We start from the raw sequence: 144179 nt of genomic DNA on the forward strand, positions 1-144179 counted from the left end.
TAATTACATCTGATGATAACATTCGTAGAAACGTTAAGTTCAAAAATTAACATTAATTAATATCCAGGGGAGTATATAAAGCCTGTTCTTCCTGTTATTAAGAGCATGATAATAACATAGTAGAAAGTAAGTGGTACTTGCAACAAATGTTTTAATGGAAATACTTCAATAGAATATTCCCTTTTGGGCAGCCAACCTATCCAGCTCTTTTTCAGAAGATGATTTTTCCCCTCTCCTGGTTTTCTGTTTTTTCACCTTTGAACAAAGTGATTATTCTGTCTACTGGATGTGTGCTGTCCTTTCCCTAAAATGTTTTAGTCTTCTGAAAACCTCGAGCTTCCCCTGCTGATATCTACTAGTTTAGATGAATCGACAATCTATGTAGAGAACATAGGTTTGCTATTGACATATGATATCCTTTAAATGAGAGCCAGTTTGGTGTAGTAGTTAAGGCACCAGGCTAGAAACCAGGAGACCATGAGTTCTAGTCCTGCCTTAGGCACAAAGCCAGCTGGGTGACCTTGAGCCAATCACTTTCTCTTAGCCCTAGGAAGCAGGCAGTGGCAAACCACTTCTGAAAATCTTTGCAAGAAAACTGTAGGGGCTTGTCTAGGCAGTCACCAGGAGTCAAGGCTGACTCAAAGGCACACAAACAATCCTATTCATTATTCATAGAATATAATTATTGTATAAGTAGAAGATTTATTGAGATACTCTATTAACAGTAATATTGTTTCCTTCACTGTGACTCAGGAAAATTTATTAATGGCAACAGAAAAATCTGGTAGATGGGGGGAGATTTTACTTAAATATAAATAAAAGTTTCACTTTACCATAGCAACCAGCATATGCAAGTAATGCTTAACTCAGTTGACCAGGCTGTTTCTTTGAAAATCTAATGCTATCAAAATTTTCTGAAGCTCTTTAGCAAAAAAATTTCAAAGCGGTCAATCTCAAGAGCCTGTTCTACTCCATAAAGCTATGATTTATGAACAACTTTTTAGAAGTTTATTATATTCCTGTTTTCTAATCAAATTCTGTAAACTCATTTAGCACCTTCAGACATATTTCTCAAAGTTTTAATAACAAAACAGAATGACTAGTGCTCAATGAAATCTCAGAAGCAAAAGGTTAAGCTGAATTTTCAGTGACGACAGATAACTTTTCTCTACCCTACACAGCTTCCATACCAATTAGAGAAGACTAAGAAATATTACACGAAATCTCTAGTGATATACTTAATTGGAACAGGGAAGATATAATAGAGGTTGCAGAACCTGTTTTTTTTTTCAACAAGAGAGCTAAATTACTTTGGTGCAGCATTATTATTTTAGGATGGGCAGGCACTGATGCTTTTGCATTAGTAAAGCAATGAAATTCAGATATGGTTTTGGTTGAGTACCACTGGAAGTGATGATTTCAGGATCTGAGGGACATTATAGCTTTAGTAAGATCCTTGATTCAAGACATGCTTACCCAGAATATACTACTTGAAAGAAAGATGAAAATTAAAATGCCAGTATTGAACTGTAGGCTCTTTTGGTCCAGATGGTCAAGAATATTCCACTGGAGCTGTTCAAGAGATTAGCAAGTAAATATAAAATTAATTCCTCCTAGATTTAGAAGTATAGCTGTTTTCAGTATTATGAAAAAATAGATTTATGACAAAATCTTGGAAGGAAAGGAAAGTTGAGGTAATGGCAGAATGTAACTAGATTTAGGGCACTGCTCCACATGGAGTTTATTTTGCCATTTCACCCCTAAACAATCAGACAGTTTGAAGTTGACCTATGATTATTGTCACTTCTTCCTAACCCAACACGTTAAAAACATCATGATTTAATCAGTGGTCCCTCCAACAGACTATTAGGAGACCCCAAACAACATCTTTCAATCAGTGGCCTACCTCAAGCCATCTCTGGACCCAAAGCACCAAAAATCCCCTCACCCTCTCTTCCACAAAAAAGGGAAATAAAATAACATGCTGGACTTCCCCAATTCCACATTTTATATACATTTATTTGGTTGTTTATCACCACCCCAAAAATAATTTTAAGGGGAAGCTTCCTGATTGCCAAATTACCTCTGCCAAAAAGCATATTGACACTTTTGCTAACAGTTGCTTTCTCCAAAGGCTATAACCATGGTTAGTTATTGCAGCGGTTACTAGAATGGAGGGTGGGGGGAGAGAAAGATTCTAAACAACACCTGTGAATAATCATTCTGAAGCTTTCTGGGGATGGGGAAGAGAATAATGATTATCTTGAATCCAAAAGCAGAGTGAAGCAAGAGTTCCTGCCAGAGGGAAAACATGGAAAGTTCTGCAGAGGCACAACATTGCAAGGAGAAAAGCCAGCTTTGTTCATGTTTCAAATAAACTAGTATAGAGCTGGAAATAAATTGATCCTGCTCTAATGTCATGAGATTGGACAAGTCTGGAGCTTCTTCTGAACTACTGCAAAGACTTTGTGTAGATATGCTAGATCACTGCAGGAAAAAGAAGAAAAGAGCTGAACTGAAGAAGCCACCAGCTGGGAAAGGGCTGTGGTGGACTCGGATTTTAGAAATGGATCTGCGTTGCACTTTCTCATCTAATTTCTGAAGTTAAAGCAAAAATAAAGCCAGATAGGGTAGGGAGCCTGGTGAATGCCAAAGGAATACCTTGTTTCTCATCTCTCCCTTACAATATGATTTCAGTGTCCCAGATGTATCAAATTAGCGAAAAGAGGCATTTCACTCGTGGCATTATACTTCCAACTCATTTATAGATCACTTGAGGAATACTTCTTAAAAAAAAATATCAAAAGAAAATACATGTCCTTTCATAGAATTGTTATTGAAGCTACCTGCAGAATATATCCAGACCAAATTAGAGGTGTTTATTCATTTGATAGTTCCTGAGTCATCACAAAATACGCAAGAACACCACAACCCCTTTGCTAGTCAGTCTTTCAATAGCTAGGTGACCTTTTAATTAGAACTTCACACATGCCCTTTTTCATTCATTCTGTGAATCCACATGAGGAAATAAACTAGAAATAGCTCTGCGTGAGCAAAACACCTATAAAAGGAGAGGGGAAGTTGGAAAAATTCAAGGACAATACTGCTGTTTCATTGTAATAACATGAATATATTTCTTGCCTGGGATGAATAACTTAAAAAAAACCCTGTGGTGTTGGCATCACAGACTTAAAACTAAAAAAGTTCATGAAGCCATATTGTACACATAGAGGAAGAGTACTCAAGCTAATTTTTAATACCTCCAGTCTTTAAGGAAGTGTAAGTTGTCACATTAAAACATGGTATTTTAAAAGCCCTGCAAATATATTTGTCTTTAATGACAAGCAGTGCAGCCGAGGTTCCTTTAAATCATTACAAGTGAAACGCTTCTTAGCTTTGAGTGGGCTAGCCTGAAAAAGTTTAGAAAACCTCCCACCGTCCTTGAGCATTTACTCCTATGGTCTGGGTTCCTTTCACTTGGTGACTGCTGGTAGTTGCTAACTTTCCAGGTCTCCCCTGTTGGAAGTTCTGGCAAATCCAGCATGCCTCATTTGCATGTGAATTAACATGTAAATTGAGTTGTCCCACAATGCAACTCTGAGGAAGCTGTTTGTTGCCACTCCCACTTCCTTTCCCTCTCTTCCTTCTTCTCCACCAGAAGCAAGCACACGGATGTGTGCTGCTCTCCTCCATTCTGGGCACCATGAGGTGGGCCTGGAATTCCCCTTTCTTCCATGCAGCTCTTGGAAGCTGTAGGGCTGAGAGTTTAGGGCAAACATGTATTTAGAAAGAAAAGAAGAACAAAGTAACTTCATCTTTTCCACCAAGATGGATGTAGCAGAAGCAACAATAAAGTCAGTGAGAAATTATTTTACTTATCTTAACCTAATCTGTCTAAGCATGTGATTCTTTATGCTTGGGAGGGCTGAGTGTGTAAAATTAATAACCTGTGTTTCCCTGACATGCTCATTGAAGCTACTTTAAAGACAATCTTTTCCTGTGCCAGCTCCTCAGCTGTGTTATAAGCTCTGCTCCATTTCAGTGGTTCTAGCAGGCCACTAAATTGGCTTCATCCCCAAGGCTTTTTGGAAAACTGGCATAAGAACACAGAGAAGGGGAAAAAAGGACCCAGTTTCTATATTTGACATTTCTTCAACCCATTTAATTTGTGTCTTATGGGAACAATGCATGACAAAGTAATTTAAGAATCAATTTAGCACACAAATCACATTTTGACCTTGCGTGCTATTTTTAATCCAATTAGCATTTGAACTTTCAAAACAACAGTCATCTTTCTACTGAATAAGGGGTGGGGAGCGAACAGATTTGCTTTAAATCACATATAGGAAAGAAGTTGGCTTCCTAATCAGTGACCCGTTTTTTTATTGCATAGTAAAGTCTATAAAACTGAGAGCCAGTTTGGTGCACTGGTTAAGGCACTGGGCTAGAAACTATGTACTGTAGGTTTGTAAAGAGTGCATTATTTGTCCTGTGCTTCAAATGAATGCTGAGGACTGCTATATCATATATGGTCTAACTATGCCTTGTTTACGTGGACAAACCTTATTCCTTGGTAATTGTCAGTGGCAAATCATTCACTGTAATTTGCATTTTGAGATAATTTGCGGAGATGCCTACTGGAACTTTATTAGTGTGCACATGTACCATTTCTGAGATTTTGGGCCTTGCCTCTAGGCCTATAGAAATGAAGGGCATTTCTACACTTACCTTCTGCACCATGAGAGCTTTGCCACCCAAACAGACAACAGCAATCTTGTGCTACCATCCAAAGGTCCATAAACACTGCTACCGTGAACCAGCCATGTTGTCTCCAGCCAACCAGTAGGAGTGTACCAAAAATAAGAAACATACTGCTTCCTGTCCATCATCATCTATTTACAATCTACTCCAATATTATGATCTTCTGATAACAAGGGGGGAAAAGAGTGTAGTGTGTGTGCTTCTACTTACTATCTAGTCTGAAGATATGTACACTTTTTAAACTCTTATTTTTGCAACTATATTGCAACTTAGGTCTTTAAAGAGTTGTAGTTTATTTATTTATTTATTTATTAATCAAATTTATCACCACCCATCTCCCAAAAGGGACTCTGGGAGGTTTACAATAAAAGACTTTCGCTCGTGGCATTATACTTTGGAGTTGCATTGAAATCTCTTGTTAACCAATTAACAAAAAATATAAAACATTTTCCAAGCCAGTACACTTGAGTAAACAGCTCTATTTTCCAGGAAGTGTGATTAGATGGTTCTCATGTTAACAGAATTGTCATCAGGAACTAAGCTCACATAAAATAGATTTCAAACAGTTACTCACCATCAGTTGAACACTTGAAACTGCATTCAATGGTGATTGTAAAGAATAAGTTATAGACAGTTTACAAAGTGAGAGGCACTTTGGATAATTGGCGTCTTAAACTGCCATTGTAACACAAATCTTCTGAACTTTCATGCTGCAAAAGTAAGAACAAGTTCAATCATTTTTAATGTTCTAGTAATCTTTGTATTTACTGTATCTTAGACAAAGAATAAGGTCAGCTTAATATTGATGGAGCATTGACAATCTCTGAGGATGGGAAAACTGATTTTATATGAGAAAAACAACAACATTGAACTGTTGCAGTTCTATTCAGAATTGTTGATTCAACATCAACTAAAATATTAATCTCAAGGAATGTTGATCTATATTTTGTGAAGTCATTTGAAAACTGCATCAATTATGGTCTGTCATTAATAAAAGATTGAGCCAATTAATATTCTACACTTAGATTATCTTTTTTTTTTCAGTTGTCAGGAGCAACTGGATGGATTGGGTGACACACATAGCGAACAAAAACAAACCATTACATATGTACATACATAATCTTTAATACGGTCCAAGACCAGAAAATAAATAAAAGCAACCCTATATAATCCAAAAATATAATAGCATTACAGCAATTTAATACATGGTATGTTTCAATTGACAAATCTGGATTTGACATTGCCTTGTGGCTAAGACACAAAACTTGCAAATTAAAAAGTGGTTTCAGGACATTTGTCATTTAAGAAAATATTTAAGTAACATTGATCAGGATGACCAGGCAGATTTTCCATTAGGAGATGAATGAATTGAGAACACAATTCTGCATAGACTTTATACCTCAAACAAACACGTTCTAGCATTTCAGATTCACCATAGCATTGCCTAAGTGCTATGGGGATTCCATTATATCTGCTATCCATAACTGCAGAGGGGTTGGTATTGAAATGTGCTTGGACAAAGCCCTTAATTCACTAAGGAGACAATATAACCTAGGGTTTGCTGCTAAGTTATGCTTCTAATCTTTGTTTAGCAAGCTCCATGACTCATATTTAGGACGAAACCAGAGGACCTTCTAAGGTGAAACCATTTGTTAGTTATTATTTTATGCTATCTAAATGTAAAGTTATCACATACTGCAAGAGGCAAAAGCCTCTTGGGAGATAAATAGATTCTAAGCTAATAAGATATAATTAGTGGCCAAGATCTTGTTTTTATACTAGTCAGTCTGGCCTCTAGTCTAAGTACCCTCTGGAAACACTTCTAGGTGTAGAGAATATGGCTTCCCAAAAATAGTGGAACCGTATTACTCTCTGTTGGCTTCCAGGTTCTTCTTCCCTCTCAATCCCCAATATTAAATCAAACCTACCTCTTTGCCACAAAAGAAGCCATGTCTTTTAAAAGTCACTACTCCATGAATTAAACTCCAAGTCCCAGGAAAGCTTATTGCAGCAATGTGAGGCAAGGTCCTACTTCAAGTATGAGTTTAGCCACAAACAGGAAGAGATACGGAACTGGAGTCACTGGACAACAACTACCAATCACATAGAAGAGCAAGCTCTGGGCAGTTTCTTGTCTGATTCAACCTGGGCCTTACCATTTACTCAGAAAAAAATAGGGGAAGGGGCTGCTCCCCCAGCTGCAGTTGGGGAGAAGCTACCTCAAAAAGGTTTTGTGTAAGAAGTTAGCAGACGGACTGGGGGTTCTGACAACTTCATCAATAGCCTCACCTTTGTTTTAGCTGCAAAGTCAAAGATATTGGTCCTGCCTTCACCTTCTGCATAGTACAGATGGAAGAGAGGTTTGGATTCTAACTGAAGCCTGAATTGGTGTAGCTGAGCTTCAGTTTGGGGCCATCAGCAATACCACTCTAATGTCCTAAGGTTGATGGGGTGGGAGATCAAAAGGAGTACTGTAGACTCCAGGATTGGAGATACCTTAGCTGACTGATTCAAAACCTAGATATACAGTCTATCCTCTGGCTATTAACTGCATCTAATCGGGGTATGTGTCATGCGCTGCCTGCCTCTGAATAATACTCAGACACTGGTTCGTGGATCAGGCTCTGATTTATTCACAGCGCAGTTACAGCGTTGGAAGAAAAAAAGCTGAGAGTGACAGGAGCGCGCCGGTGCGGGGTTTAAATACCCCGCGCCGGTCAGCGCCCCCTCACTCGCGGTCACGTCACCCCCCTTTGTCCAATACGTTGCCCTGCCGGTGGGTGAGGGGTTCCGGGATCGCCCATCATCAGGTTTTCTATTCCTCTGCTGATTGCTGTCAGCTGGGCGATCTCCGTTGTATTGGCGCTGATGGCTTGGGTGTGCTCCGTGATCCGTTTAGTTATTGTTTGTTGGCCGTTAGTCGTTGTGGGTTGATGGCTACTTATCTTGCACCCCTTCACCTATTTCCTTGCTATTGTCATGTGTGCCATTGCGCTGATGACTTCAGCTCAACGGCACTCATGACATACTGCCCCCTTTCCGAATAGTGTTCCCCCCCGGTTTTCTGGGTGAGCTGTCAAAACGGCACTTTTTTTTTTTTTTTTTTTTCAAAATTCCCGCCGGAGTAGTTGTCGCCCCTCCCTTTGCTCCTCCCTCTACCACGTGCCTTCCCAGGGTGTGTCCATGGTGCGCATGCTCGGGTCCTGTCCTGGCGTACGCATGCTCCAGCCACACCCTGTTTGTTTGGCTCAGTTCGGCGAGGAGAGAGGCGTGGCTGGTCGGGTGCTTATCAGCTCCAGGTAGGGCCCTTCTGTTTTCTCATTTAAAGTGCGTCGCCTTTGTTGTATCTCCTGGGCGTTGCCCCCAGGTTGTCCTGTTGACTTGCTTGCCACTCCCCCGCGGCCGGGGGGGCGGGGGGAGGGTGCTGGCGAACGCTTGTCACCACCCCGTGGGCCCGGGGCGGGGGGAGTGAGTCCCGGGGGGGGGAGGTCCACCCAAGTCGCGGGCTTGGGGGGGCCCTTTCCCTTGGGGCACGGGAGGCGGGGGGGGCCTGCGGGGGGGGGGTTTGGCTTGCTGACCTTGGTTGTGGTTTGTCGGGGTATGCCCAGTGAAATGCTCTGGTCAGGTCAGGCGCGTTAACGTTGTGCGCCGCCACCCATTCCGGGTGGGGGAAGTGTTTCCACCTGACCAGATAGTGTAGAGTTCCTCGTTGCTTGCGGGAGTCGAGAATGTCCCTTATCTCGAAGTGGTGTTGCCCGTCGATCATCACCGGTGCGGGCTGTGGCGTGCTTGGGTGCCATCGGGAGGTGGTTGCCGGTTTCAGGAGGCTGGTGTGGAACACCGGGTGGAGTCTCCGTAGGTTGTGTGGCAGGTCCAAGCGTATTGCTACCGGGTTCACTATTTGCGTGACTCGGAACGGCCCGATGTACTTAGGCCCCAGTTTTTTCGAGGGTTGGGTTGACTTTAGGAACTTGGTGGATAGGTAGGCCATATCCCCCGCTTGGAACGTCGGTTGTTGGCGCCGGTGCTTGTCGGCCTGCTCTTTGTAGGCTGCCTGTGCATCCTTCAGCGCCGCCGTGATTACTGGCCATGCTTCTGCGATCTTCCGTCCCCAGTCGCTAGCGTCCACCTGGGGTTCCGGGGGTTGAGGTAGCTCCGGTATGGGGACGAAGTTGCGCCCCGAGACTACTTCAAACGGAGTTTTCCCCGTGCTCGTGTGGACGGCGTTGTTGTATGCGACTTCGGCGAACGGGAGCAGTTCAGCCCAGTCGTCTTGGTGGTAGTTAGTATATGATCGTATGAATTGCTCTAAGGTGGCATTAAGAACCTCTGTGGCTCCGTCCGTCTGGGGGTGCCAAGCCGTAGATAGGGCCTGTTGGGTCCCCGTCAGCTTTAGGAAGGCCCGCCAGAATTTGGAGGTGAACTGTGTGCCCCTCTCAGTCACCACACGTGCGGGACATCCGTGTAGCCTGTACACGTGGATGAGGAAGAGTTTGGCTAGCTGTTGTGAGGATGGGACCGACGTGCAGGGGATGAAGTGGGCCTGCTTTGAGAAGTAGTCCTTCACCACCCAAATGGCCGTTTTCTTCTGGCTGGGTGGGAGGTCCACTATAAAATCCATAGAGATTTCCTCCCATGGGCGGGAGGGTTCTGCCACCCGTTGTAATAGCCCCGCGGGTTTGCCTGGTACCCGTTTGGCCCTAGCGCACATTGGGCAGGACGCTACGTAGGTTTTTACGTCTCGCCTGAGCGCGGGCCACCAGAATTGACGCCGTGTTAGGTGTAGGGTCTTGAGGAACCCAAAGTGTCCCGCTTGTTTGGCGTCGTGTGACCTATGCAAGATCGCCTGGCGTTGCGAGTCCGGGACGTAGATTCTGCCTTCCCCCCATGCCAGGTCCTGTGCCATCGTTACCTTGTCGGGGTTTGCCAGGAACCAGGGGTCGGTTTTGAGGGCGGCGGCGAGGTCCGTGCGCATTCCCCCTGGTAGTTGCGGTTGGCTTCTTCCGGTCGCCGGTTGTCCCGCCGTCGGCTGCGCCGTAGAGTCGAGCTGCCTCCGCGCGCCGCTTCGGGTGGTCACGGCCATCCCCAGTTGTGAGGCGGATAGGACCGTCCCAATGGTGTCTGGGGCGGGCTCTTCGTCTTGGGGCAGTCGGGAGAGGGCGTCGGCCAGGAAGTTCTTTTTGCCCGGCATGAACTTCAGCTGGAAATTAAAGCGGCTGAAGAATTGGGCCCATCGGACCTGTTTTGGGCTAAGGCGTCTAGGCGTTCGTAGGGCCTCGAGGTTCCGGTGGTCAGTCCAGACCTCGAATGGTTGGGTGGCTCCCTCGAGTAGGTGTCGCCATGTCTCTAGCGCTGATTTCACCGCGAAGGCTTCTTTCTCCCAGACGTGCCATCGCCTTTCTGTCTCGGAGAACTTCCTTGACAGGTAGGCGCATGGTTTCAGGAGTCCCGTGGGGTCTTTCTGTAGCAGGATGGCTCCCAGGGAGAAGTCTGAGGCGTCGGCTTGGACCACGAACGGCCGTTCTGGGTCCGGGTGCGCGAGGATTGGCTCCGTAGTGAACAGCGCTTTCAGCTTGTTGAATGCGGTCTGGCACGCGGGAGTCCAATTCAGCACTGTGCCTGGGTTCTTGGCGCGTCGGGTGTCCCCCACCCCTTTGGTTTTGAGGAGGTCCGTTAGGGGGAGGGCTATCTCTGCGAACCCCCGGGCGAATGACCTGTAAAAATTCGCGAATCCGAGGAAGCTCTGTAGTTGGCGTCTGTTGCGGGGGCGCTCCCAGTTTAGCACCGCTTCGACTTTTGCGGGGTCCATTTCGATGCCGTCCCCGGAGATTCGGTACCCCAGATAGTCTAGGCGCTCTTTGTGAAACTCGCACTTTGTAGGCTTGGCATAGAGCTGCGCCCTTCTGAGCTTGTCGAGGACTTGCCTGACTAGGGTCACATGTTCCTCGTGCGTTTTTGTGTAAATAAGGACGTCGTCGATGTAGACCAGGACCCCTTTGAACAGATGTTCATGCAGTACCTCATTGATGAGCTGCATGAACACCCCAGGGCCCCCCGCGAGTCCGAAGGGCAGTACTTTGTACTGGAAGGCGCCTAGGGGGCAGTTGAACGCCGTCTTCCATTCGTCCCCCTCCCTGATTCGGATGCGATAGTACGCCTCGCGAAGGTCCAGTTTGGAAAAGACTTTGCCCGTGGACAGGTGGGCGAGCATGTCCTTCACCAGGGGTAAGGGGTATTTGTTGGACAGGGAAGCCGCGTTTAGGCCCCGGTAGTCGGTGCAGAGCCGTAGGGTCCCGTCTTTCTTCTCCCGGAATAAGACGGGGGCTCCGACCGGTGAGCATGCTGGCTCTATGAATCCCCTGTCTAGGTAAGGGGACGTCAGGCAGTAGGTCGATCCGGCAATCCGTCTTGCGGTGGGGGGGTAGTTGGTCAGCTTCTGCCTCTCCGAAGACCTCGGAGAAGTCGGCGTATTGTTCTGGTAAGTCTGCTGTGGTAGCGGCGTTGTCTTGTGTGGTCGCCTCCGCTCGTCCTACCGTGGGGTTGGTTCTGCCCGCTGGAACTGGTGCTCGATACTCGCCGTCGCCGAATGTGAAGGTGCGGGTCTCCCAGTTGATCCGCGGGTTGTTTGTCGCGAGCCATGGCATCCCCAGGACTGCAATGGGCCGTCCGATGTGCGTGACGACGAACGATGTGCGCTCGGTGTGAGTGCCCATTTGCAGGGTGACCGGCTCGGTTTGTAGCGTGGCTGGTTTCCCTCCCGCTGTGGAGCCGTCCAGCTGGTGGAATGCCAGCGGCGTGGGGAGGGGGAAGCAGCGGAGGTCGAGTTTGGCGACTAGGTCAGGGTGGATGAGGTTTTTTGAGCACCCCGAGTCCACTAGTGCCGCGGCCGTGGTGGCTCCGTTGCCGGCAGAGAGTTTGATTGCTGCCATTATTACGGGGCTTTCGTCATTCCGTCGAGGTGGTCCGCGCTGCTGTCCCACCGCCTGCCTCGCCACGCGTTTCAGGGCAGGCGGAGAGCTTTTCCCGCCGGCTGGTCGGGGTCTGCGTTATCCTCTTCCCCCCAGTAAGCGTCCCAGCCTTCCTCTGGTGTCGCTGTGGCCACGGTCATTCGGCTTGGTTGGGTGGTTTGGGGCTAATTTTCGGGGTGGGTTTGGGCGCACTGGTCGGCGGTCGGTTGGCGAAGCAATCCACCGTCTTGTGCCCTAATTTGCTACACCTCCCGCAGGGCTCCCGGTTGAATTTCTTTTTTGGGTATATGGGGCCGGCCATCCCCACGTGTGGTGCGGGTACATTTTTCCGGCATAGTTTGTGTCTTCCGTGGTTGTCATGAGGAAGGTGCGGTGCGCGTGTTCGGCTTTCCCCGCGAGGTGGATCCACCCGTGTAGCGTTTCTGGGTCGTCGCGGTAGAGGGCCCATTGGAGAACGTCGCGGTTGAGCCCCCTTTTGAACATTTCCAGCAGGGTGGTCTCGGACCAGTCGCTGACCTTCCCCGCGAGGGCTTTGAACTCCAGGGCGTAGTCAGGGACCGTGCGTGTGCCCTGTTTAAGTCTTTGGAGTGCGCTTTTCGCCCTTACTTTGGCTAGGGGGTCTTCGAAGTAGTTTTTCATCTCATTGATGAAAGCAGGGAAGGTGGCGAGGGCGGGGGAGCTGGACTCGTACAGTTGGACGTACCAGTCCGCCGCCCTGTCTTGGAGTTTGATCGCCACGGCGGCGATCTTGTCGGCCTCGGAGTCGTAGGAGTGTCCGTGCCTCCCCATGAACTCCCTAGCGTTCGTGACGAAAAACGAGAGTTTCGTGGGGGTCCCATCGAAGAAGATGGGGAAGTCCTTTGGGGCCCGGGCGTTTTGCGCGGCCCCGCCTCTCGCTTCCCGGTGTGTGGTGTCGTCCGCCTGTGCCGTCTGCTGACCCTCCGCTGGCCCGTGGGGGTTCGGTGCTTTGCTCGGGGTGTGGGCCTGTGCGGGGACGTCGTTGGGTGGCGCGGGGGGCATAAGCGACTGGAGCATGGTCCGGAGTTCCGTCAGTTGAGCCCGCATGGCCGCGAGTTCAGCTCGTGCCTCCTCGTCCACAGCCCGCGCCGCCGCTGGGGCCGGTTCCGTTGGCGCGTCCTCGGGGGTGGGTTGCCGGCGGGGTTCATCGTCCCTCTGCCGCGGGTCCGCTTCCTCCGCCGTCTGCTGGGTGTCTCCGTCGTCCTCCTCCGTGTTGACCGCCGTTGGGCTGTCGCTCCACGCCCGTTGCTGGGGTGCGATGTGGGGCGCGGGGTCCTCCGCTGGTTTCGGAAGTCGTGCTGCTCCCTCCCGCGGTCGGGTTGCCTCCGTCGCCATCTCCCCTTGGGGTTGGAGCTGAGGCTCGGGTCGGGTGGGGTGGGCGTCCATGGCTCCGGGAGTCCGCGGTGCCTCTGGCCTTGGTCGGTCCTCCTCTGTCTCTTGCCGCGCGGCTCGCCCTCCTTGCCCGCGCCGCTCCGGCCTCATCTTGCTGGTCTTCTCGCCGTCTACTCCTCCCGCGGCTCGTTGTCGTCCGGTGGGGCTCGGCGAGGCTGAGTTTATGACTCTCAGCTTTATGTCATGCGCTGCCTGCCTCTGAATAATACTCAGACACTGGTTCGTGGATCAGGCTCTGATTTATTCACAGCGCAGTTACAGCGTTGGAAGAAAAAAAGCTGAGAGTGACAGGAGCGCGCCGGTGCGGGGTTTAAATACCCCGCGCCAGTCAGCGCCCCCTCACTCGCGGTCACATCACCCCCCTTTGTCCAATACGTTGCCCTGCCGGTGGGTGAGGGGTTCCGGGATCGCCCATCATCAGGTTTTCTATTCCTCTGCTGATTGCTGTCAGCTGGGCGATCTCCGTTGTATTGGCGCTGATGGCTTGGGTGTGCTCCGTGATCCGTTTAGTTATTGTTTGTTGGCCGTTAGTCGTTGTGGGTTGATGGCTACTTATCTTGCACCCCTTCACCTATTTCCTTGCTATTGTCATGTGTGCCATTGCGCTGATGACTTCAGCTCAACGGCACTCATGACAGTATGTATCTAATTTGGCCATAAAAAATACAGAACCCAAAACTAAAGATAGATTAATAATCTATATTGATGGGATTTATATGCACTAGAGAAAAAACTGTAAAAGTCCTTCCACTCTGTATAAAGGATAGTTGTGGCTCTGCACTTAAGTTACCCCCAAATTTATCTTTACCTTGCCACTACAAGCTTATACCATGTGCATCATCTCCTCCTTCCAGCCATCTTTGCTGAGTACATTTCCCTCCATTCCTTTCCCACATTTCAAACTCATTGCTTCACCAATCATTCAACATCTCTCCCCAGCACCTTTCTTTCTACTACTCTGCAGTTATTGAATATTATATCCACCATGGGAAGAATAAAAATCGATATTGCTTTGTTCTACTTTCTCAAATCCAGTTGATTGGTTTTGCATTGCTCAGAACTAAACCCCATTATGATTAGTAAGTCAGCATGCACCAAGCTTCAACCAAAGAAACATCAGGCAGGGTTTTAAAATAATCCACTGGCTCTACTGACACCAAAGCCAAGATTTGTATGATATAATGAAGCTAGATATGCAAATATGAATCTCTTCTTAACTTAAAAAGCTACTTAATCCCTCCCCACAAAATGCAATGTTTTATGGTTTGGTACTTTTCTATTTCAGGGAAGTTTTCAGAGCTTCTGGTGTCCAAGCAGAGTTGCTATGGAAACATCACTTAAGACTTGCATCACTAAATATTACATTATGGTCCAATAGCTGTATTTCCTTTATTCTACTGCATTTTATAAAACTGTTGGAAGTAAATGGTAATGAGATCCAAAGGTATTTACTATCATCCAAAAATATTTATTGTGGAAAAAAATGTGTGATAAAATATGAGTGAGTATATGTATTATAAAAACGAGTGTCATTATTGTTATTAATTTATGATTATTCCTGAAACGGAGCAGCTTACTGTACCATAATAACTGTTTATATAAGTTATAGAGCATGTATGAAGTTTTCAATAAAATCATGGTTTAAAAACAAACTGTAAAATTACACAGATGAACAGTTCACAATAAACAGGCAAATTTCTTTCATCAGTTTTGCAAGCAGTTATCTCTTTCTGTGAAACATCCACTCAAGCATTTATTGTGGAACAGATACAGTCATCTTTGGCTTTAACAACGTTTCTCCCATGGGATAATTTTTCATCACTTAAGATATCAGGATCTTCTGGAATTCATGAAGTGCCAGGAGTAACACTTAACAATGTAAACTAGGAAAGTTCCTGAGGAAGTAGACAGAGCCCTTCAGGAGATTCTGCCATTTGTACGCTTGATTCCTGTCCCACCTGGCTCATACATTCTGTCCAAAATAGGACTGTACTAGTCCAAGTAGAAGTCCTTGAAGACCACCCAGAAACTGCAACTAATGCAAACTGCAATGGCCTATGTATTAACCAGGTCAAGCTGGTATTGTCACACAGGTGGTCCTCAGTTAATGATTACTCATTCAGCAACTGTTCAAACTTACCATGGTGCTGAACAAGTGGTACTTATGACTGGTCCTCAAAATTCTGACCATTGCAGCATCCTGTGGTCACATGATCACAATCTGTGACCTTCCCTGCCAGCTACCCTCAAGCAAAATCAATGGGAAAGTCAGCAGGAAGTCAGAAGTTGCAGTCATGTGATGTCCTCGCTTAACAACCTGAAGTGATTTGCTTAACAACAGTAACCAGGGGTTGCCAGAAGTCCACACATCTTAAAGTTGCCAAGTTTGAAAAATACTGGTCTAGATTTTGGGAGCACAGAAATGGTAGCCTTAATCTGAGCATGTTTCTTTCCACAGGAAATATACTCTCTATTCCCACACTTCAAAATAAAGTAGTGGCATTCTTCACTACTCCTTTCTGTTTCTGAACATCTCTTTACAAGAGTTGAAACAGCAAGGGAAAGTGGTATGGGAGTATTAAAGGAAAATTGGTACCACCACCACCACCACCACCACATCACTTGCAGTAGCTTCTGAACGGAAGCTTTAGTCCTTTAGTTCTTCCCTGAATGAATGGATGTTGCTTTGTATCCAACCAACTATTAAGGACATTTTAAGTTTAATCAAATTGTAACTGAATCCTTGCCTAAGTGAAAGACTTAAGTGGCTATCATCAAAGCTATATTTCTCTGCATTGACAAACACCAGTCAGAAGCAAGTTGCACACTTTGCCATATTTTACGATGTTTGTGACAATTACCCAAAACATAGTTTGTATCTAAATTCCATGTTTGTTGCAGTGAAGTATTACTGAAAGCACTTAATCTAGAAAGCCGCTAAAATGCAAACATTAATTTTTAAGAAATGACATTGGCCACTCTAAGAGTTAAAGAAATAATTTCTTAATTGTTGAAGTTTTACTCAGAGTCTTTGCTTGGCAGTTGCTAAGAGGTTCATAAAGTATGGTAAGTTCAGCTTACAGAATCACCTAATCAGAAAATAATTTTGTAGGGTTGGGGCCAAAGGCCCATCTGGTTGGGCAGCGTATGTGATGGGGTCTTTCCCAACTTGCACCTAACCATGGCAAAAACATGGCCTTTTTTTTTCCATCTTCCAGCCTTCATCTCATCCCCAGTCATGAATGGAGATAGGCTTCAGTGGTCTTTAGCTGCATTGGTATTAAATCATTTATTATTCCAGCACTGTCCAAGGGCAGCCTCTAGGCATATAGAATGTATTGCACTGTATCATCCATTACTTTGGAGGGCAGTTCGATGGCTGCAGTGACTTGAAACAGAGGCAATAACCGAGCATAGGGGTCAGCCATGGGGACAACCAATTTCATGCCGGTATAGTTTTCTGCTGAGTTTAGGATGGATGGAGAGCACTTCAACTCAGCAATGGGGAAAGACCCATACGAAGGGCAACAAGATGCACACAGGAAGCTCCCAAGTGGAACATGAATGATGGCTTTGCTCCCCTGAAACAGCAAAATTTAAGATATGCGTGTGGCCATCATGGCTAGTAACAACTGATAGCTCTGTCATCATGAATTTGTCTAGTCTTCTTTTAAAACCATCTAAATTGGTGGTCACTGCCACATTCAGGGTCAGCAAATACAATGTGCTATGCAAAGAATTACTTGCTTTTATTGGTTGTAAATCTCATCATATGTTGTTTCAAGAGCTCTGCAGTCCAAATATAACAAGGAGTTTTGGTATGAAGCCAGAATCTTTGTATTAATCATTATACCACCTGAAGGAACAAGAGCTAAGCATTTAACCCAGGTGCTTGTCTATTGCTATCTGGACAATGTCACTTCTCCAATGCAGTTTCTAGAATTATGCCTATTTTCTACTTTATCACTTAAAATATTAGAGGGGGAGAAATGATGATAAAGTAATTTCTATGAGTCTCTTTTCAGCCAAACAAACATTTAGATGTGAAATAACAAAGCTTTAGGTTTCAAAGCAATAGTAACCAAGTAGCCCAGCAGCCCAGCCAATGTTATAAAACCTTCACAGCTGTGAAAACTACCATATCTAAGTATTGCATTGGTAAAGACATTTAGGCAATTATTTTGTGTTAAACTCAGAGTAAGCATACAGGATAGTGGTTATTTTGGTTGCATAACTAGAGGTAATCTTAAATTTTGAGCAGTAGAATTCTAAAAGGAACATTTTCTTAACTGAAGCAGATAAATCTTGCATTATGTTATTCAACTGAAGTACATGTGTTTTAGATATGTTAGCTAGTAAATAGTAGAAGCAATGGGGAGATCAATTTCAGTTTTTTCTAATAAATCTGCAATTTGAATAATCAAGTGTGATATTCCAGCTTCTCGTCACTACTGCCGTAATTGTCCTACGCATTTAAAAGGATCAATAGTGCATCGCTGTTTCAATCTGACAAACTTCCAAGTAAACAGACTGTAACCTGAGACAAGGAGATCTAAATTTTAAAAATCTATTTGAGAAGAAAAATGGACAAAAGATACTTTTTCTAAGCCCTAAACATAAGTGTTTACAACAGATTTACAAATGAACAAAATCAAGGCTGCATTTTTGAAAATACAAATTCAGCTGCTTTAATCCTACTTTTAAATCACCGTTTAAGATCCAATGATATTAGTATTCCCCAAACAATACTAAAAAGCAAATATAATACTAGAACAATTAAGCACTGTGCTATTAAGAGTATGTATAAAACTGTTTTAAACAAAACTTTAAAATTTGAGATTTCCTATTACTGTAACAGTGATATAAACAAGCCTATTCTGGCCTGATTCTGCACCGGTGAGTTCAATGGAAATTGCTTCCCTAAGTTAATGAATAAGTAAGTAGAAGCTTTGAAGTTCAACTAACTCAGCTGCCATAGCAGCCTCTAGTGGGAAATGCCTCCAAGTTAGTTCTTGAAAGAATTAAACAGTAATAGGTACTTTAAATTCATAAAAAAACCTGTTCCACAGAGATTGGAATATTAATATCTAACCACCTTGTTCCCCTGCTAAAAAAGTCTGCAGAGGACATCAGCATCTGATCAGCACCAGCGCTGATTTTTATGATGATGAGCAAGCATACACAAGCAAGGGGGCTTCAAAATTTGGTTCAAATACATATTAAGCAAAAACGATACTTAATCTAAAATATTAAGAAAGCGCAGTAGAAATCAAGCAGGGGGGCTGGTTTATATTGGGAGTATAAGTCAAGATGCAAGTACAATAAAGAAAGAAAACAGATCGTGTCCATGAAAGGTGGAAACAGTGGGATAGATAAATTCTCTAGTAGCTCATAGCAGCATACACAGTGCTTCTTCCTCCCACAGTGGTGCTCCTGTGGGGTAGGTTGGGCTGAGAGAGGGTGACTGGCCCAAATCGTCTAGTGAATTTCCATTGATAAGGGTGGATTGAGTGGAACCTTCTGATACTCGACAACTAAAGAAAGCTATCCAGGCTGCCTAGTTCAGAGGAGATCACTTTCTATATCCCAAACCAGACAATATTTTAAAAAAGTTATTAGGGGTGGGTGGGTGGGTGGATGGGTGGGTGAACAATGGAGCTGATGTAGAGCCAACAGCAGACATAAATCCTTCTGGTTTTGTTTCCATGCATTTGTTTTGCTCAAATAAACGCATGGTGGCCTAATCCAGACAAACACTTATATACAGGGCAGGAAAAAAAAAAATCACTCAGGAATATATATGCATTTCTTTCTTTTTAAATGCATGCATGCAAATGGATTAAAAAAAACGGCTGCACATGTGATTGGTGTGAATTTTCCTAAAAGCCATGTAACATGGCCAGTGCAATATATTTTCTTTCTTGGACCTTTTGCCAATGTCCACACACTTGATATTGGAATCTTCGAATGTCTCTCCTTCAGAGGTTGATATTTTCATACATAGAGCAGGAGGCACCACATCACCAGTTTCATCCTTACTGGGAATCTTCAGATGTTATTTGATGGGGTTCAAACTCTCTACCAGGGGTTGAACTCATGGATCGTTGTACTTTAGATAACCATACTATATACAGTACATTAGCTTTAGCAGCTATCCAGGAGTTCCAGAGCTCAGCATCCAGGAAGGGATATCTTAGAAGCACCATCAGAATGGTATATACAGTCCACCTTCCTTTAAGCTGTCAGAGCAGAGAGATGCAAATGTTATGTCATACCCTCATGTATGGGGTTTGGTATGACTTCCACCCCTCCACTTCTTGGAGGGGGAGAATTTTTCTATTTCTTTACAATGTATATTCCATGTAGTGTTTTCAGTTTCAGTGACCACCAGGAGGCATGGTGTTGCTGGGATCTGAACTCATGGATCACTGCATTTTAGATAACTATTCAGTGCATTAGCTGTAGGAGCTGTCTAGGTCCTGGTGCTTGGCAGTTGCAGGAAGGCCCGCCCAAATCTTAAGATTTCCAATTAAGTTGCATCTTTCACACATCTTCTCATTATCTACATTTCTCACAAGCTGTCTTACAAGCAGTCAAGAAGAATGCTCCAGCTCTACAATTATTAATTAGCTCTATGAGTCTTTCTCCTGTGCTATTTGTTAAAATCAATTCAGTGTATTTCTGATTCCCTCCCATTGGTGTCATTGTAGTTTTCTGTGGATGCCACTGGCCAGAGTTTTATTCATCTTATTGGGCATCTCTCTCAGGAGGAGTGTATCTATTGTCAGCAAAGCAGCATGAATGGTGAACCACAAGAAAGAATAGCTTTCAGTAAAGCATCTGAAGCAATCAATGCTCATATTAGATATTTATAGTAAAACTTGAACATGATTCAGCCACAACCAAGATTCATGTTTAAATGGCACGAAGACTGGAGTCAGAATAAAAAACACATTTTCCAGTACCTATTAGATATGAGGATTGTCTTGTATTTAAGAAAAGACAAGACTGCAACTAGAGTAAGGTTACCATATGCCTGGGTTTTCTCAGATATATCTCACTTTTCAGGTGTTAAATCTCCATCCAGTGGGGAGTTTTTAAAAAAAATCTAAACATTTCAGAGACACCCTGGTAAAATCTTGAGTGTTGATGCCTCACTGGCTGCAGTAGTGATAGGACAATGGGAGAATGAGGGGACAGCCCTTTTATGAGTATATCAAACTGTTTTATGTTTTAAAACCATTCCTGCTTTCTTTTTCTGTGAAGCACTGCTGATTAAGTCAAGGATCCTCTGACACAGAAGAGAGTTTTTCCTCACAATATCTTACTCTTGCACTATCGCTAAACAGAAATCCCAGCAAAAACATGAAGTAACATTCAGTTCCTCATATCTGGCACAGAGCAGGGGTTTGTAAAGCTTTCCTGAAAAAGACGAAAAATGGCTTTTGTGAAATATGTGCCTCTGTTTCTCATAACCCCATGGTGGGATTCATTATGTAAAAAGTGACACAGACACCACCAAGCATAGGAAAATAGGTTTCTTTCTTTTCATTTTTACTGCAGCTTCATTTGTAGTATGTAGTTATTGTATATTTGTATTGTGTAGTAAACTGGTAGTCATTAGCTGGCATTATGCAGAAGTATATTTTGGTTTAGGAACAGGAGCCCAGTGGCAAAAGTGCTTTAGCTGAGTTATTAATATCTTGTTTTATTGGGTCTGTCCCTTTAGGACTGGACAGACATAACGCATGCTGTGGGAAGGGTGGGGGAAGAGCAAGACGAACCACACTGGGGGGGGGAACCCTCTTCAGAGATCAAGATGATAACTCTAACTAGACAGCGTAAATTGTATCAGGCAACAGAATAAACAGATGTCACATCTGCAAATTAAGCTCCTGTCTCATTCTGTTAAGCAGAAAACCAGCAAGTAAAGAATTCACATTTATAAAAGCAAATCAAATTCACACAGGTTCTTCTAGAAAAAGTGACAATGCAGAGGTAAGAAATAATTTCGCATCCTCAAAAACACTTGTAGAAAAAGGTTGATTTCTTCAGCTTTTCTGTATGTTCACATGCAAGGCTATACTTATACCAGATCACAAATACTCTTTGTAACTATGTAAGAGAGAAAACCGAGAGGATATATTTCTTGTGCAAATACATATTCTACCAAATATACGCTTTATATTAATATTAAAAGTAATTTTACTGCTGTTCTAGGGATCCTAATTTTGGGGAAACCCATACAAATAGAAGGAGGCATCCTTCTGCAGATGTCTGCAGTGGTGCTGGTGGAGAGAAGTTGGCACTTCCCATTGGACCTCTTCTGCTTCTGCCCAGTGGATTAAGTGGTGAACTTATGGTGCTCCAGGAATTGTAGAATTACAGTTCCCAGCACTCCTCTCCAGTGGCCATGACCATGCCGGCTGGAATTATACTTCACTGATATCTGGAGGCCACAGACTTCCCCTTTCTAACTTAGTGAAACTGTTATAAAATTCCAGAACACGCTGAAAGAGAAATATATTATGAGGCTTATGCTGTAAATATCTTCTACAGTGATTAGCAGAAATACACACACACAGCGAGTCTCACACAGAGTCTCTCTCACACACATATATACACACACATATACTGTACATACAGTACATACACACTTAGTGCCCTTCAGCTGTATTCCAAATGTTCCATGTTAATACAGAAGAGGTTCTACTCTAAATAGCTGAAGTTTAAAACTCTTTAAAATATGAAATTCAGGTCTAATCTAAAGATTTTAATGGATTAGGGAAAAGTTCATGTGGCAGAAAACACATTAGTCTTGACTCCTGGTGACTGCCTGGACTAATCCCTTCAGTTTTCTTGGCAAGGTTTTTCAGAAGTGTTTTGCCCTTGCCTCCTTCCTAGGACTGAGAGTGAGTGATTGGTCCAAGGTCATCCAGCTGGCTTCATGCCTAAAGTGGGACTACAACTCACATTCTCCCAGTTTCTAGACTGGTGCCTTTACCACTACACCAAACTGGCGCGCGCTCTCTCTCTCCCTAAGATGAATATTAAGCAAGTAATTTGTGTTTTTTTTTCCCCTCATGAGATGAATCATTTGGTAGCAAGATCTTTAGGGAAAGAACTGCCTCTATATCCAGCAGTGTAAATTAACATCTGAAACTGAATTTGTTCTATAGATTTTGTGAAAATCCAGTATTGTTTTATATCAAAGATCAGAACATTATATCTGCTATCAAGATTACAAACTTCAGGAAAACATGTGTGCATGATCAAAAGTTCATAAACCGAAGTCTTTTGCTAGTATTAATCTTACGTTATAAATCACTTCCATAACTTTATGGCTTTTCTACTTATGCATTAATAGTGTTTTTATAGTTCGAAGACTAATATAATTCTATTAAACTCCTTTACCATGTGTATTTCAAAAGCAATTGAAAAAGCATTTGTCAGAAGCGTTGACTCATACACTCAAAATAGCTCTGAGTAGGACGATTCAGCACCTACACCACTTTAGCATACTTTGATCCATTACTACTTGTTCTTTGAAACCATCAGCATAATGGAGGAATAATCTTCCATATGCAAAGACTCAAGTATTTTTTGTTTCATTCTAATTCACAGCATCTTAAAAGGCTATGGATTTGAATATATAGTATGATGTATTCTTGAACTTCAGTGAAAGAATGTTTCAGTTATCCCTGCTTGGTTTTTCTTGACAGGAGTGCTTACACAAACTGAAGTTTTTTCCATGATTTACCATGATGTTCAAACTGAGACGTCAGTTCTTCCAACAAACCAGAAATGTTAACAGAAAAACAAAGCATAACTTCTAGCTGTGTTCTTAAGAGTAGAACAAGCTGGAATTGCCATGGTTTGAGTGTTCCTGCTGGCAGGTGACATCAAAGAGGAAATCATGTGATGTACACCAGCTTGCTGCTTATTAATAATAAATCAGAATTCTGAAAATGCTTTTGTTTTAATTGTGTGTGTGCTTTGCCATATTTATTATATATACTACTGTAATATTGGAATATATTTGCATGAAATATTTTATAGAAATAACAGAAATGAAGTAAAGTCAACTGCAATAATCCTCCAGTCGACACTTATCCACACTAAATTCTCAATTACGTGAGGAAGATTATTGAAGAAAATTCAGGATCATCCAACACTTAACTTGGAAGGAAGGAAGGAAGGAAAACAAACTATGATGAACTCAGTTTTCTATTGTCAGATGCTATTGTTCCCATTCTGAAAGAGAGGCTTATCGAAGCTAAAATTTTCTTCTCAAAGCATCTGCCCCCACAAGTTCTTAACGAGCACATTAAGTCTGCCTGGTTAAAAAAAGTTATTGGCACTCCAAAGGATTCTTGTCATAGAGTCTTTGCCCAATAGGCTTTGAGAACACCACTTAAACGGCATAAGTACCTGCTAGCCTCATAACTTATACCTCACAGTTCTGAAATTCTACCAGGCTTTCACTTTGCCCAGGCAGGATTGCCTTCCACTCTCTTGTTGGGGTGCTCCAATAATATTTCCCTGTATCAGTGTATATGTCCTTGTGGAGACCACTCAGTAGAAACCTGGGGCAACATGCTCTTTCACTGCTCTCTCTACAGGTAATTTCAGATGACTTTTATTTATCCTATCCTGAAGAAATTCCCTGGCAGAGAGTGTGACTTCTCCTGATTAACTATTGTTCTGAGAGATCTTTCTGGCTTGCCCAGTTCTGCATCACTATATGGACTATCTACTTCTCTTCGATCTGAAAATGTGTATTATTTTTTTGTCTTTTTAGCCTTCTATTATTTTTATTTTAATCTGTTTTACTTTGGTGGCCTGATGGTCATAATAAAGGCTTGTTGACTGATGGACTGATTGCAATGTCCATTGAGGAGGCAGGTATTAGAAAATCTTAATGACACAAAAGATGGCAAAGATTAAAATGGAATGTTACATAAATGAACAAATCCTTTTTATTTGGAATTCTACCATCTCCTGATTTTGATCCATTACTAGCTCTCGGCATGGTCTTTTAAAAATAGGACTACCGTTGTGAGGATAAACAAGACCATGAAGGGCGTTAACACATATGAATTGCTTTATATATGCAATTTAACAGCAGCAATGCAGTCACCACCAAACTTATATAGTGGTTAATTAAAACCTTCAGAGATCATTGTAGTTTAAAGAAAAAAGTAAGACTAAAAAACTACCCCTGTAAAGAAGTGAATTTATATTGAACACGTTTTTGTTGGTGTACAGGAGTCCTGGTGTTGCGTAGGAGTTTCTACTTGTTATTGCTGAGCCAATTATTAAAAAGAAAAGAAAGAAGCATTCTTGAGAGAGAAAGTTTTGAATATTTTCTGTGCATTAAGTCACTCTACTCTCTAGCTGTTACTGGCTCTGAACAGAACTGCAGACACTGCCTTAGATTCCCACTGGGCTTAAGGACATGGTTTGATGCTCAAATATGGCTAGAAGATGTTGGGACTGAGTTAATTTCTTGAGACTTCAAGTGTTAGGCCAGAAGTTGAGATATATCCCTCTGTACTGATCCCAGGTTTATTTAGCATATCTCAACATGGACAAGAGAGAAAGCATTTTCTTAACATACTATATAATAACCATTGCTTGCTTTGTTTTGAAAGATACACCTGCTCAGTTACTTTCTGAGCAACTGTTATAACTGAATCCTCATTTAAAATGAAGCAAAGGTATGATGTTAGCAGGGGTTGCCAAAATAGAAAGAGTAAATGTTTACTATCTAACCCCTATAGCAGCCTTCCCCAACATGGAATGGAAAAAGCAATCTCCATTATTAGAGAGTATTTTAATGCAACATTTTGTTTCTAAAAACAGCTAACACTGTACTGACAAAGGATAGAAGTGATATTTTACTCAAGATGGAAACAAGCTTCACTTTCTGGGCTTTGTGTCCCAGCAGGGTTACATAAACATCTGAGAGCAGCAGATGATGGGGTAGCGTTAAATAAGGGTGGCTTCAACACTTTGGGCTGGTGCAGGCATGCCAGATCAGGAAGAGTTCTGTTTGCCCAGAACACCTTCACACACACACACAGACACACACGTGCGCTTGGACATCCAGCGAAGAATACAAATGGTCATCAATATTGTTATTTTAAAAACATATTCTCCTGTACTGCTAAATGATCCTTATTCCCAGTTAAATATTCTGTGTTCCCAGGACAGCAGAAGCAAATTCTGTTTTATTCTGTAGTCATAAGGGAGTTATGATTTGAGTTTAAAATAAGAAACTGTGCTTTAGTCAGCTATCTTTTTTTTTTTAAATCAGGATTGGCAAATTAGCTTTTTTCTGTGTATTTGGTCTAATACATCATTGTAGAAACAGTTTAAAACAAGCAATGGCAGGGTAGGGAAAACAGGACTGACGAACAGAACTGAATAACAGCATCAATACTGTAAGGGTATAGTGACTCTAATGAATAGCCAGCAGCTATAAACACATTTGAGATGATTCACTTGCTTTCTTACATAGTCTTAATCTTTGTGAAGAAGTTACTTTCAATAATCAACAACAGAGATGTAAAACAGCCTTTTGTGTACTGAGTTTAAACTGAAGGCAGATGATGATGATGAGGAGGAGGATTTTATTTACCACCAGCTTTCTACTTAGTCAAGTACTTACAGTAGCAAATATGAAAACTATATAAAATAAGAACATAAATCAAATGGAAGCATTACATTTAAAAACTGCCAAAAGCAGTGCATCTTGGCTGCTATTCTAAATGCAGAGAAAGTGGGGTTTAAACACAACACCCAAGGGGACAACAGAGTACAAGGCTTTTTCCAACTGCTGTATAAATGGGCCTCAGAGACCCATTTCTTTTTCTTAAAGACCTTAATGGTCAGACAGGTGTGTTCTAATAGGAGAAACAGTTCCTCAGACAGAGCCTAGGCTGCTCAGAGCATTAAAGGTTAACATTAATGTTTTAAACTGTGTTCAGAAAGCAACTGGCAACCATTGAATATAACAGCATCATAGGATCTCTGTATCTTGCACTGGTTAGTAAGCTCATTGCAATATTTTGCATAAATGCAACTTCTGGACACTTTTTAAAGATAGGTCCATATAGACAAAGCTGCACTGGTTCCTGATCATTCATTTTGACTAACAGCTGGCAGTACCAGTGTTATCAGGCATGTGAAATCAATATACTTGTCATTCTCAGAAATGCTACTGTGATACATTATTGCTACTTGGAAATTCCTTATTTAGGTTGAGAGTAACATTTAATTTGTAAACTCTGTTTCCAAGTGCAACAAGGAAGATTAAATCACTGCACCTCAACTCACCAAAAAGTTGCAAAACTTTTTTTAATACATTCCAGTGAAATGTTCAAGATCACAGCATTAAAAAAAGACCACCGAGGTCAACATGCTTGGGAGTATAATGAAGAACAAAGGTAACTGCTAAGGAAAGAATATAGGAAGTACCCTGCAGTTAGTTTATTTACTTTGTTAGATTTATCTCACCTTTCCTCCAGGAGCTAAAAGTGGTGTACATAAAACCCCATCTTCCTGTTTTTCCCTCCTCCTATCAAGCCTGTGGGGTAGGCTAGGCTGAGAGAGAGAAACTGCCCCAAAATCACCTGGTTATTGTCAGCAAAAATCCTTGGCAATAAAGACAACAGCACTAACTATTCCATTAAAAACAATGATTTACATAGGGTGGGCCTTTAAGACAAAATTCAGTTCTCTGAACCCTCAGAAGTGAAATGGGCTGTTTTCTGAATCAGAAAACTTGAATTAAATTTAATCATATGGTCTATGTGCAAAATGGGCAAACTGCTGTATATCTCAGCTGCAAATTGTGCTGTTTATGGAAACAGATAATGTTGATCCTGATCCTTGGTACTAAGCCAAGAAAAACTATGTAAGGTTAAAAAAATTCAAGATTTACTTTTATTTTCAGTCATGACCAGTGATCAGCAAGTTAAAACATTAAGGTACAAACAGAGAGAAGATAAAAAAATAGCACTACTTCAGAAAAACATATTAAACAGCCATTCTTTTTAAATAACTTGGCCACATACCAAAAATGACCCTTTGCCTTGAATCAGAGGTATGCATTTTTTCTGGATTTCTCCATATAGGGAATGATGGATGAGGACAGAATCATCTGTCCCAATTGCTTCAGATACACAGGAACAACATTTCTAGAATTAGTCCACATAAACATGTGATATGAGACAGGATAAAAGAGGGCCATGATCAACTCCGCTGAGAAAACAGCTTCATCAGACTTTGATCTGCATTTTATACTTGACCCATTGCCAGTACAGGCTACTCATTGCTTCCTGAGTTTAGGACAGGGCAATGTCCCCTTCCCCCTCCCAACCCATTGGAAATGCATGCTACTCCCGCATTTTCCAGCTTTGATTCAAAACTGTTTTCCAACTTGAGCTACCTTTAGAGCAGAGGGTTCCAAAGTTTCTCAGTTCATGGTGCCCCTAGTGGTTCCCAAACTGTGTGCTGCAGCAAACTAAGAGTTCTGTTCATTAAGTAGTAAAAATATTGGTGAGTTCACTGAGACGCCCCAGAGTGATAAGCTCTGCTCAGCACAGGGCTGCCTTCATAGACTCAGTAGAGACTGACCAGATAAAATTATGCATCATATAACTTTAGCATCATATCAACTTTTATGAATTTTAATTTCTGGAATGAGTTTTAAGTGTTGGCCTGGAGCAGAATATATTATGCAACCATTTTTGCCCCCTTTTCCCCTCAAGTCTTCTGTCAATGTCATGTTTTTATTATTATTACAGTGATAACAGGCCTTTTTACTGAACAGGAAATGTCAAGATAGCTAATGACAACTAAAATACAATATTATCTATCAACTACCATAAAAATGTTTCACATCCACTGGAGGTGAACAGTGAGAAAGAGATGATAACTGAGAGACACTTGACAACATATGGCAAAATACTTTACGGTCTATTGAGAAACAACAAAGTAACAACCCAACCTCTCACAATAGGAGCTGTGTAAGAACATTATTCAGATGAGCACAAATGCATTGCAGCAACTCTGAACACCAGAAAAAGGAAACGGACTGCCTATATAACATCTAACATACTGTTACAACCACACGGCACCACTGTAGCACACAAACTAATTAAAGTCCTCCAAAACATCTTAAGTAAACCAAAAGGCCCAGTAGCCCAAGAAAAGAAAAAAAGGAGTCATCTACAACATACAGGGTAAGGACTGCAACAGCCACTATGTACGACAGACAGAAGACTAGCAGAGCACATCCATGAACACCAACTAGCAGTCAGAAGACATTATGAAAACTCCTTAATCTCACAACACCTGGACAGACTCAACCACAGTTTTAACTGAGAAACAGTGAGCATCCTAGACCAAGCCAAATCCAAAAACGTTAGGGAATTCCTGGAAGCTTGGCATTCAGACAAATCAGCCATCAATAGACACATAAAGATAAACCATACTGACACACCATTCAAAAAAGACAATAAAAAAAGCTAAGAAGGAAACAAAAAGACCAGAACACATCCCCTCCAGCAGCCAACACCCAGATAAACAGGGATTAACACCCAACAAACAATCAAGCAGAAAACAATACCTTAATCAAGGAATTACCAAGGAGAAAACCAACCCCCCACCAAAACTGGAATACAAGCTACTGTATATAAATAGGGAGCAAACCCCACACTTACTTACACTGATAATATTGCCTACCTGGGTAATGAGATGTCAGCAAGCAAACAACCAAGCTAAGAGAGCACCAAGGACTCCACAGATACATATTTCCTTGATTTGGAATCTCAGGTCAGTAATTCAACAAAAGTATCAGAATCCCAACATTGCCTTGCTATTTAGGATTTCTAAGTCCCCAGCTCAAAATTAGCATTAATTCATCACAAATTGACCACCAATAATTCCATTTGTCATTTTGCTCTTTTATAATATTCGAGAAAGAAAACACACACACACACACAATATCCACACAGAGTTTTTGTGCCTAAATCAGATGATGGCATTCCTTTTCTTTAAAAGAATGATCTAAGTGGAATTTTATTCTTTTGCTGATAAAGAACTAGTCCTGGATTACCACAAAATTCTTCAAAAACTTAGATCCCTTTATATTTTCAGGAATCTTTATTACTTTTCAGCATCCTTTACACAAGCTGAGTGAACTGAACTGGAACATGCAATATCTTAAAGATTTTTTAAAAAAAGTTATTTTAGTGTTAATAACATACTAAATCTTGTAAATATGTACATGCAGTTACATTATTTTTCTTTCTAAGTATTAATTTATTTTGGAACCTATGAAACAACAGTACACCTCTACACAAAGTGTTCTGTATTGGTATTCTGTGTGAATGTGTTTAAATTTAAATATGCAGAAAAAAGCAAGTGAATGCAGTTTTGATAGTGAGCACAGTCCATATAGAAACATAGCTACCTATCTTGTCCCCAGGGCTGCATGTTCATATAACTGTAGTAAATGATCCTTTCCCCACTCCCCAAAACCCCATGATTTTGTTACTGAATAATTCTGCTCAATTCAGAAACTGTTTATAATACTTAAGACTCTGCGTGGATGTTCTTTTATTTTGGGCATAAGCAATGTTGTTGTTGTTGTTGTTGTTAGTTGCCGTCGAGTCGTTTACAACTCACAGCGAACCTATGTATAACAGAACAAAATGCTGTTCGGTCTTGTGCCATATGCCTGACTGTTCCAATGTTTGCATCCATTGTTGTGGTAACTGTATCAATCCATCGCACTGAAGGTCTTCCTCACCTTGAAATCTGCCCAAGGCTACAGAAGGGTAGTTTTCATGTTGTAACTAGAATTGCCCAAAGTTAAACTGAGAGCTACTCTGAAAGTCCAATACTGTGGTTGTTTAATTTTCAACAAAAACTTCAGCAGGATGACAGTAGTATTTCTCTGTAGTATGATCCATCACATATTTTAATGTTAATATTAGATTTTACTACATTACCAATTACTTCAACGATTGTAGAATCGTGCTTGATTGCATGATTTTGTTAGCCTTATATGAAAGATGTTTCTAGTGATAGCTGCTTCGATATTTAATGGGCATTAATTTAGAAGCATAAATAAACCTTTTCTAAACCAGACCCCTACTTCGTTATGGCTACCAGAAAAGTCCCCGCACAGGTTGGGTGTTATGGGAAGTCATGCCAGAAACTGGAAAAACAGACACATCCTATTCTAAAAGAAAACTTCAGCAAAGAATTCTCAGCTATGTATGCAAGTGAGAATAAAATAATTTCCCAGAGTTCTATAAATTGAAAAGCTTTGGGGGGGAAAGCAATTTATTGCATTGGCCCTTGATCCCAAGGAAACATATTTCTGTATTATAGACTTAGAAAGAAAATAAACCATAAAAACAAATGACACTCCATTATTTCTCATTCAAGGGGAAAGCTTGACTGATTTTGATTGGCATCATTCATTGAATACATTATTTCCATTCAAGAGTTGATGGAAACCAATAATTCCTTTTGAATTACTGCTTTTAAAAGGATATATCTCTGCATTCAGAAACTGCACAAGAAGATTCACTTGGTTAAGAAATTAAAAATAAATGTTTTAATACTAAGGTTAATAATTACTATAGCATATCATGTCCTCTGCTAAAAACAAATTTTAATTCTAATAACACTGGCAGGACAAGCTACTATATATAAACAAGAGTTACCTAGTTGGGTAATGAAACGTCTGCAAGCAAACAACCAAGCTAAGAGAGCACCAAGGACTCCACAGATATTTGGAAATAAGGCCTACTGAGCTCAATGGAATTTGTTTCTAAATATGCATGTACAGTATACATTGCTGATATCGAGAAAAGAGCATGCATCCGTTCCTGCCTGCATTCCACCCTTTCCACATAAATGATGTATTTTGGATTATATACTCTATTTCCAAGTTAGTGTGCTAAAATACGGAAAGCCCTTTTTTTAGTATTTACTGAATATTGCTGATCAAGAAAAAAGGATTCTTCAGTTACCAGTGTTTAGAATGTGAACAATTTCAGCCAAGATCCCCAATGTAACACTTGCAGGAATCAACACACCCACAGATCTCCCTCTTAACATTCTGTTTTATCTCTCTCTTTTGTTTTGTGACTGCAACCTGCCTCCCCATGGCAGCCAAAGCATTCACAATTTGTTCTCAAAATTCAACATGTGTCTACTAGCCAAACTACTGGGGGATCTGACGAATTCCTACTTTGGGTATGCCACCAAGATGCCCCCTGAAGCAATAGCCAAATTTATGTCAGGCACACATTTACTGTTTTGGATGACTTTGTAAAGGAGGCTTTGTGCTCTGTAGAAGGAGGAACTGAGTCTAGTTTCCCAGTGTTGCATTCAGATTTCTGTTAAACCAACATGGAGTATGGCATGGCTACTAATACGAATTTCTTCAGTGGCAAACTGCTTCAGCCCCTTACTAATGCCTTTTTTGTTCTAATGAGCTTTTCAGCTTGAGACAGATTGTATTCGTACACGCCTTGCTTACTGAATGAATCCCTTTTTTCCATTCGCACAGTAAACTATACAATAACGGGCCACTTTCACTTAATATGGTACACCTCAAACTCCCATCCCCGCAAGGTTAAAACCAAGCAAACCTAGCATGCTGTGCAAATGCATCTGGGAGTGAAGGTGGTGCCAGGATACTGCCAGAATGCGGGTGTGTATTGGACGGGGGCTTGCGTGGAACAAAATCATTTTTCCACTGCGTCTTGAAACACACGGATTTTATTTCTATGTCAGCCAGGCTAGGAAGACCTATTACCTGTGCTTCTGAAATGCAACTGAAGTAAATTGACGGTGGGCTGATTTTGTGCGTAATTCTGCGGCGACAGACGCTTTCTTGCACTGAACCATTTCTCCCCACTCAAATAGACCACTAAGCCCTGGACTTGGGAAGAGAGAGATGAGAACTAACAAATCCGAGCTGCAAAAATCCGGACAAGCACTGAATAGCGGCAAAACGGACCCCGCTACCTTCCCTAGTCCGGATTTTTGCAGCCCAGATCGGGCACTCGCCCACCTCTGAACAGCAGAGAACTCGGTCACAGCCGCGCTCGAACATCCCCCACTCCTGCTCCGCCCATCGCGAATGATCGCGAGAAAGGCCGATAACATCCGGCCACCATAGACTCGCCCGAAGGCCAATCCTCTCTCTATAAGTCTCTGCTTTGACCTTTAATTCTGTAGGAATGCTGCTTCCGGGTATCCTCAAAGTCATTTTTAAATGAACTCCGTATTTAATGAACCTTCTGAGGCTTTCTTTTCAGTTTGTAGAGAGGTGTGTCAAAATATAGGTCAGCTAATCATAACCATTCTTTTGTATGGGGAACTGTAATTTTCCTTAAGAATATGGAACCTAAGAGACCTTTCTCAGCGAAGAGACGGCTATTCTACATCTATTCTACATCTTGGGAACAGGTCCGACGCATGCTCCGCGAAACTGTAACGTCGCGCGCGCGCACTGATCAAAGCTCATGCCCGGATGCCACGTGACAGGACTTAGTTTCTCGCTTGAGATCGGGAGATCTCGCGATAGCTTATCTTGGGCTACAGACCGTAGGATTACAACAGGAACCGTCGCTATGACCTCCGCGCTGGAAAACTACATCAACCGTATCCTTCCGTTGCTAGGTTTGCGGCGAAACTACGCGAGTGGTGAAATGGCGAAGCAGGAATGGGATGTGAAATTAAGGCTTTCAGGGGCTCCGGCCTAATTTCGTATTTCGTCAGTCTTCGCCCTCGCGCCGCGCGCGCGAGGGGACGTTCGGCGGGTTGCGATTGGCTGCAAGCTCTGCCATTCTCTTTTTTTCAAAATCGGCTCCGCTTGGATGATTCGATTTCTCGCGGGAAGGGGCGGGCTTTTCCTGTGGGATGAAAGCGACGCCCTGGGCGGTGCATCTCACCTGCGGGGAGGGGGGCTTTCTTGAAAAAGGTATTGCGTTGCTCATCTGCAATGGGGGTGGGGCTACAGTCCTATCATCCCCAGCCAGCTGGCAACCACTGGCCGAAAGGGATGAGGTAGGGAAGAAAGGAGTTCCCTGCAATCTTCTCAAGTGGTGGTTTCCTATTACGAGCGAGGTTTGCTGGATCAGCAAATTTGGGTTGTATGGGGAATTGCGAAGTACATGTGTAAGGTTAAGTCAAGCTTGCCCAAATGCGAGTTACATGAATTAAGATTAGCTCCTTACATATTGTTAGGGAAGGTTTATCCAACCCTTTTTTTTTTAATTCAGCAACGTACAGAAACATGCACTCAGATGGAGCTCAATCTCTGGTGGTTGCATTGTTGCAGTTTTTGAGGTGTTTCCTGTTGCTGCCTTCTAGGATTTTTTAAAACTACATAATCTTGTTTATCACCTTGGAATGCCTAAATCGTCTGTCCAAGTGCTCACTAGAGCTGATTTTACTAAGTTCTGAAATCAGACTAGATATTGCTACTTTGAAGCAGCAGGTATAATCTGATATAGACAGATACAGAAACACACACACTACATGCATGCATGCATGCACAAACATCAATTTTTTGTACAAGGAAAAGGTGGCATTAAAATTGCCAGAGTATTGGTTTTGAATGGGGGAGATCTAGTTTCTTAAAGTGCTCTACCACATTAGCAAGAGTAAGCTTATCCTTATTGGCTGTGTGTATATGTGTGCGCGCACACAGCCTACTTTAAGATTATTCCTTGACATGAGTTTCAGGTACTGTTGCTGTGATTACTTCAGATGGTCGAATGATTGTGGTAAGATTTCCTCTTAAACTCTTGTTCTTTTCTAAAATGTTTGACTTAGATCAGAAGTGGGCTCTTGTGCCTTTTTTGCCTGCCATTAGTGTTAAAATCTCTTGTTCAGGAACTTTTTGCCCATTGTGGAGATAATCGATTGGTGTGATGTCCTTATTGTGATTACAGCATGGGCATCTAAATTTGCAGTTAGCTGTCAGCCATCAATCGAAAACCTTAACTCATTTGGTGGGAGAAAAAGTGTGAGCTGAAATAAGTGGATGTAATTGATTGGTGCACAAAACTTGCTGGTGGGCAAAACAAAAAAAACAAGAGCCCAGACCTGGGTATAATTATTCAAACCTCATGCTTTAGTGTTGATATATAATTTATTCTAATCCATCTAAATATGGGTTGTGGGGAGATTTTTTTAAGGCTGAGAAACAAGTATTGTGACAAATTTGTTTTAAGAATGAAGATTTGAGAATTTGGTACATTGCATTAATTTATGTATCTATTTTTAGGGAACTCTCAAGGGCTTTGATCAGACAATCAACTTGATTTTGGATGAGAGCCATGAAAGAGTATTCAGTTCTTCACAAGGAGTGGAACAAGTAGTATTAGGGTTATACATTGTAAGAGGAGATAATGTGTAAGTTTTTTTGATTTTGAAGATAATGTTATCCCAGCTGCAGTTAAGGTATGAGACCACCCATCATTTGAGCACCTATCTGGAAACAGGGTTATTGGTATCCTTCTAAGGCAGGAGTTCCTAAACTTTCTGCCATCACACCTCCCTTTAGTGTAATTTTAATGTACACACCTCCCCTAAAAATCCAAACACCATAATGAACACAAATTGTAACTATGTAACTAAAATGTTCTTCGGACCTCCCATGGACTGTCTATACTTCCCCAAGGGAGGTACACCTCACAATTTGGGAAATTCTGCTCTAAAGCTTTTCATGTACTCATTGATGAAAATTCACTTTCCTTTGCCCCTTCCAGCTTACACACTAATATTTGCATAGAATTCCTTTTATAATCCCACCAGTGTTTTTTCTCTAGTCCTCTGTTTGTTAAGACCACCTCTTCTCTAATGTTCACAATCGGGCTTTGTCTCTTATGTACCCAGGTCATGTCAGAGTTCGATACTCCCTCTTCATCTTTTGTATGTCTCCTTCAACTTACTTTTGTGTATATGTATATGACTGCAATCTAAAGGAGAAAAACAATTGCCCAGTTTGCTTAGTTTTTTTTTTAAACTCATATATTTTGAACAAAATACTTTTCTCTGTATTTGCTGGTGGAAGCTATTGTTTCTATTTTTTTTAATGTGAAAGTACTTCAGTGCAATCCACTTCTTCAGGCTAGATATTATACCCTTCTTTTGTAGAATTTCATTAAAACTTTTCAGTTTGCTGCGAAGTATGAAAAGAATATTAAGTAGAAATAATTATTTTTGTGATAGAATGGCTTGCAATTTCTATCAGTGTTTAATTTAAAAAATGTATTTACTAGAGCAGTCAAAATTTCTTTTTCAGGGCTGTAATTGGAGAAATAGATGAAGAAACAGATTCAGCCCTTGACTTGGGAAATATTCGAGCAGAACCTTTGAACTCAGTTGTACATTGAAAGAAAAAAGACAAGGACCGCTGTACAGAATTATTTATACAATGACATGGCTCCTTTTTAAAGTTCATGTAATTTAGATCATTTATACTTATTTTTTACTGTTATAGCTTTATGTACATTAAAGTATACATTTTATTACTGACTCATGAAGTATTTAGAACTGTAAATAAGCAATGGGAAAAAACAACTTTAAAATGCTATTATCTAGAAGAAAGTTATAGCTTAGAACATAGGAAAATGAAAATTTGAAACTGGGAAAAACATTCAGAAACATCAGTGATTTTTAAATTTTATTAAATAAGTCACATTAAATACACTGCATAAATAATGAAAAATATTTTTAATTTCTTAAAAAAATGACGGGCTTTGTGCCACTGTAGTTTACTATTCCATTTTAAATAATGGAATGTAATCATATAGTGAGGATGATTTCCAACTTTATGAATGAAACTTCCCTTTCCATCCCCCTTCTGAGGTTTAGTGTGGAAGATCCTTCCACTCCTTCGGCTGGGTCAGGACAATTAAGAAACAGAATTCATTCTGCTACCAGCTACTATTCTTCTAATGAATGGGGATGCTTAAAGTTGTGGTTTATCTGGTTTTTATGGAAGCTTTTTACTTGCTGACTTTCAAAATTAATAGAATTTCCAGAAACTCTAAACTCTGCACACGCTGTATCACTGAACGTTTTCTATCTAAAGGACACCAGATACCTTGTAGCACCACCCCTGAAAAATTAAAAAAACACAACAACCTGGAGGTAGAAGATAACCACTAGTTCAGGATATACAAAATGCTGCTAGTTCTCCTGTTACAATTAAATCATCAGTGCATTTTCAGCACTACTTAAAAATACAAATCAGAAGTCTCTTGGTGCTACTGCTGGCATGGCATATTATCAGTATGGAATGCTTAATGCTGTACCTATGTGAAAGTGATTAATAACAAAAGTAGGAATTGCCAGTGTATGGAATGCAATTGAGGGCATAAAGTAAATGTATCAGAAAAGCACAGTATCTTACCTGACAACATGCAAATTAATGAATACAAGCAGGTGTATGTAAATATTTCAGGAAGGGCTTTGGTTATAATTTACATATACTTACAAAACTTGAAAGAGTAACAAGCGGTTCTGTAAGACGTAGACTAGTATGAATTTGCCAAAGAAAAAATATGGGGGCGGGGAGGACATATTACAAAGGGGGGTCTTCAGGACTATGAAGTATTTTTCCAGATACAAGTGCACTGTGCCTGATAAGTGTCCCATTGAAAAGTTATGCAACAAAGTCAAATCTACAAGTTTGCAGAGTTTATTCAAATCATATAGTTTTTCTTTAAAACATCTAGATACTGCTGTGTTGCCTTGGAAACTTGATCTTGGTCTTTATTTGGGTTTTTTGAAGATCCATCAACTGATCCTACAGGGGAGACTCTAACAGATCCAGCATCAAGTTCAACTTTAGCTGAAAAACAAGAAGAGCACATGTTTTTTAGAGATTTTATAATATCTGGTAACAGACAATGGTATCAGAATGCATTATGAAAACTTTAAAAACTGCTTATTTTGCTATGGAAGAACAAAACACTGATAGAACTTTCTAGCTATGGTGTACATCTTTGCAAACACTACACACTTTAGAAATAAGGGCAACAGTTTTAACCCAAATTACCAATGTTATCCATACAGAATAAATCATACTGGAACAGTCAGAAGGAATGCTTTGAAATTATATATAGCAGAAACAGGTTACAAACTGCAATAAACCCAATAATGTAGGCTTTCTGGAATGCTTTTAATGGAGAAATTTTCTGTGGTCCAAAAATTGGCATGGTTATTTGATGAAAGCACTGAAAATTGTGTGCTTGCTTAGGAGAAATGGGAGGAATGTTAAAGTCAGATTTTTAGTTTAGATTAATTTTATCTATTAATTTTTCTAGTTAATAAATAATTTCATTTGATTAATTCAAAATGGAACGCATACAGATTGATTTAGACACTTTCCAATATGCAACAAAGTGGATATATGAGTAAGCAACTTGTAACAGGTTCAAATTCCATCTCAAAACTGAGTTTGTATGGATTAGTTTATTAAAGTAATTCATCTATGGTAAATTAGCATGCTATTGTGTCTAAAATCAATGGAGTAAGAACAGTTAGAAAAAAGCCATGGAAGATGGTTTCAATATTAGATTACTATGGCGAGATTACTATATGCAGAGTTGGAAAAATTCAGCACTACCCGCTATGGAAGAATGGTTGGCGAAGTTGACAGATTTTGTGGAAATGAATAAATCAATTTCTTTGATTAGAGAAAAAACTATGTTTTTTGCTGACTGGAAACCCCTTACGGACTTTTTGCGCAAAAATGAATTTGTGATTTATGGTTTTGATGATTGGACAGGATAGATTATAGAAAGTAATATGATGTATTGTTAGGTTAAAAAAAATACTGTACTTATAACTTCTGTGAAGAATATTGGAAGCCACTTCTCATATATTTCTTTTCTATTTAACCTTTTTCCTTTCTTGTACTTTCTGCTTTTTCTTTGATTTCCTTCTTTTCCCCTTCTCTTTTCTTTATATTAGTTTGTGTTAGTATTTTTGCAGCTCTACAAAACAATTACTCATAATATTTTTTATGCTCAAATACTGTATCTAAAAATATTAAATAGACTGTTTGCTTCTTAACTTACATTACTGTGTATATTATACATTAGAATAATCATCCTATCAAGTAGATTAGTCTAATTATTTATCAACAGATAATGGGTTTTGTATTTTTATGTTCATAAAAAATCTTTGCTAAAGGTTTTCCTGTGCCTACATTTAGGTTCTAAAACATGCAACTGCTGTGGTACAGTGTATTGAAATAGTAGTATTAGTATCCTTTTCTTAAAACAAAACAAATAGGATGAGTTTTAAATTGTCAGCATATAGTTTGCACTTACCTTGATCCAGTTCTTTGGTGATATTTTTTTCTAATTCCATCTGCATCTGAAATTAAATTTAGATTATGATTGAAACATTACTAAACTAAAAATGTAAGCATAGTATCAGTTATGAGATATTTTAGCAAATTTCATATGGGTTCATCTCTTATTTTTTTAAAAAAATATCCCAGCTTTCAACTAGTTTGATCAAAACTTTACTACAATTTTATGAGTTAGCATTGATAGCATGATAATATCCAATTAAAGGTACACTTCGTAGGTAGCTTAAAATGCAAAATCAAAATGTTTTAAGGACTAAACTACAAGTTTGTGTTTGTGTATAATATCAAAGATAACTAAGGAGAAGTGCAGACATGTAATTTTAAAACATTAACCATGCAAGAGTACATATTTTTTGCAGGTGGAGTTTCAACACTGGTTGTGATGGCAATTTATCTACAATATGCACTATAAAAATACACTCATGTTTTTTTTCTTATTTGTATGCTTTGTTATTTATTGCTATATTCCAAGATACATTCTGAAAAAGACAGACAGTAAAGCAATCTATACAGAAGTCTTAGTTTCTGGCAACGCATTTTCATGCGCTGATCACTTCACATGATTTGTCAGGACAAGGGAAATCCAGTACTAGAATGATTTCATTCAGCTTAGAAACACTGGCAAATATCCTATAGAGAATAACAGAAGAGCCTGTGGAGGCTGTACTTGCCATGGAGGTAAAAAGAGAGGTGCATATTTGACTAGGGTTTGAAGTACACGTTATTTTCACAACGTTGATTAGTTACTATTCCATCAGCTGACATAATAAAACATGCATTATTTTAATTGGAAATTGCACGAAGTACTTTGTGCATGAAGTACCATATGGAGCTGCAGATTTTGTGCCTGATTGATTGCACATTTAATGAAACTATCTGGAACCATCTGAATAGTAGCTAGTCTGGCCTATCTGGTGACTGAACAACCTGAGCACCAGATCTTCAAAGGAATTTGGAAATCTAGGCCTGCTAATCTGGAATCCACTACAATTTCTACTGGTGGCTGAAAACTAGAGAAGTTGTTCAAGTACATAAGAATATAAGTGCCCTGCAGGATTGGTCCATGGCCCATCTAGTCCAAGTCTGTTCTCACAGTGAACCAATTGCACAAGGAAGCCTGCTAGTCTCCCAGCAGATGGCCTTCAGAGGCAGTACTGCCCTCAAGGCTAGTAGTCATTAATCCCCATTGAGTTCCATGAATTGGTCCAACCCTTTTTTGAAGCCAGCCATGCTGGTAGGCAGCACCACATCTCACAGTATCAGCACCACACTTTCACTGAATTAGGCCAATAATGGGTTGAATGAAGGTAAAGAAACTGCAGATTAATCTAGAGAAGAGAAGGAAGATTAACTAATAGGAACTTGATAGATTGAATATTGTTATTCTCTTTGAAGACATAAGAGTCACAACTTGGGTCCAAGCTTACCCACAGAATCTTAAAAACGAAGAGTGCACTTGCACAGTGAAGATTAGTGTGCCAACTACATCATTCTGAAGATGTCTTACCTGGTCATGATGAAACATGCCATTGTTCTATCCCATGTGGTCTTACTATAAAGTACTCTAATAAATAAGAATACTGGTTATGACCTATAAAATCTTACACATGTTGAGACAAAGCTAAGTGAAATGCTACATTCTCCTATATTTGAATTTACTCAAACTATTAAAAACACTTCTGTCTTGGCATCATCACAATCATATATGGTTTAATGTGAAACATGCATTCTCAGGTTTGGAATTCCCTGATATCTTGTCCTTTATTATATTTCTGCCAGTAGACAAATATATTTTTATTTAGGCAAATATTCTATATTTATTTATTAGAAATTTTTGCAAGGGAGCCAGTATGGTGTAATGGTGAAGACATCAGGCTAGAAACTGGGAGACCATGAGCTGCCTTAGGCACAAAGCTAGCTGGGTGACCTGGGGCTGGTCACTTTCTCTCAGCCCTAGGAAGCAGGCAGTGGCAAACCACTTCTGAAAAACCTTGCCAAGAAAGCTGCAGGGACCAGTCCAGGCAGTCGCTAGGAGTCAACACGGATTCAAAGGAACAAATCTATCTGTTCTATATATAAGCTGCTTTGTTTACTATGATGGTTTTAATTAATTAAGTGCTAGGTTTTGCCATTTTTATTTATTATTAATAATTGTTAACCACACTGAAAGATAGTATATAATTCTAATAAATACTTTCCCTGGCTTTTTTTTCCAATTCATAATGGTTCTTAGTCTCAGACTGCAATCTTAACACTGGACTGTAAGGGAACACTCACAAAAGATTAATATATTCTTGAAAAAGTTATTTATTACTACAATGCATGACAAAAAGGTTGTTTCTGAGTAGCCAGATTGTCAAGAGTGCCTCAGCTCCAAGGCCTGTATTATGTGAATGAAAGAGAGAAAGCCTGTCCAGAAAGAAAAAGAAACCAAAATTTGCAGTATGAGTTAATGCTACATAAAAAACTACTTCAGTCCTTAATAATTGAACTGCTTACTCTTGCCTGCTCAATCATTGCCCTTTCCTCCTGAAATATATCTATAATGAAGAGGAACTCTACAAAATAATAACAATGCATATTAATGTATAATTTATATAATTTATAAATATAATTTATAATTTAGTGATTTATTAAATTTATATGCTGTCCAACTCTCAGCGACTTTGAAATATTGAAAAGTTAAATAAAAATCTTTATGAACTCTTAAATTTATTGATATGAGGACAGGGAAAGGGAAAAGATAACAGAGGAAGCATAGCAGACACACTAACAGTGCTGTTACAGCTCCATTAAAATCCTTCCTAGAATTCTGATTTTTTTTAAAGAGAGTTTCCACTAGATTTAAGAGTTTTTCCACTAGATTTTTTAAAAACTCTTATCTGGAATGAAAATAAATTTGGAACGTTTGAAATCTAGGGAAAATTGCTATCTGTGGTACATGGGGGATAAACAGAGTGTAACTGCTTTCCCCTGTAGATACTCATGATTAAAATGAAAGTCCTTTCAGTTGTTGAGTCATAGGTCATGTCATTTAATTTCTCTGAAATTCTTGAATATGTGTGGCATAGAAAACTGAAATGGAAACAGCTGAAGGTCCATGAAGTTTGAAGATGTCTTGGATATTTCTACAACAGGTATTATGCTTCACTACAATGAGTTTAGTTCTGGTAAATTTGCCTAGGAAACTAGCCATGATATCTAACCTGGAACATAGTTCTACAGACCTCCACTTAGAACAGCCATATTTTCAAATCAGATTGATTTGCAATTTAGATTATTGAGGTACTATGAACAAGGAGATTACTAATTAAAAAGCTAAATATGAACCATACTGAATTAGTAAAATGACTATAGTTTTCAATAATGCCTAGCAGTTAAATACATACAACATAAATAGCTTATTTGTAATTATTTTACCCATAACTATAGTTTTCATTACATTATTTACTCATGGTATAGTGCGCAGTGTTTATCAGACACAGAACAGACGTAATAGCTTAGTACAAGAAATCACATGTTATAAAGCAATACTGACTACACACCTTGTTAAGAATCTGGTTGCAGAGAAGACAAGGGAGAATTAAGACTTTTGATCAAGGAGCTGAAGAAGTAAAGAACAAGCCATAAGTGTATAGTATTTGATGACAGAAATGAAAGTGACTAACCTACAAAGGAGCATCAGAAAAGAGAAGTGTTATCTGCTTTGTGAAAAGAAATGGTAAACTACTCTGGACGATCCAATTATGCACACTTAATTAGGTCCAAGACAATTCAGTGTGACTTATTTCTAAACAAACATACAAAGCATCTGCCTGCTCTACCTAGAAAGCTGACTTCAAAAGAAATTACTCATACTGGTCCTAATAAAATCAATATGGTACGTTAGTCAAGATTACTGTTAACTATTTCAAACTTCAATGAGACGAAAACATGGCTAACTTCCTCTAGATTCTAGCTAGAATTTCTACTGAGAAATAGGCAGCAATAAACTTCATAAAGAACTCTAAGCTCTCCATTTGAATGTTTTATCACCTTTCAAATGGCAACAGCTCAGCAATAATTTTGCTAAAAGTTGATACAAGTTCATAGAGTTGCGGAAAGAGGAACCCCCCCCCCAAACAACTTTAAGGGTTCTTGAGGTTATTATATAAATGGTATAAAAATAAAAATATCTTGATATAAAATACATGGTTTGCATTGCTTTAATGTTTATGTAATGTTTATGGTAGCTTTTCATTATTTATTAAGATCTGCATTCTGACAAAAACATGGATAGATCAGGAAATGAAACCTACAAATAAGGTAGTTGGAAAATGTAATTTACTACATAATCCTGAAATATCATTTGTAAAAGTAAATGAAAAATGTAACTGTCTGTAGTACTCAATTTAGTATACAACTATTAAAATATTTACCAATCAATTTAAAGTCTTTGTACACATCAATGTACTTATAGGTACACTGATTTGTACCAAAAGAAATTCTGTTCTTTTGAAGAGTAACCTAGGCCCATCTTTTATGATTTTTCCTTGAGCTTATGAACTAAACCCAGATTTACTGTAGCTGCATACAACTGGGTGGTGGAAGAAGAATTCCTTGCCCCTTCTCCCATAACAGCTTCTTCACCCATGTGAAAATATCAGACTTGCTAAATAAATAGACGAAGACATCCATTGTGTAAATTTTATGACCCTTTATTATGGCCCATCCCCATTCAGAAGGGCCCGCTGAATTCTGTACAGTATTTTGTGGAACTGTCATGAGAAGTAGACAGCAAATTGCAGTTTATGTTCCTAAATCTCTGTTGTTACCCGAGGTTAGTGTTACAATGAGTTCTGACATTTGTGGCCATAATTCTAACCTTTAGCTAGATTGTTTACACTATAATGATTGTAAATCTCATAGGATATGTTGCATTATGGTGGTCAATGACCATAATATGGATTTTTCTTTGATTTGTTATCTAAAGGGAATAGTGGAGAATAATTATAAGAAGCTTAGTTTAAGAATCCAGTTATATTAAAAATATGTACCCTTTCCCATCAATATTGTGAAGTATATGTCAGAAAGCTGTAATGTATGTAAATTTCAGGTGTATTCTGATTTATTTATGTATTTGATTTATATAGCTTCCCCTCTCACATATGTGACTCTAGGAGGCTTACAATAAAATAGATAAAAAACAAAAAATAAAAAATAAAACACTTGGCAGACAGGCATCATCCAACTAATTATCCACACAGCCAGGAGGTGAGCTCAGTCATGTGTCCAGGGCTCCACGCTCAGGCACAAAACCAAGTTCTGAACAAATTAAAGATGAAACTGAAGAAAACTCGTCTACCATGTTTGAGTTACATTAACATGGTCTCTGATCATTTTTAGAGATCACTAAATATAAAATAGAATTCCCCTTCCCCATAAATAATATTAATAAAGTACATTTGTTTATTAACGTTAAATGTTTATTAACTTCTGAATTACTTTTGCTGTGTTTTTAGCTTGCACATGCATATCTTTTCTTTGGTTACTTAAATTTTATTCATCAAATTATATAGGTTACCAGATTACATTATAGTAATAAACTATGTTTATGTTATGCAGTGGGAGACCCATATATCCCTATACGTGATGTGATCTTATCATGTACCACTCACTGGGATCTTCTCCAGTGCACATTTAGTACTTTGCTTTTTGTACTTTTTCTCAATTGCAAATCCTGCCAGACTGCCTGGCATCCCAGATATAGACAGCTGCTCTAGGCAGAAGCACAATATTATTTTTGGTCTTTAGAGGGGACTTCCTACAGCAAAGGATCGTTACCTTGTCGTGGTGCTGGAGCTTGAGCACCTCAATGATGCCATGAGCTAAACCGTGAAGGGCCACCCAAGACGGGAAGGTCATGACAGAGAGGTCAGACTAAATGCGATCCCTGGGGAAGGTAATGGCAACCCACCTCAGTATTCTTGCCGTGAAAACTAAATGGATCAGTACAACCAGAGATATGTCGGTATACCATCGGAAGATGAGACCCCCAGGTCGGAAGATGGTCAAAATGCTACTGGGGAGGAACAGAGGATGAGCTCAACTAGCCCCAGACGTGATGACGCAGCTAGCTCAAAGCCGAAAGGACGGCTAGCGGCCGACGGTGCTGGTGGTGAACGGCGAATCCGATGTTCTAAGGATCAACACACCATCGGAACCTGGAATGTAAGATCTATGAGCCAGGGCAAATTGGATGTGGTTATTGGTGAGATGTCAAGATTAAAGATAGACATTCTGGGCGTCAGTGAACTGAAATGGACTGGAATGGGCCACTTAACATCAAATGACCACCAGATCTACTACTGTGGACAAGAGGACCACAGAAGAAATGGAGTAGCCTTCATAATTAATAGTAAAGTGGCTAAAGCAGTGCTTGGATACAACCCAAAAAATGATAGAATGATCTCAATTCGAATTCAGGGCAAGCCATCTAACATCACAGTGATCCAAATATACGCCCCAACCACAAATGCTGAAGAAGCTGAAGTAGAGCAGTTCTATGAGGATCTGCAGCACCTACTGGACAACACGCCTAAAAGAGATGTTATTTTCATCACAGGAGACTGGAATGCTAAGGTGGGCAGTCAAATGACACCTCGAATTACAGGTAAGTATGGCCTGGGAGAACAAAACGAAGCAGGACACAGGCTGATAGAATTTTGCCAAGACAATTCACTCTGCATAACAAACACTCTCTTCCAACAACCTAAGAGACGGCTTTATACATGGACTTCACCAGATGGACAACACCGAAATCAGATTGATTACATCCTTTGCAGCCAAAGGTGGCGGACATCTGTACAGTCGGTAAAAACAAGGCCTGGAGCTGACTGTAGTTCAGATCACGAACTTCTTCTTGCACAATTTAGGATCAGACTAAAGAGATTAGGGAAGACCCACAGATCAGCTAGATATGAGCTCACTAATATTCCTAAGGAATATGCAGTGGAGGTGAAGAATAGATTTAAGGGACTGGACTTAGTAGATAGGGTCCCGGAAGAACTCTGGACAGAAGTTGGCAGCATTGTTCAGGAGGCGGCAACAAAATACATCCCAAAGAAAGAGAAAACCAAGAAGGCAAAATGGCTGTCTGCTGAGACACTAGAAGTAGCCCAAGAAAGAAGGAAAGCAAAAGGCAACAGTGATAGGGAGAGATATGCCCAATTAAATGCAAAATTCCAGAGGTTAGCCAGAAGAGATAAGGAATTATTTTTAAACAAGCAATGCGCAGAAGTGGAAGAAGACAATAGAATAGGAAGGACAAGAGACCTCTTCCAGAAAATTAGAAACATTGGAGGTAAATTCCAGGCAAAAATGGGTATGATCAAAAACAAAGATGGCAAGGACCTAACAGAAGAAGAAGAGATCAAGAAAAGGTGGCAAGAATATACAGAAAACCTGTATAGGAAGGATAACAATATCGGGGATAGCTTTGACAGTGTGGTCGGTGAGCTAGAGCCAGACATCCTGAAGAGTGAGGTTGAGTGGGCCTTAAGAAGCATTGCTAATAACAAGGCAACAGGAGACGACGGCATCCCAGCTGAACTGTTCAAAACCTTGCAAGATGATGCTGTCAAGGTAATGCATGCTATATGCCAGCAAATTTGGAAAACACAAGAATGGCCATCAGACTGGAAAAAATCAACTTATATCCCCATACCAAAAAAGGGAAACACTAAAGAATGTTCAAACTATCGAACAGTGGCACTCATTTCACATGCCAGTAAGGTAATGCTCAAGATCCTGCAAGGTAGACTTCAGCAGTTCATGGAGCGAGAATTGCCAGACGTACAAGCTGGGTTTAGAAAAGGCAGAGGAACTAGAGACCAAATTGCCAATATCCGCTGGATAATGGAAAAAGCCAGGGAGTTTCAGAAAAACATCTATTTCTGTTTTATTGACTATTCTAAAGCCTTTGACTGTGTGGACCATAACAAATTGTGGCAAGTTCTTAGTGGTATGGGGATACCAAGTCATCTTGTATGCCTCCTGAAGAATCTGTATAACGACCAAGTAGCAACAGTAAGAACAGACCATGGAACAACAGACTGGTTTAAGATTGGGAAAGGAGTACGGCAGGGCTGTATCCTCTCACCCTACCTATTCAACTTGTATGCAGAACACATCATGCAACAAGCTGGCCTTGAGGAATCCAAGGCTGGAGTTAAAATCTCTGGAAGAAACATTAACAATCTCAGATATGCAGATGATACCACTTTGATGGCTGAAAGTGAAGAGGAACTGAGGAGCCTTATGATGAAGGTGAAAGAAGAAAGTGCAAAAGCTGGTTTGCAGCTAAACCTCAAAAAAACCAAGATTATGGCAACCAGCTTGATTGATAACTGGCAAATAGAGGGAGAAAATGTAGAAGCAGTGAAAGACTTTGTATTCCTAGGTGCAAAGATTACTGCAGATGCTGACTGCAGTCAGGAAATCAGAAGACGCTTAATCCTTGGAAGAAGAGCAATGACAAATCTCGATAAAATAGTTAAGAGCAGAGACATCACACTGACAACAAAGGCCCGAATAGTTAAAGCAATGGTGTTCCCCGTAGTAACATATGGCTGCGAGAGCTGGACCATAAGGAAAGCTGAGCGAAGGAAGATCGATGCTTTTGAACTGTGGTGTTGGAGGAAAATTCTGAGAGTGCCTTGGACTGCAAGAAGATCCAACCAGTCCATCCTCCAGGAAATAAAGCCAGACTGCTCACTTGAGGGAATGATATTAAAGGCAAAACTGAAATACTTTGGCCACATAATGAGAAGACAGGACACCCTGGAGAAGATGCTGATGCTAGGGAGAGTGGAAGGCAAAAGGAAGAGGGGCCGACCAAGGGCAAGATGGATGGATGATATTCTAGAGGTGACGGACTTGTCCCTGGGGGAGCTGGGGGTGTTGACGACCGACAGGAAGCTCTGGCGTGGGCTGGTCCATGAAGTCACGAAGAGTCGGAAGCGACTAAACGAATAAACAACAACAAGAGGGGACTTCACATTGGAAAGGTTTGAAAACTATACCTCTACATAAAATACATCCAAACTGATAATCTGATACAATTCAGAAGTTCTACTACAATACAGTAAAACACTGATATTTGGGCTCAAATCTACCACAAAAATAGTGTAATAATCTATTTTATTGTATTCTATTTAATTAGTATTTAACCAATCTGGAGCAAACTTCATTTCAACAATTGTTGTCAATTGTCACATTATTCTTAAAACAGGTACTAAATAAAATTCATCCTGAAGTAGCTTCCATTCAGTAACATGTGGTTATCAGTTGAAGGTTGGTTTTGTAAACCCATACATAGGTGATGTATACAACCTCGGATTCAAACTGCTTTGAAATAAAAAATACCCTCTTGCAAAATGTTCTGAATACTCATATTTTGAACAGCTATTTCAAAATACAAAAGAATATTTTGAATCTCAGATGAAATGTTTACACTCTGAATCAAAATGTTTTTAACATCACTATTATATACCCACATGCACTATGCAATAGTGAGAATCTGAAATATAATACCACTTCCCTTGTACAAATGGTGAAAAATACACAATTCATGCTGTACTGTAACTGTCACTGGGCAGTATCATGAATAAATATATATTAAAAAAAATCCAGAAATTAAATATTTATGTTGCAGCAAACTATTATTTTTCTAAATGTTTCATTACAATTCAGCTTTGCAAACAAATATTTCCTTGTATATTATGAAGTCGACAGATCAAATAATAACTATCAATAGTACAAGATAGGCAACCTCCTAGCCATATGGGCACGTTCAAACGGATAAAAGATCCTACTGATCCAAACAACTGGGCAGGCTCATACTCACTACAAATAGTGAGGCCCTAAGCCATTCAGAGCTTTAATGATCAACACTAACATCTTAATTTGTAATAGGTGTGGAGCACAATGGAAATGTGTACTAGCTTTGGAGGAAGGAAATGAATACTAGCTTTGGAGCTGGTATTAAACTGTCCCACTAATTACAATGGAAGCAAAACTGTTCACAATATAAATAAAGGTCAGAATAGAACAGAGAAAGATGCTTCTGTTTTTTCTGCCATCCTGTGAGCATAGGTGTGGCAGAAATTTGGACAAGGTGGTCTGCAGATCTTCCCAAAATTCACAGGAAAATTATTCCATCAACAAACACATATAAAATTACAAAAATAAAAGTCTGCATTTTTCCTATTTTCTTTAAAAACCATGGTTTGAAGTAATTATCTCTTAAGCTAAAGAAGAAAGAATACTGCATATGTGTATGAGAAAGGCTCACATACAGCCTAACTTGGTAAGTTAAGGCAAGTTTATGTGAATGCACCTGATGCTACAGGCAAAAAATTGCATTCAACTACTGAACACAATCTTCCTGATTAATAGATCAAGTTATAATTTGAGAATTGTTATTGTGAACAACAGAGAAGCCTGAACACACTGAATTTCAAACCACTTTACTAGCACAAACTTGAGCAACTTTACACTAAACTATCATAGTATTTTTATGAATTTCCTCCCACCAAAACTGCACAGTTTGGTAATAAGGTGAATTCAGCAAACATGAATTTAAACCCCTTTATAAATACATACATAATGAAATTTAAAAATTACTAACCTACTTGCTTTTTCTCTCCCTCTTTACATGCCTTATTCTCATTCTGCCTCCTTCCACTTCCAGTTTCTTCCTCACTCATGTCTAGTTTTTCTTTACCTTCTCTGTCTCTCTTTATCGATTTCTTTAAAACAAAGTAAGAAGCTTACCTATTTTGTCTATCCTAAAAGCAAGTATTTTCCCCATCATCTCCTTCTTTTCCATTATTCACTGTTTTCACTTTTCTCCTTATGTATCTTCATTATTGTTTGGCTTGTTTGGAGTACAAGCTTTTAAGACAGATTGCTTACCTGTAATGAACACTGCCAAGTGGTCAGAACCGGCACAGACTGTGTTGAAACGGTCTAGAATGTTAGAAAGGGCAGCTGGACATTCCACCCCTTTCTCTGAGTGCAGAAGGGTCTAGACTATGTGCACAGCTCAATGCCTTCCTGTCCAGATTTTACAGGTTGAAGATTAATAGATGACTAGCTCTAATTAGGTTAATATGTTTGAAGCTTGTTCCAAGTTAAAAAAAAATAGAAGAAAAAATGCTTTCCATAAGGTAATTGTGAGCTTCACTTGGCAGAATTACCAGAAATAAGCACTTGCTTGGCTATCTGCAGCAATATGCTATCTTTACCAAATTAAGATTTCATTGTATTGTTATTGGGTTGGTGACTACCAAACCCCTAGGAAAAAAAATATTACAGTATATGTTTATATAGCACTGTATTGTTTTTTTCAGTCAGGGAAGCCTCTGAGAAGAGGAAGGCCCATGACTGAAGGACACAAAAACCATCTTACTGAAGTTATGCAAGTGGAATTGTGCTCCATTTGACTTCATTTCACCAAGAAAGCATGAATTAAACGGCCTTAATTTGAATGCAAACATCTGGTTCTGTCTACTTAAAGACAAGAATTAAGGGCCTGCTCCCATTTTCTAACTTTGGAAAATGCCAGAATATTTATTTGTGCAAAGATAGAACTCATATGCACAACTGCACAAAGAATTAATATAACTTAGTTTTTATGCTGACTGCCAGTTTTCTAGGTAGGTGACATTTTAACTTTCTCTAGAGAGTAATATCAATAATTTATGATACTACCCACAGCAGACTGAACCTACTGCATGACTATCTTCAGCCCACTGAAAATGCTGCACAGAGGACTGAAGAGTACAAAGTGCCCCTACTCGATGAGCAGGGAAAGGGGAAGGGGATGCCCAAACAACACTCCATTTCATTTCAAGTCCCTTGATGCTCTACGTTGCATTTTGTGGGAAGGGAGCTGAAGAGAATGCTTTAGGAGGGAGCAGAAAAGTCTGCTTATGCCAATCCAGTATCACACACACACATCTGAATCCAACCCAGTGCTTATAAAAACAGTACAGTATTGCTCTATTTGGAACACTGTTCATTATTAAAACTGAATAATGGAATACTGAGCTAAAATAAAGAAAATTTATTTATACAAAATAAACAGAAAAACCAATTCACATGCTATTGAATTTCTCATGGTTTTGAAGAATAATTCTTTTCTTTTTGTTTTTGCCCTTCATCTTTTCTCTCTTCTTGAGGAGAAGATAGATTATTAGGTACTACTGCAGATCTCAACATGCATTTAACTGTACTGAACAAAATAATACAGAATGATATAATTGTCATTATTCATAGCCAATGTCAATGAATGAGGCAGGACTGAACCTTGAAATTAATCAAAAAGAAGGTATATCTTTTAATAATTTCTCTCATATTATTGTATCAGCCTCCTTTAAATAGCAAAATTGGCTTTAGAGTAGGGAAGGAAAAACAAAATTACAAACTGAAACTAGAACACATTTCATAGTAAAATCTAATAATAATAATTTCTAATAAGAGCATATTGTGCAATGTACTAAGGACACAGGAAGATAACTAGAAAAATTGGAAATGTGCCTCTTACTGTTATCAAGGCATCAGCCAGGTATCTTAGTCCTTAAGGACTCCAATTTAGATGGTTCACACATGGAAACTGAGTTTATGTGATCTTCAAATATCTTTTCCTGATTTTTTCTAACCTAGCTTTATATATTATATCTATATCTATATATACACACGTACATATATTTCCTTCCTTCCTTCCCTCCCTCCTTTGTATGCTCCTAAATCTTCTAGACTCACAGTGGCTTAGAACATACTAATATACAATTAAAAAACTTCTACAATATAATAAAATATTAAAAACTGTATTATTACCTCATCTGTTCTTTGTTTCAAATTATATTCTGTGGCAAAAAAGCTTAATTTTTATGGCACATATTAGTATAATTTAAATGTCAGTGGCAAGGTTACATACATTTATCAAGGTAGTAACTGTGCTGTGACATAAGACAGAGAAAGAAATTGTACTTTATAGCTGTACAATTTACTAACATCATGTTGAAGTCATGATTTAAAAGTAAGCAGCTTTTTTAGGGTATTGATACATCTAATATATCTTTGTTAAGTTTTCATTTTAAAAAGATTATTAAGCAGATATATTCTCAATTTATAAAAGGTCTAAGAATTTCTAAGGTAAATTGAATAGTAGGCATGGGATAATCAATTGATAGAAAGAAAAAGAATACAAAACAAGGAAGAAGCAAAATTGTAAGACAAAATCTTTTGAAACTTAAAACAGTGCATTACATTGAAACTACAAGTCTACAAGAATAACAACTTAGAGCAGGAATTGCTTCATTTTGGTCTTCAGTATTTCTAAAACCTTGACTAACAGGCGACATCATTCAAACAGACATCGATTTCAGTGCATCTGTCCAATCTGCTCCAGAAAGCCCCCAACTTTGAAATGAAGTTTGGTTAAGTGTGTTGTGTAGTAACTGTCTGTGTGTGTGGGGGGGAGGGGAGAGCTAGAGCAGGGAAGGGTAACTTATTTAGTAGTCACATTAACAGATGCAAACAACATTAGGTAGAATGGACTAGCAAAATCAACATGTCTGCTTTGCACAGATTCTGTGGGTTCATAAGGCATAAACCAGACCTGAATCCAGACTAACATGAAGTAGTTTAAGTGAGAAATTTAATGCTTCAGAAGACTGCAGAAAACCAGCCAACCAGCTTGTAAAAACACCTACTCTCTTTTTTTTGAGTTTGAAAGCACCATGGTCAGAAAAATCAGTAATTGAGAGATCATGTTTATCACAAGCAATACTTTACTTGGGGGTCTCCGATTAGAATATTTTGGGAAGAATGTTGGACTTTATAAAATGCTTTGTAGTCCTCTGTTTTTTGCTATTAGTTCTATTTTAACCAAACTGTAATATTTAAAAAAGCAGTGTGGGAATGAAAAAGCAGTGATTTGCATACTACTTCCTTGTTCCCTTACCTTTTCAACCAATCCTTATTCCAATTTCCCAGTTCATTTTCTGCCATCCTTCCTTTTCCCTTCAAATCCCATTCATTTACATTCAGATCCCTTTTAAAGACTTTTCCTTTATTACTGCTACTTCCTTTCCTTCCCTTATTTTGGACTAATTTGTTCATTACTGAACTTGCTGTAGGACATTTTAGAGTCAAGAATCTGCTATTCATTTTTTAATTCATTATGTGTGAGCAATTTTTTATACACTTCACTGTTTTGTTTCATTGTTCTTTTCTTACTGCTAAATTAAGTGTTAAACTACAGTACATTTTATTACCAGTTTATGGTGATGACAAACTAGTGGAGAGAATTAAAGGCATTGGTGCTGCTATCATTATCATCTTCATTCATCATCATTGAAGTAAACTGTGGAACTGCCTCTTCCTATCTGCCCACCCCACCAGAGGGGATAGGGTAGGCACACTCCAGGTCCCTTCCCTTAAACAGTGCCATATTGTGGGTCCTCAGAAGCATACCTTTTCTGTTGCATTCTCTGCTCTATGGAATGCCCTCTCCCCTGAAATCCGATAGGCCCCATCCCTTCTATCCTTCAGGAGAGCAGTTAAAACCGGGCTCTTCCCCCAAGCTCTGGGATAGGGTGAGGTCAGGCTGGGATGAGAATGTGGGTTGTATCAGGGAAGTGTGGCTGTGAAGCCACCTTTTTCTGTTTTTATCGCTGTAGGTTTCATATTGTTTTACTGGTTGTAAGCTGCCCAGAATTGTTTTAAGATAGGTGGCTATGCAAATGTTTTAAATAAACAAACAAGCGAACAAACTGAGCAGCAACATAGCTTACAAAAGTTAGCATGTAGTATTTATAGGAAGGAACAGCAGTAAACAGTCATCTTTCACAGAAACATTTGTCTCAGAGTTGGAGTCTTTATTTCTATCAAAAGGGGAATTATATCTGGCAACAGAAGAGCTGCATGCACTTTAAAAGAGGCAGGCATTTTGTGCCTTCTTAAGTAAAATTTGACACTTCATGTTTTCAGTCTAGTCTATGAAGCTACAAACATTTCTTTCTATTACTGCTGTTGCAAAAAAAATGTTTAAAAGTTCCTGTTATTTGTAAATTTTGCATATGAGTTGCTAAAGATGGGACAAGAATTCTATTTCTAAAATTTGCTACAGATTTGGCTCTAAATTTAACTGGTTGACCACAGATCAATCAAATTTGACTTTTTAAAAATTATTCAAAAATTCAATCAATATTTCAGTATTCCACCAGAACCTGCTGTCTATGCATAATTTTATTGTTAAACTTCCATAAAAGAACAACATAAATTAAGATGTTACGTATTTGGGGGGGGCTTGCATTGTTTTTCTTAAAAAAGCACCAAGCCTAAGACAAGGTAAGGAGTTAAAGATCGTTTGCAAAATGAAATAACCGTTCACTTAAATATAACTTAAAGTTAGAGCAGAAATTACAGCTTAGAATGACATTCACAATTACTAACCTTTGCTAAGTAAGCTTCCACTCTGTTTTTTGAGGCTAATGCAGTTCCACTTGTGTTCAGGATTCCTCCTCCAAGGCTAGGAGATCTATTTAATGCTAAATTGCTGCCAAGATTTCCAATCTGAACTGTTTCCAAGACAGGATTTGAAGAAAGGCTGCCACTTATAAAGCTGTTGGCAAGTAATGACTTGCTTTTGTGACGCTCCTGAAAGAGTTTAGCATTGGCTTCTGCTAATTTCTCATTAGCTCTGCAAAAGGTTCAGCAGCAAATCAGCAGTTAAACAAGGTATCATCTTAAAATAACAATACACTTAATTTCCTAAGATGTCAGAACTCCAAACAAAATGTAATGTATCTCTATCCAGGGCTCTAACCAGCCCAGCCAGAGGCTTCATTATCCTGGTTCTAAGTTCTGGAATGGTAATTATAAAAGCAAACCTTGTTTTTTCTCTATCCACCTGACAGTTTGAGCCATCTGTGCTAAAATAAGCTAAACGTCCAGGTATACTTATTAGTCTGAAGCTTGACTGGTACTTAAGGGAGGATTTCTGGAAAGCAGAATAGGAAGTCTTCCTTTTCCTTGATTTGAAATCTCAAACGATTGAAGAGCAAGGGTGGACCAGGACTGGGCAAACCCATGCTTAAGAGCACCCTTACCTATACAAGCTTACCTAGGCTATCACTCTCTGTGACTTTAGGCCATCACTCTCCTGCAGCTCAATCTACCTCAGTCATGGAGAAAAAAAAAAAGAGGGAGTGCTATGTACACTGCCTTTTGAATTCCTGGAGGAAAGGCAGGATACATAGCTAATAAATTTATCAACAAAGCACAAGGAGAGACATTTTTATCCTTAATAGAATGTATCCCCTCCCCCACAAATCCTAATCAAAACCTATTAAAAGTCCTTAATGTAGCAATTTCTTTCCCTTCTATTTTTTTCTCTTTTTCAATTAATGTTCAAGTTTGTAATGTCAATGTTAGTTTTTCCATTTAATTTTCAAAACAAAATATTCTTCTGCATACCTGTGCAAATTTTAAATAGGTAGAAATCAATAATTTATGCAATTGTACAGAAATCAATCATGCATGTGGATGTTCCAGTTTTCCTGACAGTTAGATTTCCAAATTTGGCATTAGAAATTATACATTTAGACCCTTCAAGTGGAAAGGGTAATAAAATTAGTAGAGGACTGCTCAATAATGGGGGTGGATAATGTTATGCTAACTCAAACCTAACCACCACTATATAAGGTAGATGAAATCTATTTACCTCTCTCTCATTCACTGCATGGAAACAGCAAGATTCTGTTCTTTTCATACATTAACTAGTAAAGGTAAAGGTTTCCCTTGACGTAAAGTCCAGTCGTGTCCGACTCTAGGGGGCGGTGCTCATCTCCGTTTCAAAGCCTTGGAGCCGGCGTTGATTACATAAAACACCTTCTCTCCAATTGTAGTTATAGTAAACCTCTCTCCCTCAAAGATGATAGGAGTCTAAAATCAAGTAGTATCCTTGCTTTGGAGGAAACAGTATGTCTGAAAGATACAAGCCTTAGTGTGCATCCCCTGGTCCTAATCCTGTATGTGAATAAAATCCATCTAAAAGATGATAAAATATTGGGGACTTATTTAGGCCACTCTATCTCAATTCAGGTTGTTTTTTTTATTTCTATAGGCTAAACAGAGTTAACTGGATATTTACATCTTTACCAGATTTGTTTTCTTTTAATAAGCTTACACATACATATTTTTATATGTAACTGGAGAATCTTTCCAGAGTATGTGGTTTCTCCATTCTGTTATTTGGATGATAGTACAGAACCACCAATTTAGTATTAGAAGAGGTAACAGAAATGACAGACCTACTGGAATTTATAATTTTAGGAATATAAATATGTCAAAAGGAACTTCATACTTGTAGAAGAACTGTATTCTCAGAATACAAAAAGAGTACAAAAGGAAAGGTTATTTTCCTAACATTATTTAAACAGTTATTTCAAGAAATACTGCTGCTACAATATAATACTTTTGAAATCATTGAGCTGAATGTTTTGCATTGAACAGGTTTCTCTATCATAGTCAGATTGCAACACTGAAGTTGTCTTTTCATACTGGACATTATCTGATCTAAAATAAAAAAATGCAGAAAAAGTTTACAAGAATGTGAACCTTTTTTTACTTACCGATCCAATTTGCTCCCGAAAGACTTCCGTATTTTTAGTTCTTCTGAATACAGTTCTTTATATCTTTCCAATTCTGAATGTGTAGATTCTTTTTGTAATTTGTTATCTTGCTGGCTGTTTTTAAGTTTGGTCAACTCTGATTCTAAATCTCTAATTCTGTTCTCCAATTGATTTCTCAAAGAAGCATTACTAGTAGCTCTTATCTGTTCCAAAGTTTCTTGAGAGGCAGCCTGTGTCTAAGACACAAAATTTATTAATTTAGAAGAAAAATCCTTGCTGTATACTCAAATGTTAATTAGAGCATTAACTGAGAATATATTGCCTGGGTGTAACAACCTGATGAAATAAAAATGGTAAGTAATTTTGTCAATGTAGTAATATAATTAATATTTGTTAATTATTTATAATTTAGTTACCTGCAAAAAGAAATTGACTTCTTCCAGTTTTTGTCTTATTTCTTGTCTAGCTCGTTCTTCGATCTCTCTCTTATACTGTTCCACTTGGCTGAGGTCTATTAAATTACCCTGTACTTGGCGTTTGAGGTTAGCTACTTCTTCTTCTAGCTGCAATTTGCTTTTTTCTAGTTTTTCATGATTCTTATGGAGTATCTTCATAGAAGATAATTGTTCATGTAGTTCACAATTTGTAGACTCCAGCTGGGTGCATCTTACTGACTCAACCTCCAAGTGGCGAGAAAGTTCATCGACCTGAAGAAGCAAGTAATATTTAAAGCAAAAGACTAACAGCTCTTCAAAATAAAGCCCAGAAATAGTTACGTATCTGCTCAGGGATACAGACAGTCCTATCAAATTTGGTGACAGATTTAGAGAGGTAAGGGATAAGTTAACCGAAAGGATATTAACTAAACCTTTATGTTCAAATGATTAAAACAATCTAAAAAATATTCCAAACAAAAGACCAAATACTATTATAAAAGCATCTCTTACTCCTCTGTGAGAAAACAGGAGGTGAAGGTTTTACCTAGAATGACTAATGGAATTAATATATCTATATCTATATCTGCATCTATATCTATAGCTATAGCTACACACACACATACTGTACATACATACATACACATATACACACACCATTTAAAATCGAATATGCACCTTCCATATTTTTTCTCATATGGAGGTTTAAACAGATTCAACCTAAAAATGAAACTCACACTTATTCAACTAAGGTATCTTTATGTCAAGGAGCCCTAATTTTAACAGAATGGCTTGCATCTAAAATTATCCTGAACTCTATTTTCTAGACTATAAAGATACCAGATAGTTGGATAGAGGCTAATATAACACTAATACCTAAAGGAGGTCAAGACTTGACTTTACCAAAAAATTACTACCTGATATCATTACTGACTAATGATACTAAGTTATTTATGATGATTTTAGGTAAGAGAATGAAGATGGCCATACAGGACTTTATTCATAAAGATCAGTGGGGGGTTTTAACTAAAAGACAGCTGAGGGACAAAGTTAGAAATGTATTGGGCATTTTGGAATAGTTAGAACATATTGAAAAACAAACAGCATTGTTCTTGATGCAGCAAAAGCCTTTGTCAATTTGAACTGGACTTTTTTGTTTAAAATTTTGGAAGATATGGATTTTGGTGAGACTTTTATTAAATGGGTAAAATCGATTTACACATCACAAAAGGCCCACGTAATTGTGAATGGGAAAGTAACAAACCTTGTGAGATATAGAAAGGGCCCCTTGCACCACTGTTATTTATTTTAGTTTTCAAGGTATTGAATAGAGACATGAGATGTGATGAGAGAACTGCTGGAGTGAGGATTAAAAGAAAAACATATAAATTAAGGGCATTTGCTGATGATTTTGTGATAATTTTGGAAGATCCCCTGGAAGGAATAGAAATATTAATGGAAAAATTAAAGAATTTTGGGGTAGTAGCTCATTTTAAAATTAATAAGCAAAAGATGGAGATATTAACAAAGAATAGAAAAATAGAAAAAGAAATGGAACTGGTTTTAAGATTGAAAAAAATGGTTTTAAGATTGAGAAAAAAGTGAAATACTTGGGTAACACTATGACTAATATGAATTGTACTGTATCTTATACCAGAATAATTATGTTAAGACACAGAATGAAATTAAGAAGGAAATATTAAGATGGGAGAAATTACAACTGTCATTGTTGGGGAGAATTTCTGTGATAAAAATGAATTTAAATGATGTTTTTGTTTCAAACAGTACCTGTTATGACAACTGATGTACCATTTAAGCAATGGCAGAAAGATGTATCTAGGTTTGTATGGCAAGGGAAAAAGCCAAGGGTTAAATATAAAATACTCCAAGATGCAAATGAATGAGGAGGAATGGGATTGCCTGACTTGAAATTGTATTTTGAAGGCTGCTGCTTGTTTTGGATGAAAGAGTGCGTTCTGCTGAGAAATAAGAGAAATTTAGAACTACAAGGGCATGATTTAAGGTTTGGATGACATGGTTTCTTATGGTATGATAAACTTAAGATTAATGTAGATTTTAAGAATCATTATATCAGAAGTGCCATATTGAGAATATGGAATAGATATAAACCCAGACTGTGCACGAAAATGCATTTATGGATCTCAGCAAAAGCATTTTATAGGAAAGAAACAGCAGGTAAAGAGCAATGGTTAACTTATCAAGAGTTGTTAGAACAAGAGCATGGAGAATGTAAGATAAAGTCAAAAGAACAGCTGGAAACAGGGATTTAGTTTTCAGTGGTTTTTGTATGCACAAAAGTTAAGAGAAATAGTTAAGGTCGATAAAAGGACATTTGGAATTGGGCAGCACAAAACAAGTTGAAGTATGTATAAATGATGAACATGTAATTGCTAAAATGTATAAACTTTTATTGAAATTTGAAACGGAAGAACAAGTGACAGAGTGTATGATAAAATGGGCTAAGAACTTTGGACATAACATATTGATGGAACAGTGGGAAAATACATGGTTAGAAGGACTGATATTTACATTATAACTTAAAAGAGAATTTTTATAAGATGATGTACTGTCGGTATATGACTCCAAAAATATTGTCTAGAATGCATAAAGGTACTTCAAATTTACGTGGAAATGTGGACAACATGGTCATTTTATCATGCCTGATGGACTTCTAAAAAAGCCAGAAAATTTTGGATTCAAATAACAACAGTATTACAAAGAATCTGAAAAATTAATATTCAACTGACACCAGACCATTTTTTGCTGGGATTAATGGATAGACAATTAGAAAAGAGCCATTGAAGACTGTTCTTATATATGATTACTGCTGCAAAATTGTTACATGCAGAAAAATGGAAAGACTTTGAAATACCCACAATCGAGGAATGTTTGGTAAAAATGATGGAACTAGCAGAGATGGCTAAATTAACTTGTTTGCTTAGAGAAAGATCAACTACTATATTTATTAGTGACTGGAAACTGCTTATGGACTTTTTGCTGAAAATAGAAAAAACTGAACTTGTGTTTTTTGGATTTGATAATTAGAAAGGGTAGATTATGGAAAGAAGGAAATTACGATGTAACTTTAGAGAATGAGAGTAACATATAAATGCATTTCTAGCCTCTGTTAAGATCAGAAGCCACTTCTTTTTATCTTTTTTTCCTTCCTTCCTTCATCTTTTTTCTTTTTCTATTTACTTATCATTTTTTCCTTTTATTCCCTTTCCTTCTTTGTTCTTTAAAGTTGTATTGTTTTTACTTAAAAAAACCTTATTTAATAAAAATTAATTTAAAAAACAGTATCCTTCCATTTATGGAACAGACTTATATTCACCAAAAGCTTTTATGAACTGAAGCAGAAAAAGGAAATCAAGCTGATATATCTATCCTTCTTCCCACTGAATAAATAAAGGTTTGCAGACCATCTCTATCTCAGGTCACCGGATAGTTTGTAGAACAAATTAAAACATAATAATAATAAGAAACAACAACAGCAAACCAAATGGAACTCTAAAAAAGGCAGCCCAAATCACCACTACCCACCTAAATGAAAGGTTTTGACTCATTATAGAAGGCCAAAAACCAAGGAGCCCAGTGTAGGCTCAGAGCGAGTTGTTCTAAAACCTTGGGGCTCCCATGGAAAAAGACTGCCTCCAGGTCCAAGCCTAAGCAGCGCCTCACAGAAGAAGCATTTTAAAGGGGGAGTCTCTCAAATAATCCAGTTTCACACCATAGTTTTTTATAGCTGATGACCAGTACTATGAATTAGGCTTGGAGCTTATCATTCACTACTGCAATGACCATACAGGGGTTATCATGTAAGAGTGGGATTCAAATGAATTAAAGTAATAGCTGGACATACCTTTTTTCTTAGTTTTCCAATTTCAATGTCAATTTCTGAATATTTATTCTTCATTTCTCCATGTAAGCTGATTTGAGATGAACTCTCTCCACTTTCATACTCTTTTAACTTCTTTTTAGCTGTTTTTAGAAGTTTTTTGATTCTGTAAAGGAAAATAAATTTTACAGCAATTGTTTAAAACATTCTATAGATGCTATTTTTACCTCACCAAGAAAGAATTCTACCTGGCTGAGCAACTGCAAAAAATGTGAAAAGGAATGACTTGTTATTTTCAGATCTTGTTCATTACTCTACAAATAGCCACTGCAAAATTACCAAAAGTTTGGTTTGACTTAGTTTTTCAGATACTGTACATGCATTAATTAATTAGTAATTCACATAATAGTCTGTACTGCTAAAGCAAACAATATTCTCTTCATGTTTCTATCAACTGTGGTATTGCATCCATTTTGCAGCAAAACTACCATTACTACCACTGTAGTTAATTCATTTTGGGATTATAATTCTACTAATGTAGAACTCAGTATCTATTCATTTATTTTTTAACACCACGCATAAAAGCTAGTATAAGTCAAGATGTAGTACATAACATGCAGGAAAAAAAGCAACAGAAACAAGGATATTAGCTTTTAGATATAAGACTATTTCAATCACAATAATCTTAAACATATTTAAAATAAAAATTCTATGAACAGAAAACATCTACTATTTTCACAACAGTGAAAATCTTACCCATGATATTCTTTTTGTAATTCGCTGTTCCTTTTCATTTCTTGTTCTAGTCGCATTTCCACTGATCGTTTCAATTCTAGTACCTTCTTTACTTTTTTCTTTTCATTCTCAAACTGTAAAAGAATAAGAATATAACTTCCAGACCTGACAACATTTAAACAATGTATGTTCTGATGCACAGATGAATCTCTTGGAGAGGGTATTTCACCTTGACTTTGAGCTTTGTGAAAAAAGGTGACTATACTGAAATATATTAACGTTCCTATTTGTTCCCATAATTTTCAAAATTACAGCCTTACTACCAGATTTCTCCAGGTTTTAAATGAGCATCCTGATGCAATTGTGTAGCAACAATCTCTAAGAAAGTTCCAGTGTTGGTAAAATTGCCTGGAAAATATCAGCTCTGCCAAGAGGCTAAAGCTTGTATTATGAAGAAAATAAGATAATTTGGAACAATATTTTGGGTTTTCATGAGCTACATTTTCAGTTAAGTTTTTTTGAAATACATTGAGCTGTAAAGGCTAATAGCATGCCAACCCATGCCAAAAAGGATTAAAATCCCTTTTACTATCCATCAGTGACCCTTGAGACCAAATTACTAATGCTTGTTGCAATTACAGTATTTTAGGAGATAGAGAAATCTTGGGAATTGGGACAGATCTTAGTTTTACTTTTGCTTCACCCAGCTCTTGCCCTAAATAGTTTTGTGCCCATGTTTTGCAAACTGCATTACCTAAATGACTTGGGCAGGTGATTGAAATATTTAATGTCAAAGGCACTTAGATATCTGTCTCAACTCCAGATATTTCTTTTACACTTATGTGTCAAATTCAGAATGAAGTGTAATTTCTTATCAATTTTGTACAACAATGCAAATTTTATCAGATTCGTCCCCAAACTGCAAAATTCAGGCATCTAGACCTTTATTTATTTTCTTGATTTGATTTAAAGGCAAGAATTTAAAGGAGTCTAGCCCCTGCATTAACGTTTCCCTGTGTTTTGTTAGTACTGTGTCTTTGGGAGAAGTCACAAAGGATAAGGAGTGAAGGAAACTATTCTCAACTTCTTTCAGTTCCTGCAGAAGTAACTGTATTGTATTGTATTTATCTGAACCTTATTAAATATTGTTTTACTTATTTATGATCTTTCAAATTTCCCAGTACAAACACATTAAATTATTTAAAAATAAAAGCAGTATGAACCTATCAACTAGGCAGGGTAAGCAGATAATATGAAAATATAAAAAAAGAAACATTAACTGCCCTATAAAAATATAAATCCCTACCAGCTGGTACAATCAATGAGAGAAAAGACTAGCCACACTTTTAGGGCATGATGTCCCACAATCTGAGTCAGTTGTGATTGCTTGTTTCCTCCAGCTCAAGAATGCTTCCATATTAAATGAGATACAGATGAACTTCTAGTTCTAATCTTATGCATACAGGGAGATATAGACAGAAATCCCTAATGCATTCTGGAACTAAGGTATTTGGGCCTTATTTATTGCTTGTTGGTTAGATTTATACCCTCCTCAGGAGCTCATATAGTATTTCCTTCCTCCAATTTTCCCTACCACAACAATCCTGTGAGATAGTTTGGGCTGAGAGACAGCGACGACCAAAATCACCCAGTGAGTTTCCCATGGCTGAAGGTGGAATTAAACTTCACTTTCCCCAGTCCTAGTCTGATACCTCAGCCATAACACCAATTGTTTTTTCATCATTTCCAACACAGTGAATTGCTGATACTGAACCTACCTGAGATATTATTTCTGTCTTTTCCCTATCAAGCTCAGAAAGGCGAATCCCAAGTTTTGATTTCAGTTTCAGTTCTTCTTCCCACATATTGTGAGCATCTTGTGCAGTTACTGAAAGCATATTTTCCTTCTGGACCTGTGGAGCAATTGAATTGCTTCTGAATAAAAAATATTACAGAGGAACCCTTGAAATAGCCAAGACACTGTTATGTAGAAACAGAATCCAATTCAGATAACAAAGAGTGCACTTCTGAGGAAGAAATGGCTAATACTAATTTGAAAGAGAATTTACATCCCTACTTTATTTCCTAAGCTATATATGTTTCACTGAATGCAAAATAAAACTAGTAAGAAACTGTTTTTCACAAAAAATGGAATTTAAAAGTTGGCAAGGAATGTAGTTAAAAAAAACTCCAAGTCCTCAAAAGAGATTTTTAAAATAGTAAAGCAAGTCTAAAAAGTATATTTAATTAATAATCACAATTAAAACAATAATAATAAAATAACACTGCATGGCTGCTGCTTTCCTCCATGTCTGATGACATTCAAAGCAGGTAGTTCTGACTATGCTACACCAGCTACACCACTTTCCCAGAAATTACTGATAATAAATATATGCACACCCATGTTCCCTCTTTATTCTGCATGGCCCTTATGCAGAAAGTGCTCCCAAGAGCACTGAAGCTCTTAGGAATCCAGGAACCATCAGCTACTAATCCTTTGTTTCCTGTGCTCGTTCACACATTCTGAATGCCTATAATAATCTTGCTTCAAGTTCATTTTAGTTCCCTGTATTTGTGAAAAAAAAACTGAAAGCTATACTTTATGTCCATATGAGACACCCAAACTGCACAGCCAGTGCAGTTCTCTTAATCAAACTCTCTGATATCTTATGATTCTAGTACTGATCCTTCTTGAGCATTTTATCTATATAATGATTAGCAGAAATCAAAGGGAATGATCTACAAGTGAAATGTGTCAATTTTCTTATATGTGAATTTTCACTGTCTTGAAAATACCTCTCTTCATTTTATCTTTACTGGTATAATAAAAAAAATATTCAGACTACCTGGTGATTTAGTTGTTCCTCTAGACTGACCTTTGCTGTTTGTAAGCCAGTTATTAATTCCTCAAGACGATTATGAACCTAGATCACCCCAAAAGTAATTAAGAGTCATTATGTAAGTTGTAAAAGTCTTCAGACTAAAAAAATTCTCTAAGGATCTTTTTACTTATTTACATTCTTTATTTTTGTTACATTCACGATTTCAATAATCCTTTAATTTATATATGACCTCTGAAAATGAAGGAAACTAATTCACCATGCTGTAATAGCTGTCTGAAATACTGTATTTTTATAAATTATAAAACACAGTAAAGGAATCACAGATGAAATCTTCTTTCCCCAAAATATTATGGCTAACTTACAGAAGCACTATCCTGTAGGTCTTTTTGAAGTATCTCAATTCTATTAGTTTGCTGGTTCGTTGTAGCTTCCAATCTGGCATTTTCTATTTCAAGTCTTAAAATAAAAACACACAGCCTCAAAACAGGATACAATGTAACTATATTTCTTCATTTATGTGTTTCTAAGTTTCTATACCATATAGTAGCATAAATTGCAGAAGAATTTTGTATTAATTCTCATAATTTAGTATATTTAAATTTCAGCATGTTTTACCTCTGTATGTGCTCTTCTAATTGTTTTATAGCATTACTTGCTCCTGATGATGCTAATAGAAGATCCTGTAGTTTCTGAGATGCCACACTTGCTTCACGCTCCTTAGCATCCAAAGCATGTCTTAGTTCATGAGCAGATCTTTCACAGTGGATATTCTGTTCTTCTGAATCTTGCAGCTGTAAAATTTGAGAGCCAATTCTTAGCCAGAATAGGTGCAATGTGCTCCTTCCATGACATATCCTACCAAAGTCTAGTCACCTCATAATGGACTCCTGTAGTTTCTAAATCTCCTTCAAGGGCATCCCTATACAGGGCACACTGCAATAATCTTATCAGGAGGTAACTAGCACATGGATCATAGAAGCAAGATTAGATGCGTCCAGGAAGGGACGCAGCTCATAAATCATGCACAAAAGGCAATAGGCACTTCTTGTCAAACAGCATATCCATATCTGATCCTTTAGGGGAAGAACGAAGTCGGAAAGGTCCCTTCCCATCTGCTGAGATCTCCTCCAACCAGAATGTCCTCAAACTTTTCAAGACTTAGTCCACAATCTGGCTCAAGCAGGAACTCAGTAAGCTCCGCATACTTGAGGATGGAAAAGAGAAGAAACCTGGATATTATCTGCATAGAGAGGGCACCCAGACCCACAATTCTTGATAATCACTCCCACTGACTGCATAAAGATGCTGAATAGCATGGGGACAACATAACCTTTATGCATCTCACACTGTAAAAGCCACAGAGCAGAACAGTATTCTACTCTCTGGAAGCTACTCTCAATGTAGGAACAGAACCATGGCAAAGCTATTTCAAAAGCTACTCCATCACAACGTCTTAGATGTGATCTGTTCTGCTCCCGTAGTTGAAGATATAAAGCATTTAGTAAACTACTCTAAGCATACCTTACATTTTATCCTTTCTATTTCCTTCAGGAGTTGCTGTTTATCGTCCTCCAAGTCAATACGATAACGTGTTGAAACTTCCAGCGAAGCTTCTGACATGGATTGCTTTTTAAGAGAATCTGCAAGTTCTTGCTGCAGTTGCCTTATTACACTCTAAAAAGATTTTTTTAATAAAATAATTCATACCAAATAAACTGAAATGACTGCATTTTAATTTAACTAAGTAATATTTATAATAGATACAAGAATGTTCAATTACATATACTTATATGGGTTTGTGCATGTCTGTATATGTCTCTGTGTATATATACCTGTATATGGGTATAGATTTCTTTCCTAATCATATCAGCTGGAGCAATGAACAGCCATTTACTAGCTGAAGGAATGCAAAGATTTAAAATAACTTTGCAGAGTGCTCAATTTTACATACACAATCCAATAGCTGTGGTATAAAACTGCAATATTTCACTTCCTTTTAAAGTCCATCATTACCATATTCAAATAATATAGTGTCTCTGACAGAAAACTGAGCTTAATTTAGAGATCTGTATCTTGAAAAATGATTGCATCAACGGAACTGACAGAACATAAATTATGCTTACCTCTCTGTCTATTTTGTCTGTTTCATATTTAATGACTTGGTCCTTTAAATTATTACATTTTGTGATTAATTCCTTATTTCTCTCTTCCATCATCTGAACTTGCTTTTCAGTATCAGCTCTGAGTTTATTAAAAATATCATTGAATTTGTCTTGAACATCAGTCACAACTTTTTCTTTGATAATGCCCTTGTTCTGAAAGTCCTCAAATTGTTGTCGAAATAAGAGGTTTTCACTTTGGAGCTGTGCTAAACGTTCTTGCATAGATTCCTGTTTTATTATGTATTTGCTTATTTGATCCTTTGCAACTTGCTGTGCATTTTCAAGTTCTTTCACTTGGCACTGTGCCTGGTTTAGATCTCTTTGAGTATTATCTAACAGCAAGTTCTTTTCTCTGAGATTGTGAGTTACGTGGTGAAGCTCATTTTCTAGACTATTAGTTTTACTTTCAGCTTTCCCTAACTGTTGAGACATGCTACTATTTATTTCTCGCAGAGTACATATATCATGATTCAATTTGTCTTTTAAGCGGAGCCATTCATCACGTTCTCGCTGAAGCAATCGTTCAAGATCATTTTTTGTTACCTGACAACGGTCAAGTTCCTGAACAGTAGAACCCAAACGAGAGCGCAGTGAATCAAGTTCTATTTCCAATCTTTCTTTATTTTCTTTTATATGTTCCAATTTGGATGCTACCATTGCAACCTCTGTTTTCGATACATTCATCTGTCCATTGTACTGAAAAACTGTTTGAGTCAAAGCTTCTTCATTTAGTTTCAGTTCTTTTTTAAGTTCTTCGTTTTTTTCTTTCAAAGTTTCATTTTCTTCTAAATATTTGCTTTCTTCCTCCTGATGCCGAATCCTTATATGATCAAGTTCTAATTTTAATACAGCAAGTTCATCTTGGAGTATTAGATTTCTATGTAATAATTCTTTTTCATGGTCATGATTATCAGTCATCTGAATAATTAATAAGCAGAAGAATAAATAAATAAATTCATAGAATCCAGAGATGTTAGTATATTCTAGGAGATCAGACAAATTTACGCTGGATAAAACTATTCAGAATGGCTAAATATAACCTCCAGTAATGGACACATTATGTCTCTCAGTACCAGTTCCTTCAAGAGATGATGTGAAAGTTGCTGATATACTTGCATCCTGCTTGTGGCTTTCTAGCCTTTTCATCAGACACCTTGAGAACAGAAATACGGATAAATAGTGTTTTGCCTGAACGATAACTGCTTATTATTATATGGCACAACAGATATGCCATAGTATGACAACTATGTATTTTTTTTCCCAAAATAATATACTTACAAATTTTCCTAATTTTAATCAATTTTAGTATATCATTGAGGTCATTTAAAGCGAAAAGGTTACAAGAACCTTTCATTATTTTTAAGTCTCTTTAAAAGGGCCTGTGACATGTATCCGTATTGTATGTATCAAAAAGAGGATGTTAAAATTATATTGTTGCAATACAGGCAATGTGTCATAGGAAACACCCACTTGGACCCAACTTCCTCTGACATTTACCCATATGGGAACTAACAATAGAACTTCATCCAAAAATACTTTTCCACATACATTCTTCATGCAATTGAGAAAACAGATGAAGTGAACAAAAAATCATCCCTTGCACAAAAGAAGCAATGAGAACTGATCTAGAAACCACCAATTGAAGACCTGTAATAAATTTCGCACAAAAGATGAGGTTACAAATATTATAGCAGCTTTTTTTAGAATGTTTTAAATGTTTATTATACATGCAAACATTCTAATTTCTCTTTTAGGAACATACTTGCACTAACTCAGTGCATATTTTATATTATATAAACAAACCTATATCATAATAAGATATCAGTCCTTATCTTCTAACTTATAATTTTTTTTGAAAAAAAAAAGTACAAGATAGTGAAGGTAAGTTCATAAGGCCAACAAAGTTATGTTTCACATTAAAACTAATTTCCAAAAATGATATTCCATGAGTTTTGGAACCTGCTATTTGTTACAGAGGGCCAAAGCCACTATGTGTCCAGAACTAGCAGCATAATTTTTAAAATCTTCAACAATTGGATATCTTCCACTGCTATATTTCAAAAATACATTCATGGGAAAATGCATTAATTTAACTAATGAGAGGCTGTTTTTAAACAAAATCCTCTCAGAATCTCAACCAAAGTTTTATTTATTTATTTATAAACCACATTTATAAGGCCAGCCACCTCATAATCTGTCTACAGATTTTGAGAGAGAACTGAACTACAAAAAAGCAAGTAACAAATTCCTCTTATATTGTGCCTTTTTCTTTAACATTTATGTGAAATGTGTTCCATGCAGATTATACTCACAAAGTTTTAAATAGCTAGGATGAATATTTTAAAAAAAATGATTAAAATTAACTGTAGGGTAAGAAAAAGTCTCCTTTGAGTCAAGCTTGACTCCTAGTGAATTCATGGTGACATCTATGCAGTTATCTTGGCAATAATGTGAAGAAACGTTTGCTACTGTTATCTACTGAGATGTTTTCTAATTCCCTAATCTAGTCTATGGTTAATATTCTCTGTCTCACATCCAAAGGTTCATCAAGGTTGACTCAGCTTGTCTTCCAAGACTGAACAAATTCAGCCACATGCTTTTACCTAATGAGGCCATAAAACAAACAGCTCTTCTCTTAAATAATTGAAAAATATATTACAGTATCTTATAAATACTGTTCCCTAAATTACATCATCATCAAAACAGATGGAGTACAGGAGAATTTTGCATATAAACAAATAATTTGATTAGTTTCAATTATGAATGCTGATCCTCCTTGATTTACAGGTTTAAATAAAAACTACAATTTAAGTTTTATTTATTTATAAAATTATATCCTGCTTCACATATTCAGATACTTCAGATATTCAGGTAGTTTACAATCTCTCCACCCCCCACAATACACAGTACATGCAAATATATAAATTTAAGGACAACCCCCCAAATTAACCAATTAATGGAATCAATCAATGAAGCAGTCCTGTCACCCTTAGTGTCTATACATTTTGTGCCAAAAAAAAATCCTATGAGCCTTCTTAACAGTCATTAGGTTGGAGGGATCACATAACTTAAGAGGCAAGGTGTTCTAAAGCATGAAGCAGGCACTGAGAAGGCCTCCAACCCCTTCCCCTCATGTAGAATGAGAACCCTTAGCATCTCTTCCCTGGACACAGGATGGGTTGAAAATGGCAGAGATAGTCCCACCCTATGTAGTATCTGGGAGCTGAACCACATAAAGCTTTATGTAATGACCAGAACTTTGATTTGGGCACAGAAGCAGATTGGTAGCCAACGCAATTGAAAATACTTGACATGCACTTCAATATTTTCAAATATTTGGCAAAGTGGATACCTCTGAGTGTTTAGTAGCTACTTTCTTTGATTCTTCTTCTAATTCCTTCTGCCTCCAGAAATGGGTATTTAAAATATCTTCTTGTAGAGCTCTGGCATTTTGTTCTTGACAGAGTTGTCTCTGTGTTTCATTACGTTCTTCTTCAACCTACAAAAATATCAGTCTTGTAGCAAACTAACACATGAATCAATTTATTATGGTATACATTTTCATGGACCAGAAGCCATTAAATTAGATGCAATCTAACTATTAAGCTGAGCTGACAGATTGTTTCTGTGTATACAGCCATAGACACAGGAAACGAAGTTATATTAAATCAGAGGAGAACACAATGTAATATACTGACAGGCTGTTTTGAGAAACCAACTATACAGACCAACTAAATAAACAGATAAATAACACTGTTAGACATACTGTGTAATGTAATTACTAGGAAGATTGGAAAAACTCTTAATAAACAAGTCATTTTGGCAGCAATATGATAGTCATCATCTGCAGCTTAATAAAATGAGGGCCTGAATTTTTCTAGTCACTTTAGTCCTGGGGCTGTTCTATACAGATACCTTATGAACATAAAGTCATCTTAACCATGAAAATAATTGACAAAGTATTTATTCATGCTAACAATATGGGTAGAAACTGTATATAAATAATTGAGTATAAGATGAAGGCCTAATCTTCTTATATTTTATAAAAAATAATAGTTTCAATCTTATGTAGCACCTTCATTTAGAAGAAAAAAACACAATCTTCTGATGAGATTTTTTTCCAGTATTTATTCTTCTGAATAAATCACAAAAGAAAGATTGTATATTGATTTTAGAACAAGCTTACCATTTGTCGAACAGCATTCACAAGGCTTTGTAACTCTTGAGGGGTTTTAGTAAAACCTACATCTATTGCACTTGGTGGGAAATTAATCTTTAAACCATTTTCTTTCACAGGCGGAACGGAGAAGGAAAAGCTAGGAAGCAAACTTCTCTGATAACTAGTAGGTATGTTTTTTCTGACCAAAGGATTATAAGCATTAGAGCTTCCCAAAGGAGGACTGGAGAATAAAGAGCTCAATTCCTGATTAGGCTGATCAGAATTTTTCATTATATAAAACTCAGGATATAGTTGGTAGTTAGCCTCAGCCTCCATTATGATACTTCTATAAGTAATCTGAACAATTTGTCATTTTTAGTAATTTGATTTGGTGTTGCCCATGTATTTTTTGAGCCGCCTGAATATTCTTCATTATGCTACCCTACCAAGGCAGTTATTGCTCACTTTAACAGACAAGATATCAAGCAAAAGACCCTCAAATTTGCTGCTTCCTCAGTATCAAAAGAAGAAACGGACAAAAAAAAATTATTAAAATTGAATTCATGCAGAGTATGCCCCTGCTGTTGTTTAAGGAGTGAAAACATTAAAATGTGGATAAATGCTGCAAAACTGCTTATTACAGAACTGCCATATCCACATCTCCTTGCTTCAGCTGACATCATAAACAACATAATGTCTCTATGTAATTATGAGGTCACTAAAGTTCTTTTAAGTCTATTTTCTTTTCGTTCTCAAAGCTTTTTCTTGATTAAAAGCAAAATGCATCAGAAAGATCTGCATTTCCAAATAAACAACATTTGCTTAATTTTTTAATTAGTTTTTTAAAAGGGAAAAAAGGATAAAAATGAAGTGCCTACTTAATTTTCGGCCAACTTGATATCTGACTGATCAAAGAAACATGGTTAAATAGCAGATTAAAAAAAATTATATAATGGGTGAACAGCAATTTGTAATAAACTCAGAAGTATGCAGTTCAGCTCTATGATTAACTGTTATTTTTTCCACATAATTTACCAATTTCTAAACAGTCTAGACCCTTCCAAAAACCTTGAAAAAGCAACAAGTCAAATCACTAGGGTCCCTCCTTGACATAGCAAGTGTAATGGAGTAGTTCCTTGCATTTACTCCTGTCAAAAGATAAGTCCCTGGCCAATGGAACCTCCACATGCTTTTCCTGCCAGATCTAATGGGGTGGGCTGATGTAATCAAGGAGAGGAAGCCCTTCAGATAAATATAAATAGATAAATAAAATTTCATAAATATTTGAATAAAATTTCATAAATATTTTTGGCTATATATGGCAGTACTAAGACTCTCAAAGGGGCAATGAATTCAGTATAAAATTGGTAACTGTATCAGTCATACTTCAAAATATGACAGAATGGGTATGAGGCCATAATAAAATTCATAAATCCCATTCTGGCTTAACTTCTACTTTTAGCCCCTCTAATGTTTCTCCTAAATCAAAACTTGTAACTTTGGTCAACTGCATTGTAATGGAATACTTCTTATTCGCAGGAGCATTATTTTTTGCCACATACTAAGTAAATCATGGATAAGGCAAAAGCCCTTTATCTTGCTTTCATGCTTGTGCCGGCTGGTGTAAGACCCTACCTAACGTGATGCTGGGTCTACCAAACAGAAAGTGTCCCAGAATAAGAGTTTCACTGAGAATAGGATATTGTCATAGAATGGATGTCATAGGGCAGCTGTGATAAAAAGATGGGTATTTTCTTCACTATTCACATTTATTTCCTTGGCTGATTAAATCTCTGCAGTGTTTGTCTCAAGGTGACAAGAAAACTTCCATCAAAAGGCTCACTTTTGTTCTGGGGACATTCTGCCACATCTTTGATGTATCCTCCTGGGTGCTCGATTGTGTGCTTTTATTTATTCTAGGCCTTACTAACAAATTGAACACAGACGAATCACCAGACCTTGATGGCATCCACCCAAGGGTTATTAAGGACCTTAATGCTGAGACTGTGAAACTCCTAACTAAAATATGCAACCTATCTCCATACTCAGCCACTGTTGTTGAGAACTGGAAGTTGGCTAGCATAACTCCAAGTTTTAAGAATAGCTCATGGGGAGATCCAGGAAATTGTAGGTCTGTCATCTTAACATCTGTTCTGAGGAAGACAGAAACTTTAAAGATAAAATTAGCAAGCACTGTTGACACGGGCCTTGCTCAAGGATATCCAACATGGCTTCACTAAGGAAAGGTCCTGTCTACCAAAATTTATTGAAGTTTTTTTTAGGATGTTAATAAACATGTGGATAAGGGTGAGCCAGCAAACATAATTTACTTAGGTTTTCAAAAAGCCTTTGATAAAGTCCCTCATCAAAGACTTCTCAGTAAGCTTAACAGCCATGGAATATAAAGGGCAGGTCCTCTTTTGGATGAGCAACTGGGTAAAGAATAGCAAACAATGAGTAGGAGTAAACCGACATTTCTCACAATGGAGGGATATGACAAGTGGTGTTCCCCAGGGTTCTGTCCTACGGCTGGTGCTTTTTAACATATATAAATGATCTGGAAGTGGGTGTGACTAGTGAAACAGCAAAATTTGCTGAAGACATTAAATTGTTCAGAGCAGTAAAAACAATAATGGGTTGCAAAGAGCTCCAAAGAGTTATCTGCACATTACGGGACTGGGGATTGGCTGTCAAAATGGTAATTGTCATTCAACATGAGCAAGTGTAAAGTAATGCATACTGGTGCCAAAAATCAGATCAGAACTAGCAGTGACTGATGAAGAAAAGAGATCTTGGGAGTAATGGTAAACATTTCAATGAAGGTGTTGACACGCAGTGTAGGCCAACAGCATGTTAGGCATAATAAGAAACAGCACTGAAAAGAGATATGCCAATATTATAATGCAATGGTGTAACTGCATCTGGAATATTGTGTGCAGTTCTGGCTGCTGCACCTCAAAAAGGATATAGTGGAACTAGAGAAGGTTCAGATGAGGGGAACTAAGATGATCAAGAGGTGGAATAGCTTTCCTATGAGGAAAGGTTGTAACATTTGGGGCTTTTTAGTCTAGAAAGGAGGTAAATCAGACTGGACGTGACTGAGGTGTTCAAAATTATGCATGGTGTAGATAAAGTGGACAAGGAAAAGCTATTTTTCCTTTCCCAAAATACTAGAGGTTACCCAATGAAATTGAAACCTAGAAGAATCAGGACAGACAAAAGGAAATGTTTTTTTACACAACACATCATTAAATTTAGGAATTTGCAGCCACAAGATGTGGTGCTGGCTACTAGACTGGCTTGCTTCAAAAAAACAGGCTGGACCAATTTATGGAAGTCACAGGGATCAATGGCTGTTAGCCTTGATAGTGTAACTGCCGCTGAAAGCCATCTGCTGGGAAACTAGTGGGCTTCCTTGTGCAGTTGGTTGGCCACTGTGAGAACAGACTGCTGGGCCAGGGGTCTGATCCACTGCTAATCCTTAGGTTCTTATGAGAAAAAGAAAGATATAGATAAATAAGCAGCCAACTAGCTAACTAGTTATAGCAAAAAATCAATCTGGGACAGAAAGCCTGAGAGCCATCACATAATAGATTAAGGGAAAAATATCCCCCCTAAAGTCTTTCGAAGTAAAAAAGGCAGATCACCACAGAATTAAAAAAAAACTAATCCTAAGTTGTGTTTTTGTATATGTAGATTTTTTACATTTACCTGGTTTTTCTAAAATTTCAACCATAATGCTGGCTGGGTGACTTTGCGCCAGTCATGCTCTCTCAGCCCAACTCACCTCACAGGGTTGTTTGTTGTGGGGAAAATAGGAGGAGAAAAGAGTATTAGGTATGTTCGCTTCCTTGAGTTATTTATAAAAAAAACTAAAACAAATCAACAAATAAAAATGTTATTTATTCAAGTATAAAATACTCAAATAAAGGGGACTTACTTCTGAAAATCACATTACAGTAGTCCTCAGTTAACTATGGCAATTGCGACCAGAATTGCTGTCACTAAGCAACAGTCATAAAGCATGACATCACATGATGCATGTTGGTTAGTGACAGCAGTTCCAGCAGTTCCAGCAGTCCCGATTGCCATTGCTAAGTGAGGACCTCATGTGAATGCAACTTCCAACTTCCTGCCAGCTTCCCAGTTGATTTTGCTTGTGGCAGGGAATGTGGAAAATTGTGATCATGTGACTGCAGCTGTGACATTCAAATTGCGAGACGGGCACCGACTGTCTGAATTGTGATTACGTGACCATGGAGATGCTGCAATGGCTGGAACTCCGAGGACCAGTCGTAACCACCACTCATTCAGTGCCGTTGTAAGTTTGAACAGTCACTGAACAAGTGGTCATTAAACGAGGACCACCTGTATAAGTCAGTTTATATTAAAATGAAGGAAAAAAAGTGTAAGACTCTTACCACAAAATGTATTTCTGTCAATCAATATGAGTCCCAAGCAATATTTCCCACAAATGTAGACTACTTTAGGACTCTCACAAAACATTTGCCTTAATTCCCTTTCTTCATGGTCCCTTTTTCACTCCCCTTCTATTAGCAGGGTAGCCATGAAGGTGCTGCTGTCCTGGAGTGGCTGTAAGTTTTCTCAAGGAACTGCCAGCAAAGGATTTACCCAGATAAGGACCGTCTCCTATGAAGGATAGCCCTGGCCTTTTTAGGAAGTATGCTGTTCAAGAAGCTCTAAAAAGTGCATTAAGTTTATTTAAGAAAAGTTGATTATTAGAAAATATATGAAAATATTTTCATAATTTAAAAAAATGCTTTGATTTAACCTAACCTGTTTCAGGTGGGTTTTGAGTGTTTTTAACTCCATTTCTAGGCTTCTCAGCATTAATTCAAGCTGTTGTTTTTCTTCCATCTGTGTACAGTACTGCTCCTCTTTCTTCCTTAACTGTTCTTGGTTTTTCTCATATAGCATTTCAGTACCCATTCTTTTTTCTTCTTCTTGTTTCAAAGAAAATCTGGAATACGTGAGTAAACATTTAAGATACATTTGAGCAATAAATATATAAAAAGCTAGGATACGTATGTTTAAAATGGAACTAGGACTGCTTACTTGCTCGGGCTCCAATATCTACACTGAACTAGCAATTTGCACATATACAATACATACACAACCACATATGTAAAATCAGAGATTGCACAATTTGGCCAAAGTATTATCAGTACAGTGAAAATATGACAAATTGAAGTGTATATGTTGAAGCTAACAGTTATTCTGAAGACTTCCAGTAACCTTTATACAATGGAAACTGCTGATTTTAGCAGCTAAAAGCAAGATTTTCAGAGTCTTTAACCATAATTATTGAAAGGGAAATTATGTTACAGAAGTCTTGACAAGTGGCTATGTTTAGTTTAGTACCCAATTTACCTCTGAGTTTTTTAGGGTCCGGATGTCTTGATCCTATTGCTAACCATGCACTGTTGGGTTTTCCTGAGAAAGGAAGCTGTGCAGATATTCTAGACTTGTTTTATAAAAGCCTTTCTCAAGCTATAAGAAGCCTAATATGCTAGTTGCAGATAAAAAATACGTAATACTTGAAAAAACTTGATACATGGACTATGACAAAAGAATTTAAATACAGTCTTTTTTTCTCTCATTTAATTTCCAATGGGTACATTTTTTTTCATCACAATTTCAAACTTTCTTTTATTTCAGCCAATGCTGCATGGTTTAACAACCAAACAGAATGCTGGGCTATTGTTACACCTTGCTCCAAACGAAGACAAATCGTTCAGCAGAAGTAATTCTAAACATCAAAATGTTGTTATGCAGTCTTATAATATTATTCCTTTTTAAAAATGAAGCATATAATTTAATTGATTCAATTTGCTTTAATGTTTCTTTAACTTTAAGAAAATGTTGGCTAAATTATACAAGAATCAACTATTCATTTAAAAGCTCTTACTTGAGATTGGTGATATCACTTTCATATTCTACTTTTTGATGATCCAATATAGATTTCAGTTCTCTCATTTCTTCCCGAATTTTTTGCCATTCATTTCTCTCATTTTCAAGTTTTTTAACTTTTTCAAGCAATTGAGAATAACGACCCTTCTCATGTTCAATTAGCCGTTCATATCCATGAAATATATTCTGAATTTTCAGGAGACTTACAGAATCTGCTTTGGAAAAAAATACCATGTGTTAGTATTATTTATCCAAAATGTTATTTGATTAAAAAAAAGAATGACACATACCATCTCCTGAAAAAATGCTCAAAGGTTTTCCTTAGCAGTAGCTAAGGAATAGCCAATGGTTCTGTCACAAAGAAAGAAGCAGGTTCCAATTACTTTTTTAAAAACTACATGGACAAGTTTATTTAGCTTTAGGACAAACTTACTCAAAATGTGGATTACAATCTCTGGGGAAATCATGAGCAAATTTGGACGTATTTGGAGATATTCAAACTGCAGGGCTCTTCAGACATTCTGGAGGAACCCAAAGTTGACAAAGCCACCTTCCTACAATAGCAAAGAGCATCGAAATCCTGTTTCAGGAAGTCCTTGGAACCCAAGAATATAGAAAGGCTGTCCAGAAAAGTCACTGCAGGATCAGTTCCAGGGGATCTGTCAGGTCACCATGATGCTCAAATCTGTTAAAAGGACTAGGCCTACCAGATAGCCTAGGATGAAAACAAGCTCCATATTCAAACTTTCAGATTTGCGTATCTTCCTTCGGCCCCTTCTTTCCCTCTCTCCTTCCCTTGGCCTTTTCCAAGATGCTTTCCCCATCTCATTGCCTTTCCCTCCCTGCTTTGGAGGCTTTTGCTAAAGTAAACTCAAAGTTGCCAAGCATAAACATGAAATGAGAGAGCTCTGTCCAAAAGTCCAGCTACCCATCCCAGCAGGGTGTGCACAGCTGAAGAGGTCACTTCTTGAGGGCTGTTTGCCAGCTTCTGCACTATCAAAAGTGTGCTCAGGATTGTGGCTTCAATAGCAGTTCTTCCCCTGATCAGTTACCTTCCAGGTGTGTGAGGAACTCAGATCCCATCAATCCTACCTAGCTATAAAGGAGTAAGGAACCTTGGCACCTCAAGCTTCTAAAGTGCAATACAGAAAGTCTTACATAACTGAAAATTATTTTTTTACAGCATCTATTGATATCCAATATATGCATGCATAGAAGCATACATACAATTAATTATCAGTTAAAGTACTATTATTCCTGGGGATGATTATATAAATTTATTTGTTGTTTTAGGGGGTCACAACACATAAAATGTGAAAAAAAATCCTATGTGTCATAGCAACATGTATAAAACATTCACAGTAAATAATCAATATATAACAAAACAAAAACAATCAAATCAGTTGGAGTACATAATGCCATTTCTTAAGAATGCGATTCTAAACTGCAGTGCTGCTCTACCACCATTTATTTCCACAACTACTGGTTATTTCCTGGTATGCCAACAGAAAGATCAGCCAGCACACATGGGAAAACCAGATGTTTGAAGCTGTGATAGCCAACATCAATATATATCCTGACATTAACTTTCATTATGTCTATAATGTAACTGAATATATCTGGAAGGTCCTGGTGAGACAAAAATCTTGATAAATCTTGATAAAATGCAGATATCCAAGAAACATTATATATTTTGTATTCATAACAAAACAATTATGTTTGACAATAACAAATGTGCTCACCTTTACTATCAAAACTAAGTTGTTCTATCAGCACTATAGCTTCCTTGTAAAGGGAAGAAGGCAACTCACTATCCTCTGTAGTTGAATCTGAAGATGGAGTTAAGTCATCCAGATCATTAGTAATACTCAATGCTCTATAAAGCTATAATGAAACACATAAGCAGAATTAAACACAATTGTATTCTAAATAAAATAGTCCTTCATTTCTCTTTTATTAACTTATAATTCTACTAGCAACATTTTAGATATGTGGAATTGGCTTAATTAGATGTCACATCAAGTCATGATTTTCAGATAGCTCACAAAGTGGTTTTTCTAATAAATCCACTAAACGTTAAGAGTTATGACTGCCCCTGCATCATAGCCAGGAGACATAAACAACCAGCATCTCAGTCTGCAAAAAGGACTACACTTTACCCCTAAACCATTTATAGTGAAGTATACAAAGCAGTTAATGTGTCGCTTTCTGTGGAAGCTTCCATATTTAAGCTATGTTCTCTTTCTGGCTTGATAGTGAAGTGGTATCATGTACAGGTACTGTTACCTTGTACTGACTATTCCAAGGTAGGGCTTGCCTATTCAACAATTTTCAGACAGATATTGTCATGAGTAAGGATGGCGAGCAGGGGGCTCCCATCCAGACTGTCAAGCGCATGCGTAGCACTGAGGAATTGTTCAGCCATTCAAAGAGACACAGATCGGGACCGCCTTAACCCTTGGGGGTTATATGTCTGGGTTTTTCCCACGCTTCTTCAGTTTGTTAGGATTCCTGTTAAGTACTAGCAATAAATATTAGAGACCAGTTCATTGTCTCAGTGTGTTTCCTGGTTGTTAGGACAGATATGCACATTTCTATTTTTTCAGGGGGTATCAGTTGCAGAGTATCCCCAAGGCCCCAATATCTGTTATGGCCCCATATAGTTCTTTATTTCTATAGAATTATTACCAAAATATGTTATCTAATTCCATAACTTGCTCCCTCGTTCCATCTTTTTTATAGCTGTACAGCAGCATACATTCATGTAGGCAGATATATAATTGTTCCTGCTTTCCAAAATCCTTCATTTCTTTCCCCAAAACTTTATGCTTCTTCATTCTCTATTATCTGCTTCCATTCAATGATGTAAGCACAATAAGATTTGCATACAGTATTCAAAAGAACTCTGTCCAAGACTTAGGAATATAAGGAAGAAAATGTGCTAAGTTCAATCCTGGACCACAGTTAGAAACTGGACAATTCCGATACCATTATCACTAGAAATCAATAGATTTTGATTTCTGATATCTAGATATAAAGCAGGAGACACATGAATATTTCATGTTTCTGCAGCACCTAGAAATATCCCCATCTTTATCTGGAAAAAAGGTAATGGAAACAATGTCACTAAGATGGGCCAGAGACCAAAGACAGTTTTGTTTTTTTATGATTGAAGAACATTTTAAGCAGGAACTGTATCACTTAATTCTGTTCATTTCAATATTATTATATTATAATTTTGAAATTAATTCCAGTATTAATTCTATTGCACTTTGGTTTTGTGAACCACTCTGACAATCTCCGCTACAGATATTTACCAATAAAAATTAGGAATAAGGCAGAAATTGTGGTAGGTAGTTTAGAGGGATAAAGTATTTTAAAAATACTTAAAAAACACTAATGAGAACTTACTCTGTAATTCTATTTTCACTCTTTTCAGTGCTTGTGACAGTGGAGGTACAACAAACCACAGCTTACTAATCTTCATGTAGTAGCTAATCAAAATATACAATCTACAGTTTTGGGTAGTAGCTTGAGCTGATTGACAAATCATTATTTATCAAATTATACATCATATCAAAGCTTTGCTAAAAACCTTAGTCATTAATCTCAAATCTAAACTGGCCTACTATGCTTTTCACTTCAAAGTTTTAGAGATATTATTTATTTATTTATTATTCAAATTTAATTACCGCCCATCTCCCCCCAAAAGAGGGACTCTGGGCTGTTTACAATAAAATCAGTAATAATATTAATAATAATATTAGTAATTTGACGCAACATTTTGCAAGCTTGTTTTATCCTACCTTATTTTTTCCATTCAGAGATTTGGCTGGAGATCTAGAAAATAAATATAAAACTTATATTACGATAGATTTTAGTGTATTTGATTCTAAAGTTCTGAAAATTTAGAACTGCTAATCCTAGATCATCCATTCTGAATCTAATGAGCTTAAGAACGCAGCACAAGTGCAACCTAGATCTCTGTGGGGCTTCCCACTACCAAGCAGACTTCCAGCATGACTCCTTTAAGAAACTGATTGGTCAGAGTTGTCTTTTTTTAATTCTTTGCAGTTTATGTATGATGTGCTGGCTTCCTGTAAGCTGAAACAAATATGCAAGCACAGCTATTGTATAGAGCATTGAGGACGTAGATCAAAGGTGCATTCTTATAGAACTTTCATAAGTAATTGGCTAAGAACATCACTGGCCTAATTCCAAGTGAGACAGATCTTTATATTCATTAAAAAACAAAAACAAAAAACCTGTACCTTTCTTCAAGAGACGCTTCACTCAAACTGCTGTCATCTTGTGGTTGATGTAGACTATTACTAAGCTGTTGATTGACTCTCTGCTTTGAATTCCGCCTTTTATTTTCAGTTTTTCTTGAATCTTTTAAACTGGAGGATTTTTACAAAATAAAAATAAAAGTTAAATAACTGGACACCATTCTTTTAATGTAACCTTATTCCCCTAAAAGTAGAAAAACAAAAATAAAACGAAGACATATCATTAATAAATAAAAATATACCAAATCAAAGAATGGCAAAGTTTCTAATCTCTGATAGTGTACTGGATTTAAGAATGCAAAGTTCTAATGAATAAAGGGTTAACTGTACCAATGTAATGAGATATAACTGTATGTATTTGGCGAAAATCTTAAATGAATCCCACATTAGAATTCTTATTGGAATAATGAGAGAACAAGAGAGATCCTTCTCATCTGGAACAGGCATATCTTTCATTAAAGACTGAAGAACCTCATGGAAAGCAAGATACTGTACATAGATCAAATGGCATCACAGCAAAGCAGATACACAGATACAGTGTCATATGGATTAAATTATACCAGATTGATTACAATATGCTTTAAGACTTTGAGCCACAAATGAAGGAAACTGGATAGTTATTTTTATAGTTTGTATTAATTTGACTACTGTAATGTTGGCATCTACGTAACTGGTAACTATCCTTTACATGATCACAGAATGAATTCTGGTTTACCTCAAGATCCTCTTCCTGTTCTATGACAAAACTGGAGTTACAGTTAAAAGAGAAATATTCCAAAAGAAAATAAGAGGACTAAACTTGACATGAAATAAAGCCAGAAGACAAAAAGATGAGCCCAGACAAATCTTTGTAGCAGAATGAACATTACACAAAGAATGTTCTCTTTGTAATTAAAACATTTGTAATATTGTATGCCTTAAATAGCTGAAAACACAGCAAAGTTTCAAAAGAAGTTAGTATATTGCAATAGTGTATAAAAATTAGACAAGCCAGTTCGTATACAAAGAGATTCAACTTAATTTTATTATTATACTCACCCTGGACAAATTACTTCCTTTCTATCTGCTGAGAAAACACTTTCTGCTGTAATATGCTGGATTTCACTTATTGCATGTTTTTGCTCTACCATCTCATCACTACTCACAGCCAACTTCTCAGCACTAGCAATTCTTATCCCTTCAGATTCCAATTCCTTTTTTATTTTTTCCTCTTCAATCTAAAACAGTGATATATTGCAATATTATTTTAAGAATGGCAACAAAATATCAATAAGAAATTATTTGTTCTATTACAGATTTTTGCTTAATATTCCAGAAAGCCCTAGAAAAGAAAATAATCACTCATCATTATGGTTGCAAATTAATAAAAATTAGTATGGTCTAACCAGAAATAATGGAAAATCGTATATATTAGTGACAGGACAAAATGCATTAGAAACACACATTTTTATTATTAACAGAACAGGTATTATTTTAAAAAGTGATCAACAATATTGTACCATAGAAGCCAAATCTAAGACAGAAATGTTTCACACAGAGCAAAGAAGTGTTAGGTAAGCATGATAGGAAATGGGGAGATCAATCAAGAACTCGTTCAGAAGCTACTTTCACATTTTGGATCAAATTTATAATTAGTATAAAAGTGGTGCAGTTCATTTGTTAATGAAGTTGCACCTATGTAAACTGAGCTATTTGAGTCTTTGTTATAATAGTCGTATCATGTTTTAGTTTCTGAATGCTCTTAAAATAAAAAGGAAATGCAAGAAAACAGGTAATTTCTTTCCCCCATTCACATTAGCATTATCACATAAAGCCAACACATAAGGGCTTTTTAAAAAAATGCTGAAGAGCTGAAATGAACAGGATGGCTGAAGTGCAAGAAAGATGAAAGAATGAAAAGCAGCAGGTACTTGTCTACCTCTTTTTGCAGCCGGGCCTTTTCTTTCTCCAAAGCGAGGAAAACTGAATGCAGTATTCCTACCTCTTTCTTAAATCTTGCAACATCACCTTCTAATTCTTCATCCAGACCTTTTTTGGATATTTGAGGACATACTTGTTTATTTTTCACTTTATTTCCACTTTCAGTATCAGTATCATTACAACTGTTGATACTGTTATTAAAATGGTATTGAGTTTCTTCGCGTGAATTTTTTGTTACACTAAAATGTTTGTATAAGTTGTTGGTTATAATTGGTTGTTTGGCATCTATAGTTTTACTAGTTTTAAAAGTTGTATCTTTAGTAATGTCTTCATGACTTTGCACTGAACGTTCAAGACATTTTTCTGAAGTTGTAGTAGTTTCATCCACATTTGATTTCAACTGTGTAATTGTACTGTTACTCCTTTCTTCACTGATATTTACTTTTGTTCCTTTTGCATTATTGGACAGTAAGTTCTTATTTGTGTTCCAGTCATCAGTATTTACTTCCCTTTCTGCAATGACAGATCTCACATCTCCAATATCACCCTTTCCTTGAATATCCATTTTTATTTTTTGCAGATGAAGTGATGTTTCTTTTACGCCTTCTATTGCACAACAGAAACCATCTTGCGATCTTCCTTTGCTTGAAGTGTTACTGATTTTCTCATAAACATTAATTTCACCAAACATCTGTTTTAGTTCTGCTGTAATGCTCTTAAAATTTGCTTTGACTTCCTTTTTTTCATTTCCAACCCACATTTTTTCATATCTTTCTTCCCAGTGTGTTGAATCAAAATGATTGCATTCATTATGTGATTCTTCACTGTGAATGAGGGCTTCAGTTGTCTTTTCATCATGAGCATATTCAATCTCAGCCTTGTCAGTCTGCTTTTCATGTGTTGATTTTCCTACAGAGTTGGATGTGTCTAACAGACATTTTTCCTTATGCAAGCAAGTATGGATAGAGAAAAATTAACAAACAAAAACCAGTGTATTAAAATTATGTTATAAATGTCATAAAGGGTTTGAGTCTGAGAATATTTTAAGAGTAACAAAAATGTTTTTGGTTTAAATCTTTTTTCAACTGTATATTTTTATTAAATACATAATTTAAATGTTCAGAGAATTTCACTACAAGATAGCATAATTAAACTTGAAATAGCTTTCCTACTTGTTATGGCATATTCATAAATAATAGCTTGTCAAATCCTAACTAGCAGTGTCCCTCTAATTTTTTTATAGAAATTAGTATTGAGCAATTGGAAAAAAGCAGAGCCAGATTCTCCACTACAAATTGGAAGTTATAATCCTCAAATCAATAATAAGCACTCTACATATCTGCTACCTTCCATGGGATAGGAGCATCCAATAACATCTTCTCAATTCAACCAATATCTCACTGTTGGCCCTCCCAAACTGACCACAATCCTGTGCAAATGGACTAGAAGTGGTAGCAATACTGGGACTCTATGGAAGTCACATTTTGCAACTGCTGAGCATACCTGTACAGATATGTAGAAATTTTATTAAAATTATATTTAAACATGATTTTGACATTTATTTATTTGCTATCCCACCTTTATTATTTTTTATAAATAACTCAAGGTGGCGAACATATCTAATGCTCCTTTCTCCTTCTATTTTCCCAACAACCACCCTGTGAGGTGAGTTGGGCTCAGAGAGAGTGAGTGGCCCAAGGTCACCCTATCAAGTACATGTTATTAATCATGTCAGTGTATAAAAAAACCACTATGACCAATACAGACTATAAATACCAAGCATAATCATGTATCATAATCAGATTACTTATTAAAAAAACAGTAATTCTACTAAATCGTCAAATGCATAGAACAATAAGAATTTTAATTTGAGATTGAACAAGGTACAGTACATCTGGGATGGGGTAAGGTTAGAGGGTACTCCAGAGAATGGGCAACACAAGAAAGAAGATTTTTCAGAGCGGATATCAAATTAATGTCCATAATAGTGGCACAATCAAGCAACAGCATAATCTTTAATAATGAGGGTGGTAGATGTGAGGCTGGTCTGTGTGGGAGAAAAATTTCTCTCCCGTATCCTGGCACCAAGTTATTTAAATTCTTGAATTTGAAATCATTAATTTCCAATTCTAGCCTGACAGCTACAGTACACTTACTTTAGCAGCACTGTTATACAGCACAGCAAAGCGTAACTCAAAACAATCCGATATAATTTCATAGTATTGCTAAAACCTTACAAGATGCCAATTTCCCAGCTCAGCCCTCCTAGGGGAGGGGTTAGTTCAGTTTGGTTCCACAGAAAAGTAACTCCATGGAAATAGCTCCCAATGGAAGCTCCTAAAATTCGGTCTGCAAGCTGGAAGCTGCCTGGTTTGAGTAGGGTAGTTTCAGGGCAAGTGACTAACAGGTTCTTCCCAGGAACATCTGAATGAATAAAGCTCCCAGAGGGATCTGTTGGCTCATGAATGTGGGTGAAGACATTTGGTAAAAGTAAGATTCATTGAATCTAATAGGTTCTGTAATTTCTAAGCAGTTAACACTTCATCATAGACTTTCCTAATTTGGATAAACTTCAGATGTATAGACTTCCACTCTCAGGATTCTACTGAATTCCCATTGCTGAGAAGTCTGAGAATTAAGTCCATGCATTTGGAATGCTAAGATTGAGGAAGGCCACCTATCATGCTAAGAAGGAATCTTTATTAAATTTGGGTCTGGGCATAGAAAGAAGAGAGATATCTTCTTATATTTCCTATTTATATAATGAATTTTATTAATTTGTTTTTACATCATGAATCATAGATTGGGGAAAAAAAGACCATATATTTGAATTAAATAAGAAAATCAAAACTACATGCTTTGGTGATAAAATGTGAAACAAGAAACATGTAAGAAAGTAATATATCTTGATGGTTTAACATGCAGGGAATCATATGAATGTGAGTTAAGGCTATATTATTCTATCTATAAACTGAATTGAATAGTATTGTTACAAGAAGCAGAAGGCCCTTCTGATACCACTTTTGTGCCAAAAGCACATCTTTTAATCCTTCCTTTATATGTATGCTGTTGAGCATTCTATAATACACAACTACAGAATTAAAGGTTAATGGTGTAGGATTAATTTTCCTTCATTGCATTTTAAAGTTATTTTCAAAAGTAGCTGGTATTTCTCCTGTTCATTTATATTTCTGTAAAGGAAAACTTGTTTTAGGACAATAGAATCCAAAAGTGTTTAAGGAAGTTCCCATTCAGCTAAAAACAGCTTAAGGTAAAGGTAAAGGTTTCCCTTGACATTAAGTCCAGTCGTGTCCGACTCGAGGGGGCGGTGCTCATCTCTGTTTCAAAGCCAAGAGCCGGCGTTTGTCCGTAGACACTTCCATGGTCATGTGGGCAGCATGACTACACGGAACACCGTTACCTGCCCGCCGAAGCGGTACCTATTAACCTACTCACATTTGCATGTTTTCGAACTGCTAGGTTTGGCAGGAGCTGGGACTAGCAACAGGAGCTCACCCCATCACACGGATTCGAACCGCCGACCTTCCGATCGGCAAGTTCAGCAGCTCAGCGGTTTAACCCGCAGCGCCACCGCGTCCCTTAAAAACAGCTTAGTAGTTTCTTTAATCTAGGTTTATAAAAAATGAGATCATTCTCAGTTATACCGTACATCATTCATTTTTATGCATATATATAAAAAGAATCCTTGAAGCGTGTAGAAAAATGTTGAATGATGCAGATAGGGATGATTAATCCAATAGAAGTAAATGGATAGAAGAACTAACAATACTGAGACTGGAAACAGAACAGTAAAAATGTGTCTTTAATTTCAGAATGTAATTATAAACAAAATGTAAAAATTTGTTTCAGTCACATAATACAAAGAAATATTCTATACCAATATTCAGATGAACCTTGCTCACATACCTGGCTGTTACTTTCAAATTCTTTGATGCTTTTGTGTTCGTTATATTCCTGACCTGTAAAAACATTGGATGGAACACTTGTAACTGTTTTGTTAGTTACACTGCAATCTGAAAACATTTCCAAGATACGTTTGATTTAAAATGATGTTGTATATAGATAAGCATCATTTCAAAGTGACGTTGCATTTTGAATATTCTCCAAATTAAAAATTCCCAGCACAGCAAGTGAACCTAGCATATAAGGAATAAAAAATCTAGCCCAATACTTTTTATCTGTTAATTTTCTACTCAGGTTTGTTTTACAAAGAAAAGCATTAAAAAATACTGAGGTGGATCAACTTTGGCATATGCCTAAAGTCTAGTATAACGTATTTCTGCCTAATTCTGCAGTTCCATACTTTCCTCATATACTATAGTCTTTAGTCCTCTCAATAGCATTTTAGGATGCCGAAAACCAGATAACAAAAAAAGGCAGGAAACTGGTTTCTCCAGCTTAGTTTCATGTATCTAACTCCTGATATTTATTTTATTTATTAATCAAATTTATCACCGCCCATTTCCCAAAAGGGACTCTGGGCGGTTTAAAATAAATAAAAATATAAAACTGTAAAACACTATACTACGTAATACAATAAATATAATAAAAACCTCGGTGGCTGGGAGTTCTTTATGATTTGCAGGCAGAGCTGGGTCCTTCTAAGAAACTAACCATCCCCAGGAATGGCTACTTTCTCTCCCGCCCCAGGCGTAATTACAAAACCAGGTCTTTAGCTGTTTCCTAAAGTCAAGGAGGGAGGGAGCCAATCTCACTTCCGGGGGAAGGATATTCCAAAGAGCAGGTGCTATTGCAGAGAAGGCCTGCCTCCTGGACCTCGCCAGATGGAATTGTCTTGCAGACAGGGTCTGTAGCATGCCCTCTCTGCACGACCGGGTGGGACGGATTGATGTGATGGGGAGGAGACGGTCCCTTAGGTAACCTGGACCCGTGCCATATAGGGCTTTAAAGGTGGTAACCAACACCTTGAATTGGACCCGGAAGCATACTGGCAACCAATGTAGCTCGCAGAACAAAGGGGTGACATGTGCTGATCTTGGGAAACCCAAGATCGCCCATGCAGCTGCATTTTGCACCAGCTGTAGCTTCCAGATACTTTTCAAGAGTAGCCCCATGTAGAGCGCATTGCAGTAGTCTATATGGGAGATATACGGGCATGAGTGATCATTCGAAGGGCCTCTCACTCCAAGAAGGGGCGTAACTGGTACACAACACGAAGTTGCACAAAGGCCCTCCTAGCCACGGCTGCCACCTGCTCTTTGAGCAGGAGCTGTGAGTCCAGGAGGACCCCCAAGTTACGCACCGGGTCTGCCTGGGGCAGTGCAACCCCATCCAGAACTAACAATGACAATTTCCCAGAAATCGAGGAGCCATTAATCCACAGCCACTCCATCTTCCCTGGGTTCAGCCGCAACCTGTTGTCACCCCATCCAGGCCCCCACAGCCCCCAGGCACTCGGAAAGAGTGGCCACAGGTTTATTTGTATATATATTTGATATACATTTTGTTTGAGGTTTTACAGCTCATTCAATCATCACAGGATACTATTTTGTGTTCATTCTGTTCTACACATAGGCCAATTTAGCATGGAGTATTTTAAATGTTAACTGAAGTTATTTCAGTCAAAGAAACGATACCAGAGGATTCTAGGAGTTAAAATAACTACAGGCAATTCAAAATCCTACATTACTTCTGATTTCTTAAGGGAGCATAAGGTCTGGTTTCATTTGTTTAAACAGCTTCAGTCCCAGGTTTATATAGATATCCATTAGGTTTATGCAAGGCAATTCAGATTTGCCTTGATAAAGAGATTTGTGAGTGAACACAAATGTCGAGTCTCTTTGTCAAAGCAAAGAGGCAATGGAATTTGCTTTGACAATACACTTTGTGTTGCCTTAAAAGTTCTCCTTGTATCACTGTAACTAGCCAAAGCCAGAAAAACCTTCTCTGCAAGCATTTTGGTTGACTAGAGACCTCTCTGGGTCATGAGAGCATGCTGGAGAGAGCAGAAAGGTATGTTCTTTGGCACAAGTTGCCAAAGTTTTTGGTGAGCTGACCAGAGAAGCCTCTTCTAGCAGCACACACCAAACTTGGCTAGTATTGCTGAAAAAAATGGGAGGAGTTGCAAAAGTGGTCATTTTGCTTTGGAAGGCAGCTTCAAGGGAATCCTTTGCTTAAACCTTTATTGAAATTAAATACAAATACAAATATTTTGCCACTGCATTTAACCTATGCAGTCTGATGGGTGCTCTGGTTACCGACTTTGGAATGAAGAAACAAGTGACTGGACCCATTGTACTTGTGTGCAGAATTCCACCCAAGAAGGGACAGACTGCTTTATCTATTTTTCCTTCCAACTACTACTGCCTGTGGAATAACACAGAATGTTAAGAAGGAAGAATCAACAAAAACTTCTTCCTCTATCTTCCTCTGCATCCAATAGGAGGCTTTTTAGATTTTTGTCCTCTCTAGGAAGGAAAGGAACCCTTTTCTACACCAAAAGAAAAAAAGCTGCCTTCTAATAAATAAAATAGTATAATAGACTACCATTCTGAATCACTTAAGACTGTCAAAATGTTTCCAGTAGAAGAGTGGAAGAAACAAATAATTATTTATTTAGGATTAGGCTTATCTAATTTGGGATCAGAATTATTCTTCCCTTCCTTGCAAAAATTCTCACATCTTGATTTTGTTAAAAATGACATCAACTACCTTTTGAAGAAATTATTGTATGAGTATCTGAGTCTTCTTTCACAGGAACTGGGATTTCAGATGTAACATTTGTTTTTGCTAATTGTGGAGATGCATGATCCTCCAACATCAGTATTTTTGCTGGTTTAGCATATGGAGTGCTCTTAAGAGAAATGCTGGCAGAATCCCAATCAGATGCATCTGACAACATAAGACATTAAAAAAGGTCAATGCAGTAAAAACAACAGCATATAATAATTTATTCTAGCAAATGTTAATGCAATGTATTTTAAAACCAATTAACAGAAAGATCTATTAGGCTGCTAGCATTAACAACAATGAAACATTCCCACACCTGTAATATATCAGCACTAGGCTCTTAAAAATACTGATAGGTATTGGAAAATATTTCCACTTAAAAATTACATTTATTTGTCTACACATCTCCCAAGTGAAAAGGAATTCAATCTTCTACAGTTTAAGACAGAAGTTATGTAGTTTGTCTTTTTTTGACGGGATAGCACATTTAGTTCCATAAGTAAAATTTGACTTTTATTTTTTTTGCAATACATGGTAAAATTTGATGGCCTTAAATACTTTTCTATGTATGATACATAAATATGCATAAAATATTTGAGAACCTTCAATATCGTCTGCATCATCCAAACCAAGTTCTTCCATTAAATCTGAAAGGAGAAAATAGTGATGTTAAAATACAAGATATGTAACAATATGTACAATATAACATTTTATCCCTCAAATAATTTATTGTAGCAAAAATTACCAGATTTTCGCTTTTCTCTGATTGCCTGCTTTAAAACAGGAGCAGGAGATTCACGTACCAAATTTTCTTTTGTGATCCTTGGCTATAAAGATAATCCAGCAAAGAATGAAATAAGATACCATAATGTAATCAAAAAATATTTAAATAATATTTTCTATAACGTAATTCAAAAGTAGTACTTACCTGCAAACTTGATTTCCCTAGGAAATGAAAACAAGGAAACAAGTTATCTAGATAATATTTTGCAATTTTTAAACTTTATTCAGTGTACTAAACATCTATGGGTGTGAATCCTGCTCCTGTATTAGAAATATAACAAACAGAACTTCCAGGGAAAAAATGGCGAACTGAAGACGGCTCTACGAAAAGTGGAGCCGACGACTGCGGAAGAATGAAGAGCCAGAGAGTAGACTGGCTCTTTGGAATTCCTCAAGGAGAGGACTTGAGATAACCTACAAGTGTTCCAGACAGTTGCTCGTCACAAGACAGCAGACTCTGGCGGATTTAGAGCTGAGAGAGACGAGGAAATAGCCATCTTTGCTCAAACCATGGTCGGCACATTTAAAAGGATACTGGTTTGCATACTACCTTTTCTAATAATTTTTGGAAATTGCTTGTTAACTATTTTTCAGCTATTAGGAACCTTTGGATTGACATGTTTTATAGTACCGTTTTAATTACAAGTTTAAGGACTTAATTATTTTTTCTGGAATAAACAGCAAAAGGGTTTGATTCTAGAAAGTTACAAATGGACAGGTCCAAATAAATTTGAAATAAGATTTTGGAATTAATTATAAAGAATCCTTCCTGTGGGAAAATGCTTTTGTTTTGAACTATTTTAAAAAAAACAAGACTTTAAAAATTGGACACTAGAGGGAACTAGAAGGAAGTAAAGATTACAATTAAAGGAGAACACTTAAATTTGGCTTACAAATACAGAATGAAGCAAAATATTTTAACGTTGGATGTATTGAAGGATATTTTTGAAAAATGGACCCAGAAATTAATTTTAAGAGTGTCTGCCTCTATAGACAGACTGTGTTTAAAAGATGTCATGGAAGAGGAACAAGTTTTACCTGACAAGACTGAGACTGATTTGAAAGTGCATTTAAAAATGACAGGCTACAAGAACGACATGGAAAAAGACATTACACTGGACATACAAAAGACACTGGCTGATGCCTTAATAATTAAAAAAATACAAATAACAAACCAAGAGAGTGACCTGGATAATTTTCCTGTATTGGATTTACAAAAGAGGCTTGTTAAAGTTTTGAAGAATTTTGTGAGAAGGGACAAAGAAAAAATGAAAAGAAATCAAGTTCTAGGACATATTGTTGTGGGAAAAGTAGGAGGAGGAAGGAGTATTAGGTAAGTTTGCCACGTTGAGTTATTTATAAAATAAAAATGCAGGATAGTAAATAAATAAATAAACATTATTTGAGGGGACTAAAGATTAAGATTGTTAGAAGTAAAAGGAAGGAATATAAAGTTGGTTTATCTGATCAAGATTAAAGTAGGTATGTTGTTATCTCGTAACCCTTAATGGACTTTTGCTGGCATCACGACTGAAATGATGAGGTTTTATGGATTTGTTTATAGATAAATGATGGGATATGGGAAGAAGAGATCATTTGTTGTATTTTAAGAGAAGGTGATAAGGTACTAAAATTGTATATACTTGTGATGAAGGGGGAAGTAATTTCTCTATATATTTCTTTTCTTTTTCTTTCCTATATTCTTATTTTTATTTCTTTTCTATTCTTCTTTCTATTTTTTATTTTCTGCACCTTCTATTTTTTTATTCTATTTTTTTTAGTTTGTATTGGTGTTTATTATTGTAAATTGTAATCTTTAATAAAATTATTATATAAAAAAAGAAATATAACATACAAAAACACAATACTATATATTTTAAGGGACTAAGAATATTCTGTTCAAATTTATCTGAAAATTTGAAACAGTGACAAAATGACACTTTGGTGTAAATTTCCATGACTGTAATACTGGCCTCTTGAGTAATAAAAAAGCATTTATTTGATCTGTATCTGCCTTTCTTGTAGCATTTCAAGGCATCATACACAGCAGTCCTCATTCCATTTTCCTCCTACAATAACCCTATGAATTAAGTTGGTCTGAGAGACATTAACAGGCACAAAGTTGTCAGCAAATTTCCATAGCTGAGTAGGACTTTATTCTGGGTCTGCCTGATTCAAGTTATACCTTAGATTAGCAGGCTGTCTGGGAATTCTGGGAGTTGAAGTCCATATATCTTAAAGTTGCCAAGGTTGAGAAACAGTCTTAGATACACATGTACCTTAGTCACTCCACTACATCTTCCATATCTAAATCATTCATAAACTTTTAAAGTATTTATATATATTAACATAACAAAAAGGGATAATTTATGATGAATTTACCATTACATGGCTCTTCCATAATACTGTGCATGTGTATTCCAGTTTTGGCAGGAGATGTAGGCAAAGAACTAATAGTTGGTTTCCTGGGGCTAATAGTTGGTTTCCTGGGGCTTTCTGAAGTACACTATTGGAAACACACACATGTGAGATACATATATACAAATATACTCAGATACCCATCTTGTTTATCTTTATTTTTCTACAGAAAAGAAATACATTCCTGTAAGACAGAAATGATTATCAAAGCTTTATAATTACAGAGAACATAAAAGCATTTTGATTCTTGAGTTTAGCGTCTAAGAAACAGTTAATTTGCATTTACTTATAGCTGAAATACCTGAAAAGACATTCATATTATGGATTGGAACTGTTCTCGTTTCAATTTGCTAGAGTAGAGAAGGTATCCAGATAGCTGGAAAGAATGTGATTTTTTTTTTATTTCAGAAAATTTGATCTGAGCAGCACACTATTTTTCAAATCCCCTTTCCTAAAGAACCTTGAAACCTAGTTCCATCAAAAATCGACACTAGAATGTGTTAGCTATACCTCAGGGCCAAACGCCAAAGTAAACTACTAGCATTCCAAAACTGTCAGCATCGGTTATCACTATTCTCACGCACCACATAAGAGGAGCCACTATGATATGAAACAAGGAAACATTTTATTTAACATAAAATGAATGTATGAATGACAAAACCAGCCTTTAACCATAAAGACAATTTCATAATACAAAACTATGTAACATGAGAGCACACCTTCGATATTGGCCACAGCTCTGACTATGGTCCCTATATTAATATATGCTTCATAAAGTTAGAAAATTATTCTTCTATTTAGCTCCATGGGCAGGATATTCAACTGAGCAATATTAAATGCTATTGATTACTCCAATGACAACACTTATATCTATTATGCCTATGTACTGGTTTCAATTCACATCAACAAAGAACTTAATGTCATGGAGGTGATTCCCTTTACTTAGGCAAAAGATAAAATGATGTATCTCAATGAGGCACTTCGGATTGCTTTGCCTAAGTCAACCAGCACTTGCAGGATATTGGAAAAGAGAGGCAAAGCGAAGTAGTAAGTTCACTTTGCCTTTAACAACAAGGGTGCTATATCCTCTGCAAGCAACTTCAAGGGGATGCTTCACCTAAATCTTTATTGAAGGACCTTTTAAGAATTAAATGTATAGACAGAGCATGTCCATATACTTCCTCAAACATAATTTATTTCAAAAAAGGTGTCTTAATTGTCATTAACTACACTGCATTTTATTATTATTTTTATCCCTACACATACACACACACAGTATATATTGTGGTTAATTACATGGAAAAAAGTGATATTATCTATATAAGCAGATGAATTCCTAGAATCCTATATACAAACAAATGGTCAGAAATGGAAAAAAATATTTTGCCTGAGATTGTCATTGGCCACTTTGAGAGTACACAATGGGTAATGCTTATGACTAGTGGTGTGGAAAATACCTCAAATTTAAAACCTTTTGAGCTTGAAATAGTTGTTCTGATTTTACAAGAAATGTTCTGTGCTTAGCAAATGAATGATATATCTGTAGGCACTAGAAGCCAAAACTGATTAATACAATAAATAATATATCAAGAAAGATTTTAAAGTAGAACCAGTTTCTTTGAAGCCATCAAGCACAAAGAAATTTTAAAAACCTACTTCTGAATCCCATGGAGATTCGGTACCCTTCTCTTCTTCATCTTTGCTCATGCCCAATGTTGATTTAGCTATAAAATATTAAGATTAAACTCTTTACAAAATACTCAGTATTCAATTTTCAGAATCTGAGACTGTGGCAATTCAGGTGTGAGAAGTATTTTCAGCTGCTATTCATTCCTCCACCCCATGCTTGATTGGCCCTACAACTTAATCTCTTCTCAGTCCCATCATGTACTCATACCTTGGTAAGTTACTTAACTTGATTATAATGCAATTATTTAAATACATTTCACAGCTCCATTCTGCCATCAGTGATGCACACTATATTTCTGAGGAGCTAAAGCAAAATTAATTGAGCCTCCAAGTTTGAACAAAACTTTTTCGTTTTCGTAAAAAACAAACAAACAAACAAACAACCTTCTCCTGACACAGACTCTCAAAAGCCAGCTACAGCACTTTTTAAGCACGGACCATGAAAACTGAAATATAACACTCTAAACAATGATAGCATCATAGTAGATGTCCAGTTCATAGTAAATCATTTATTTACAAACAGCCTATTTACAATTTTATTTATACATTTTAATCTTATAATACTAAACTGTATTAAAATTCATGGTAATAACCAATCACAGCAAGTTTTTTCAACTAGTATGTTAAAGATGTCTGCACAATGAAACATACTTACGAAGAGTAAGTATATCCAACAATGTAAAATAACTTCTTACTAGCTTCATGAAACTGTAATGCATGAACTAATGAAAATTTTGAAAATAGACTAAATTTCTAATTTGTGTGCGATACAGTCTGGTTAATAAAACTGGAATTTTATACCTTTTGGTGAGAGATTCCAAGACTGCCTATTAACAGTAATTTTTTTATTGGTAACATCTGAAATGCCTTGATCTTCCTGTTCACTATCTTCTTCAACTTTTGAAGATTTCTCCTAACATAAAGAACAATTCAGTATTTACTGTATATAGCAAAATTGTAATGTCCAGTTATTACTTTAAATAAAATGTTTATTTACTTAATTACTAAGATTATAATCCTACGTAAGTTTATCAAGTGAGAGCCAGTTTGGTGTAGTGGTTAAGGCATCAGGCTAGAAACTGGGAGTTCTAGACCCATCTTGGGCACAAAGCCAGCTGGGTGACCCTGGGCCAGTCTCTCTCTCTCAGCCCTAGGAAGCAAGCAACGGCAAACCACTTCTGAAATCTTGCCAAGAAAACTGTAGGGACTAGTCCAGGCTATCTCCAAGAACTGGACATGATTGACAGAAAATAAATAAATAGTTCATCAGGGAATCATAAACGGAATGGGACATTGTCAAGAATGTATGTTCACATATGTGCTGTAAATAATAAACTAGGACAATGGTCTAGGACTGGGGGTCCCCCAGCACCCTCTCAGGGGTCCAAAAAAATCAAAAATATTTGCCAGCATATGTTGAAAAATAATGCAATATTAAAATTCTATCGAACAATCATGAGAAGTAGAAGCAGCAGCAAATGCATTAATTTTAATTTTTAATATGGTAAATATCAATAAATATAACCCATACAAATAAAAGTTCTTTTGGGATCCTCCATAATTTTTAAAAGCGGGAAAGGGTCCTGAGAGAAAAGAGTTTAAGGAACACTGAACTAGGGCATCCTCAGTGTTATGTAAAGTGTGTCATGTTATAATAGTAGAAATGCTGAATATTTCTTTAAAATTACCAAAACATAAATTATACACTTTCATTATGTACATTTCTAGTTATAATTACCATTATTTTATTAACTAATAATAAAACAATTATTAATCAAATTAGCCAATACAAAAACAGATCACTGTTTTATAATAAGAATCTGTATGCCTTTTTTTCCTTGTACTTTCTTCCCAGCAATTTACAGTTAAAGACAAGCTAACAATTATAAAATTAATTTTGACAAAAAATTAAAGATCGTTAAAGATTGGGTGCGCAAATGTGGCTATTCTAGCCATAAGTAATTTTGGCTTCATAGAATAAAGGCAGCAGCTTGAACTGTATACAGAAGTGAACTATCAAGCCAGTTTGGATATTTTCACTGACAAAATATTATCAAATTAGTTAACAATCTGGCTTCTGTGTTCTAAATGATCAGGCATGGATTTTATTTTCCTGTGCCATTAAAGTGTAATTCATAAACAAGTTTGCTAAAGTAGATATTTTTTATTTATGAAGTCCAATTTTATTGAAAATATTTTCCCTTTACATTAGATTCACTTACTTTCAAACCAGATTGGAAAGTTTTCAGATTTTCATCCTCACTATAAAGTTTATATATTGTTGGCTCATATATTGCTTCTTCCAGTTCTTTTGAATCCACATACTGCTTTTCTCCAATGTTCTGATATTCTGCAAAATCAGGATTCCTAATATTCTGTTGCATACTTGTGTTTTTTCTAAGTTCTGCTTCTAATCCAGAATCATCATAACTTTCAATAGTATCATCCAGAATGGAATCCATGCCATTGTCATGAGAGTTAGCTGAGAAAGTAAAGGGTGTAGCTTTTGCAACATTCTCCAAAGAAAAGACATTTTTGCAAAACTCTTTTTGATTCTCATACATTTTATTACTGTTTTCAGTGTCCTGGACTTTCTGTAAATTCTGAAACTGATCTTCATAACTATATTCTTTTTCAATTGACTGTTCAAGCAGTTCCTTATTTACCTTCTTAATAATTGCATGGTCATGTGAAGATTCAGAATGCCGAGGAATAAAAGATTCAGGAATATTAGTACCAACTTGCATCTCTTCATTTCCTACATTGCATATTCCATTATTGCTTTTAAACAGATTTGCTTTCCTCTCATGTTCATTTTCTGTGGAATGTTCTTTCCCTCTTGATTTGTCAACATATTCATCTTCCGTATCTTCTGCCTTGCTCCAAATTTCTTTTATGTTTTCGTCCTCCCTTTCTGTACTAAAGTTTTCCTCCATTTCTTTTATTTCCTCCTCCTCCTCCCCTTCTTCATTTTTCTTCTCCTCTCCCTTCTTCCCATAAAATTCTTCTTCACTGCTTGCAAAAGAAGTATCTGAATCATTTAAATCTTCCTTAATGGGATTAATCTTTTTTTGCATATATATATTAATATTTTCTTTTGACTGATTTTCGTTTTCATTGTCTTCACAAAATCACATGTGGGTATAAAAAAATATGATAAACAATACAACAAAATGGATTAATTGCAACTTATTACCTGTTTAGAATATGAAGCCATCTGGGAACATTTGGAAAAGGAGCCAGGTGAGGAATGGACAGAACGAGGGGAGGTTTTGACTTGGAACAAAGGCTTAGGAAGGGACTCATTGCAATCTTCAAATTCACAATCTGCTTTATTTTGCTGTGAACTGCCTAAACATTCTATTTGGATAGCGCAATCTTTCTCATCTATTGCATCAAAATATAAACACAAACACAGATTAAAAACATAATTAATATTTTCTGTAGACAAGCAGTATAGTCATAACTTGTTTTTCAAGCAACTTACATTTTTTCTTGAAGTCATGTGCAACTTTCATTAGCTGAGCCAAACTTGGTTTTTCTGCTTTCTAAGAAGAAAAGTTTAAGCATACAAAGTTTTCACTGTAGTAGTCATTGATATATTACCTTTATTTTTTCCTCTTTTCCCAAAAAACCTAGGTTGATAAATGTACCAACCCACCCCTTCCCTATTTTATCCTCAAAAAGCATATAAGATAAGTGAGACTTAAACAGCGTGGAACTTGGGTCTTTCTGGTCCTAGTCCAAACTTCTATCCAGTGTAATACCACACTGATAAAAACGTATTATTTTAATTCCAGCCATCTGTCTGCAGTGCTTTAATTTGGGTTCCTGCATTAAGCAGGGGATTGAAATTATGACATAAATAGCCCATTCCAATTCTGATTCTATGTGTCTTTCAAATGAAAAAAAGGTGATCCAAATACTAGTACAGGCAGTCCACAAGTTAACTACAGCAACTGGGACCAGAATGTCTGTTGCTAAGCAATGCTGTCGTAAAGTGCGACTGCATCATTTAGCGTCAGTAATCCCTGAGACCTGGTTGCTGTCGTTAACTGAATTCCATTGTCATTAGGCAAGGCAACTTCCTGCAGGCTTCCCACAACCAGAGTCAGTGAGAAAGCCAGAAGAAAGTTGTAAGTCCCAGGCTGGCAGGTAACTGGCTGCTGCTGGGTGGGGAAGGGAATGAAGGGGTGTGCTGGGGTGCACAAGAGGAGCCGTGCGGGTTGGGAAGGGTGCATGGGGGTGTGTTGCGGTCGGGGACGGTGTGCGAGAGATGCCGTGTGAGTCTGAGAGGGTGCATGGGGGTGCTGTGCAGGGTGGGGAAGGTGAGTGGGGTGTACAAGGTGCCGAGCAGGTCAGGAAGGGTGAGCAGGGGTGCACGAGAGGTGCCACGCAGGCCAGGGAGGATGTGCGGGGGTGCGGCATGGGTTGAGGGCATGTGGGAGTCAGCAAGAGGTGCTGTGCAGCTCGGGTAGGGCACACAGGGGTGCTGTGTGGATTGGGAAGGGTGCACGGGATGTGTGAGTGGCTGGTGCAGCATAAGCACAGAGGGGCTGGGGATAGTGCATGGATTGGGGAGACTTACCCCAGCGACCTGCGACCTTCCCTGACAGCCTTCCCACTGACTTTCTGGGAAAGCCAGCAGGGGAGTTTGCAAATGGTGATCACAGGATTGCCGCACGCTTGGCAACCCATCCTAAGTGTGAACAGATTGCCAAGCACCCAGATTGCAATCATGTGACCATGGGAGTGCTGCAATGGCCGTAATCTCAGGAATCGGTTTTAAGTCCCTTCGTTTAGCACCTTTGTAACTTCGAACAGTCACTGAACAAATGGTCGTAAGTCAAGGACTACCTGAAAATCTCACTCATATTCTAAGCTATTTCAAGTGGTCTCAGCTTAGAAAATACTTTACGTTCCAATATTTTTGTCCCAATTTCAGAACCAAACATTTAGTGTTTGTTCTAAGCTTGGGGTATTTTGTTCTATGTAGTTTTAAATATAGTAACTGGCTTGTTTTAAATACTTCCAAGTCATGACAAGTGGTAGAATTATAAATCAATAAAACAGGTTTAAATTCTATCCTTGCTGCTATTGGATAGAACTAGTTAAAGGGAGAAGGGCTGGAGTGAGGAAGAGCAATTAAAAGCACATATTTAGAGAATGGAAACAATTTTGGAATTATTAGTTATGAAGAAGTTCCAGTTCATGGATTATACTGTAATGTCATTGTCTTTATGAGATTTGTGTGCTTTTTTTTTTAAGCAGTTATCCAACTGCAAAAGTATGCATTGCATTACAAACATCCTTGTGATATTAAGTTTTCAAGGTTGCAAATGCAGCCTTGCTTTATTTATTGCACTTTGCAAGTGGTTAAGTATACTTTTGCTATTATGTTGTTAATCGGCTTTCTTGAACTGAATCTACCACTGTTGCCTGTTTCTTCTCTGGGCTCAGTACTCAGTGCACAAGGTGCTGAGCAGGTCAGGAAGAGTGCACATGGGTGCATGAGAGGTGCCACGCAAGCCAGGGAGGATGTGCGAGGGTGCAGTGTGGGTCGAGGGCACGTGGGTGCTGTTTGTACAGGCCTGCCACAATGCAAAATATGGGCTTAACTGCAGTTTCCATTGTTTGCTGTGGGAATTCTTTTTAATGTTTTAACCTCTTTTCCTATAGGATGGGTATAGCTGGAACTCAGCATAGCCTGCTGCCCCTCTTATTTTTGTGAAACTAGGACAAAAAGCAAAGGGTTTGTTTCAAATTCTCATCATTCCTCACAGTGGAACACTCTGAATATTTTCTTTCACATGAAATATTTAAAATATTTTGAGTTTTTCTTCGTCAAAAACAAGGCACATGAATCTTTCTGATGGAACCATCCTGAAAGGAGCTGTTTTGCTCTGATTGCAGGTCAAAATATGTTTTCTGATCCAGGAACTCCCTCAGAAGGCATTTTAGCATCCAAATTCTTGAAACTAGAGGATAGGATATTCAGACTACTCTACCTGTCCCCTTATTCCATGGCTGCCCTTGAATAGCAGATTAAAAGATTTTGCTTCAGTTTCCAGTAATTCTAATTTAGCAGCTCATCTCTAAAGTCTGAATAGTGATTAGCTGTAAAAATCAAGCTGCATACATTGCATTAAAGTTAAGTTTTGAATTGTGGTTCATATTTTCCTTCCATCCAAACAAGTATTAATTAGTATCATAACAAGCCTCTCATTGTTAGAAGTTCTGAGTGTACACAGTGCAAAACCCTACCTTGGGACTGAAGCCTAGTTCCTCCTCTTCTGAAGAAAGCCAGCTATCGTCATCTGTTTTTTCAGAATGCCTTCAACATAGATGCATATGTATAAAAATAATAATCTACCTCTTTCCAGTTTTACAGAACTTCCTGAATTTAAATCAAATTTGAATCTTACCTTACTGAATCTCCAGAAGAGTGGTTATCAAAAACTGTAAAAAAACCCAAACAGATAAATAAAAATGCAGGAAATCAAGACTTTCTTGGTATTCAGAAGTTTTTTTGCAATATCAAATAGCTTAGATGCCAAGACCGCTTTGGAGATGAGCTTCCAGTGGTCAAGAAAATGCATCTGTTTGCTTTGCTATGTTACACATCAGCAACTCTTGTTCAATCAGCTGCTTAAATAACTGGTAAATAGAATTTCACTATAATTTGGTGACATCCTGTGGAATTTGGTGTTGGGGCAGCATAAATTCAACCTGCTTCTTATGAAGCATCCTTGTCCACTTCATGCTGTGTTGGAAATATTCTGCAACCTGATAGCACAAAGTAAACAGTTTCTACAAACAATAGCAGGAATATCTACTTCCACTTGGGGGGTGGAGGGGGGCAGGGCTGTACTATCTGACTAGCCATTTTTACTATATAAAACTGTACCTTCTTTATTTGTAGCAGGAGCACCTAGTGTAATACCAGTATCTCCAACCTTTCCTGGACTGCTTAATATAGATAGGACTTTTTGACCATCAAAGGAGTCTTCTTCTCTATTTTTCCAGTTGGAATATTCAGCAATACTATCAATAAGCCTGAAGGAAAAAGTACATTTATTAAATATTATCACAATATTTAAAGCAAATAAAATGAATCTCAAGCCAGAAGAACAATGTTAAATCAAAACCAATGACTTAGTTATTTGCATGCTACTTTAGCAGCGTACTAACATGCTATCTAATCCATCCTTAGGGGTTTTTTTCCCAGACAGGATAGCTTTGTTTCTTGCTAAGTGACACTGAAAAAGGCAAAAGTTTGAGCTTACATGGGATCATCACTGATGATAGCATAATCTTTTGCTGACCATCCACTTTCATCTCTGTGGGAAACATCTGATCCATGACGAAGGAGAACATTCGTTAAGTCACGTATTTTATTAGAGGCAGAAATCAATAGCGGAGTTCTGAAACAGGAGGAAAAAACCCAAAAATTACTGCATATCATCAACCTTTACTAATGCTTTAACTCCCTGGATTCATTCAACATTATTCCCTCTTGCAAAAAGATAGGAAAAAGATCTCTTTAATACATTTTCTAATACAGTTAATAAAAGTTTAAACATTTTAGAACTACACTTATGAGTTTTCACATTATACAAAGCTACCCGTTTCCAGTACTTTTTGTTTAAGGAGCAAAATGTATCTATACAAAGACAGAAGATCTGTGCAGTAAGGTCAAATGAAGTGTTTTTTGTTCTGTGTATAAGAGTCAGAAAGGTCACTGCCTTTTAAAATAACTTTTAACTGAATAAATCTCTTCCCTTTTTATCAGAGGAATCCAGCAAATGCAGTTTTCTATTAGGAAGCAACTGCCATTGCAGATGCATTAGATGGATCACTTAAATTAATGATAATAGAAAGACCCCCCCCAAAAGGTGGGGGGGGGAGAAAGGACACGAAGACTTGTTTGTAATAAAAAAGCAAACTAAACATAAAAGCTATTCAGCTGTACTTTTTTTTTTACTGAAAACAAACTGAAAATGGTATTGAACAATAAGAAACATCACTATCTCCCATACAATGTAAACCACCTTAACCAACCTGCATTTTTTTTTATTTTCAAGGATTGATCTTTTGATCCTAAAGGCAGTTTACAACACACCTGGAAACAAACTTTTTAGAGACGACTACAATGTAGTCTTAATAATAGTAACAAGCCATTGATAAGGAGTTTTTACATTCAGGAAATGTTATTCTAGCAGACTGATTATCCATGTTCAGGGGCATGAATACTTAAAAACAGTCCTCAAATCCTGGGAGAGGTATCAGCTAAATGAGCCAAACTGTACCTTCCCAATTTATCTGTGGCATGTACAGATGCTCCATTTTTAAGAAGAAACTCTACCATTTCTCGATTATTTTCAGCTACGGCAACCATTAAAGGTGTACTCCCATCCTGCAAGGAAAAAAAAAAAAGAAATACTTATGTGCAAATATAGTTTCTATTTACCATTCAACAAATACAACGAAATGCAATCTGTCCTTTATCCAGACAAAAAGGATGTTCAGAGCTTTTCACTGTTTTCAACTGCTTCTAGATGGGGTTCAGTGTGAGTTAAACATCTTGGAAATATATTTTCTGTATTCCTATTTGGCTTTAAAGTCTCATATAATTTCATACATTTGTGCAATACATCAGATTTGACCATTATAACTACGAATTTTATATTGGAAAAAGGAGAACTGCATAACTGCAAATCTAAAGTAGTGCTACATGTAGTGCCTTCAAGCCAGTCTTGACTCCTGGCAACTGTCTAGACAATTCCACATAGTTTTCTTGGCAATGTTTTTTGGAAGTGGTTTGCCCTTGCCTTCTTACTAAGGCTGAGAGAGTGAGTGACTGCTCCAAAGTCATCCAGATGGTTTTGTGCCTAGATGGAGGGACTAGAACACAGTCTCCTGGCTTCTAGCCCAGTGCCTTTAACCACTATACCAAACTGGCTTTTTTGTTTTCTACCATTTACTCCTGTTGAAGATACAGTCATTTTAACAATCTCACAATCCCACAAAGAACAAGTACGGTACATTTTGTTTGCACATGGATAATGGGCAGTTTGTATGTTATCGAAATTGATGAGAAAAGGGAAGGAAAAAGAGACAAAAGCTAATTTATATTTGGAAATAAATATTTCATTCATGATGAAAGTGCTCAGGCTCACACATGAAGCCAAATCATCTAGTAAATGAGGTAAATGAGCTGAGATGAAAAAGCTACATGCAGGGCATATATACTAAGTTGCTCCCACTTCATTTATTCTAATAGTCGTCTAGGAAGAGAGCTGGAGCAACATTTGAACCTGAGATTATGGTTAAGTATGCCCAAACAAACCCATATCTAAATGCTAGCACAAGTTTATTCAAAGGTAGATTACAAATTGTAGTCAACTTGTTCAAGCAAAATAAGGAGTGAAGAGTCTCAAGCCCCAGTTTATTAGGCCACAGATATATGTTTATTAATATGTATTAGTCTCCCAGTAAATAATGCAGTGTTTTTCTTCCATGAATGATTTAAACATTCAAAAAAATTACAGAATAAAATACTTATTTGTTTATACAAAATTATATATTAATTAAATGAACAACTGGAATTTTACCTCATTTTGTGCTTCAATGTGAGCTTTATGTGCAAGCAGATATTTTGCTATAGAAATATTAGAATTAAAAGCAGCAAAGTGGAGGGCAGTGTTGTTGTGTATATCCTTTGGATTAGAGTCTGCTCCATGTTCAAGCAGATAAACAGCACAGAATTCTTGCTGGCATTGCACAGCCTGAAACATTTAATAAGATGTTAAGTCTACAACTTATTTTCATACACCTAATTAATATTGTCTGTATTTTAAACAACACAAAATTAAAACTTTTTCTTGGTCCCTTTTGATTATAAATAGTAATAACAATTTATATACTGATAAGTTTTTGATTAGCACTGAGTTTTTGATTAGCACAGAAATTATAAAAATCTGGCTTTATACTACTAGTAAATTTGTACTGTTTTAAATGCATACCTTCATTAATGGAGATCTCTTGCAATTATCATAGATATCTAGTTGGCATTTGTTGTCCACCAAGAAAGTAACAATGTCTGTATATCCATTAGCACAGGCAAAATGCAAAGGTGTTCTAGAAGAAATACTTTAGATTCAGTCAATATGTAATTAAGAATAGGGTAGGGCTTTCTTTCCCCTAAGCACCCTTTGATTTTGTATCTTTGACATATATTTCAAAATGAGTGTTAATATATGATGAACTGGAATGCACCCATGTGCTCTGTTTGTATACTCAGAAGTAAATTCTACTGTGTATAAAATTGCAGGCTTAGTTAATCAGTTCTTCCCATTTCAGGAAATAAATTACACTTTGCAAGAAAGAATAAAGCTTAAGATACAGTAAAAATGAATATCATTTGCTTCATTTCAAATACAAATATTTTGATACAATGCAGTTGAAATAATAACTGATGACAGTTTATTACAAATTCTAAAATAATCCAGCCACTATTTCCCTGTTACTGATAGATATTAATGTAATGGCTACAGATGAGGGGAAAGAGAACATTCCCATTATAGCAATGGCTCATCTAAATTTTCTCTTAATTAAAGTATGCTTTTTAAAAATTTAAACACCTGCAAAACTCCCTATCCAACACTGATATTTACATACTGAGCTGTTTCCAGGATTCTAAACACATGCATTACTATGCATTATTTCTATTTTGCCTTTCCTCAATAAATAGCTTTCACTGTGACATTATTTAAATAATACAGGAACTAGCGGTAGAGGTCAACGTATAAAATGGTGATATATGAAAAAGAATGCTTGAACAGTAGAAGTTAATAGGAACGATGTCATTCTTTCTATTAGAGATATAGTATAAGGTGGGCATTTGAAAGCAATTGCACAGTATTAAGTATAATATAACTCTAGTTATAGTATGTCCCGTGTAAATTGGGATGGAATCTATCCTCATTTATGGATCATAAAAGGACTGAAAACTTTCACATTATACACATTACAAACTTCCTACCATAGGTTACTATTTATTCTTTAAGAGTTTCTTTTAAGCACACAAGGTGGGCCTCAATCTAGTTTAGCGCCTCATGCCATCAAGAAGTCATAAAGTCACCTTCCAACACAGTGAGGAAGTGCTGGGTGAAAACATGCACTTAACCTCAGTGCCATAGCGAGCTTCAGCGCCAGACTTTGACCAAGAGACGCCCAAGAACCAATTCCCCGCTCGGCCACCCATGAAATTCCCACCGTCAGCCACGTGGGCATGTTTTGAACACGTGACGGGCCTTACTGGGGGAAATCCCATCTCCGGCGCCCCTTCACTCGGCCAAGTAACCAGCGAGGGAGGAAGGGGAGGAGGGAGGGTGTTCGTGTGAACACGAGGCGAGAGTCGAACCCAGGTCTGATTCTTCCCACCTGTCGGCTTTATCCTGTTCGTTGAGGTCGTGTTTCTGTAGGAGGTGCCGGAGTTCCCCGAGGTCTCCTTCGGCCGCCGCTCGGTGCAGCTTATTTAGGTCTCTGCCCCGCACCTGATAGCTGTCGCCGCCGCTACAGCCCAGAGCGGCTGGGGCCGAGGCAGAAGCCACCACGCGGCTCCGCGACGGAGACTGTTGCTCCTTCTTCTTCCTCCCCAGCCCCAAGATTTTCTTCATCTTCTTCATCCTCCTCGGCGAGGACGTGGAAGGGGAGGAAGCCGTTGAGTCACGGCGTGGGCCGTGGCAGTCGCCGCCACCAAGTCACTCCTGCGCCCATGATCCCGCTGGGGAGCGGCATGGACGCCTGACGCAGTCAAGGCCGGCCACAGGCTCCGGCCGAGCGACGGCAGTTGAAACGGGGCGTCCCATCCAAGCAGTCGCGGGCACCGATTCTACGGCGTCAGAGCGAGGGAAGAGGAGAGGGCAAGCTAGAGAGCTGTAGTCAAGGCAACGGCTTCCCAGGGTGGGATTGCGCATGCGTGCTCAAACTTTTTTCCCTGCGCGCCACCATGTTGCGTAAGAAGGCGCAGGCGCGATCGTCTTCCGTCATTCCTGCGTCCCTGAGTTTCGTTTTCTGGGCAAGTTGGGAAAACGGTTGAGATTTGGTGAAAATAACGATGGCAGTTGTAGTCAGCCCGACAGCCGTGAAATTAGTGAAGGGGCTGCAAAATAGATTGCACCCAAAAGTTTGGCGCATACCAGTCTCGTCTTCGAGCTTATTGCATGCAGCTCAGGAAACTTCATAACCTTGTAGATCAGTGTTGTTGTTGTTTATTCGTTTAGTCGCTTCCGACTCTTCGTGACTTCATGGACCAGCCCACGCCAGAGCTTCCTGTCGGTAGTCAACACCCCCAGCTCCCCCAAGGTCGAGTCTGTCACCTCTAGAATATCATCCATCCACCTTGCCCGTGGTCGGCCCCTCTTCCTTTTGCCCTCCACTCTCCCTAGCATCAGCATCTTCTCCAGGGTGTCCTGTCTTCTCATTATGTGGCCAAAGTATTTCAGTTTTGCCTTTAATACCATTCCCTCAAGTGAGCAGTCTGGCTTTATTTCCTGGAGGATGGACTGGTTTGATCTTCTTGCAGTCCAAGGCACTCTCAGAATTTTCCTCCAACACCACAGTTCAAAAGCATGTAGATCAGTACCAAAAGTTATTTCTCAGTTTGTTCCGGATTGTCAGTGGGGAGAGCTGCAGCTCCGCATTCAACGTGTTATCAGTCGCTTTTATCCAAACACAGTTTTGTAACGGTTCCATGCAAGTATTAAACACCCCAAACTAAAACCTTTCCTGAATAATGTTGTTTGCAACCAATAATAATTAATAATAATTGACATCTTCATAAAGATGTTTGCGGTTTAAATTGTTGGATCCTAGTCCAGTTCTCCAAAACATACCTGTGTTTTCTTCTTCGAAAGTTTGTTGCCCTTTCTAGCCTCAAAATATTAAATGTAATGCTAAAATGTGATAAAAGAAGAAAATACCATCCCCAACTTTATTAACATAAAAAAGAGATAAAAATAACCATTTTAAACCTCTGGTTTGGCTAATCTGGAATAAAGATACAAAAAGAAAGGTTTTATGCTAGTATAGTAGTATTGACAAGGGACCAAACTGAGAAATAAAAAGCAAGATTGTTACTGATCAGGTAAGTACAGAGCCTCTAAACATTTTGCAACATCAGATAGACCTCTAAATCCTTTGATCTGTTCTTCAGGAGAAAAGCAGATGTTTGCTGGATAGGGGAAAAAAAGTATTTAACTTCCTTGTTCCTTCTAATGTACGTGTCAAGTCAAAGCTTTTTTGAGACTTCGCTCCAGCAAAGGCAGGTCTGGGTAATTCATTATTTTATTTCCATAATATTTCAATTTGTAGTCTGTCCTGAAGGTTGTAGAAGTTGGCCTCTGGTGCTAGACTTTAGAAATGTAACAGTTATAGAAGAAGTTCTCGGTGAGGCATTGCCTCTCTTAATCTGTTAGCATTCAGTATCTAAAGTATAAAAGCAGTTGGCAATGAGATTTCCTGAATGCATGTCAGTTCTATGTAAATTAACAGAGGTTCTGCTATTCTACATTCAAAGGTGGAATCATTTTTAAGTTTTTTTCTGGTGAGCTGCTGGTGTACTTTAATTCAGTTTGCAGATCTGTAACAAGTTTTTCATGAGATTCCTTCTCTTCCAAAGTCTTAGTTCTGGATTCATGGGAAATAATAATTCTCTTCAATGTTTCCAAATCATTATCAATTAAAAGCTTGGGTTTTCATAGTTTTAACCTCCATGGATCCCAGATATGCCAGTTTCCAGACCTGTAAATCTTCAGTCCATCTCTTTAGACTCTAAGGTTTTCATTAATTCAAATCTTTATTCTCTTTGAGATAGTTATATTAATCTCAGATGTATCACTATCTAGTCTGGCTGGTTCTGGGGGGCTACCATAATTTCTGCTTTCTCTCTGGGTTTTCAGGAGAGTCCATGAGCTTGTCCAGCTTTCCTCCCTCTCCGTTACTGAACTGTGGCTCTTTACTCAAGATGGGAAAAACTCTTTATTTTATGAGAGAGATCATTGAAATAATGTTATATCCAAGTTATTGAGCCAAACTATGAAAGTTTGGACACTTATCCTTCGGCTGTCTACATAGCAATTTTGTCCATAGGGTTAAAGAGAGGCAAAGAAAGAAAACTGTCTAGGTAGCCTTTTTCTACAACATTCCTGTCTTTTATGATTAACCAACACTTACTACCCACTATCTTCCTTCTAGTATTTGCACATCTTAAAATTTTTCAGTTTTCTCTTTTTTTTTAATTAAACAATCTGCCAAGGTACCCAAATTCATCTGCTTTCTCTCATTTTTTATCATTTGTGTAATTTGCAGTCAGTCGTTCACTCTGGTTTTTTTTGTCAAATGCAACTACTGTATCATGATCTTTGATACGTTAATTTTCAGATCTGTACTCCATGTTACATCAGGCCCACATTACATCATTTATTGGAAATCCTTTGGGTTCTCAACCAACATTGTGTATCATTTGAATACAAAAATCACATGGCCATTCACACCTCCAGTTAACACACCTCTAGCATCACCACAAGGATTCTCTATATTTTTATGTTATGCTCTTCTTGACAGCCTATTACATCCAAAAGCAAGATTCTCACAGAGGCTCCTTTTACCAGATTTATTGAAAGGCAAGAGAAATTAGGTTACAGAAATCTGAAGTGGATTGTTTTCACTTTCAAAAGCCATATGATCTCCCATCTGTTAAACCAGGAACTTTCTCAGCATAACCATGGTTTCTGTGTGAAGCAACAAAGAGGCTGGTCTTTTAACTGATAAGGGAAGAACATTCAAATCCCCAGAATGGGAATGTTTATCAGATTCTTGAACATGCCATTGCTGCCTGCTCAGTGCTGAGCTGGTTGCTAAATATTCCATTTGTTCTTGTGCATACTTTATTTGAAGCATATACTGTTCTCATCTCATTCTGCAACCAATCTTCAACTCTGTATTCATACAAAACATCCTGTAATTCAAGCCTATTCACTTTATCATACACTCTCCAAATCAACAAACGTACAATAAACTTTCTTGCAGTTGTACATTTCTCAAGGGAAAAATTCTAGTTTGTCCACCCCCTGCATGGCATAAAACACACAGCACTTCTCAGGTTTTTTTTCACTACCACCTGTTGTAACTTATCAATCAGAAAGATGCAGCCTTCACACATATATTAAATCACACAACCATTAGATAAATAAATTTGTATTTTAAGTATTTCTCCAGTTATATCATCTCCACCTTCACTTTTACCATTTTTTCAATAATCTTAGAGCATTTATGACTTTCTTCATCATTTTTCTTAGATACTAAGAATTATATTGTTTCAATTCCATTCATAAACATATAACTATTATTCCCATATAAATCTCTAAAATACTTTCAGCATTCCTTTCGCTTCAGTTTTATCTAAAATCATCACTTCCATCACTTTTATTTTTAATTCCATTTCTTCTGCTGGAGCTCCTTCTTTAGCCCCTTTTCCTACTTCTAAACCTATTTTTATTTCCATCCAAATTGTCCTTTTTCTTTTCCAACAATTTCTTGTAGTCTTTGACTGCAGTTTTGTCTCACTATCCTAGGACTGACTATTTATCCTTTCTTTCCACCCAACTATTTAAAAACTGTCTATCCAAACACGTGGAAGCACATGTGTCCAGGCAAAGTCGGAGGATGTGCATGAAGGCCAGAAGGCCAGAGTTAGTCAGTGGTGAAGCCAGCCCTAATTCATTTTACTTATTACTGGATAGATAAGATGTTTTCCCCCAACCCCACCCCAAATCCTGCTGTGCTGGATAATTGTGGGTGTTCCTAGGAGGGATGAACAAAGAACGTTGGGAGTGTATGCCAAGAACATATATTCCCAGCAGGGTCACCCAAGGCATGAAGGTCATCCCAGCTACCCAGCTAAAGCAAGCAGGAACCTATATCGGTCAACAGCAATATAGGAAGATTCTGGAGGCAGATGATCACTTTAGTGACAGTTGCAAAGGCATCAGGTCCATACTGTGCAAGAGAAGGTAATGGTAAACTACTCCTGTATTTTTATCAAGAAAACCAGATGTATAGAATATATAAAATGATTGACAATATAGTGCTGGATAACAGGCCCCTCAAGCTGGAAGGCACTCAATATACTACTGAGGATCTTTTGGAATACTAGAGGTGTGGCTAGATTAAAGCCTTCAGGACATCCAGTTGCTGATGTTGCCATATAGGAAAAGAAAATCTGAAGCTGCAAAGATAGAATTACAGCAAGAACATGGAAAGTAAGAAGTATGAACACAGGAAAGCTCAACACTGTGGAAGTTGAAATGATTACAGATTTACATCTTAGGCATTAGTGAATTGAGATGGACTGAGATTGGACACTTTTTATTAGGATACGAAAAACAAGGAATAGTGTTGCTTTTATAGTTAGGAAAGGTATAGCAAGGACAGTACTTGGCTTTGTGTCAATCAAGTCAAGCTGTGAAATGTGCTCAGAAAAATGGGAATCCCAGAACATTTCATTGTGTTCATTATATACAGGTCAGGAAGCCACAGTACAGACAGAACATGATGAAACAGACTGGGTCCAGGTTGACAAAGGGGTGCAATAAGGCTGTATACTCTCCCCTTATTATTATTTATTCAGCATATAGGCTGAATATATATTAAGGGAAGCTGGATTGGAAAAAAATGAGTGTGGTTTTAAAATTGGCAGAAGAAACATCAATAACCTACACTATGCTGATGATGCTACACTGATAGCCGAAAATGTAAAGGATCTGCAAGCTCTAGTAATAAAAGTTAAGGAGCAAAGTGAAAAAAATTGGACTAAAATTAAATATAAAGACCAAACTAATAACAACAGGTAGAACAACCAGCCTTATAATTGGCAATGAAGATATTGAAGTGGTGGATAGGTTCTGTCTTTTATGATTAACCAACAATGGTAAAGGAACAAACAGTCAAGACATTTGTCATAGACTAGCACTTGGTAGAGTAGCCATGAATGCTTTGGAAAAGATATTCAAATGCCATGATGTCTGTATACCTACAAAGATCAGAATCATGCAAGCCATGGTATTCCCTGTGACACATTGTGGAAATGAAAGTTGGACTTTAAAGAAGCAGGTTAGGAAGAGTATTAACACTTTTGAACTTTGGTGTTGGAGAAACTCCTGAGAATACTGTGGTCAGCCAAGAAAACAAACTAATGGATCATCAAACAAATCAACCCAGAGTTCTCACTCAAAGCACAAATGACCAGGTTCAACTTATACTACTTTGAATTCATTATGTGACGACCTAGCTCCCTGGAAAAGGCTGTAATACTGGAGATGAACGACTAGCAGCAAGATGGATGGACTTAGTTAAAGTGGTGATGAGTGCACTATTGTAAGACCTGAATAGATTGTCATGGAGAAAATCTATGTGGTTGCTAGTAGTCAAAAATGACTTGATACCACATAATCAATCAAATATTTAGACAAATGTGTCTGGAAAGATTAAGGAAAGGAAGTTACTGATATATGCCAATTATTTCTCTAAAACTATTTGATGGCCAAGTGATGTAACCATGACAAGAAATAAGCTGACCCTGGCTGGATCTGAAAATTAGACCATTAATTTGATCAGCATGATCAGATTGATGTTTTCAGACCAATGATATGATCATAGATAATTTTTATTAGCACAGAAATCTTTAATAGTACAGTTTCAAATGAGCACCACATTGAATATTGAGTAGAATGCTAGTCAGTTGTAATGTTAAGCTAGTCAGGCAATTTCTTTCTATATGTCATTTGATTTGCTACTTGAAGGGTATTTATTATTACAGATAACTTGTATTCTGCAGTTTGATAAAATTCCTGCTTTCCTACATATGGACTCCAGATTGCAGTCAGAGTAAACCAGCTGCTCTTTCTGGGCTGTTTGCCACCATAGTGGAAAGGTATTGTAGAGGTCACCAGTGAACAGAATACTTGGATCAAGATAGGTGTGCAGCAACAAGTTTTACCCTTATCACTGCTGGGAGAGGGGAGTAGAAAAGATAAAAAGTGCTTGGACTTTGAACATATTTTATGTTAGTCCCTTAGATGAATTCCAGTGTAATGTTGAGTTGAGCAAGCTTTATCATCTACAAGCAATTCAAAATAAACCAAGCACAATAATTTCATATAATGCAGTGCTATGAAATGACCAGTTAAACTCCTGCCATTATACTGATAGTATCTATGAGCTTTCTTAGGGAAGCTTCTCATGTTCCATTTTGTACTCTTAGAGCAATGGGAAATCATGCACAAATCTACTAAATGGAACTAGTTGCATAAGTTAAATCCAGCACGTTAGTATCACATAATATCACCTTTTCTCAGCTGCTCCAGAAGTGAAGAAAAAAGAACAAGGTTGTTTCATTCGGCTTACCAAGGGCCAAATTTCAGTGGACAGTTTTCATTAACCCTCTGACTTATAATTAGCATTTTATTTTATTTTATGTTATTTGTCTGTTTTGGAGAAATTCTAAGGAAGAGGTGCACAGGGCTACGCTCAACCTTGCCAGGGATTGTCAGGGACTACACTTCCAAAAGTGGGCAAGTCAGGATAAAGAAGTAGATACCATGACTGAAATGAAATGAATTTGTAATTTGCCCAATTAATATAAACTCCCCAAGTATTTAATATTTTTTTCACATTTAAAGAAATGACGTGGCAACAATTTTGGAGGGGCTTGGGGGTCATACCATAAGGCACTTAGGAGCTGAATGTGGAAGTCTATGCATCCTTAAGGATCTTGGTGAAAAATACATGAAACAAGCACCTTAGGTGATGGATTTATGCCTGGGGGAGCTCGGGGTGTTGAGGACCGACAGAAAGCTCTGGCGTGGGCTGGTCCATGAAGTCACGAAGAGTCGGAAGTGACTAAACGAATAAACAACAAAATATCTGACATGCAATTACAAAATTAATGAGTCCCCCCAAATCCTGCTCTTTTTTTATTACAAAATGTACACTTTTTAAAATCCTGAAGTGAGAAATACAGTGGAGAGAGAAAACATGAAGGGAACATTCCCTCTTTTGTAGCTCTTCCTGAAGGTACTTTATCTTAATGAAGCAACTTTAGTACATGCATTTGCACCCCTGAACATGTAATTAGTGAGAGGTAGTTTTGCTACAACATTGCAAAACTAAAAACATTGCTATATAACTCTGACATCTAGTGGAGAAAGTGGTATCACACAGTTTCAGATATATTTGTTTTCTGCACTAGCATAAATTACCAATATTTTAAAATTCCCGATATTAATAGGCCTTTTGGTTGGTATTTTCCAGTGGAAAAGAAATGCACTTTTATTTGCCTTCCATCTATAAGTAATCAGTAATACGCATAACACGCTTTCTCAATTTCTGTTCATTAGTTCACTAATACAGTTAGCATCAGTATTCAATTATAAGAAACTGATCTTTTCGGGCATACATTTGCCACTATCCTTAGAACTTAATGAAGTTATCTGACTATCAATAACTAACTTTTTCTTGAAGAAATAGGAGTGAATAACTTAAAATGAGCTCAAGGTAACCAAATGTATTTATATGACATAGAGAGAAGGATGGCTTCTCTCGTGAAATTCTACTTTCTATTTTATTTATTTATTATTCTTTGGAAGTTATGGCAAGCCAGAACTGTTTATAGAATATAAGGGACTGACATATACCAGCCATAGAATATTTTAGAAAGTCAATTCATACAGCTGATCAAACAGCCTGATTAGTTTTTAACCTATGTGTTACACCTTACCCAAATATTTGCATCTGTTTGTGCTATTTTGGTTGGCATCAAGGCTCCTTATCATTTGGTGTTTACTGAAGATTTATCCATTTACCCAGGCTTTCACTTGAATTTATACAGTTGTTCCATTTAATGCATACTGTTTTTATTACATTATTTTATGATTTTAGCTATTGTTACATATTATTTTGTGAGTTTGTTTTATTGTCCTTCATTTTGGAATTATTTTTGAATGAAAGTGGTCTGTTTTATAAATAGTTTATATATAAATAGTATATTACAAAGAGGAGATATCATCAGATATATGGTAGTCCTGAAGTAGATTATTTAAAAAGAAACAGGAGATTTCAGGCTGTACATATGAAAGCATGTTAAGGCAGGTAAAAGAACATGTGGAAGTTGTGAAACCACTGGCAAATGGTATTTAAGCATAAGGAATAAATTTAAACTCATGGATCAGCTCATTTTGAATTTTCAGTTTAAAGGTCATTGTTTTTGGAGGGAAGAAGCCAAAGGGCATTTGAAAATACAAATAAGGTGGCAATGTTTCCTATCCTAGAGAGTTTTCTTATCTCAGAAAGTAAAGGTTAGAAGGCTTTGACCACTACCTGCATAAGCAACCTTTTATTTTGAGGCCACCACTTGTGTATATTACAGGTAATTTTCATTTAGTGACCACAGTTGGGACTGGCAACTCAGTCATTAAGCAAAGTGGTCGTGAAATGAAACCATGACTGTGCTTATGATCTTACTTCAGCTTTCCTTTGCTTTACAGACCTGCGAAAGTCTTAAATTCAAGGATTGGTCGCAAAGTTACTTTTTCATCACTGCTGTAACTGCAAACGGTTGCTGTACGAGGCAGTTGCTAAGTGAGGACTGCCTGTAATAAAAACTCAATGATTCGCAAAAATCTAGTTCAGGCACAACATGAACTGAGATTTGGGGAACTTTAAAAGAATTGTGGCCATTCAATCAATTCAATATATTTAATATATGGCAAACAATCTTAGAATCATAGAGTAATAAATGGGTGTCCAGATTTCACATGATCACATCCAGAGAAAGGAACCTCACCACCCCCTTGGTGATTAGTTCCATGGCTGAATTGCTATTACAAAACGTATCCTATAATTGAATCCATTATTCTGTGTCCAGTCCTCTGGGATGGTAGAACAGATCATGATCTGTGTGACAACCTTTCAGATATTTGAAGACTGTAATCATATTCCTCCTTAATATTCTCTTCTCAAAGGTAAACTTTCAATATTCCTTCCTTTCAATATTTCTTTGGAGGATTTAATTTCTAGTTTCCTGATCCTCTGTTCCCTGTTTCTGAACCTGTTTCAGTTTGTCTGAATCATTCATATCCAGATATAATATTTAATGTGGAGTATAATCAATGTAAAATAATAAAGAATGATTTCTTCCTTTGATTAAGAGACTATACCTTGGATGATACAGTATAAAGTCACAGATGCTTTTTCTTTTTTTACTGTCACATCACACTGCTGACACATGCTCAGTTTGTAACCAACTACTGTTCCAAGATATTTTTTCACAGGTGTTATTGTCAAGCCAGATACCCCCCACGCTATATTTATATATTTGATTTTTATTTATTTTGTTATTTTATTTTATAGAGAGGTTGCCCTATTCCTTCACAGCTCTGAATAGCTTACCAATAAAGAAGAAAAACAACATGCAGAGATACAAATAAAAAATGACACTGGAGGACTGGAAAACACTACACCGGGCCATTCTGCAGACCAGATAAACATAACAAAAAGCCCACCCACCCCCACCCTATCCCAAGGCCTGGGGGAACAATCAGGTTTTTAACAGTTCGCTAAACCTCACAAGGGTGAAAACCATACAAATCCATGCCCATTTTCATTTGTTGTATTATTTACAGGAATATGTTAAGTCATACATCAAAACCAAAATGTCTGCTCTATGGACTATGGCATAAAGAATGGTGGATGCTGTTTACTTGGGTCTGTTTCAACTTATTTCACGCAAATTGGGATTCTTTGGAAAAAACTGGAGGGGTACCAATACTTTTGGCTGCATCTGTGTTTTAGGAGACAATGTAGCAAAATCACAAGCTTCTGAAATTACATGTATTTTCCTCTATACATTCAGCAATGCTGATGTTTAGAGGTAACTTTGCCAGTTCCACATAAATGTATGTATCTCCTTTCTCTTCAGGGATAATGCTTAATCCAGATATAATTGACAGTATTTTTAGCTCCTAGATTTAATTTACAAAAAGGCTGACCTACTATTCTTCCAAGCTGCAAAACATCAAATATTTTGCTTGACTACAGGGATGACATAAAGCCATTATATCTCATAAGAAAACAGATTATGAGCCTGCAGTTTCATTTTTTTCCTTGAAGACCTGGCAATGAACATTTATAAAGAGCTAGATCTGGAACAGCATTTAATGGCACTTTAGGGACCTTGAAATAACACGCAGCTTAGATTTGTTATGGGGAAGTTGTTAGGCATTTCCTACTTGCACAATATTAACTTTCTTCTGAGCAGCTACTATAGACTGTTAGATAGTCATAAACAGCTAACTGGATTCATGATAATGGTTCTATATAAGACAGTAAGGAAAACTGCATTATATCAAGTTAAACCAATTGTTGTCTAGAACAATATTTACCTACGCTGACTGGCAATGGCTCTTCGTTGTAGGTTAAAAATAATGTGGGTTGAAACTTGGACATTTTGCTTGCAAAACATGTGTTCTATCCGTCTTATGGCCCTTCAACTACTCAGTGTCTACACATGTGTATCACATTGAATTCAGTTTCTTTTCAATATATTTGAATTGATATGTGCTTTAATCCATTAAAATTAACAGAATGTGATGGATTTATCTCTATCTTTATAAAGGGCATTGAAGTATCAGAAAATTTATTAGGAATACAGTAGTTCAGTATATTAATAAAGGATGGCTACCCTACCTTGAATGTGCAAGATGACTTAATAAGCAAATGACTACATCAAATACATGCTTGATGGCTGTGTGTATAGTGACTTACTTATAAGGTTCTGATCCTTTAACTTTCCCTTCTGAACTTTCAAAATTCTATTGAGACCACAAAGCGTTTGCAGTCTCTGCCGTATAGATAAACCCTGAGACTGCAATTTCACATTGTACAGTTCTTCCAATGCTTGCTTGTGACCACCTCAGGAACTGCATATAGAATGACAGATATACTTCAAGTTCTATACCATGGGCAAAATGGCTGGGCATTTTCAGGGGCAGTAACCTTTGGTCAACTTCACAGAGAGGAGGCCACCAAAATCCTGAAGTAGATGTGTAGATTAGAGATGAAGGTACAGATTAAACGATAGGACAGTAAAGGGCATAGATTCAATTTGTCTAGCAGCCAATTACAATTCTAATTTTTACTGGTAAATGAGAATGAAATGGATGACACAGCAAAACGACTTGGTAGTTACTTTAAAGAATCAAACAACAGGCTTTTTTTTTTGTTATTAAATAGAGATAGTTGAACATTATAAGTCATTTTGATAAATCTAATTATTTTTATTGATTTCCAGTAAGCTTAAGCTTCTTCCCTGTAAGCAGTGCTGCTCAGTGTCCTGGAAAAAAAGTGGTGCAAAGGGAACTCATCTAAGTGCCAGGACTCCCAGATCTTTTTTCCTTTCTTCCCTCTGTGCCTCTCAGCAGACAGAAAATAGGCAAGAGATGGAGAATGGAGGGCTCGTGAAGGTCAGAAGGGACTGGCAGGAGACCAGAGAGGGAAACCTCAGGTTCACTTTGAGCTTAGGTATATATTCTTTAAGTCAAAATGAAATGTGCCCAGCCAAGTGTATTTTGGAATGATATCAGTCAGGGCCTTTGTGGAAAATGTAAACAAAAGCTTGTACTGCTGTTATCAATATCCATCACTGCAATCTATACTGCTGTTACCAAATAACTGTAACAGGGCTGACCCATATGGATGGCTATTAACAAGGGAGCCTACCAGATTCAGGTAGCTACTTCTACATCATCAACAAAACAACAGCCTGATGGCACATGTTTTTACATTAAATGTGCAATTTATGATTATAAAGGCAAATAATCAGAAAAATAATTGCTGCATTTTAAAGTTAAATAACCATGTCTTGCCATAGCGAAAAAGCTGTGATGGTTCCATATACTGTAGGTGTTAATAGGCAATTTCCAGGCTTCCTCTCTCCTTAAGGTTCTTTATCTTGTAACAGATTTGGATTGGGAAACCTTTCAGATAGATGGTGAGTAAAGTGAATTGCCCTTGGTCAAATTGCATGCATGGCCAACTTGCGGAATACACTTTGCTAAGAACTCCAGAATTTAAGACCAGACCAGCCTCCAGTGTTATTTAAATGTGCTTTATGGGATGGTACAGTCTTATGACATTTCCAAAAAGTATGAAGCTGTCAGCTGATCTCTGGTTGATAGCGTATTATGTTGAGTAAAGTATTAAACTTGCTTTTAAATCCTGCCTAGAGCCCTGTTCATGCTCAACAATACAATACTTAAAGCCAGATCTTTAAGTATCATTTTAAACAAAATTCATCTCAAGTTATATACTTATATATTCATTCTGTTTGCTTTCAGGGTAAGCAGCACTACGCTAAAGAGGGAAAGAGAGAAGGAGATAAAGTGAAGGCATGAGGTAATAAAAGGAAATACAGCAAAATCTGGTATATACCATTCGCTATACTACTACATACTTTTCTATTTTTGCTTCCACTATATCTCTATACTGATTCATAGATTCAGACTTTGGTTCTTTACACTTCTTGCCTCTGTCTTTTTCAGGATCTGATCAGTCTTACTGATCTTCCCCTGTCACACCATTCACTCATATATTTGTTTTATGATTTGATCCTCATTCATTCACTCTATATGACAAAAGTACTTCAAATCAAATCAAATCAAGTCAAATCAAATCAAATCAAATCAAATCAAATCAAATCAAATCAAATCAAATCTTTATTATGGTCATAGACCAGCATAAAAAGCATTTCATATTTCTTTTGTAGAGGTTGAATACAAAAGTAAGTGACACTCATTTCTTATTGACCCTATTTATTTTTGGTTTACTAGTTTGCTAGTATCCCTTTTCCATTTCATTTAACTTACTTTTATAGTTTGACATAACCAGGTGAGCCAAAGCTTGTTGTTACGCTAGTTATTTCCACTTTCTTTCAATACAGTGATTTCTTGCAACAGACTGCATGGTCCTTACTATCTTTCTATTGGCATTTGCATATCAAAATATTTTTCATATGTACTCCCATTTTTAATAAATGTTCTAATGAGATTCACAAATTGATCTACTTGTCTTAGTTTTTTTTGCCATTTATATATAACTTCAGTGTTTATTCCATTTTCTATATCAAATACAACCACCTTGGTCTTCAATACATTAGTTTTTAGATCCATACTTCTTGTAACATTGAAATCTATCTAGCATTTGCTGAAAATCCTACAGGTTTTCAGCCTGTGTACAAAATTAGATTCACATTTCTAACCAACTCACTGCATCAGCGCACACGTTCCTTATACATTCATACATTAAGCAACCAAGGAGACATCACACATCCTTGTTTTACTCTATCCGTAGCGCTGAACCATTCAGTAAATATTGCATTTATTCTTAATGTGGGTTCTACTTCTATAATATATCACTCTTATCACATTCAGCAACTAACCTTCAATTCCATGTTTGCACAAAATATTACTTATGCTTATCATGTATTTGAAGCAGACATTTTGTAAGCAGATAATCACAATATCATTCTCATTCATTCTTGGGTTTCCAAATAGCCAAAACACTTTTCTACATTCTCTCATCTTGTTTTCAGCCATCCATTCATGTTATCTAACCCAATAATTTTTCCCTTAGAACTCTTTCATTCAGAACATTGGATAATTTTCTGCAAAACTCTTCTTGGTTCTTCAGTTATTCCAATAGAAGGGAATATATGTAGCTCAGGGTTGAACTGTGGAGTCCTTTATGCTCTCTGAGCTTGGCAGTTTGCATGCAGATGTTTCATTACCCAACTAGGTAACATCATCAGTGCAAGCGAGTGTTGGGTTTGCTACCGATTTATATACAGTAGCTTGCCCTACCATTGTTGGTGGGGGTGTGGTTTTCTCCTTGGTAGTTCTTTTATTGGGGTATTGATTGGTGTTAATCTCTGCTTATCTGGGTGTTGGCTGCTGGAGGGGATGTGTTCTGGTCTTTTTTCTTCTTAGCTTGTTGTTGACTCTTTTGAATGGTGTGTAAATACGGCTTGTTTCTATGTGTATTTTAATGGCTGATTTGTCTGAATGCCAAGCTTCCAGGAATTCCCTAGCATTTTTGGATATAGGGTGGTGCTGCCGGTTAAACTGCTGAGCTGCTGAGCTTGCCGATTGGAAGGTTGGCAGTTCGAATCCGCCTGATGGGGTGAGTTCCCATTGCTAGTCCCAGCTCCTGCCAACCTAGCAGTTGGAAAACATGCAAATGTGAGTAGATTAATAGGTACCGCTTCGGCGGGCAGGCAACAGCATTCCGTTTAGTCATGCCGGCCACATGACCACGGAAGTGTCTACGGACAAACGCCGGCTCTTCAGCTTTGAAACGGAGATGAGCACTGCCCCCTAGAATCAGACACGACTGGACTTAATGTCAAGGGAAACCTTTACCTTTACCTAGGGCGTTCACAGTTTCCCAGTTAAAACTGTGGTTGAGTCTGTCCATGCATTGTGAGATTAAGGAGTTTCCATCGTGTCTTCTGACTGCTAGTTGATGTTCATGGTTGTGCTCCCCTAGTCTTCTGCTCATCTGTCCTACATAGTGGCTGTTACAGTCCTTACCCTGTATGTTGTAGATGACTCCTGTTTTTCTTCTTGGGCTACTGGGTCTTTTGGTTTACTTAAGATGTTTTGGAGGACTTGAGTTGGTTTGTGTGCTATGGTGATGCCATGTGGTTGTAATAGTCTGTTGGTTGTTTTTGAGATGTTTTTGATATATGGTAGTGTCATCCTTTTCATAGCTTGTGTTGATTGTGCTATTGTGAGTTGAGTGGTCAGGTACTTTTTGATAAAGTTGCGTGGGTATCCATTTTATTGGAAGATGTTGTATAGGCAGCCTGTTTCCTTTTTCTGGGGTTTCAGGTTGCTGCAGTGTGTTTGGGTTTGTCAGAATAACGTCCTTACACAGCTCCTCTTGTGGGAGGTAGGGTTGTTATTTGGTAATGGAACACTCGGTTAGTGTGGGTTATTTTTCTTCAGTTATTGCCATACACTGGAGAATAACATGCACATATCACTAACCTATGGATTCCTCCTTTCATCCACATCCATAACAACTCATCGTTTCAGAAAATTCATACTTTGTGAAATATATTTTAGCTGTTTCCTTCATATAGTAATTAAGCTTACACCTTCATTTTGCTGCATATATTCACCATTTCTACTCCATAAGATCAGACTATATTTAGCAAATTAATTACATTCTTCATGGGCACACAGCATAACTGTGTTCTTCTTTCACTTAATTAGTTAATTCATGCATTTCACCATTTGCTTTTCTTATATTCCAAGTCACAGTTTGCCATATGCCATGGTCTTCAGCAGACGAGCCCATAGATATTGACCTCCACTGCCCATCATTGTTTTGGTCAATTAATGCTTTCACATAACACTTTCTGGTAAAACAGAAAAGATAAAGACTAATTTGTCAGCCTTAGTTATACCTGTGTCACATCTACCCTTTCCTACTAACAGTATCACCAGTCAGTTTTGGCAGATTTTGGCCAGTATGCCAAAGCACAACCAAATTTGATTTTATCCAAAGCATTGTCATGCTATTATCTACAAGCTAGGATCTCTAATCTAGACACTATCTTGCAAGCCAGCATACTATTTCCCTCATTCATCAGCTTGAAGGTACATGTACCACACTGACATACATTCAGGATGTGCATTCCAAGTTTATTTAGTTTATTTATATTTATTTATTTTCTATCCCGCCTTTATTATTTTTATAAATAACTCAAGGTAGTGAACATACCAAATACGCCTTCCTCCTCCTATTTTCCCCACAACAGCAACCCTGTGAGGTGAGTTGGGCTGAGAGAGAGTGACTGGCCCAAAGTCACCCAGCTGGCTTTCATGCTCAAGGCGGGACTAGAACTCTCGGTCTCCTGGTTTCTAGCCCGTTGCCTTAACCACTCGACCAAACTGACTTTTCTATTCAAATAAACATCAGCGTGTTATGATAACTTTTTAAATAACTGATTCACAGGCAATCTATGCTACTCTAGTAGTTTGTCTCTTCATATGACATAACAATACTGTTCTGTAAATGTTTGCTGATTTAAGACATATACCAATTACAGCTCTGATGTGTTTGAATTCCTCATTACATCATCCTGACATTTAAGGACAGATTCTTTTGATTGCCATATTAACTTGGTTTTAAACAGACTGTAAAGATCCGATTGTTTATGTCTGTTTTCATTAATACCAATCCTATGTTTGAAAATCAGCATTTTAATCAATGGATTTAACTGTCAGTTTTAGAGTGAATTATTGTGAATTTTGTATTAGAAAATTAGGATTTTTTATGTTTTTGTATTGTAAATTATCCTGAGAGGATTTTGCCCATGAAAGGCATTATAAAAATATCTCACTGAATAGATAAACATACTCAAAACATGTTTAAATACAGGAAAATATAACTTTTAAACAAGATTTTTTTTTCATGGTATGTGTCATGAGTAAGGATGGCGAGCAGGGGGCTCCCATCCAGACTGTCAAGCGCATGCGTAGCACTGAGGAATTGTTCAGCCATTCAAAGAGACACAGATCGGGACCGCCTTAACCTTTGGGGTTTATATGGCTGGGTTTTTCCCATGCTTCTTCAGTTTGTTAGGATTCCTGTTATGTACAAGCAATAAAACATTAGAGACCAGTTCCTTGTCTCAGCGTGTTTCCTGGCAGTTAGGACAGTATGGTATTGAAAAAAAAAGTTACAATACTCTTTTTGTGTCTGTGATCAATTTGCTTCTGGGCTAGAACACGTAAATTGAGCTGTAATAAATGCTATTTTATTTTACTCTGTTTTGTACTATTAATAAGGAACTTAGATTGGAACATGATTTGTGCATTTAGCTGATAATCACAACTAGTATATATTGTGTTTTTTATAGGAATACAAAATGGAATATTAAGATTTGTGAGAACAGAAATCATTGTGCATACAGAATGAATAAAACATAAATAATTGGAATTATTTACAAAAGCTTTCAGTTTTACACTGGAGGGTAGCTAGTATGTAAATACCTATAATTTTCCATTGTTAGAGATTTATGTGGGGGGAGATTCCCCTGTTGGGAATCCTTTTATTTATTTTTAGATGAAAATTACAGAATTCATAAAATTTACTTCAGAGTGAGTCTTAAAATGCATCAGGCATTAATAATAACAATATATGTTCTGTGATCATTTTAAAACAATCCAAGCAGTTAAAAAATAATCCCACAGCAAAATGAAATAAAGCAATTTCTTTTTTTAAAATTCCAAAGAAGTATCCATGTTCATCTTTTTCGGTGTATATGGATATGGATATATGTGTGTCTGTGTGTGCATGTATATATGTATATGTATGTGTGTGTGTGTGTGAATATATATGTGTATATATGTATATGTATGTATGTGTGTGTGAATATATATGTGTATATATGTATATGTATGTATGTGTGTGTACACACATGCACACACACACACACACACACACATATTGAACATAAACAATGATTAGGCCAGGAGCTGGTGTGAAAAGAACTGAATTAAGTCACCTCTACAGCTCAGGGAAAGTTGAACACCGAAATGAGATCAATGGAAAGTCAATCTTAGTTCTGTTCTAATTGTTGCTTTTTTATATATATATCAAGCTGAATGAAAAATACTCCTGAAGAGTGTAGAAGCAACTTTATTGCAATTGTTAATAGACAGCAAGTTTTAAAAAAAAACCAACCAAAATCAAATATAGAGAAGTTGTTGTAAAACACACTTGACCGAACCTGAAAGAGTTGCAATTACTGTGTGCCTCCTTTCAGAGGACATTCTATTCCTCTGGCAGACATCTTTATAAGAAAAGCCCTACAGCATAAATCCTAGGTGAAACTGACTTTGTAAGGCATACAGAATTGCTGGACCATATAGTCAACTCAGTCAGTCTGGGATACTTGGCTTGAATACTTGGAACCATAGGTCTCCATTTCTTGTTAAAGTTGGGGAAAAGGTTCTTTTCTTTTCTTCTTTTGAGGATCACCTATCCTGAAATGGTGTAGCTGTGCACTGAAATGGGTAAGGATTCTTTTCACCCCCATCCCCACCCACTTACCCATACAAACAGCATTTTTAATAGGAGCAATTGTAACACTGAAAATTATCAAAGCTAATGTCCTTGTCTTGAACATCGCAGAAAGAGTGGGAAAGGAATCTGCCGTTATTCTTATTATGGAGAAACTCTTCTGTGACCACTGCAGGTTAAAAATTACTATATACTTATAGATCAAAATGTATTGAAATGGAAAATGTAATCCAGAAGGAGTTGGCAAAACCAGCAGTGGGAAATGGTTTGGGCTAAATATTAGGGAGATTTGCTCAAAAGTATTTTAACAGTTGGGAAATAGAGGCATCAGTTTCTGAAATATGTTGATATTCCTCCAAGGAGACTGTATTGAGAGAGAGTGATAGCTGGTGTATAATCCAAATGGAAAAAAAAAGTCAGACTAATCCTGGTTTGCCAGTATTGGCAGGGGTTCAGATTACTCATTCAATTCAAGGAATTTATGTTCTATTGTTGTTTGCATGGATCTTGTGCATTATTTTGAAAGTCAGGCTTCGCTGAGTGTTACAAAACAACCAGCTTGTTTTACTTAAAAGCAACCAGAGTTGACCAAAGGCAGACACCCAGTACTGATGAATTATAAATAAAACACAGAAACAATACTTGAAAAAACATATCACTGTTTCATTTTGGTGAGTCACTTCAATATAACAAGCCCAGGGTGATACATTGTAGAAATTTATATGAGTTTAACTTTTTGAGCTAGTGCCATTTTATTTCTGCCTTTACAGGTTTCCTTAGATTTTTCCCAAAGTACTCTTCTACTATAATTATTTCTGACTGATTAAGCAAATGTAAAAAAAAAAAATGGGGTGGGTGCTGTAAAGGTGTGCTTATTTTCTCATGCCTGGCTGTAAAATAAGCACATTTTATTGCATATCATTTTTGTCTATGCCAGATTGCTGAAGGAAAAAGTTATTTTCTAAGTTTTGTTCTGCTTATTAAATTTTATTAATCTTTTTACACTGAAATATGCTCGCTCATAAAAATATTTATATAGTTTCAGGTTGTTTGCTTCATAAGAACAAGCAGCATAAGGAATTTGGTCCTCAACTTATGTCATGAAGGAGAAGCCCTTTTACTGTATCACTACAGCATACCTTGGCTGATGGTTTTAATTTGAACCTTTGACTGCCCTTTGTGAACTTTGAAACTTTTGGTAACAAAGCATTCTTTGACTGAATGTCCCACCTACTCAGACTGCTCATGGAGTTCTTGACAGACAGAAAGTTTTTCTGGTTCTGCTTTATTTCTATCCTTAGACTTGACGTGCATCCAAAAACAGGGCTGACATCTGGCTGCAACTCCACTTTGGAACCCATCTTTCCTCCCATAATTCAGTTTTCCAGAGACTGAATGATTCTTGTTCTCAGATGTTGAAAGGCTAGGAAAAACTTCTGCAACAGTGCTGAAAAAGAGAAAGTGGTCCTGTTTACCAGGTAAGATAATAAGTGATTATTATTTTCCAATGTTTTCTGCTGGAATTGTTGTATAAGCAATCATTCTAACAATCCCAGTCATTGCAGCAAAGAAAATTATTAGTAAGAAAGAAGTGATAACTTTCTTTCAGATTTACAGGTGGATTGTGAAGAAAACCTTGCTAAGGATTATGTTACACAAACATCTTTATTCAGTTATATGTATATGGATTGGTAACTCTTCATTCCTTTGTTGTTCACTTTAATTAAGTTCATCCGAATGTCAAAGTATTAAATGATATTTTGGTTTCCATCTTTAACCATTTTACCATCATATATATTTCTATAGATTATACTAACATGATGGGCATAATCTGTAGACTATTCGGATTTTGGAGTCCTTGGTGCTCTCTGAGCCTTGCTGTTTTCTTGCAGACATTTCATTGCCAGATTAGGCAACATCTTCAGTGCAAAGAAGGAGTGGGCCTTGCTCTCAGTTTATATACCGTGGCTTGCCCTGCTTGTGTTGGTGGGGGTGTTGATCTATCCTTGGGAGTTCTTTGATTGGGCTGTTGTTTGCTGCTTGGTTGATTGCCTGAGTCAATAGTTCCTTGATTAGGGTGTATTGTGCTGTTTGATGGTTCATCTGGTGTTGATTTTTGCATATCTGGGTGTTGATTGCTGGCAAGGGAGTGTACTGGTCTTTTGACTTTTCTATTGTCTCTCTTGAATGGTATGTAAATGTTGTTTACCTCTATGTGCCTGTCAATGACTGCTTTGTCTGAGTGCCAGGCTTCCAGGAATTCTCTGGTGTTTTTGAATTTGGCTTGGTTTAGGATGCTCACAGTTTCCCAGTTGAAGGTTGAGTCTGTCCATGTGTTGTGAGATTAAGGAGATCTCATTGTGTCTTCTGACTGCTAGTTGGTGTTCGTGGATGTCAGAAGACTTCTGTCAGGCAGAAGACTAGCAGAGCACATCCACGAACACCAACTAGCAGTCAGAAGACACAATGAGAACTCCTTAATCTCACAACACATGGACAGACTCAATCAAACAGCACAATACACCCTAATCAAGGAACTGTTGACTCAGGCAATCAACCAAGCAGCAAATAACAGTCCAATCAAATAACTCCTAAGGAGAGAACAACACCCCCACCAACACAAGCAGGGCAAGCCACATCTTCGCACTGAAGATGTTGCCTAATCTGGCAATGAAATGTCTGCAAGAAAATAACAAGGCTCAGAGAGCACCAAGGACTCCAAAATCCAAATAGTCTACAGATTATGCAAATCATGTTAGTATAGTATAGTTTCATGATAGTTTAACACCATAGTACTTTCAAATCTGTTGTACAGTACTTAACTATAAGTAAAATCAAATTTCAGATTGGCTAAGAGGTCTATCTTCAGCAAAGGATCGTTACCTTGTCGTGGTGCTGGAGCTTGAGCACCTCAATGATGCCATGAGCTAAACCGTGAAGGGCCACCCAAGACGGAAGGTCATGACAGAGAGGTCAGACTAAATGTGATCCCTGGGGAAGGTAATGGAAACCCACCCCAGTATTCTTGCCGTGAAAACTCAGTGGATCAGTATGACCAGAGATATGTCGGTATACCATCGGAAGATGAGACCCCCAGGTCGGAAGATGGTCAAAATGCTACTGGGGAGGAACAGAGGATGAGTTCAACTAGCCCCAGACGTGATGACACAGCTAGCTCAAAGCCAAAAGGACAGCTAGCGGCTGATGGTGCTGGTGGTGAACGGCGAATCCGATGTTCTAAGGATCAACACACCATTGGAACCTGGAATGTAAGATCTATGAGCCAGGGCAAATTGGATGTGGTTATTGGTGAGATGTCAAGATTAAAGATAGACATTTTGGGCGTCAGTGAACTGAAATGGACTGGAATGGGCCACTTCATATCAAATGACCACCAGATCTACTACTGTGGACAAGAGGACCACAGAAGAAATGGAGTAGCCTTCATAATTAATCGTAAAGTGGCTAAAGCAGTGCTTGGATACAATCCAAAAAATGACAGAATGATCTCAATTCGAATTCAGGGCAAGCCATCTAACACCACAGTGATCCAAATATACGCCCCAACCACAGATGCTGAAGAAGCTGAAGTAGAGCAGTTCTATGAGGATCTGCAGCACCTACTGGACAACACACCTAAAAGAGATGTTATTTTCATCCTAGGAGACTGGAATGCTAAGGTGGGCAGTCAAATGACACCTGGAATTACAGGTAAGCATGGCCTGGGAGAACAAAATGAAGCAGGACATAGGCTGATAGAATTTTGCCAAGACAACTCACTCTGCATAACAAACACTCTCTTCCAACAACCTAAGAGAGGGCTTTATACATGGACTTCACCAGATGGACAACATCGAAATCAGATTGACTACATCCTTTGCAGCCAAAGGTGGCGGACATCTATACAGTCAGTAAAAACAAGACCTGGAGCTGACTGTAGTTCAGATCATGAACTTCTTGCACAATTTAGGATCAGACTAAAGAGATTAGGGAAGACCCACAGATCAGCTAGATATGAGCTCACTAATATTGCTAAGGAATATGCAGTGGAGGTGAAGAATAGATTTAAGAGAGTAGATTTAGTAGATAGGGTCCCGGAAGAACTATGGACAGAAGTTCACAACATTGTTCAGGAGGCGACAACAAAATACATCCCAAAGAAAGAGAAAACCAAGAAGGCAAAATGGCTGTCTGCTGAGACACTAGAAGTAGCCCAAGAAAGAAGGAAAGCAAAAGGCAACAGTGATAGGGGGAGATATGCCCAATTAAATGCAAAATTCCAGAGGTTAGCCAGAAGAGATAAGGAATTATTTTTAAACAAGCAATGCGTGGAATGGAAGAAGACAATAGAATAGGAAGGACCTCTTCCAGAAAATTAGAAACATTGGAGGTAAATTCCAGGCCAAAATGGGTAAGATCAAAAACAAAGATGGCAAGGACCTAACAGAAGAAGAAGAGATCAAGAAAAGGTGGCAGGAATATATGGAAGACCTGTATAGGAAGGATAACAATATCGGGGATAGCTTTGATGGTGTGGTCAGTGAGATAGAGCCAGACATCCTGAAGAGTGAGGTTGAATGGGCCTTAAGAAGCATTGCTAATAACAAGGCAGCAGGAGACGACGGCATCCCAGCTGAACTGTTCAAAATCTTGCAAGATGGTGCTGTCAAGGTAATGCATGCTATATGTCAGCAAATTTGGAAAACACAAGAATGGCCATCAGATTGGAAAAAATCAACTTATATCCCCATACCAAAAAAGGGGAACACTAAAGAATGTTCAAACTATCGAACAGTGGCACTCATTTCACATGCCAGTAAGGTAATGCTCAAGATCCTGCAAGGTAGACTTCAGCAATTCATGGAGCGAGAATTGCCAGATGTACAAGCTGGATTTAGAAAAGGCAGAGGAACTAGGGACCAAATTGCCAATATCCGATGGATAATGGAAAAAGCCAGGGCGTTTCAGAAAAACGTCTATTTCTGTTTTATTGCCTATTCTAAAGCCTTTGACTGTGTGGACCATAACAAATTGTGGCAAGTTCTTAGCGGTATGGGGATACCAAGTCATCTTGTCTGCCTCCTGAAGAATCTGTATAACGACCAAGTAGCAACAGTAAGAACAGACCACGGAACAACGGACTGGTTTAAGATTGGCAAAGGAGTACGGCAGGGCTGTATACTCTCACCCTACCTATTCAACTTGTATGCAGAACACATCATGCGACATGCTGGGCTTGAGGAATCCAAGGCTGGAGTTAAAATCTCTGGAAGAAACATTAACAATCTCAGATATGCAGATGATACCACTTCGATGGCTGAAAGCGAAGAGGAACTGAGGAGCCTTATGATGAAGGTGAAAGAAGAAAGTGCAAAAGCTGGCTTGCAGCTAAACCTCAAAAAAACCAAGATTATGGCAACCAGCTTGATTGATAACTGGCAAATAGAGTGAGAAAATGTAGAAGCAGTGAAAGACTTTGTATTCCTAGGTGCGAAGATTACTGCAGATGCTGCCTGCATTCAGGAAATCAGAAGACGCTTAATCCTTGGGAGAAGAGCAATGACAAATCTCGATAAAATAGTTAAGAGCAGAGACATCACACTGACAACAAAGGTCCGCATAGTTAAAGCATTGGTGTTCCCCGTAGTAACATATGGCTGTGAGAGCTGGACCATAAGGAAGGCTGAGCGAAGGAAGATCGATGCTTTTGAACTGTGGTGTTGTAGGAAAATTCTGAGAGTGCCTTGGACTGCTAGACGATCAAACCAGTCCATACTCCAGGAAATAAAGCCAGACTGCTCACTATTAAAGGCAAAACTGAAATACTTTGGCCACATAATGAGAAGAGGACACCCTGGAGAAGATGCTGATGCTAGGGAGAGTGGAAGGCAAAAGGAAGAGGGGCTGACCAAGGGCAAGATGGATGGATGATATTCTAGAGGTGATGGATTCTAGAGGTGATGGGGGAGCTGGGGGTGTCGACGACCGACAGGAAGCTCTGGCGCGGGCTGCTCCATGAAGTCACGAAGAGTCGGAAGCGACTAAACGAATAAACAACAACAAAAGAGGTCTATATAATAAAAATAAAGAATCATAGATAAAGAGTTTAGAATCTTATTTTAAGCAAATCCACATCTCAGATGTGGCAGCAAGTTATGTACAGAACTGTACACTGGAAAAAGTTTCCAGATTAAATTGAAACTAACATCAGATTTGGGTTTGTGTGTGTGTGTGTGTGAGAGAGAGAGAGAGAGTGAAGTTATTTTGGATGTAGGTGTGTATTCCCTTAGTTTAAGCTGCCAGTCCTCAAATGAAGGAATTATATGTGATTTCTAGTAAAAAGCATAAAGTATCCTGCCATCAGTTATCATATATAAAGCCAACTCAGAGTATTTTGTTAGTATATAAGATTTAGTAATACTTATCAGAGAAATAACTGGTGGAAAAAGAAAATAAAACATTTAGGACTTACTTCACTCTGCAGTAGAGCATCCTCCAGAATAATTGAGCTTTATGACATTACCACCAGATACAGTAAGATCTTCCAACTTGATTTTTAAATTTCTTACAATTTTCTGAATAGGTATTGTCCATTTTAACAATAATCTCCTGGGTAATGTATCCACAGAAGAACACCTTATACCCATTTTGTCTTGGTGTATTATTCACACTGAATTTGATGTTTGTATTCCATTAATACATATCAATTGTTCTGTTTAAGTACTACATCAATTCCATCATGTAATATTTAACTTGTTTGCTATCTGACTCATATTTCTGTGCTAATTTATACATAAATTCTAGCTAGTGTTCTGTATTTTGTGTTGTAAGTATTTCAAATTCAGTCAAGCCTCTGAACTCACCACCTTGCTTTTCTAATTCTTTCTGGACTGGCGTGCTCATTTGGAAATATTGAAGCCATAAAGGCACTTCTGCCCATTCTAAGGAAAGAGTGTTGAATGATTTAATTTTTGTTTTGTTTACAATTAAGTCATGCATGTTGTAAGAGTTTTCTCTCTGTTGATCCAATTTTTAGCATATTCTTCTTCACTAAATCTATATTCGATATTGAAATTAGAGAAAATAAGTCTGTACTTATTTTTTGTATTTATCCTATGCTTTAATAAGCTACTTCTAGTAGAGTGATTTCTTATACTTGTGGCACTTGTTTTCATTATCAGTCCAAAGATGTTTATGTAAGCATTTTGTGAGTCCTGATCCTTCCACAGATACAATCCACTATATTGTGCTATAATTCAGTCTTTTTTTTTTCTTTCTTGGTCCCTTTGAGTCAGTTTTTGGTTCTTGGCAACTGCCTGGACTAGTCCCTGCAGTTTTCTTGGCAAGGTGTTAGCAGTTTGCCATTGCTAACAAAGCTTTTTCAGAAGTGGTTCTCCATTGCCAGAGAGAGTGACTGGCCCAAGGTCACCCAGCTGGCTTTGTGCCTAAGGCGGGACTAGAACTCATAGTCTCCCAGTTTCTAGCCTGGTGCCTTAACCACTACACCAAACTGGCTCTCTAGTTCAGTCTTAATCCAAGTCTAACAGATGACCTGATAGTATACTTTCAGATTTGGAACAGCTAATCTCTTTCTTTTACATTTTGTAAAATCTTAATTCCTGGCCATTTATTTAACCTGATGAAATTGCTTATTTGACTTTCCCATTCATTCAGCATCTCTTCAGCAATTCTTATTTGGCATCATTTGGAATAGTAAATTAAACCCTTGGAAGAATGTTCACTTTCAATATTCTTCCTAACCAAGATTAATTCAGTGTTTTCCATTTAACAATGTCTGCGTTATGCTCTTTCAAACTGGGAAATATTCATTTTTAATAAATAATTATAATTTCTAGTTAAGTGAATTGCTAAGCATTTAATTGGTTTAACGCTAATGTTAAACTCTGTTGTTTGTCTTAGATATTGTTGTTCCTCTTTAAATAAACTCCATGCAATCATCTGTGGCTTATTCTTGTTGATACAATGTCCATACTGTATTGTTGCATATGTTCCTTATCCACTTTAGTAAGTACAACAAAATCAGAATATAGTTTTAATTAGGAAAATTTTACTATCCTACCTAATGTTTCTTGATAATGGTTCTAATGCCAGTAAAAAAAGAGAGGGAGAAAGAGGACAGCCTTGTCTTGTCTCTTTTGTAATAAAGCATGTTTTTGATAAAGTTCCATATATCTTTGTTGTTCGTTCCTGATAAATACTTTGAATCCATCATAAAAAGTTTGGGGCATAGTTTATCTTCTTCAAAACGAAAAACATAAAAGACTATTCCAAATTGTCAAAAACTTTTTGTACTTCAAAAAAAATCATTGCTGCTTACCTGTTTTTCTGATTAATATCAATAGCATTCAAAATGTATCTTATATTGTCTTTCATATATATCTTCAGGACAAATCCTGCTGGATCAGAATGGATTATGTCTACTAGGAGATTATTTAGTCTTTCTGTCAGGATAGCTATAAAATGTTTATAATCAACATTCAGTAAAGAGAGAGATCCATATGATTTTGGATGGATTGGATTATTCCATTCTTTATTATCACATATATAAAAGTCTCTTGTCATGCTATGCTCATTCTTCTAGGTGGCTTAGCTTAATAAAATAAAATAAAATCCATTAAAAAGTAATAAAAACAACAGTTAAAACAATTAAATACTATTAATAAAAAGTGCTGCTGTCGTTAGGAGTATCTTTCTATCTAAAGATAGTCCCCTTTTGAAGAAGATTATCTTTACCATTCAAAGAAAAAAATGTCAGGGTAGGGGAGTAAGCTATTTCAGAGGGAGGGAGGCTGCTGCTAAGAATAATATTCTCTTGGTTTTAGCCCCCTGATCCCTTTTGAGGTGGGTACTCAGAGCAACCTCCATCTGCTAACCCATGTAGGATGGGCAGGTTCTACCTGAAGCAGACAGTCCTGAAGTCTCAGTTACATGCCACACTTTCTTCTTACAAGTTATAACAGACTTTATAAGTAATCACCAGCCTCATGGTTTGGACTCAGAAATCTACTGGCAGCCAGTGATGCTCCTATAAAACACATGCTATTCTGTTAAACTGACTGACACCAATCAGCAGGCATTACTTCCGTGAGTGAAGGAGCAAAGATAACACATCTGAAGGTCTTCATCATTAGAATATTAATTATATCGACAATTAAAACTGGAATTTAATTGTTATAAATTACTGTATAAGACAAATAGATTGAAATACTGCTATGAATCTTGTGTTATTATGGCATAGTGCTGCCGTAAGTGGTACTCTGACATAGAAAAAACAAGTTTTATTTTAATATAACATAGAAGTATGATTTGATCTAGTTCCAGTAACTTAAAATGGGCATAGCTTTGATTAGTTTTGCAAACTATCAGTGGTAATCAATACATAATGACTGACAATAGTTTTATATTTTACTTTATTTGGTATATTGTTATATTAGAATTTTGCTTTTCATTTTTTCACTTCTAAAGAGAGAATTTTTGAGACTCCCAAGTAAAAAGTACAGTATGGCCTAGGCAATCTGATGGGAGAAGGGACATAAAATTTGGAATGGGTAATTTTATAAGAGTCCAGTTGTGAGAAAGAAGCATAAAATCTGAGTTTAGTGATTTTTGTCTAAGAAACTATTGCTATGATGTCACTTTTAATTGGTAGGCCTTAGAATGTAACTTAACAGCTGATGAAAATCCACTGAAATAATATCCATAGAAGAATCTATAGAACCCATAGAAGAAGTAATATCAGAAGCATAGAGACCGACTGGATATCATACTTATATCACTAAGAGACACACCTGTCTGTAAAACTGCTGTCACAGCCCAAAGTGGGGCTGCTTCTTGTTGGATGCTTACATTCCTTCTAACTCTAGGCCTTGCAAGATTGATGTTAGCCTTATGAAGTAGTTCAGACAAGAAGCACATCCAGGACTACTAGTTCTATCTTTACTGTAAGGTTACATTAACAGAATTTTGCAAGTCTGAAAGTACAACTCTCTCCCTCATGTTGGTCTATGACCATAATAAAGATTTGATTTTTATATCTCTCCCCCCTTGCCTTTACAATCCAAAAAACTAGGGAGGGCCCTTTCTGAGATGTTTGTCATACTCCCATTCCTTCTTATGTGTTGGTTGCCTATTAGCGAGTCTTCCTTCTGTCTCCCAAGTTCATTCCCACTTATGATTACAGTATTTAAATGTGCATTAGAAGATTGAGGCAAGAATGGAAGATATACTGTACCTGAGCTTGGGATAAATCTGATGCTTTGGTGTTATAAAGCATTATGATTTTTATGATAGTGTGTTTTATGTTGCATTTATGTTAATGGTATTTATTATTTGATATATTAGACAGTTTTGAATCATCGTTGTACAATTATGGTTTTGTATGTTTTGTTGTCAGATGATTGAAGCAGCTCAAAAGCATTCATAATAAATATTGATTGAAATAAATACATTCCACTATAACAAGCATATGCTAGAGCACAATTAACGTATTTTTAAGAGAGAAAAATTAGCCATTAATTGCAAAACACATGCAAAGTGAAAATCAGGCTTTAAAAAGCAATTATGTTACTCATTACTGATAGCCGTATTTGACAGCAAGCAACTCATTATTCCATCATGTATTGTAGAATAATTAAAAGTCAGTTAACAAAATTCAAAATCACTGGAAAAAATAAAAGTTACTGATGAACAACTGGAAGGAGTGAAAGCTGTGTTCAACCTTAACCCTGATCTCAACTTCAACCAGTAATTAACAGTAAATAAAATGGTGTATACATCAACTAGTAAAGGGAATAGGTAAAGGTAAAGGTTTCCCTTGACGTAAAGTCCAGTCGTGTCCGACTCTAGGGGGCGGTGCTCATCTCCGTTTCAAAGCCTTGGAGCCGGCGTTGTCATAGACACTTCCGGGTCATGTGGCCAGTATGACTCACGGAACGCCGTTACCTTCCCGCCGAAGCGGTACCAATTAATCTACTCACATTTGCATGTTTTCGAACTGCTTGGTGTGCAGAAGCTGGGACGAGCAACGGGAGCTCACCCCGCCGCGCGGTTTTGAACCGCCGACCTTCCGATCGACAGCTCAGCGGTTTAACCCGCAGCGCCACCGCGTCCCACCCAGTAAAGGGAATAGGACAGAATAAAATGTTTGTTCTTGTTTTTGACACATTGATTACATGGCAATTAAAAACAAAAGCTCAAAGTCACATGGGAAATAGTTCTGTTTAGGTGGGCTTATAATGAGAATATCATAGAAAAGAATTTAACTTTCATTCACTTGCTGGATTTGTATGTGAACAAGAGAATGTTCTCCAAATTGTTGTAACTTTTATTCTCCAGTAATTGATTAGATGTATTTGCTCAGCCACTGAAAATAAAGGCAAGAGACATTAGAACATGTGTTAGAATGTGAAAACAAGAACATGGATCAGAATACTCAGATGGGAATTGAATCTTGAGAGATCGCCTTAAGGAAAACAAAATTAAGATACTGTTCAATTTCACTCCAAGGCTTTCAGATATATCGGTAGAATATTCTTCAGAGAATGAACTGATATTCCATCAGATATTTTAAGGGAAGAGGACATAGACCAATGATTAATCTCTTTATCTATTAAAGGTTTGATGATGGCTAAAGGCAATTCAGAATTGAAATTTGAACAGAAATTATGCAAATGACTGATTAGAAGCTATATGTATGAGAATATACACAGACAGGCTGTGGCTGGCAGTTGCAGGGGATATTTACATCAGTACTGAAAACCATTAACTTATGAATGTAGAAACTATGCTCAAAGGAGTTGATGAGAAGAAAGAGAATGTATGGTATATTCAACAGTGTGACTAGAGAACAAATGGCAGCTGGATTAAGACATTTATGAAACATCATAAGCTGTTTCCAAAAGATTGATACTATTCCAGTGCATTGGAAAAAGCTATCACATTATTTATTTTATTTACTTGAATTTATTAGCTACCCAACTCCAATGGACTGCTTCTGTGTGAACTGTGGACATTGATACTTAAGCAGTCACATATATATGAAGGTTTCTACAAAACATCCGTCTGTTAATGAGGAATAATTGACTTTATAGGAATAATATAATATAATATAATATAATATAATATAATATAATATAATATAATATAATATAATAAGACCTTTATAGTAGAATCACATGCACTCTTTCTCCTTCCATCCTTTATGTTATATAATTATGAGTGGGTTACCTCAGGATGCTTTTAACTGAAAAATCCAAAAACATTGTCTGTGTTCACTGCGTTGGTGGGATTTGTGTTCAAATCATCTGGAAGGCACTAGGTTCCTATACTTTCACTTTAATTTGAGCTGTATGTTGACAAAAGCATTGTTCTCCATCTTAGTATCTTTCAGAATTCCTAGCTAATATTTTACTTTCAAACATTTTTACTACACTGCATTGATACGTTTGAACTATCCTCCAGAGCTTTCACTCTGAAGAGTCCTTCTAATTGTAAGAGATACAAACTGCTAGCAGATGTTTCTGCTGAAAATATATTGTTTGGCTAAGCTTTGTTCATGAATAATCAGAGGTGCCTAAATGGAAGATTTATCCTTTTGTCATACTTTACCAGAGGAGAAGAGGTAGTGGTGATGTTTATCTCTCTTTGTGGAAAAGTAGGGAGCAGATAAGCAATTGCAAATGTCAGAAGGCAAATGTTGGGCCCACCAAAGAAGTAAGGAGATAAATTAACTTGTCTGTTTAAGCTGTCCAGGACAGGGCTTTGAAATAAATACACTCTCCTTGTGTCTAGCAAATTAGTAAGACAAAGCATAATGCCCAACTAAAGACATTATCACAACTACAGACATTATCACAATGTCCAACTAAAGCTGTCTTGACAATAGATACTTGGGTTCTTTGGTCTTTCCCTCAGCAAACTTATGAGGACACTTCTCATTCTCTGCTTTCTCAAATGTTATTGCCTCAATTCTCCTTTCTTTTTGTTTGGTTTGGTTTGTGGGTCACCCATTTTCAAGCAAAACATGGGATTTCAACGTCCTTCATCCTGTGTGGGACTCAAGCAAATGCTTGGAAATAAGACGATACAAGTGATGACACTTTGCTTTGTAGCATGCTGGCCTCCCATTTACCATTAGTTTTTATTAAAATACACCCCCCTTTCAGGTGGGGTGGGAAAAAAGAGAGGGGCCAAAATAGATATCTGTGAGCATACAGTCTTAAGTAATGACATATTGATAATTTACTTATTAGTGCTAGATACCCAGGAGCTTTACATGTAAGCTGCTTGAGTAATGGTTTTATATGAAAATACTATTTTTGTATAATAGTATTTATCATATTAGTAATAATTAGGGCTGTGCGTTGTGCCAGATTTGTTTCCAAAAAAGTGCTTCACAATATACAGGAGTGCAAATGTAACACCTGTCTGCAATTCTTTAGAACAGCTTTGTCTTTTCCTGGGGTTGCATGATTGCGATGGCTCCACCTGGGAAAACACTCATTCAGGTGTGTGGGGTGTCTGAAAGGGAGGGAAGTCATAAAAGATGTATCATGACACTGATTCCATCTGTTATGTATTTATGTAGAGTGTTGCAATGCAAATTTGAAATGGTGGAGCTTGCATCATGAACTCCAACGTATATTTCATCATGTTGGTGTCATGGCATTTAGGAATGGACACCTATGTTGGAAAAGCAGAGGACTGGTTTAAACAGCAGAAGACAGGTGCCAGATTTGTGCCTCACCCATGCCTCCCCACACATCTTTGTGGAAATGAATCTGAAGCTATGTTCAGCCCTAGTAATAATCATGTTAAAGTTGAAGATCTAGTTTTGGAAATCTGGCAAGTAGCTTCACTCAAGGCCCATGCCACTGGACGGCACTGAAAATTTCACTTTCTGTACAAGTCTTTCAAGAAATAAGGAACACAGGCAGGTACAGTTTGTTTTATGCAACTGTGTACTGCATAAAACAATATATATGGTTTGAATCTTTATGCTTTACTCCCTTTAAAGCAATGTTTTTCAGCGATTTGGCTGAGAGGAATCAAATGGGGATGAAGGGAGTTTAAGTGTGTACTGAATCACTGTATTGGTTGTACTGGAAAGCCAGCTACATCAGGCTTTTATTTTCCTCAACTCTCACCCCCCCCCCCCAAAAAAAGTTCTTTTAGGCTGCAGCAGGTGAGAGACAGGAGGCAGAAACCTCATATCAATCTAGTTGAATGACCAGCTTCTTTGGGCTTCTCCTTTTCGGTTCCATTTTAAAGATTTTCTAATTTTTGTAACAATGTTGGCTAATATGGAAACCAACTGAGGAAAGAGAGAGCCCACCAAAATATTTGGAGAGCTACTTCTGCATCATCAACAGAAAAAGAAAACAACAGTCGACGAGAGACCACATACTTATTTAAAATGTGCAATTTTAAAATATGCTAATATATAATTTCTGGGCCTGGTGTTTACATTTGCTTTTCTCTTCCTCTTCCGATACTCAGCCTTTTGTACCTTTTCTTTTAAGTTATTATCCCAATGGTCTGATCATTATAAGCTTCTCTGGTAAGAGTGGGGAAAGTCCCAGATATTACTACATTATAAAACTGAGGCTTGTAATGTAAACAATATTAATACTATGGTATAAGAGAATATTATGAAGTATCATTGTTACCCATTTATGCTACAAATGAATTAACCTGGTATATTTTGCCATCTTTCCCAACAATGATCAAAGTGCTGGAGGCATGAAGCTTTCATCACTAATCCAGCTCCATACATAAATTCTGAAATGGGCATAGTTTTAGAGAAATCAGGAAGGCTTAATCTCTATCTTTTAATCTGAACTTTTCTATCACAGATAGCACAATATATCACAGTTCTCTGAGTGCTAGATATATCTGTTGCAGCTTTTCCAAAGGTGGTCTACTTAGATCAGCCTTTCCAAACCTGGTGTTCTCTAGAGTTATTGAACTTCAGTACCATAATTCCGAGCCAACATGCTAAAAGTCTGGGAAGGTCAGCAGTTGAAATACAGTTACTATGGAGGACCCCTGAGTGGAGAAGACCAGTCTACATATATAAATCCCTACTAGTGTACATTCTGGCTTTGCCTTTTTTGGATAATATGTTGCTCTGTGCACTTACCAGCTTTGCTTGTACTTCCCCACATTTTCTCTTCCACTTTATTTGTACCTCTGAAAAAGTCTTAATTTAAAATTATTAGTCTACAATATCTGACAGAGAAGCTCAAGGATTGCTGGAAACCAAATACTGACAAGAGGCAGTCTAATAACTATTTTTAATGTGATAAGTTTATATTTACCACCATACTGTCAAGTATATGTAAATAATTGCAGTAAACAGAACTAACCAGTCATGAAAAAAGATTAATTGTGTTGTTTAGCTTGGTATAATTAAGCCAGTACCTCAGAGAAGAACCCACAACAAGCAATACCCAATACGTGAAATGGCTAATATGTCTGATCTGCCTAACTGCAGACCAACGTACATCAATAATTTTGACATAACGCACCTTCTCGGTAACAGAGGTTCAATAGTACTCCATCATTTGGTACATTAGCAAGGACAGAATATAGTTCTTATAGAGCACTTACCTGCTGCTATAGATTTTATCTATGTGCATTCAGAATATACCTGTCTCTTTGAAATGGAAATCTCACCTAGCCAATCTCTGTTATGATACTACCAAAAAATAAGTGCAATAATTTATTCTCAACAAAGTACATTTATCAGGAGGTGGGCTAATTATGCATAGTAAAGTCTGGACCAGCCAGAAAAAAAAAAACGTATTAATTAAAATTAATTAATTGTTGTTGAATTATATCCCAAACTTTGGAATCTAGCTGTCTTTGAGGAACTGTGGTTCTACTTGGCATGGGGAGTTGCTAAAAGAATTATTATGAGAAATTGGAAAAGTGATATTATTCTAGATATTAAGGATTGGCTTTTAGAAAAGTGTACTTCCTGTGTTTTTGAAAAAGCAATATTTTCAACTAATCAGAAAATGAAGCAATATGTTCTTTGCTATAGATTTTATATTTTACAACAATAGAGCAGTGTTTCTCACAATCATATTGTTCCAATAGGAAGATACCTGTAAGGTTCTGACACAATTGACTCAATAATGACCTGACTCATGCATTCCTATAAAATGCAGATTTCAGATTTATTGTAGATGTGTACAGAATGGAAGCAAGAAGCCACGACTAAAAATTCCCATGCAAACTACCTAATTAAAAGTACACAGGCAAGCCAGAACCCCCCTCCACATTCCTTCCCCCCTTCCACCATCAGTCCAGCATTCCAAGTCCAGCATCTCCGACTGATACGACCTTGAACGCCATCTTTAGATTAAACAGTGCTCTTTCCCACTCTCAGCCAATCTCCCCCTCCCAGCTGATTCTTGACAAGCGTTGACTCTGATGGCAGAGAATACAATCAAATGATCTATCAGTTCTTTGATCGTGGGTTCTGACAATACCCTTGAATTGATGGGCTGGGTATGTTGCCCTGCTAAGGATAGAAGTTGCTTTTTAAAACAAAGGAGTTAGCACCATATGTAAATGACTCTTGACATTATTGCTGTAAAATAGGGATGCCTGTCAGATTAGCTGCTGCTTGGGACAGACTGTTTGCCTGGTGAATTTAAACCCTTTTATACAGAGGACTTCTCTCTCTCTTCGTTCCTTTCTTCTTCTCTCCAGTTACTTCTTCTCCTTGCTCATCTTCATCCAGTTTTGTTCTGCCATTTTTTACCCCTACCCAGAGCAGGTACTCTTGCTCTGTTATCGATTCTGCTTTTTTGCTGTTTCTGCTGAAGGGAGGGAGGTCAAGGGGTCTGCGTGTGAGAGACGATAGTTGGAATATTAAGGTTATATACTGAATACATTGTTTTCAGGTGGAGTTGGCAATCCAAGGTTGACAAGGCAGGAAAGCTGAGCACTGCAGCATTTTTGTCTGGATTTGTCCTTTCTTTCTGACTACTCTGTGGGAGGGGAAATAGTCTTACATTCAGGCTTGTCTTCCTATTGGGTGAATATGGTAAGTTAGGACTCATGAATACATTTTTATATCTTATTTATTTATTACATTTTTTATACCGTCCAACTCCCAGTGACTCTGGCTGGTTTACAGATCAAAACACACAGAATGATAAAATAATATGAAGATAAAAACAAAGAAGAGATGGCCCAAACTGGACAACAACCAAAGCAATATATGAGGAGTATGTATGATTTATTCCCAAGACTAACATTGTGATTTTTCTTTGCCACCTCCATTTTCCAAAGGGGAAAAATGTGCTGTTTGAAAATGATATAGTCCAATGATCTTATATCTAAACAATGTGTTATATGAAAAATCCATGATCAAAATTTCTGGTGATTTATTCTTTATTTTACTTTAGAGCAGCCCTGTATCTGGAGACTCAAAATCTGAACTAGACCAAGTTTTTTAAAATAAGCACATGCCATGTTTGATACAATAGGGAACTGACATACTCCTGAGCTGGAAAAGACAGGATTTTCCCCTTTTATGTGAATATGATGCCCCCATCTTATGGAAAATGCAATGCCATGTGTTCAGTAGTTCTCTCATTATTTTACAGTCAAGGCACCTCAACATACAATCTTTTCCTAATACCTTTCTTAAAGAAAGAAAAAGAGAGATAGTAGAAGTTTCTTATCTGTCCCGTATTATCCACACAAGGCTTTGTCATAATAATGAGCACAAGATAGAATAGCACAGAATTTGGGGTACATAAGTAACTATTGATTAGACTATTGATCAGATGTCTTCATGTCAATCCTTGTTGAACCTGCACATGGAAATATTCAGCTGTATTTTTTAAACAATAATGAGGGGAGTAACTATACTGTGGACTAATCTTTGTACAAAATAAATTTATAAAATATTTTTCTGACCTCACTACCTGCCCACTTATTGTACACATCTGGTCAGTAAACCTGACAAAACCTGATTAGAAATCAAGGCTACAACTTCTTGAATAGTCTTAGTTTATTCTTAAAATTCAGTATGATGGAATTGAAAGAAAAGGTGGGCTGGGAAAGAAAACAGAGGACCAGATAGTTCTGACTGGATTCTAGGTAAAGAGATCTGCATGACTGAATGATTGTCACAGGAGATTCTGCTTCAGTAAAAAATAAATCTGTGAACTAGACACATAAAATTTGTATTATGTTCTGTTGGGCTTGGATTAGGAAAACCTACAAAGTAGAGTGCCTACATCCTGGGTTTTAGAATTTGCAGAATCCGACTCAACTCAGCCAAGAGGAAGGCTGTCTCTTGTATCCCTCAAAAGTCTAACAGCAATACAGGAAGATTTAGATTAGAAAGATTAAATACTCTCTTACAGCATTATTATGCTGATCAGTTTTCCCTTCTTCGGAATTGCCTAGCATTCATTGTTTTCCAGATAGACTTTGGTCCTCCAAATGATTCCAGCTGGAAGAAAAGAAAGAACATGGAAGGAATTTCTGAAAGCTATGCTGTCAAAAAGTGTCAAGTTCAGCACTGTTTGCTGGGCATCACTTTTTCTCTTAAAACTTTACATAGGCCTTCCGCTTTCATATATCATTGGAAAGAAATGTTTCTGCCAGCATGACATGATATTTTGTTGTCATTTGCCAAAGTCTATTCAATCTGAATTGCAGCTGTCTTGACATCCTCATTACAGTTTCCAAGCTACCTGTATGAACTCATACTTGGTGACATGGACCTCTTTCCACCTCCTATATGTGTAGCTCCCCCATTTCATATTATATGAGCTGATTAGACTTTCCTGAATATGAGAGCAGGTTTCCCCAAGAATCTTGCTGGATTCTCCCTCACTCCTATATAAGGTAAAGGTAAAGGTTTCCCTTGACGTAAAGTCCACTCGTGTCCGACTCTAGGGGGCGGTGCTCATCTCCGTTTCAAAGCCTTGGAGCCGGCGTTGTCCATAGGACACTTCCGGGTCATGTGGCCAGCATGACTCACGGAACGCCGTTACCTTCCCGCTGAAGCGGTACCAATTAATCTACTCACATTTGCATGTTTTCGAACTGCTTGGTGTGCAGGAGCTGGGACGAGCAACGGGAGCTCACCCCGCCGCGCGGTTTCGAACCGCCGACCTTCCGATCGACAGCTCAGCGGATAATGTTTAGAACCACGTCCTGCTACGGAAATTGACTTCCAATCTCTCCCTGGGAAAAGCCAATAAAAAATAATGGAATTACCTTCTCTTGGTTGGAATCAGAAAATAGATTTACTATTAATATTTATTCAGATTATTTGACAAAAAAAATACACGGTTAAAGACAGAAAAAAAAAACTTACAGTTCCCTTATTTTACCCTAGAATAGGAAGAACATTAAGCAACCCTACAGGGAATCAGTGTGATGAATCCCTTTCTTGCCTCTATAGTGGGGGAATAAAATGCATTTTATATTTTCTATTTATATATTGTCTATATTGTCTATTATATATTATTGTTATATGGTTTTATTTGTTTTTTCTTCTTTTTTGATTTATTGTGTGACTGCCCAGAGTCACACTGTTTGATTTGGGTGGCCTTATAAATCTTAAAAGCAAGTAAATCATTAAATGTGCAATAGACCCTTAGAGCCCCAACGCACACTGAAAGTCAGCACCCTTGCCAGAGAATCCTTTGAAACTAGCTTCTCCATGGAGGATTGCAACCTGAAAGCTGCAGGATATTTTCAGCTAGCTGATGACCTCCCCTGTC

At 37.6% G+C, this 144179-nt stretch overlaps 2 protein-coding genes across 5 annotated transcripts; one reads left to right on the forward strand and one right to left on the reverse strand.

The window, feature by feature from the left end:
* Positions 1–32700: 32700 nt before the first annotated feature.
* On the forward strand, positions 32701–35720 carry LSM8 (LSM8 homolog, U6 small nuclear RNA associated). The gene is made up of 4 exons (XM_063309521.1): positions 32701–32837; positions 33924–33964; positions 34468–34595; positions 35488–35720. The coding sequence occupies exons 1-4, from the start codon at positions 32807–32809 to the stop codon at positions 35576–35578; spliced, it is 291 nt and encodes a 96-aa protein (XP_063165591.1). The 5' UTR covers positions 32701–32806; the 3' UTR covers positions 35579–35720.
* A 69-nt stretch (positions 35721–35789) lies between these two features.
* ANKRD26 (ankyrin repeat domain containing 26) lies at positions 35790–106132 on the reverse strand. Of its 4 annotated transcripts, none has more exons than XM_063309518.1 (39): positions 105634–106128; positions 104214–104328; positions 103803–103976; positions 102498–102604; positions 101475–101612; positions 101096–101244; positions 100614–100647; positions 100453–100522; positions 97676–97736; positions 97385–97575; positions 94990–95101; positions 94156–94223; positions 92464–92587; positions 90227–90243; positions 90044–90125; positions 89901–89945; positions 89281–89460; positions 86515–86567; positions 82586–83530; positions 81706–81884; positions 80650–80778; positions 80185–80218; positions 78121–78262; positions 76377–76590; positions 75245–75428; positions 69641–69787; positions 66250–67206; positions 65648–65800; positions 64742–64917; positions 64489–64582; positions 64130–64207; positions 63062–63196; positions 61305–61417; positions 60573–60714; positions 56672–56962; positions 56256–56491; positions 54076–54322; positions 38528–38573; positions 35790–37041 (listed from the first exon to the last, which is right to left on the reverse strand). In XM_063309518.1, the coding sequence occupies exons 1-39, from the start codon at positions 105876–105878 to the stop codon at positions 36893–36895; spliced, it is 6756 nt and encodes a 2251-aa protein (XP_063165588.1). In that variant the 5' UTR covers positions 105879–106128; the 3' UTR covers positions 35790–36892. The 4 variants fall into 4 exon arrangements, with proteins under 4 accessions (XP_063165588.1, XP_063165587.1, XP_063165590.1 ...); XM_063309517.1 differs by having other exon boundaries at positions 76377–76593; XM_063309520.1 differs by lacking the exon at positions 82586–83530 and having other exon boundaries at positions 76377–76593; positions 105634–106124.
* Positions 106133–144179: the final 38047 nt, after the last annotated feature.

Source organism: Candoia aspera, chromosome 7 (genome assembly GCF_035149785.1).
Source record: "Candoia aspera isolate rCanAsp1 chromosome 7, rCanAsp1.hap2, whole genome shotgun sequence".
NCBI classification, from domain to species: domain Eukaryota; kingdom Metazoa; phylum Chordata; class Lepidosauria; order Squamata; family Boidae; genus Candoia; species Candoia aspera.

Coding starts and splice junctions, on each gene's coding strand:
- LSM8 (XM_063309521.1), top strand. CDS start 32,807: ATGACCTCCGCGCTGGAAAACTACATCAACC. Junction 32,838..33,923: donor GCTGGAAAACTACATCAACC/GTATCCTTCCGT, acceptor CATGAGTTTCAG/GTACTGTTGCTGTGATTACT. Junction 34,596..35,487: donor ATTGTAAGAGGAGATAATGT/GTAAGTTTTTTT, acceptor TTTCTTTTTCAG/GGCTGTAATTGGAGAAATAG.
- ANKRD26 (XM_063309517.1), bottom strand. CDS start 105,878: ATGAAGAAGATGAAGAAAATCTTGGGGCTGGGGAGGAAGAAGAAGGAG. Junction 101,245..101,474: donor ATCATCAGTGATGATCCCAT/GTAAGCTCAAAC, acceptor TTTTTCCTTCAG/GCTTATTGATAGTATTGCTG. Junction 100,523..100,613: donor TCTTCTGGAGATTCAGTAAG/GTAAGATTCAAA, acceptor TCTATGTTGAAG/GCATTCTGAAAAAACAGATG.